The following is a 125,810-nucleotide window of genomic DNA, read 5'->3' on the forward strand; positions in this document are numbered from 1 at the left end:
ATTCTGAAACCAGTGCTATAGTATAACTTTACCCGATCCCCCACAGTCCTAATTTTAACGCAGGTGTACTCTTACATTTGATAATTTAAGTTTATATAGCGCATAATATTTAATTTGTGACTTTTACTGAATTTTTTTCATTAGATTGGTACTTTTGTTTTAGCAAAACTTTGCTTGCTGTAAGCAAGCCTACATTTCTGTGTAGTGATAAATTACTGGTGGTTCATCCTCTGGGTATGACATTACAATATTTGCATCTTTTACTCCACACTTGAATACTGATCCGTCTATTGCCGGTTTCCTGTTTTAATTTCCATCCTCTCTTATCACCCACTTCATTTTCTCTCTTTTAACAGGGACATGCTGAAGTCTACTGACACTTTGGTGGGACCATGTGGGAGTAAAATATAAAGACCAAGTTGTAGAAAACTTATTTCATGTAAATCTTTTCTCACGGCCATTTTAGCTGTCAAAATACAAGTCTCATTTCTGGCAGGCTTATGAAAAACAAAATGGGATCAATAACACTGCTCCATGGAGAAATACTTTTAACCTCTCAATGTGATATATTTCCTGTGTTGACGTACACCTTTGATCTAGGTACGTGATGTGCATGTTTATCCACCAACCTTTATTCTGTAACAGCCTTCTTTCCACATAGCATCAAGTGCTTTTATAACAGTGCCATTGGGTTAGAGTTAACCCTAACCCTTTCTAAAATTACTTGTGGTTGACTCACCCTCTATCCCTCTAAAACACTGATTAAAAAAAAGGGCATGAAGGGTAGGTAGCAAAATCACTGACTGATGATAACAACTACCACTTCGTTTCTTCTTGTTTTTCCTGTTTTCATCATCTGCAGCTGCTGTGGAGTTTATCTTGTTAATACAACTGCACATTTTCTGTAGCTTCATTCTGCCGTTAATTCTTTAAGAAGTCACAGACTATTTGATTTATATAGCTTACTATTGTTAAATTCATGGAGACTCATAAACCCGTAAACCCGTAAATATCGGTGCGTGTGTCGGGGTGTCGCCCAATCAGCAGCGACGTGTATACAAACTCTGCCATATTAAAAAGGCTGCTCACACTATAGATTATAAAGGTCTCTTAATGTGGCAGCTGCTGGTTTGTGTTTGCATCAATTCAGGAGGTTAGAAGAATGTTTGTGTATTTTATGATGAACTCGTAAAATACAAGTAGATAAAGTTATTCAATCAAAACTTGTTTAATGGGTAAAGGCAGAGACTGTAATATCAATTGTATTTTGAGTTTTTAAAAACATATTAAAAAACATTGCATTCTCTGCCATAGTTGCAATGCTTGCTGATCACAACAGGGTGATCAAAGCCCCACAGTTTATGTTTCAAATGCATTCCGTACATTTAGTTCAGTGCAGTTTTCCAGTACTCTTTCTACTGCTGTATATTCTTCAGGGTCCTGAATGCCAATTTCTTCTCTTTTGTTGGAGAGTACACACATAGCTGTGTGCACTGAGAAAGCACATTTCCTGTTTCCATCTCTCACACTCTCCCAGCACCACACTTCTTCACCTTTCGCTTCTCAAAGAATCATAAGGTCAGGTTCACTTCTCTCGTGGGGACACTTGCAGGCATGTGTTTACATGCTCCGAGGAAAGATTCAATTTGCAACTACACAACTTCAGCACGTTCATGTGGCTTTTTCCCCCCCTGTCGATAACATGTGTTAAATAATCATGATTTCTGCTATGGCCCATTGCATATATAGATTAAGAGGTGACCAACAGTGTTTTGCTTAGTCTTAAAGATAGTGATGCTATACTGTAATGGCTGACTGACAAAACCAGCATAATGAGGTACTGTATACTGATGTGGTCATTTTGCTGTTTTGAGGATAACCTATGGGAATATTTAATATCTTTAAAGGGGACATAGCATGCAAATTCCACTTTGTTAGTGCTTCTACACGTTAATGTGGGTATCTGGCATGTCTACCAACCCAAAAACTCTGGGAAAAAAACACTTGTGCGTTTTGTTATGGTTCCTCTAAGTCAGAAACGTCATGCTTGAGTGACTCGATTGAGCTTCCTGGGTTTTGTGTCGTAACAAGGCACTGGAAGTCTCCCTACATGGCCTTGGCATGTCGGGGTTCGGGGGTAAATGATGGTCTTCATAGCCCCCACCCCTCTCTTTCTCTCTCTGTCTGTCTGCTTGTGTGCTTGTAGTGGATGGGCAGAGGGGGACATTTAATTATGTGATTGGGAAAATTAAAACTCTAGGACAACAGAAGGGGAATACAAAGTATGGGATGCATATTTGATAATTTATATCATATAAAATATGTAATTTATATCGTTTAAAATCATGGGGGGAGAGGGGGGAGGGGGGAGCTGGCTCATTAGCATTTAAAGGAACAGGCACTCAAAACAGGTCACTCTGTGGAGGGCTGTTTTAGACAGGGTAAAAAGGGTGCTGTTTTATATGATCCTTGTGGTATTTTGACCAAAGTATGTTACAGACATTTCATTAAGACCCCAAGGAACCATATCAACTTGTGGTAAAATGGGCATGCTATGTCCCCTTTAATATATTTTGTATTAAGACAATTTATCTTAATCTGCAAAGTAATAGTGTCTAAAATGATCAAATAAATGTGCTGGACTAAAAGTATACAAGATAATTTGCCAATTGTTTTTGGTAAATCTATTTCATGTACTTTTGACTTTTACTCTTTATTCATTAGATTACATTACATTTCATTTAGCTGACGCTTTTATTCAAAGCGACTTACAATAAGTGCATTCAACCACGAGGGTACAAACCCAGAACAACAAGAATCAAGAAAGTACAATTTCTTCAAGAAAGCCAAACTACAAAGTGCTATAAGTAAGTGCCATTTAAGTGCTACTAAATTGTTAGGTTAAACTTTTATTCAAGGTATTGTTGGAAGAGGTGTGTTTTTAGTTTGCGGCGGAAGATGTGTAGACTTTCTGCTGTCCTGATGTCATTGGGGAGCTCATTCCACCATTCCACCATTATTCTCTCTGCAAAGCTGACTTTTTTTTTTGTTTACTCACAATATGGATTTTATATATTTACTACTCGTTAAAATATGCCACACACTTAATATGTAAATCAAAGACAAACATTAAATCATCAGCGTTATAGTGAGTAATACTATATGATATATGTATGTTGAATAAAAATGTGATTAATATTTTTTTATGTGAGATTTAGTAAAAACTGAAGAGAAAGCTGTGAGCATATTCTTTGAGTAAGACTGGTAGCTTCACTTTTTTTATCATCAAGACATTCTGAATATCACAGTGACAAATGCAACATTTTATTTGTCAATTCACGTACAAATTTAATTCGATTGTCAAACCTGGGGTGATCAAACAATTATTTATTTTGTGTAGTAAGAGTATTCATATTCTCTGATTTTTCAGATAATGAATATGTGAGGACTGAGATTATGTCTACTAATGTTTATGTTCAAAGAGCTTCTCTATGAAAGGCAAGAATAATTGTATCTTCACAAAAAAAAATCAACGAAGGCTTCAAGACCACATTGCTATTTCCTACCTCTAATAATTAAAAGATAAGGTTTTGTTTTTCCTCAGTGTGTTAAAGTGTTCCTTCATCAGTCTCACAGAATTCACATTTCTTATAAAAATCTATACATGTTGAGTTTTTGGTGGGATATACAGTATATTATGCACTGTTTTGTAATAAAAACAATTTCAATTTTTATTGATTATATATATTTTTGGCAAGGTAGAATCTAATACAAATCAGAATCTATCCACAGTCCACCATGAATAGACAATACGGTCTAATTTCACAATGTTGAATCAATCAAATAAAATATAAATCAAATGAAATTCCACAACATTTAAATAATAGAATTCAATTCACTTCAATTGTATTTATATAGCTTCAAATCATCAACAGACACTATCTCAAGGCACTTTAAAATACAAGGTCAAGGCCTTGCAGTATTTTCATAATAAAATAAACAAAGTATCTATCAAAAAAAACTAAATAATAAAAATATCCACAATGTAATAAATGATAACAGTACAATAACAATAACCCAGGGTCACAGAAAATAACTCTTGAAGGTCAAATTGTGTGCACTCAAATTGTGTGCACTTTTTTTTTGTATTTGGTAATTTTTTTTATTTTAAATCATAAAATTGTGTAAGTTTGAGGAGGGCTTGAAAAACCTTGCTTAATGAATGTGAAATATACCAATTAATAAAAAAATAAAAAAATAAAAAAATATATATATAATATAATATCTTTAATATACACATGTATTCCGTTTTTGATATTTGTTGCTGTGGTGATTCCCTGTGACGACTTCCTGTGGAGCAGACGTCATAGGCTGCTCCCTCAGCCAATCACATGGCAGGAAACGTTAGAGAACGGTTCTACACACTACGCGTCATGTTGTGCGCAGACTCAGATTCACAGAGGAAGGAGCAGGGCTAACGTCCACAGAGGATCAATACTCTACGTACAAAGGTAAGAAAACCCGGAGCAGTCGCCTCTTTATTCTCACATGTGCAGAGGAAGGGTCCGTCGCTCTCTCGGCGCTTGGAGGAAACCCCCGCTGCCTCACGAAGCCTCGGCCGCGCTCCTCTGTGGATGTTAGTGCTAACCGGCGACAGCTAGCTAAACGAGCTAACGCTACCCAGCAGTAGTTAGCTGGGCTCCTTCCTCTAAAGGCTCACGTCAGCTTTCGTTTCATTCAGCGGCTCCGCTCGTGTCTTCTTCATCACAGCCTCACAGCCACGGAGGGGCTCCGTGTTCTCAAAGTCTAAACAGCAGCCGGTCGTCAGAGAAGATCCTCATCAGAGCTGAATGACAACTCTCCTCTGTCTTCATTCAGAGGCTGTCACAGCTAGGACCCCCCCCGCTGAGCACTTTATTAGGAACACCATGCTAATGCCGTCGAGGGCCCAGCTTGGTTCGTTGCAGAGATGTCTGGTCCGTGTTGACATGATCATATCACGTTCAGCCATTGTAGGTACAGTTAAGGCTGTACGTGGTGGCACGTGGTCAGCAACTACACTCAGACAGGCTGTACGATCAAACTATGACTGATTGGTATAGACAGACCAAGACATGTGTCCCAGGTTATGGAGAGCCTGCAAAGAAGCAGTAGCTTTAAACTCTCTCTGGCAGCCATTTGTGTAGGAGACTAGTTGCAGGTCATCTGCAGCATCTGACCAAAGCTGGATTGGAAGTTGTTAAACACTCTGTGCTGCTATTTGCTATCATGCATTGTGAATGTAATATTACAGTCTTATGACCTGAGCGTTGAAGAAGTAAAGGACAGAGAGCGTAAAGCTTTAAACCCCAAGGCTTCTAAAGTTCAAAATGAGCTGCAGACACACAAGTAGCCTAGAGCTTGATTCACTCACTATGTATTAAAATGCTGCAAGTCTGGCCTGGGGAGCACAAAACACCCCAAACTACTATATATATATTGTGCCAATCTGAAATCACTGCTTTGATGATTGCAAACCTGTGGCTTCCTTTCACTTATTCTGATAATAAATATATAAACTTGATCCCACCTTCCTCTCTTTGCATCAGCTCTAAGGAGCTCAACACCACCAGTAAAGCTGTATAAGCACCGGGTTGACGGGACGGAAGGAAGCGGCGCGTCGTACGGGGAGCTGCCTTCTGACATCGCCATGAGTTACAAACCCATAGCTCCGGCGCCATCTGGCTCCAACCACACTCCCCCAGGTAGTCTGACACCACACAGCCTTAAAGTTGTTCATTAATTATTGGCCAGCCGCTATGAATGCGATGAAAGGTTCAGCATAAATCAAAGGTAGCCTAGTCTATGTTTAAGTGTGAGTAACCATAGAAACGTGACACCATCATATGCTATGAAATCAAAGATAACTACCGCATTAGCTGAGTGAACCATAGAGAAATAATGATTCTCTCCATAGTTCAACCTATTTATGGTGAGTGGAAGTGGTAAACAGGTCTGAGGTGTATTCTATGTAGACGTAATGGCTCAGGCTTGTAACCACCAGGAAACCATTCAGTGAATTATGGATTTTTACCTTCCTGAGATTAAGTCAAATGTTTCAGAAAGCAGGTTAATCCTTTAGTTTTTGTTCCCTCTTTAGTTTGTAATATCTGTTCTCCTCTTCTGTCCAGGCTCGTCCGTGCCCTCTCCCTCTCTCCCCTCATCATCCAGCTTTAGGCCGGCGTTCAGTGACTTTGGCCCACCCTCCATGGGCTTTGTTCAGGTATGTCTTCACTCCACTTATCCATACTGTTCTGTGTCTTACACTTTGACCACACTATATATATATATCTCACATAAAGGTAAACAAGTGACCAACCCCTGCCAGTCTTAATTACGTTCTTTATGTATGTTAAAAGGTAGAAATTATACTAGATATCGTGGCTTTGTCAGACTCTAATTTATTTATTTATTAGTTGTTATATCATGAACTGGACTGGTGGATTCCTGAAGGACTTTTCCTTTATTTTCCATCTTATTTATTTGCCATTGTCTTGTTAAAATGTTGGTGCGTAGCAACAAAGCGGAGGCTCAGTCAGGTTCATCTGTTTGATTCTATAACATTGAAAAGTTGAGTTGAACTTTTTACAATATTTAGCTGTACATTTAAAACAGGATGGAACAGGAACAGCAAACATTGGTTTCAATGTATCCCTTTTAGATGTGCTCTGCTCATGAAGCACAGTAAAGACTGACGGTGCCAAAAGGCTGCATGCATGTAATCTACATGGGAATGCTGATAATCTAATCCAATCTAAAAAGCATAATAATACAATGTTATTAGAAAGGAGCAATAGATTTGTTTTGAAAAGTTTTGAGAGCATGTCAATGTAGAACGAATGAAGAGTTGTTTCATCTGTAAGGCAGACAAATGACTCATCTGAGTGGTGTTGGCACAGTTACATATTCTGTTGTCTAATTTTTAAAATATCACTGTCTTGACTAAGCTACCCTGGCCCTGTTCTTCCCTTTAGAGTTGCAGTTTACATTACACTCTGTCATATAAGCCGTTTTCAGACATCTGATGAATTGGCTACCCAGTTTACCCTGAGCTTGCCTTTCACACATGCACAACACAGCGGGAGCTTCTCTGCACAGATGTGTTCACTTCACAACAGAATCAATCCAACGGGGGATACCCCGCTGTGTTCTCACATCAGATTCTCCTGAATTTCTACTGACTTTACATTAGGGGGCGAGGCGGAAGAAGTCCATAGAAACTGTGGAGCATCTCACTCACACAGGCACCTCCTCCAGAGAAGATAGGGAGTATCTGCGGCGTTCAATCCATGACTGAAAGCAGCTATTGACAAGAGTTTAGAGACTTTTTCATTGCTTTTTCTCTTCACCTGTGCTGTTGACAAATCCTAATGGCCTTTTTATGTTCTCCCCAAAAATCACACGTTTGGGAAAAATGCACCATCAGCCTGTCAAAGTGTCACAAGGGTCGACTTACAGCGAGCTCCTATCGGTCATTGAGGAGATGAGCCGTGAGATCAGGCCTACGTACGCTGGGAGCAAGAGCGCTATGGAGAGGCTAAAGAGAGGTATGTTTTATTTTGGTTAATCTAAATTATTAATGCTGAATTATTGATTGAACACCTCTTTCACCTTGTGTTTGTTTTGTTCAGGGATAATCCATGCCCGTGCACTGGTCAGGGAGTGTCTGGCAGAGACGGAAAGAAGCGCCCGCACATAACCCTTTGGAAAAGCTCCCTGCACCCTTCCCCTGTAAAATCCCTCCCTCGTCATTGTCTGATTTACCGCCTTTTTCTTTATCCTTCCATGTTTTGTGCTTTTCCTCTTGGCTTTTTATAGGTGCAGAATATCCTTATTGTCTCCACTGATCCCTGAATCCAGTTCTGTTTTTCTGTGACCTGTGAGGTGTATGCAACACGCAGTTTTGTATCTACTTTGAAATAAGAGTGTGGGGAATTTAAACACATTTTTAAGTAGACACGGGAAAACACATTTTTAAGTAGAGTCGTGGGAAAAAGCTTGGATGGGAATGTTTATAGTATTTGTTCAATAATTGCAGTTGACCAAGAAGACTGACTTTTCTTAACATGTTCACCATTTAAGAGAAGCAAAGTTTAAACTGCACATGTCCTCAAGTTTCTAATCCGAACGCCACTCTGAAACCACTTCATGTTTTCTGATTTCCTTTGTTTTCACCATATTATGTAGTGTAAACACACAGTAGTTGTTTCGCAGTCCCAATACCTCTGTACATCTCAAGTCAGTTTGTTAGTACGGAAATTTTGTAAACCAGATTTTTGCAGTTCATTATGTATATCTTAATTAAATAACATGAAAAAAACTGTTTCAGGTTCATTGATGTTAGAGATTGAATTTCGATCAGGAAAATCATATTGTAAATCAAATGTTTGAAGATTCAAAGTTGGGGATAAACATTTATTTTCAGTTACATAATCACAACCGCAATAACATCTCACTTCAGGATAATGACCCACTGCTTCACATGAACAGTAAGCGTAGCTCTTTCTGAGCAGGGGCCTGTACTACGAAGCGAGTTCAACATACCCAGGATAACCCCCTAACAATCACAGTCAGGCTAAGCAGTCACTCGAAGCTGGTTATCAACTGGTTGTCAACCCAGCTTTTCCTCATCAAGATCTGAACATGTGTACACATAAAAAGGGGCGGTGTTTACTGCGTATGACCAATCACAGACATGGACACGTTTAAATGGCAGCAGCATATTTCACAATGAGAAGCAAACTGTTACATTACAAAAAGAGGTGGAGAACAAACACATTATCCAGACTAAAAGAAACAGTTACAGCTGGTAAAAAAAATCTGTAATTGTGTGAATGTGTAAGTTACATTTGGGGAAAAAAGATTGTGACCACAATATAATTTTGCATGGGAAGGAGATGAATAACTCAGGGCCACGAAATATGAATGTTCTTTACTAAAAGACCTGTTGAACTGAAGTGAAGAAGCCTTTTGGATGAGAGACAAAATGTTTCACTTGATCACGTGGTGTAGCCTCTATAATGAGCTTTGGTGTGACACACACTGTCTGCACTGACTGGGGGTGTTGGCATCAGGGATTGACTTAACCAACCAGACATTGTTTTAAATGGCCCTTATCCTTCCCTTTAAGGAGAGTGCACACTGCGCAACAGTGTAGTATCATTTTGGTGAGGGCTGATTGTTCAAGTCTCAGAGAAAGAGAGAGGGGAGGGATGGGGCTGTCACAAGGTAAATCTGTAAACTCTATCCCCCATGCCAAATAAATATTTAATTTCATAGGATAAACCTACTGAAAGGGAAGGATGAAAGTATAAAACTATGTCTGGTTATCCCGCCGCTAACACATCAATATCAGTTCCTCCCAAAGAAACAGAGCGATGCAGACAGTCTGTTACTGTGAGCACATTGTTCCTATGTGTCAGGTTGCTTCTGTTGCCTCCAGCAGCTGACAAAGGTTTATTATTCCCTCTGATGAGAATATATATATTTCATAAAGATACTCATCAGAGTAGGTAAAAGGATTTTGTCAGTCTCTGTCGACCTTTGTCCTCCTCAGAGACCCACTAACAATCCACACCCAGCTACACTGGATCGTCTAAGAACACTGATGTTTCAAAGAAATTGATTTATCAGTGGCCGGTGCTTTTATACTGATTGATCGTTTATCTCCCACATAAGCAGGTGAGCCGTTCAACAAAAAGGTTCCGTGGCGATTTACCCCTATTAGAAGTGAACGAGCTTCGTAGTACAGCGGCCAGGTGGAAGAGATGCCAAGGGTTTTTGATGAATATATATTGACTAAAACAACATAATGGTAGCATTTCTTACATATATGAAACAAGAACACAGGAGAAAGCAAAGAGATTAATTCCACGTGTGTTACATAGTGATTGTCACAGACAGCTCAGTTTCCCAGTTGCTTCTCCCAGGAGATAATGGCCTCCTGTTCGGGTCTATTGATCAAGACAGAAAACAAGCTCTGACAGTGCAAGGCAGAGGTGTTCACGTGAGTACATCATGTTCCTTGTGCAAAAAAAAAAACTAATTCTTAAAGGAGAGCATTGACTTGTAAATTGTCTTTGTTTGCCTAAGGTTACAGGTAAAAAAAAATATTATCCCACAGCTAAAGTAATTCAACATTAAATGTGTAAGATATACTTGTTTCTAATACAGTGGCAAATTGATGTTTGGTATAGAAATTGCAAAATAATGACATTGCACAAAGTGAAAAAGAAAAATCTCTAGCAAATCCTGTGAAGGTTGTTGCTCAGTGTATCTGTAAGTTCTTTTGACATTTCTAAAGAACAGGTTCAGTGAGTAATTGAAATTTTTAGTTTCTGATTCAAGACCACAATGCTCTGAATGACAGGTGCTGCTGGCCAGTACAGACCCAAGGTCAGAATGGGATATTTAAATTTCATTAAAGTGAATGTGTCCCAATTGAAAACTGAATTTTCAAACAAAAGAGGGGGAGTTCAGAGGAATAAGGCTGGAAGGCAAATTGCACCTTGATGAATTGTGGGTGCATTGACCGTGTGAGAGTGCTTCCATAGAGGGCAAGGTGGAAGAGTGTTTGTCTTGGGTGCATCATGGACAAAACTAAAACACCAGCATTGTCCACTGTTTCTCCTCCATCTTGAAATTCACAGGCATCCACTTGTTTTCAATGACAGATTCAACCCTGTGAGGAGGAAGACGACACAAGAGATGTTTTGATTAAAACTATCCATTAAATCCTATGCCTCACATTTCAATGTCATATTAGATCGAATTAAAAAAACTCAAAGTGGACTGACTGTAGTGACAGTAGCTGGGGGTTCGTTGTGGTTGAATAGGCCTTTGTAGCGACCCTTCTCCTCCTTCTCCTTGGAGCGGATCCTATCCTCCATGGCCCTCAGCTCTTTGGCTACAGACGGTCCCAGGGAGGGGTCCAAATCCAGCACCTTAGCAAAGTCTGCTCGTGCCTCTGTCTGGTTCCACACGGCAGCGTGGGCCTTAGCTCGCTTGTAGAAGGCCTTCACGTTATCTATTCGGAAAGAGAGACAGTCAATTAATGAGAGACAGAGAACATGGTTTTCCACAACTTACTGTATGTGAGATTGAATGTTAGCTTCCAGGATAAAGTAAAAGCAAGTACCTGTAGGCCACATTGTGCAGCCAATACATTATAATACATTTGTCTGGTAGACTCAGGAACCACAACATACTTGCTAAATGTGAGGACAATCTAAAGGAGTAAATTAATCTATTAATATAATTGTTATTATATGCAGAGACATGAAGAGAAACTACAGCTGGAAAAGGTTGCAAGAAAAGAAAAAGTAAATCCACACCAATCCCAAAAAGACTTCTTCTTGTGTGAAATCATTAATACTTCTGTGTATGTCATCTGTAGTACCAACAGAAATCTTTTATCTCAGCTGGTTCCTGAGCAGCACCAACCACTGAGGCTTACCCTCATATTTGAAGACCAAGGATGTGCAGTGTTCAATGACTTCGTAGTACTGCCCTTGGAGTAACTTGCACTGACAGAAGTTGAGGAGCAGAGGTGTGATCATGTGGTCCAACTTCACCCACGCTTCATCTCCAGGGTGCTCCTGATAGAAAAGGGAAAGGCCACAAAGAGGAGTTTTAGACACTTGAAAGCATTGTGTGGCAAATTAACTGGATCCAAGCTGTGAATCTCTAGTTCCAACAAATGATACACACAACAATTGAAAAATGTAATATGATATTAAGCTACAGTACAAAAGTATAATTTGTGTATTGATGTCTACTATAGTGATCAACAAACGATGAACTGTCCACAAACCTTCATCTGTAGATTTTTGAGGCAGGCGATGCCATTGTAGTACTTCTCAGTAGCCTCCTGAATTTGACCTTGTTTAAAGAGCATGTTGCCCTCTTCGTGGATCTGAGGCACAAGCTCGAGTTTTTCTGTGTCTGACATGGCCCACACGTCCAGCTGGAATGACCCTGGATGGAGAACCTGAGCAAAGAGACAGGAGATCAGTGGTAGCTGCAGCTTTTACTGTAGGAGAGTAAAACTGGAGCAAGAACATAGCAATCACTGAAGGAACATACAGTATATACAGTATTATATTAACAGGATTTTAAATTTAGACCATGAAACAATAATGCGATTCATTTCAACATCCCTGTAAGGAATTCCAACCTAATGGGAGTTGAATAAACCTCTGTGTCACAGCGTTGTTCATTCAGGATCATAGACTGAATCATACTGAGCTGTTTCCAATGTTCTAGTAAAATATGTAAATATCAGTAAAACCTTTCATGCAATGCAAATGGGGCTAAGTATCATACTTTTTGGTAATGACCTGAACATGTCTGTTGTTACAGTATACAAAACTGTTGTGCACCAAAACTGCCATTATACTTTTGGTCCGATTTTTAAATCATGATCGCTTGTTAAGCAGCTATATGATGAACAAAGTTTTTTGTTATATATATATATTTTACGCTAAGTTCTTCTCCAGCTTCCTTTGCTTTGACAATATCTGACATTTTCATTTTTTGTTGCATGAATTAACCAGATTTTGTAGAAAAAAAGTTTATATTTCTCAAATTGTAATATAAAAAAAAGGTATTGGAATTTATATCAGAACTCAGGTATTGTGCTGGTACCATAATGGAAAACAAATAGATGAAGAAAGCCCAAGTTATATTAAACCCTTGGCTCTCCCCTGCCTCCTCACCTCGAGCAGCTCGATGGCGAAGACCAGAGGCTGTGGACTGGCCTGAAGCTTGTCTAGGTCCTTGTGCCCCAGAGAGTGGTGGGAGTGGATCTGGGCGATGCCGCAGCAGTGCCTCTGGCCTTCGAGCGGGTCCTTACCAGCACTGATGTTCCTCAGGGACTGGGACACGAGTGGGTACAGCGATGTGTGCTGAGAGAGAGAGAGAGAGAGAGAGAGAGAGAGAGAGAGAGTCAGCACACTGAGGAGGAACAAGATACGCACCATGTCACATCCAGCTTCACAAACCTGGGTCTCACAGGTAAATTCTGCCACTTCTCCTTGTCTCATGGAGATGACCACCCTCTCCCACACAGCCAGTTTGAACTTCTTGCCCAGGATGAGCTCCATGGGTTTGCTGCGCCCCCCCATTGTTCTGGAGTCGTCCAGCACGGTGCCATCACAGAGGCGGGTGAGGTAGTGGAAGACCACCTGGCGAAGCAGGAATGAAAACAAAATGAAACGAAGCTCAATAGAACTGTACGATTAAAATACGCATTGTGCCATCGCCCCTTCAAAACACCGAAATCCACGCAGCTGTTTGCGTGTTGACAAGAAACAAAAAGAGCCATCACTACTTCTCAGACAGGCCCGGAACGCGCTCTGCTACATTCTGACCAATCACAGCGACAGACTTTTGATTGACACAGCATACTAACCAATCAGCACTCATAAACACACGCCATCCTGTCCCACCCCCTTTCTTCCCATCAGATGAAAAAATATGGAAAAAAAAATCGAAGACAGCTAAAACAAATGAGGCCGTTATTATATGTAACGTTAAATTACCACAAAGGCGGAAGAGCCCAGACACTGCGCAGATGGATTTCTACACAAGCACAAGGTTTTCACGGTGAAACGAATCCAACTGACAGCTTACTAATGTGTTAGCCAGATAGCATCACAGCTAACGCGCTTCGTCGCACTTATTTAGCTACAATGGGGGCCAACACCAAACCTGCTTAACCGTGCACGGTGTATTTTTTACCTTGGTGCCATTAGGGAAGATCGGCTGTTCTCCTTTTCCAGGACTGACCAGTTTCTTGCTTATTCCTTCTTCGAGAAGCTTCCGTGCCTCTTCCTCCATCCTTCTCCCGAGTCAGTTCACGACTGATGACGATGTTCGCCGAAGGTGGTCGCCTAGTGTGACGTCACTTCAGGCAACGGCCCAGAGCGCCCTCTATATGTAGACTGCGGAAGTGTGAATAGTAGAGGGTAGTGACTTTTTCTTTATTATTATTATTATTGGGGCCCGAGCACCGACGGTGGGAGGCCCTATTGAAATTGAAAAGATTATTATTATTATTATTATTGGGGCCCGAGCACCGACGGTGGGAGGCCCTATTGAAATTGAAAAGATTATATTATTATTATTATTATTATTAGGGCCCGAGCACCGACGGTGGGAGGCCCTATTGAAATTGAAAAGATTATTATTATTATTATTATTGGGGCCCGAGCACCGACGGTGGGAGGCCCTATTGAAATTGAAAATATTATTATTATTATTATTATTAGGGCCCGAGCACCGACGGTGGGAGGCCCTATTGAAATTGAAAGGATTATTCTTATTCTTATTCTTATTCTTATTCTTATTCTTGTAATCCAAATGAATTGGCTTTTTGAGGCCTTTAACATGCTCGAAAGGTTATGTAACTTTGCAGAAAATTAGAAAGTGGTGAAAATGTACGTATTCTGGAGTAATTTTAAATGGGCGTGGCAAAATGGCTCAACAGCGCCACCTGGAACGCAGCCCCTAGGTTTCCCTTGGACCAATCTTCACAAAAATCGTAGCCCAGGTGTATCATGACCAGACAAACAAAAAAGTCTCAAGGGGCATTATGAAAAAACGCAACAGGAAGCCCGCCATTTTTACTTTACGTTACTGCAGCTTCATTTCATAAAGAGACAATTCAACAAACATGTAGTGTGTACTTTTTAAAACAGTTAACACTTACCAACACTTGATAATTCCCCTGCAACCTATTTCAGAGTTAAAGACAGAAAAATCACATGTTCTTTTCTTATTAGAAGGGTCAGACCCTGTCATTTTAATATTGTGCTTTGGTGTGATGTCACACGTGTTTGGTTTTAAATAAACTGTAAAAAGATAAATAAATGGATAAAATAAAATGAATTTATGATTAAATACATTGCAACAGGAAGTCATGAAGTCTCAGAAGGATCTGGGGCCCTGGGACATTTCTTCACTCGGCCTGAAGTTTATTGTTCTAAAGCAGGGATTCCAAAACCTTTGAGTCCTTGATGCCCAAAATAACCGAGTCAGAGATATGTGACCCCCATTATCCCAAAGGATATTTTAGCTGAGCTTGTTCACAAAAAATCTCCCATGTGCAATGTTTCCTGTGGTGCTGTAAACTGACCTGCTGCAACTGATGCTGTCACTCATCTGTCATAATCACCATGCATGGTTATTTACATGGTTTTATTCTAACAAGTACTTTTTTTAGCTTTTGGAACAATTGTGGCTAAAATATGATATTGAGAATTGCATCTAAATTGTATTTGATGTCTGTAAATCACCTTGTGACCCTTTTGTGTCTCATTAAAGGTCCTACTTCTTCTAACCTGTTAAAGGCCTCGTCCAGATCTTCACAGTCACAGCAGCATCCGTACTGGTAGATATCACACTCGCAGCAGCACATGGGATCATCTGACTCGGGGCTTTAACTTCTCCCATTTCATTATGGCTTCCTGAAGTTCACAGGGCAACTTCGTTCTCTGGAGCGATGCACAAATGAACTACACCATTAAAACAAACTATTAGTGCAGGGAACATATCTATGGAAATGTACTGACAGAATCCATAACACAAAAACACACACACACGATCTATAACTTTGAAAAAAGCACATATATACATACATATCAACATATATATAGGAGCAATTATCGTAATTATAGAGGGTTTACTTTACATCTGAATTGGCAGCAATATTTCATCTATCTTACTGTCTATAATGATATAAAACCACTTATCAATTAAAAGCAACTAATTAGGGCCCGAGCACCGAACGGTGGGAGGCCCTATTGATCGCTCTCTCCACTAACCGCAACAGGCTTCAAAATGCCTGTGCTCGGGCCCGTTAGTGTTACAACGTAGCCCTAGTTATTATTATTATTATTATTATTATTATTATTAACAACAACGATAATAATAATAAATCATGTGTTGGTCACTTTAGTCTTATTTCACACAGCCATTCGTGTCTTACACATTTCACAGTAGTGGGGTGTTATTAAAAAAAAACTCTACTTTTACAGAAATATAACAAAGGTTTGATATATATTTTGCTTATATACAAGGGAAGCAGAGTGGGTGGTATAACACATAATTAATCTACTTTAGATTTGTAAAATGTTTTGCAGTTTCAGCCAATCACTCAGGAAAAAAAGTCTTTCAAACTAAAATAAATAATAACATGACATTTATCCTGATAATTATCCATATTGACTGATGTTTTTGGCCATATCACCCAGCTCTAAAATGAGCTTGTAAAATACATTGCACACATTACACAAATCAAAGGAAGCTCAATTTCCACCAGTTGCAACATCAAAGTGCAGCGTACACTTGTTTTAAACATTATAACATAGTGACCACAGGACAGTACATACTTCAGCTCTCTCCTACAGGGATAAACTGCCTGGCACTCAGGAGAGAAGTAGCTATTGATTGAAAAAGTAGCAGGGCTCTTGTAGCCCAGGGGCCAGGAGTGAAGATCTGTAACTGCAATTGAAGAACCATTATCCTGAGAAAAAGTAGTTACACTTTCACTACAAGAATCACAAGAGATGTTTTTTGCCCTTTCAGTTGCAATAAAAGTAGTGAAGCGACACCCAATCTATAACTCCACACACTTGAGTCCTGAGAGTCGACAAAAGTCAAGTGCACAGAACTGCCATGTTGGTGTAGCTGAGTTTTCTAGCATCCTTTTCCTCATCCGTATGCAAAGTCTATACATTATGAATTATAAATGATATTGCAATTAACTTTTATTTCAGTCTCCAAAACAAAACGCCACCCTTTCCCTGTGAATTGATTCTCTGTTGAAAAATAGATATTTATTACATTTTTAAGAAGTCTTCAGTAAAATGGATATGAAACACATTGATATCCATTAAATGTTTGCATGAAAAGCTGCATGATTCACTCTACCCGACTCCACAGTTTGTAGTGAGAAATACTGAGTTTGTTCAAAAAACAGATTCAACCGACAGAAATTAAAATATACAAAAGTTTTATTGTAATTTCACAGTCATTATTCACACAAGAAAAACACAGGCAAGACCAGTCTCCTTCTTTTTCATGTACAACGTCAGTTCATTTAGTGGAAAACATACTCCAGACACTGAGTGGTTAAATTAGTGGTCATAACAATGACAAGAAAAAACAACGTGAAACATGTGACAGCCATGTTTTGTTACAAGTGACAAAATACAATTCATTTTAAGATAACAGAGAAAACTAGTGTCTCATAAAATGTCATTTTTCAAAATAAGGCAGGTAGAACAATTTGAAGCCTCTTCTCCCTCGGACAGCGCAGCTGATGTATATCACATGGTACACTGGAGGACACACAGGGGATGATACTGTTCATGTCAACACAACAAAGCATGCATTTATCCAAACTGTTAAAACCATGCAAAATGAGTTTTCGGAACTAAATCGTCCATTTACCTCCAGGGATGAAGAGAAGAAATCCAGGAACAAAGAAAATAGCACTTGAAACTCCTGTAAGGACAAACAAGGTTCAGTATTTCTTGCCGGGAATTACATGATAAGATCCATTGCACTATCATGTATGTACAGGAATTGTGAAGCAACAGCCATTTATCTTAGAAAAGAGAAAGGAGAGAAGGGGAACTTCAAGCCTGGTCCTGTCCATTGGCAACAAAATCTACCTACTGTGACCTGGAAAATGCCCTGGCAGACATCGCTGTTCAGTCATTTATTCCTCAGGTTTTATTTCTGTCTTTCTATTAAAACAAACTAGAAGGGCACTTAGTTGGAGTGCATACCTCCACCAAGGCCCAACAGTCCCCTTAAATTAAAACAGGCCACAGCTAAGGCCACATTAGAATGAGTCATTAGACACATTTGTTCATCAGGAAAAATCCTGGATCGGCCCCTGTTCCGCACCAAAAGTGAATGGGTTCTTTCCTGACCCATACCACATCCTTCCACCAAGTTTCATTGAGGTGTCCAGCAGTTTTTGCATAATCCTGTTTACTAACAAACAACCTTTTTGGCAGAGGTTGTTCATCGCATCATAAAGTCACTGGTTGCAGAATTTGTTGCAAACTAAACCTTAGCTGTCAAAAATAATTAATTGACAATGATCAAACTATTAGTTTGTGTACTACTTACTGTACAGTCTATTTGTGCTGTTTGCGAAAACACTCCACAGGCTTAAGGAAGGAGAAAGGTCAACATTTGTCACGTGGATAATCAAAAAATCATGACCCTCATCTATAACCCACAGGCTCACCAGTCCTGCATGATTCTGTTTTTCCAGCACTGTCTCTTCACACCAACTAGAGGTTGAAGACGAGTGGGACATTTTGGCCTTGACTGGTGGGCTGTCGAAACACAACACTGCACTGTGTCATCAAAAGAACTTTGCCCTTGACAACCTGGTGTCTCTTTGCCTCCAACCAAAGTGTTGTGTTGTCAAAGGGACAATAAAAATGCAAGATAACATGATCGTGAAAAAAGACTGAGTCTGTGTCACAGACTCAATAAAATAAAATAAATGAACATTATGAAATTATACTATTTAAATTCCAGGAAATACAAAGACGTTCAAGTTTTTTTAGGGTACATAGTTATAATTTGGTAGCTCACACAGCAATCTACTGTGTTTCCTTTGATTACGTTTCTGAAGTTGGAAGCAGCACATTTCTTTTAAAATACCCAGTTAGACATATTCATCATGAGGTACTTGTTAACAATGTTTTAATCATTTCTATCCCACTTGGATTTGGACTAAAAAATGTGTTGAGTCATTTCTGTTCTCAGAAAAACAAGAACTACTTCACTTTCTATTTGCACATAGTAGCCATGTTTTTTTTTTGTCAGCTATTTTGTAGTCTGTTTTTTACTGTATGCTGAGTGCACCTAACACCAGAGTCAAATTTCTAGTATGTGTGTACACATACATGGCAAATAAAGCTGATTCAATGATGATATTTCTTACTGACCTGCATTTGGATTCAGCTGTATGACCACACCTGTGAAAATAAGAGCTGACAAACAAACAATGCAAAAGTGTGTTATTAGGATTGGGAGAAATTGGAAGAAAGCCACTGTACAGGGTCCAAACTTCCCTCTTTCCCATTCAAGTGAATGTGAAGCAGCATGTCAATGTTAAAATAATGGAGCATGTTGACAGATTCATACGACGTGCCTTTGGTACTGCCCTTTTTAAATATTTGTTTTAGATTGTAGTGACTTATCTGTAAATGTCAACTGCTTTAAGCATGTACATTTCAAGCAAGAGTTTGAAAGGTGAAAGTGTGATCAGACATATTACTGTCAATAATAAAGTAAAATCTAGGAAAACATGTCAAGAACAGCAGCAAATGGTATAAAATAAACTGATACAAATAAGTAGTATCTGACCTATTACGTTTACTGTCTTCTTTTACTCTCTCACTCAGTCCTTCCCCTCCTACTCACAAAGCCGGTAACCACCGTGACTATATTTTCACCAGAAACTGTTCAACATCTAACCTCACTGTAACCCCACTTCATGTCTCTGACCACTTCTTTATCTCTTACTCTCCCACTATCTCAAACTGACAACCCTACCACATCAACAGACTCTGTACCTGTCCGTCGCAACATTCGTTCCCTCTCTCCAGCCTCTCTAGCCTCCTCTGTTTTATCAGCCCTCCCTTCCACTGACTCTTTCACACATGCATCCTAACTCTGCCACAGACAGTCTCCTTTCTACTTTGTCCTCCTCTCTTGACTCTCTCTGTCCTCTTACGTCACGACAGGTCAGCAAGTCCTCCCCAGCTCCGTGGTTGTCTGACTCGGTGCGCGCCGTCAGAGCCACTATGCGAGCATCAGAAAGGAAATGGCGAAAATCGAAACACCCTGACGACCTGCTCACTTATCAGTCTCTTCTCTCCTCTTTCTCTGCCTCTATTTCCACAGCCAAAAGCACTTTTTACCAAACTCCAATTCAATCCTCATTTTCTAACCCCAAAAAACTCTTCTCTATCTTTTCCAACCTCCTTGACCCCCCCAGTCCCCCTCCTCCTTCATCCCTTCTACCAAGCCACTTTGTCAACTACTTTACAAAAAAGATAGATGACATACGCTCCTCATTTTCTAATCCTCCTTCTATAACTACATTTCCATCAACTTCATCTTCATCCCCTTCTCTTTCACCCCCCTGTCTCCCAATCAAGTTCTTACCTTGGTATCCTCCGCCCGCCCGACCACCTGCCCCCTTGACCCCATCCCATCTCACATTCTCCAGTCTATCGCTCCTGACCTTCTTCCTTTTCTCACCCATCTTATCAACACTTCCATGTCAACTGGCTGTTTCCCTAACTCTCTGAAGGAGGCAAGAGTAAATCCTCTCCTGAAAAAAACCACCCTCAACCCGTCTGAAGTAAACAACTACAGACCTGTCTCTCTTCTCCCTTTCTTTCCAAAACTCTCGAGCACGCTATCTTTAATCAACTCTCCTCCTATCTTCACCATAACAACTTTCTTGACCCGCACCAGTCTGGTTTCAAGGCAGGCCACTCAACTGCCCTCCTTGCTGTCTCTGAGCAGCTTCACACTGCTAGAGCAGCCTCTCTCTCCTCTGTCCTCATCCATCTAGACCTTCCTGCTGCATTTGACACAGTGAACCACCAGATCCTTATTTCCTCCCTTCAGGACCTGGATGTCTCAGGCTCTGCTCTCTCCCTGCTCTCATCCTACCTCAATGACCGCACTCACCGGATAACTTGGAGAGGATCTGTGTCTGAACCCTGTCCCCTCACTACTGGGGTCCCTCAAGGTTCCATCCTGGGTCCCCTCCACTTCTCTCTGTACACCAACTCTCTCGGCTCTGTCATTCACTCACATTGCTTTTCCTACCATAGCTATGCTGATGACACCCAACTAATCATCTCTTTTCCCCAATCTGAAACACAGGTAGCAGCACGAATCTCTGCCTGTCTGACTGACATCTCTCAGTGGATGTCTGCACACCACCTGAAAATTAACCTTGACAAGACTGAACTACTTTTCCTTCCAGGGAAAGGCTCTCCCACCCACGACCTGACTATTAACTTTGACATCTCCGTGTTAACCCCCACTCAGACTGCTAGGAACCTGGGTGTGACACTCGACAGCCAACTCTCCCTTACTGCCAACATTACTGTAACAACACGTTCCGGTAGATTCATGCTGTACAACATCAGGAGAATACGCCCCCTTCTCACTCAGAAGGCAGCGCAGATTCTGGTCCAGGCCCTGATCATCTCACGCATAGACTATTGTAACTCCCTCCTGGCAGGTCTACCTGCTAGTGCCATCCGACCTCTGCAGCTCATCCAGAATGCAGCAGCTCGACTGGTCTTTAACCAACCTAAATTCACTCACACTACTCTGCTCCTCCGCTCCCTTCACTGGTTACCAGTGGCTGCTCGCATCCGTTTCAAAACATTAGTACTTGCGTACCGTGCTGCGAACGGATCGGGTCCAGTCTACATCCAGGACATGGTCAAACGTTACACTCCAGCCCGTTCACTCCACTCTACTTCTGCCAATCAGCTTGTTGCTCCCTCACTGCGAGCTAAACAGTCATCAAAATCACGACTGTTTGCTGTCCTGGCTCCTAAATGGTGGAACGAGCTCCCCATTGACATCCGGACATCAGAAAGTCTACACATCTTGTTGTTCTGGGTTTGTACCCTCATGGTTGAATGCACTTATTGTAAGTCGTTTGGATAAAAGCGTCAGCTAAATGAAATGTAATGTAATGTAATGTAGTATAATCACATCAGAATATATTGCTTGATATTTCATATTTGATGAATCAGAAACACTCGTGTTTTATGACTCACCAACTCCAGTTATGAGGAGAAGGAACGAAGCAAGTACAACTCTTCTGTTCTTTTTCACCAGCGGATGGGACACCCACCTGAGGAGCAACACAGGGTTTTAAGGTAACTTTGTTTGTTTGTGTGTGTGTGTGTGTGTGTGTGTGTGTGTGTGTGTGTGTGTGTGTGTGTGTGTGTGTGTGTGTGTGTGTGTGTGTGTGTGTTCCACTTGAACTCACCCGCAGCAGTGTGCAGAAAGATGTGTGACGGAGCTTAAGGTACTGAAGGACCACTGGGAGCTGCAGTAAGACAGTGTGGCCGGGTCACTGTGAAGAGAGAGAAACAGACTTCATATCACACTCAAACAAACACATGCAGGAAACAGAAGCAATAAAAACAAACTAACAAAAGAACATCAACAATCCTTCACCGAGCACCCACCTGATTTTAAAAAAGTTATTGAAAGAGGAGTTGCCATTGTTGCAAAAGGCGTCTTCATTTTCCAGATTCTACAGAAAAAAGGATATCAATATTAAATGTTTTATTATTAATATCAATAATGATCACAATAAATGTCACCAAAACATTTATCTTTAAAAATAAACACATTTAAAGCTTGATGGAAGTAGCGTTAAATAAATATTATCTACCTAAACATATTTGAGACCAAGTGTGAAATATTTTAACACAGATAAGACCTTTTTCAATGATCTGAATTTTAGAACTTTCTAGACCCTGTGTATCATATCGATATATTCTGAACTTATTTATATTGGTATTGATGAACATTGTATTGCAATAAGTACTGATATTGTTTTATCCCCCAGTCCTAGATTCAGGTAAACAACTTATAGAGGTTAACAAGAACGACATTCACACGGCCAGATTTGATAAATGTCCATAATTATAGTGTGCATTTTGAGTGAAAAAACTACGCATCCCATAAACCATTGCTATGGATCCCTTTCCAACAACTTCTTCTTGAATTTAACCTTGTTGCAGTGAGCTTTAGCCCTTTTGACCCTTTTCCTCATCTCTAAAAGAAACCAGCAGGTTAGAAAGGTAAATCGTGGTTGTTTGGTGGAAACGTAATGTGCTGAACCATCTAACTGTAGCCTAAGATTGTTTTTTCGATGATTGTTGGTGGTAGTGGTAAACATTCCCATGGTAACAGCGAGCTCCACCAATTAGACACGTCGATATTACACCTGAGGATCGTGGGTAGTGTAGTATTTCTCCTTGACATCACGAATAAAACACATTTGTCCTAAAATGCAGTTGATATCACACAGACTTGTGGTTTCTGCAGGAGCACTTAACACTGTTTCACAATCTTGTAGCTTGTGGTAACCCTACCTTGTATGGTTAAAATATTATGGCTGATAATCAAAATCTCTATTCAGGAAAAGAATGGAATTTTTAGTTGCGGAACCATGCTGTTGAGCTCTGTAGCTTTATATTCGGACGCAGAGAAGGTGCATGTGTACCTGATACTTCAGGTTACTGTGTTCAGGGGAGCCAGTGGCAGCAGGTAGAGGTTGAGTCTGAGGTTTAGAGAAGGTGAGTGGACCAAACGTCATCTCTCCTCCTTCTTTTTCATTGTCTCGGCCCTTCCATCCCTCCGCCTCGCCATCGGCCACAGCTCCCTCCTCGTCTCCCTCCAACACAAAGGCATCGTCGATACTGAACTGCGTTGCCATGGTGATCGCCTCTTAAACCCTGAGGTCCCGTTGCTTGATGCTCACTGTTGGTAAAGAGGAAAAATCAATGTTTAGTCACCAGTATGCACTCCGAGATATGACAGAGAAACATCTTGTGTTGCTATTGAGTGGTAACAATCAACGTCTACATTAACTATCAGGCTAAACTAGGTCATCTATAGTAAACTGCCCCACAAAGTGAAATACATGGAATTATTGAGCAAGAAAATCTTTTCGAACTTGTAACATCTGCGAGTGTCAACGTGGGTATTTTTCTTTGTGTTCTCTTGGAGTAAATCTCACAATAACTTCACAGGCTACAGAGCTTTAAGCTGTTATATATGTTATGTGTAGAAATATTGTGTCATGCACCTTGAACACAATTCGAAGAAAGTTACTTGCTACATTTGAAGAAAAATGGCTAAAAGATATCACGTTAAAACCAAATTAGGAGCAAGTATTAAAGTTAAGCACCGTATGGGACTGAATCTTGTGTTACAGCAAACGTATGGAGGAGTCAAAGGTTCTAAAGTGGCACAGCTGAGAACAGGAATCCTTCCTCTGGCTCTGCAAGTCGGTCGATTTAAAAACATCCCTGAGGACAACAGCTTGGGTGAATTGTGTGAATTCAGAGAGGCTGAGAGTGAATCACATTTTCCTCTGTATTGCAATTATCAAGATGAGTTAAGAAAATCTACATATATTATGAAATATCTGATAAAAATCCAGAAACGTTCTGATGATGACAGAATGGAATGGTTGATCCATTGTAATGCTTCTAAGTTGGCTACTTAAATCTAAAAAAAACCCACCAGGATGGTTGATTTGTTTAGTTTTTAATGCTGCTGCTGCTCTGGTTTGTTTCTTTCTTTCTGTTTCGGTACTTTTTTCCATTTTTCTGAATGATGGTGAAAGCCTGATGTAGCCTGTGCTTGACACAACAATGGAAATGAATCGGGTCTAATCAAACCCCTTGTACACGGTCTCCACGTGTGGTCAGGAGGGACCACAGGCTGAACTGAACCGGAGGCTTGAGGTTGCTCCCTGCCATTGTTTGTGCTCTTTCCGCTAGTCGATCAGATCAGATGACCAGGAGGAAAACTTACTGTCTTAAAGTTGATCTCTTTCTCCAGCGAGGCCAAACTCGACTCCACGGTGTTTGCAGGCGGCTCACATGCTCGTCAATCAATGAGAAACCAGAGTTAAACCTTCCTCTAAATCTTTGTTTTCTGCCTTATTGTAAAAACGTCTTTGGGAAAAGTTTTAAATCCTCTCCCTCTCTCCTTTTAACACTCGGCCTTCGATTGGACACGACTGATTACGCCCAAAGGTCTCGTCAGGAGACAGGCCGCTCAATCGACAGTCAATTTGTCGATCGACCTACTAATTTACTGTGTATTCAAGTTTTCTTTAAATTGAAAATATCACCCACAGTAAAACAAATGTGTCAATAAAACATCAAGACATTGGCATTTTGTGACTATAACATATTTAGACGTATCAAACTAAACGGTAAAAGAATAGAACTCTTGATATCTACAAAAAAAGACAGATTAGCCTGAGGGTGCTGTGAATTCACATGCTCCTCAGAAGCTTCCACTTCCCAAGTTATTATTCAATTATATTACAAATACAAGCAAACAAAGCACCTTTCTGATTTCTTCAATAAATAATTTTGTCTCAAGTTTAAAGAACCCACAGAGATAATATGTAAGCACAAAAACATTAAATGCAACATTGAATATAACATCTTTGTGCGCCAAACCTTTCACAACCATAACAAACCACAGCCATAACAAGTGACGCTGGGGAAATTACTGCTTTATGGGGGGTTGTGACTAAACGAGCATCAACACTAGGATGATCTGTCTCAGACTGTGGTGCCTCCTCTCAGACAAAACCTCCTCATGCCACCCTGGATTACTGCCTGTAGTTTTGCTCATTGTGTTGATGATAATTATGATTCATGTTATTTCATCCCATAAACACATGAAATTGAGCAAAGATCCAACCACCTGGACTGAGAATTCTAAATGAGAGACAAGAATTATATATTTCATCAATAATGTATTATTATTACAGTTTAAACTTACAATGAAACATTTATTTTGTAGGCTATGTGTTGCCAACATGAAATCATGTGGTTTCCAGAAAGTCAGATGCCCTGCATTGTGCAAACAAACATCTCTAAACCAACAATCATAGATTAGTCATTAGACAGTTGCAGTTTCCAGAGAACACACAGTCAGAGCAGGTGGATGAAGTGAACAGCGGATGTGTCAGGACAATAACTAATGAAAACAGGTGTCATCATCACTGAAGTCTGGAAAACGAAGAGGTGTGAGTTACTTTATGCTTCACTGACTTGTTGTTTGCAAAAATATTGAGATCATATTATGTATTTCTGCTGTATGAACTTTTTGTACTCCACTTTATGTTCTAGAGTTTTTTATGGGATCGATTTCTTACAAAACTTCCAGCAATTGATAATTGTAGAAAAATATTCACAGTGTAAAACGTTTTAATGGGGTGAATATCACAATGTTCGCTGCGCCACATATTGATCTTTCTTCCGGCTTGGTGCCATCTTCATTTTGAAATCCTCCCTTGCAAAACCTCTCACCTCATTTCATTCCCCCTCCTCTGTGCTCTGCTATAGATGAGACTGCAGGCTTCACTGTTCGTCTTGCTGCTGCTCATTTTTGAGGTAAATCAAAAAATGTCTTTATGACTCAGGCAGCATGTTTACCAGTATCTTCAGTATTATTTGCTTGACACACAGAATAACACCTCAGACTTCTTGAGTCTTCTTGAATTTATAGCAGATGTTTGACATTTTCTTTCTGTTCAGCTTTCATCATGCACACAACTCCAGGTGACACATGGTTCCTCTCTGGAGCTGTCATGTGTCATGTTTCAATCTGACATCACCGGAGCCGCCATCACCTGGAAATTTCAAGGTTTTATTGTGTTTCGATCACAACCGTTCTTACTGTGTTGCAAAACTGTACAAATATATATGTTTACAGTTGGATGTTTTTCTTACAGGTAAAGATGTTAACCCAGAGTCGATTGGCACTGTTCGAGTTGTAAAGGATGGCCGGTACCTGTCTATATCCCCCGTGACCTCTGCCAACGAGGGCGAGTACGTGTGTTCGGTGAAGGAGAACAATGTGGAGATTATAAGCTCTTTCAACATCACAGTTAGTGGTGAGATACACACATTGTTTATTTTGTCTAGGACCCGTTATATTTTGGGTCGATTTTAATTGGACATATATTCAACATGAAGTTTGAATCCAATAGAGTTCGACTGATTCCTGTCTCTCTCTCTACAGTCTCATTTGACTATACCATTAAGGTATTCCAAGGCTCAGTTCTTCGCCTGCCATGTAATTTCCCACCCAGCAACCAAGTCTCGGCCAATGCGTTCTGGTTCAGAAAGACGGATGGTGGGAAGAAGATGAGTCTGAATCTTGAAGACGATTCATGGGATGATAATCAGAGATTCGATCTGCTTTTTCCGTTTGACCACGATCAAACCCTCCTCATCAGAGACACTGTCATGGAGGATGCTGGACTTTACCACTGTGAATCTGCTGCGGGGCAGAAGCTCAGCACCGTATTCGTTATTGTTGAAGGTAGGATTCACAGACTTTGACAGTTTGCTCTGCTGCAACTCTCAATGAATATTCATTTTAAGAGCAACACATGGATGATAGAGCGTTAATGTACAATAAAATATTGAACTAAACAAGAATGGCGCTCAGTATGAAACCACATTTAAATTCATTTGATCTGTAGTCTTATGTGGATCTGCACCAAATTGCACACGCTCACAATTATTAGTCCCCTAAACGTGTCTGATCTATTTAATCTAGATCCATTAGTTATTCTCTGGAAAAACAGTGAAACAGTCAAGAAACTCCCTTTCTGTGTGTGGTAAAACAATTCTGGGTACACCCGCTGATCCAGATTCTCATCATAGTTTAATGGATTCATCCTTGACCATGACCCCCTTCCACCAGTTTCATGGTAATGTGTCCAGTAGTTTTTGTGTAATCCTGCTAACTCACAAAGTAAACAAAGTAACTGTTACAAACTAACCAACATTGAGGGGGCAAAACATAACGTCCTAGCTTCAAAAGCCACGTTGCGGCTACAACATGACAATATATTTTGTAATATATATTTATAACTGTCTGCTTCACTTTCTTCCAGATGCTCCTGCCCCTGTTCCTTTCCACTGCAAAGACGTGAACACAGCCTGGGAGCCGTGTCAGGACGAGAGCAGTCGTACAGGAGAGCCCATCTTGCAGGAATCCCTGGCAGAGTTTTCCATGAAGCTCTATTCTTACCTCAGACAGTCGTATCCTTCAAGCAACTTGCTCTTTTCTCCGATCAGCATCAGCGGGATGTTTTCCCATCTGTTGCTTGGTACGGAAATTATTAGATTTTTTTATTCATTTTAATTATTTTGAAAAGTGTTCACCAGCGCTTGGAAATCTACTTCAAATAATTAAAAACTACAGCACACTACAGTTTTAGGAAGTTGTTTGTTGCATGCTTCTATGTTACTGCAATAACTTTTAGCATTTATATTCTTTATATTTTGTATATCTTATATTTTTACATCTTGCTGAGTGTCTTATGTTTGCTCTTCCCATCTATCATCCATCCATCCATCTATCTATCTATCATTATCTATCTATCTATCTATCTATCTATCTATCTATCTATCTATCTATCTATCTATCTATCTATCTATCTATCTATCTATCTATCTAGATATTATGTAGTAACAAATACTGTATAGGTTTTTGTTACAGATGAGCTGGGGAATTTGGAGATTGTTGAGAAATGTACTGACACATTATTCATTCCAGACACTTCTTGGCATTTTATTGACAGAGAGAAAAATATGACGTCAATTCTTGGCCTTTAAGAATCGGTGGTCTAAGCAGACAGCCCTGTGTTGTGGCATTTACATAAGTTTGCATTTGCATAATATGTTTCTGACTTTGAAATGTCAGAGTTATTTTCTTCTGCTCAGACATGCTGTACCTTGCAGCACTTTACATTAGCATCCTTCTATATTATGACTTCCCTTTGTTGTGTTACCTGCAGGGGCAAAGAATGACACCCGCAAAGCGATTGAGAGGGCAGTCTGTGTCCCTCACGACTTCCACTGTTTTCACTTCCACATGAAGAAGCTGAGAGAGAAGTTGTCCGGCTCCTTGCAAATGGCCTCTCAGATCTACTATAACCCAAGTACTTCTATCACACTGTGAAGTGCCTATGATGACCACTCTGCGGAGAGAACTCCAATCAGGGAGAAAGATGCAGAGATTCTGAATGCATACAAAAGCTGAGAGGATCTTTATCTCTCTTTAGCTCATCGTGTTTTCTCTGTTTCTTCTCCGTAGAAATGAATCTGACTGAGTCCTTCACCAACCAGTCCATTCAGTTCTATGACGCGAAGCCCACCAGACTGCTGAACACCACCGAGGAAAACACGCAGATGATCAACAGCTGGGTGGCAAATAAAACCAACAATAAAATCACACAGTTGGTTGACTCCATTTCTCCCAGTACACAGCTGATCCTGCTCAACGCTGTCTCCTTTAGCGGTCAGTAAAGTGTGTGTGTGTGTGTGTGTGTGCACAATTGTGAGTGTGTGCATGTGAAAATGGTGGAAAGTAATAAACTGTGTATGTGTGCATCAGGTCAGTGGAAGGTCAAGTTTGGTGAGGGGCCACCAAAAGGTCTTTTCACCAAACTGAATGGGGACCTGGTGAATGTGCCTCTCCTCTATCATAAGGGATACATGACGGCTATGAAGTATGTGTTGGGGTTGAAGGCACAGGTAACACATCAACATCCATTCTAACACATCATTATACATCACATAGTATAGAACTGACACATCCCTTACAGCCGCGGAGCCTGATTGCTGCGATATGCATCACTTGTTTTCATCAGAGGCATAACTCATTCACATCTCACTCCACAGTTGCTGAAGATTTCATCATCATCTCTGCTATTCGTTTTTGAACAAGCATTCACAAATCCACTTAAAAATCATGGAACATTAAAACTCGGTAGAGTTCTGTTTAGATCTGCACCAAAACACAGCTCGTTTTTTCCCGTTGAAGATCCATGAATTAATGTCTGAGAAATGAATGATAAGGAAGTAAAAAAACCCATTCTGGATCCTCCCTCTGATCTGAACAAAAATGTGTTGGTGCATACTTCCACCAAGTTTCTTAGTAATATGTCCAGTTTTTGTTTAACTAATAGAAAAACAAACAACAAATGCATAAGTAAAAAATATATGCTGATCCTAATTCCAGCATCTCGCCTGCAAATCATCATATAATTTTTTTAATCTTTATTATATAAACTATCAACTAATAATATGATAGTTTGACTGTCCATCCACAGATACATCTCAAAATGAAACAGTTCATTGTTGATTTGGCTTTACCAATAATGGTGCCAGATTTTAAAATACAGACCAGGTTGAATGGTTGTTACTGTCACTCACAGCTAACTCCATGTCTACATTATATTTGTAGCTCTCAAAGCATTATGGAAACGGTAGTTTCAAAACTAGACCATAGTTATTCCCCCAAGAGGAATTACAGAATCCATTAATTCATCTTTTTTCACGTTGTTTCATTAATTTGTAGTTTTTATTAGGAAGCAGACAAGGATCAAAACAGTCAGACTTTGATTTTATTTCATATTCTTTCCATCAGGTGGCGAGGTTTGCTCTCACAGGTGACAGCAGCCTCTACATCCTGCTGCCTCGCTCCAACAAAGTGGGCGACCTGCAGCAGCTGGAGGACAGGATGACGGACACGGCCGTGCTCCGAATGATAGAAGAGCTGAAAACAACAACTCCTCAGCCGGTGGAGGTTTCTCTGCCCCAGATCAAGCTGGACGTCCAACCAGACATGAACATAGTTATGAAGAAATTAGGTTTGTTCAGCCAGACACAAAGTCCCATTTGTCTCCTCCGTCTACTCTTTGAGATCTTCAGATCGGTATCTGATCTTCTGACTTTCTCTTTCGTCTCTGCTTCATTCACCACCCTCATTTTTTCTGACTTCCCCCCCCTGACCAGGTCTGTCATCACTCTTTGAGGAGGCCAACCTTTGCGGCCTCTACTCAGAGGACAGGGTGGTTCTGGACGACGCCAGACACAGGGCCTTCCTCGCACTGACCAAAGAAGGGGTAGAGGCCGGCGCCGCCACTGCCATGGGCTTCGCTCGCTCCTTCCCTTCCTTCTCCGCCCTGCAGCCATTCGTCATGCTGCTGTGGAGCGACCAGGCCAATGTGCCTCTCTTTATTGGTAGAGTGACCGAACCGTGAGCAAGAGAGAGGGGATATGAGCAGGAAAGAAACTACATGATGAAGAAATGCTGAATAATACATTTCAAATAAAAGTAGTTCCATTGTTTCTGTGTTTTTTTGTTGAAATCTCAAAACTCAACATAAAGCATTCTTAAATATGACTCAATTGTCACTAACATGAGGCTTTAAAAACATATACACAGAATTGTTTTTGAAGGTGATGATGAATACGCACACACACACACTTTTGCTGTCTGTCTGGTGTCTTTGAAGAGCGGAGCACAGTATGGATGCGTTGTTTCTCAAAAGGAAGACAGACGAGCACTGAAACAACTTCAATTTATTTTGCGAAGTAGTTACACAAACCCACCACACGATGGCAGTCATACTGTGTGATTGACATTGAGGGTAAATACACAGGGACTGCAGTAGTAAATTCCCACCAAACTTCCACCTCAGCCCTCCTGCATCTTCACCACTGATATCAATTTAAGGAAGACAAGTGTCAAAATCTGTGACAGTAAAGGTTTTGTTTGTTTTGTTTCTTCTTCTGTTTTTTTTTTTTAAAGCAATAGCTTGCTTGGTCAAAGCACAGCAACTGAGCAAAAAATACCCTGAATCATCGTAGTCACAAACAAATAACACACTAAGACGTTTAGAGACCGAATAGACGGCGAGGACTGTAAACACATCGGCATTCAGAATGATCAGCGGAGGTTGCACTCGATTACACAAGCTGATGGTGTTTGCTAAACATGCAGCTGTATCGCAGCTAAAATGGTTACATAAGCTAAGCAGGGTCAATAGACAAGAGTCAGAACAATTTGGTGACTGTAAACAAAAGCAACAGATCCAGAGACAGGAATAGGCGGCCGTCCAGCCCGAAAATGTCAACTCTATTAGATCACTCTCACCTCGCATGACCCCGAAACAAAGTGTTCCCAGAAGTGCACCGTCGTCGATGCTTGTATAACATTATAATGTTATCGATTTGGTTTGATTATCTCACTGCTGACATGCTGGGAGTTTTGATGTGCATAGAGAAAGTACAGAATAATCCCCCATCCTAGCCCAACCCGCTACTTAAAGTCGTTTAAGGTGTAACTGAAAATGTGTCGAAGCTCATTATAACACATAGTTTAGTTCCAAGCTCTTATAATAATGCCCAAGCCCTTTTTCTTCTACATCCAATCCATTGAAGAATTTTTTTTTTTGCAGTCAACAATGAGACATTCACAAGGTTGTCGGAGGACAGCAAGATTATGAGCAGCCCGATTGATTCAACAGTTAGAAAAACTCCCGGAGGCCACTGACTGACTGTGGGTTTGCTTTTGTGAACCACTGTACGGCCACAGCATCAGTGATGGAGGAACCAGGGGGGGGGGGTGCACTTCATATCCTGACAATTCGACAATATGCACATAACATTCATGTAGGTTGATAAGTGTGAAATCGAGCTCAGATTCTAAATATTGTGGATCCTGATCTGTGATGATCCACAGTCCCCTGCTGCAAAGCGTGTTTCCATACAGGTTATAATCTCTGATCTCTTCAGGTTGAATTAACAGGGGGCTTCATTTTTAAAAGTCTGCATTTCTACTGACTGCACGCTGCAATCCTGTTTCACAGACATGGTCCCAGTGGTCCTACCTTGCATCCAAATAATTAAATATATGCCACTTTAAACCTGATGTCTAACAGTTCATAAAACGCAATAAGTTAATGGGATGAATGGGACACTGGATAACACAACAGTCCTCTTAACAACAGGCTCTTGAGGTGAATGGTGAAGGTGAATGAGGAGGGGGGGGGGTCTTATTCTTTACAGGACCAATCAAATGCCTAAATATTCAAAGTAGAACATCACTCAGTAGAGTGCATACCTCCGCCAAGGACCAACAATCGGACTGCACCTGATTTCACACACTCACAGATATCAGTCCCCGAAATGTGCCTGATTTCTTTCATCAACTTATTCAGTTGGGAAACTGTAAAAATGTTGAACAACGCCCTAATAATAAAGACAGTGAAACAATATATCCTGGATGCGCCCCCTGATCCAGATCCGCACCGAACCATACCACACCCTGCCAGGAAGGTTGGGGAATATTGGTGAGTCGTTTTTGTGTAACCATGCTAACAAACAAACAAATGGACAAGGGTGAAAACAGCACCTGCTCGGCGGAGGGAATAAATACACACTGAGCAGCCACAACATTACTATTACTCACAAGTGGAGTAAATGACATTCATTAAATTGATTTTTAAAAATGGCCCCTGTCACAGGGTGGGATGTAACGTTGATGTGTTGGAAGCTGTAAAAGTGTAAGGATCAGGGAAACATTGACAAAGGCCAAGCTGTGACGGGTGGATGACAGCAGGTCTTGTGGGTTTCCCCCAGAGGCCTGTTCAGTGGTCAGAACCCACCAAGGAAGCACTGAAGGGATCTGACGCCAACATCCTGTTGCGTGATACCAATTACCACAATTATAGGTGTCTTAATGTTGTGGCTGATCAGTGAGTTTAATGGTAGGATATTGCCCTGCAGGAGGAAAGTGTTACATCAGTCTGTGACTCCGCTGGAGCAGAAATTGAGTTATTGAGTTAATCTCGCTTGGATCCTGAAGGTAAAAAAAACAACAGCTCCCTCTGACTTCAGCCTGTCATCAGAAAAGCCACAAAAAAAAAAAAAAGAGAACAGAAGTTAAGCATCAAAACATGTTCCATTCTTCAAGTTGCTCTTTGACTGTCTGGCAATGGGAGAGACGGAGATGGTTTTGGCACACACGGATGATTGACAGCTTGTCAGTGTCCTCCAGCCAGGAACACTCACGCCACTGAGACCTGTGGCGGCGGTGGCGGCGGCGGCGGCGGCGGAGGATTTCTCGCTTGTATGTTTTTCTTGTCCTTTGTTATTATTTCTTCTCGCCTCTGTGCTTCTGAAGTTGGATGGAGACATTTTGAATGCGGCACGATGATACGGACAGACACAGACTCCACAGACGGTAAATGTAGGCACTCGTATTCCCATATAGCCCTCGCACACACACACACACACACGCTGACACATCAATGTGCGACATGAAGATGAACAGAGAGCCACTGTAACTTTAAGTCAATGAAAAAGACATAAGAACACTGAAACATTAAAGGTACAAATCCACCAAATGGATCATTTTGTGCTTTAGAATATGGTGTCGTCGTTGTTTTGCATCAGATCAACAACCACTAAAATAGACTTCTCAGAACAGAATCCCCTTTTTTCATGACGTCCCCACTCTCTTCACTAAACACCACGTTATGAGTCACTGGGGTCCACGTGCTGCCGGCCCCTTTCACTGAATGGATTTCGAGTACATTCGCTGCTCGTCATCTCTTCCTCTGGTGTGAATCTGAACGACAGAGTATGAGCGACTTCCACAATACAGTGAGGTCTAAAGCACAATTTGTGTGAGTATTGTTTTTTTGTACGTCAACACTTTAATGAGGACATTGTCACAATTTGGTTCACCTTTAAAAAAAAAAAAAATGTATTCAGATTGTTACCATCACTAATATTAGTATGAATATCACATACTAATACTCGGTGCTTGAAGCATTGGCATTCAATGACAGATTTCATCTTCAACATTATTATTATTATCAATATTATTATTGCATGTTTTATCCTTTGCTCTTATTACTGCTTGACTTGGTCTCTGTTTCCAACTGTTTCTCAGTGGGAAAAGTGTGTATGTGTGTGTGTGTAGGTGTGTGCACATGTCTATGTGTATGTTTGCATGGATGTCTTTTGTTATCTAGTCCGGTTTGTCACTGCTCGGGGCTCCTTGCTGTGTGAGCGTGTGCCAGTACTCCACTTTCTTCCCTTTGTTTTTGAGACACTCAAACCAGTGTTTGAGTCTCTCTCCGCTTGCGTTGATGCCCAGCTCCACTCCACCTGAAACCAGGGAGAGAAAACAGAGAAGTGTCAGGAGGTGAGGGGGGAAACGATGGGGGATGAAACAGAGAGGGGCTGGAAGCACTCAGATCTTTCTCTCAAGCCAAGCCTCAAAAACAGCAATTAAATAAAAGTGTCAATTACAAGTAAAGGTTCTTCAGAATTTTTTTCCTGTGATTAATATATTATTATAAATTACATAATTAAACTGAGACGCATCAATATACATGTAACATTTTTAATTTATTTGAATCATTATTTTTAATGTATTAATTTAATTGTTATACATTATTATCATCAATATTATTTATTAATTATATATTTTAATTGGTCATTCTAACAATAGAAAGAAAGAAAAATTAAAACAAAAAACAATGGAGCAGTTTTTAAATTGAATCTACATACCAAATTGTAATTGAAATTATATATAGCTTAGTGAGATAATAGTCTGGGGAATAAATTTAAATCTTACTGCTGTAGCTGTTGAATGTGACGCTAGTTTGAACTTCTTTATTAATAGTTAGTTACAGTAGTTTAGCCAAGTGGTTCCCAGCCTACAGAAGATGTTGGTCTACTGGGAGTCAGAGGGTGGAACTGGAGGGATGTGAGATGATCAGTGGGGTAGAAAAGTAGAAAAAGCTAAATTATTTTCAACTCATCACAAACTGTGTCTGTTCGAGCAGGTAGCGTTCAGTACAGTACAGTGGCTCTTTGGATGCTTTTTGCAACACAGGCATCTAAAAGACTGCGTATCACAGATGCTTGTGGTTTATGACGCGGGAAGGCTCTTCTCTTTTAGTTGTTTCACAAAACAAAACAGTTTGGTCATGCTGTTTTCAGCCATTGCGCTCTGAGTCGCTGGAAAAGCCTCCAGAGGATCCGTGAGGAGCTGAACATGTTTATATTTATAGAGTTTTATTATTTTATGGTTCAATATTAATATTTATTATTCTATTTTGCTTTAGTAACATTTTAGTCTTGATTATTTGACTTTTATTGTTGTCTCTTCTATTATTGATTGCTATGGCACAAAGTATTAGTCTCTGAGCGTTTTGTTTTGTCAGTCACCTTTGAATTGCAATTGATTTGTCTGAAAGATGCTCTATTAATAAAGGTTGACTGATTGATTGATACAATATAACAAGGACCCTCAAATAAACACTGCAAGTACAGAGCCTGCATAAATGTACTGAGTAACTCTCCACAACTGGAGGCAAATTACGGGACATACAGACAATTTGTTTTCTGGTTAACGTCAAATATCCAATAATGTGTCATTAAGCTAAGGCAATTAGGTGCATCAACTTTCATAACAATAAACATAATTATCATTCAATAGGCAGGCAGAAATGTCAATGTCAATACAAATTCCTCCAGGCAAAGAAATAGAAATAGACGAGAAGCTGGAAAACTACTGGAAACGGAGATTTAAATAACTAAAGATCTTTTTGAAAGAGCATGGCCAATGAATATGACGGGTGGGAGGAATAAATATATACAGAGAGGCAGGAAATGACAGAGGTGAAAGTGAGCGGAGGTGATGGAGGCGTTGGTGGAGAGGCAGACTGGAAGACACAGAGATGCAGGCAGTTGTTGCTCCGAGGTTTATTACAAAACCAATCCCTGGGCTGTGATTGTGCAGCTAATGGAGCGTGAAGTTTTAAACACGATACTTTGGCAATGCTGGCTTCTAACGGTGCCTCGGAAAGTGACAGCCGTAGGCAAACAATGTTCGATTGTTGATCTGCACCTCATCTGAGCATTGGGAGTGAGCGTAGCCCGAGATGCTGCTGCTGGGAAGAGGAGAGGAGCAGCCTTCACGTGTTTCATAGCCTCTTCCTCCTCCTCCTCCTCCTCCTCCTCCCTCTCACAAACATCAGAAAGAAAGTGAAGAGCAGGTCTGAACCTGCTGACAGAGTTTTGATAGGATAATCACGCACGACACTTTGTCATCTCCACCCCCACAACAGTGCCACCACCTTCAAACAGAGATCGATGGAGCATTCCCTGAGCCTGTGGGCTGTTAGTGACAAACGAACGGTCAGCCATCCTGACATGCAATGGAGGGCATGAAGAAAGATGAGGAACTGAGGGCATCAGTATTTCAGATGAAGTTCTTGTTAGATCATCGAACAGCATCTCAGTCGGCACCATCTTTTTTCCTTCATTTCTTTGGAGGGGAGGGGGCGGCGGCTGTGTGTGACAAGTTTTGTAAATTTTCCGAAAAACAAAAGTTCAACAAGTGCAGCCGCTTCGTGCAGCGTTTGGGCAGGTGTGCGTAGGTGCGAAAATATACCGGATTTGAACTTTTCTCTTAAACTTCTTTTTCACTCACGACTGCTGCACCGGTACGTGAGTGCAATACCATGAATGTCTCTGAAGAGAATGTCTGAGAAATCTGTTTAAAACAAATGCATTAAACAACTAGTATACAATGGCAGAGCACATCCCTCCACTCAGAAAACGCAATAAATCAAGTGGATGACTTGAGGACGAGCCATTGATACACAAGAAGAGATGAGAAATGTAATCTTCTCCCTGTACCCAGTCTTATCCTCTGCAGGATCAGTGTCCGCACCTGCACCGGTCTTCTACATGTTGTGATTGGTCCACATATTTTTTGTTATCATTTTTTTTTATAATTTATTTATTTACATAGATTAAATTAAATACATAGAAAAACTAGAAGGACACTCAAGAGAGTGCATACTTCCACCAGGGCCTAAAAGTCCCCTGATGAAACCACATTGAAATTCACTGGATCTGGATTTTTATTTGGATCTGCACCAAATGGCATAAACTCATAAATATAAGTCCCCTTAATAATGTGTTTTTCATCAAGACCCATGAATTATTCAATGGGAACAATTTTGAAAAATGCCTCACAATGTTAGAGAAAGTAATAAAGATTCCTGTATCTATCCCCTTATCTGAATCCACACCAAAATGTAATGGGTTCTTACTTCTTTCATGCCCCTCCACCCCTCCACTAAACTTGATGGAAATCGTTTTTTGTATAATCCTGCTAACATCCACACTGACGGAGCAGGAGGACTGGTAAATTAATAACAACGTTCTAACTAAGACTTGTGACTTCTCCTCAAGAACAAGAGACCAGGATTGAAACCTGCGTTTACGAGACGTATACATGTAGAGATTCTTTTGGCTTGAGATGTGACTTTGACCTGCTCTAAAATGAAAACTTAATTTCTCTATCTTTCAGAAACCAAATCTGAACTCATGCAGGCTGTCTTCTGAGAACCAATCCACTATCACTTTCATGCAGTCGGATAAGAATCTGTAAACGTTTCTGCATGGAGCTGATTACGAGAGGTAACATGGGGCGAGGGTTTGCGGCAACAATACAAACTGAGGCAGCCGCTCAATGTGAAGATATGAATATAAGTCACTTTTAGCTGAATCAATGAATTCTGACGTCAACAAACAAACAATCACAACACGACCAATACCTGATCTGCTTATTGAGACCGGCACTGGTGCTTATACTGATCCTGCAGAGCTTCAGTCTTGGTTCAGGGAGAAGATTAAGTGTCTCATCTCTTCTCATGTATCAATTCCACCGTCCTCGATTCATCCACCTGATTTATCGCCTGAGTTTTATGAGTGGCTTTTCCCCTCACATTTTATTCCCTCATTGCTCTGCTTTTTTCTCCGCGTATCTCTGCAATCTCCCGTTTTACCGTTTGACATCATCTATTTCTCCTGCTCAGCCTATTAGTCCACTTGTTCTTGCTCTCGCTCTTGTGCTCGCTCTGCCTCTTTATGAACTCGTTTTTTCTCCATTCTTCTTTGTCTCAGTGCCATTTTTCTCCCAGCTTCAATTAACATAACTGACAGGCGGGTGTAGCTAAAACTGCAATGATAATGGTAAGGGGAATGTCTGTTATCTGGGGCTGTAAGTTAGACTGATGGCCTTTTCTCGAGGCACAGCTAATAACTCACCGGGCTTATCTAAACGCAGTGTGTCTCCCACCGACCCACCCACCCACCACCTCACATACATGTGCGCACACAGTAGAGTAAAACGCTTTGATCTGAAGGTCTTTGAGTGCACAGGGGGGTAATTCATCCTCACCACACATCCCCACCAGTTCCCCATCACTCCCTAAGCTCCCATCGTTGTGCTATGAACACCAGGCCATGCCAAAGCTGTTTAGCACTCTGATGAAGCAGCGGGGATCTAATGTGCCAAGACCACGAAGGATGGGGATCCAGTCTAAACGTCTTTCTTTTTTTTTATTTCTAAAGCCTCTCCATTTCCTTTTCCACTCGCTCAAACTCCCTTTTGATCGCTCTGTCGTTTTCCTCGAGCCTCATAATTACCCCTCATCTCTGTGCATATTTTTTTTTTTTTACTCCTCTCTCCGCCCACGCTCTGCCTTATTTTAAAATGTTTTCTGCAAGTGCATCGCTTTCAATCAAGTGCTCCTGTACAGTCATCTACTTTGCTTTCCTCTCCTCCCCGCCCCGCCACAGCTTCTTTCAGCCTACCTATGAAGTCGTTGCTCATTCCCAAGTCGTAGTCCCAAACAGAGATCTCCAGGGTTTTCTTCGCCAGCTGGTCCACGGGCACGTCGTACGAAAACTCCTGTGCAGGTGGCACATAGTTATTAAAATAATTTATATAAATGATTCATAAACACAGGAGTTGAAAGAAACTGAATTCCTAAATTAAAGTTAAAAATGGCAACACATTCAACAAGATGTTAGATTTGAAGTACTCTTATAAAGGTGTGCTTAATTGCACTGCTCTACACGACAGGAAGTCATTTGGAGCTCAGAAATTAAACAAGCTTCCAGGTGTAATGAGGTTACTTGATGAGTAAGACACGCGTTTACCTCATTGAATTCAGGGTTGAGAGTCTTTTTTTTCACTGTAGTCTTGTTCTTGGACTTTTTTCCCATATCCGGCTGCAAGAAGCTGAGAAAGAGAGAGAAAAAGAGAAAGAGGACATACAAATTAAGACCTTGTGCTCTCTTCAAGTGAACATCAGGACAACCCATCGCTTAAAGTTAAGCTGAGTTCACAGAACTTTCATCAGGGACAAGTTTTGTAAGTTGCCAGAAAAGGCCCAGATTGGTGCCAAAGTGTTGTTCGATCAGCAGTCACCAATTGTTTTGTATGAATTCTTCACAGATCAGATGTAGTTTGGAGAGTAGACATTAATAGTCTCCTGGTGAAAGATCGTAAAGTAGTCATGTAAATAGATAGAGAGATAGATGGATAGATGCATTGACGGATAGATGCATTGATGGATAGATGCATTGACGGATGGATGGATGAGTGGATGGGTGGATGGGTGAATATACTTTATTGATCCAGAGGGAAATTTGGAATTTAGAATGATTAAATGAGGAGATTGTTACCACTCTAGCATTAAACATGTAACTACAATCAGATGAAATTAGCCTAATTTAGTACAGGGACTAAAAATAGGGGGAATAGCTCACTTTATACTTCACATTTTCTAGTGCAAAACATACAAGAAATATCCTGACTCAGAGAGCTTCAGAGGTGGATTTGTTTTACATGCAGACAAAGAGGCTACTTGTTTCACCAACTTTAAAGTTGTTATGCTAACCTCAGCTAAGATAAGACTGCTGGAAGCTGTAGCTTCATATTCATCCTGTCTTTATCTTTTCATATATGTTGCAACAAATTGAATAAGTGTATTTCCCAAAATGTCAAGCTGTACTGACTGTATTTAAAGACGGACGATATGACAGCTCCCAAAAGGTGAAGCCAAAGTGTCTCATCGCAGGCTGGCTGCAGTATAGGTCATAAACCATCCCTCCTTCATGTAAGTGAATGGGACATGGACAAAACTAAAAGTTAAAGTAGACTTCTAATAGTTTTTTCTCAATAGCGCTTAATATACAGATGTGTGTCGAAGTGTTATTTTTCTGGTTAGTTTGGTTATAATGGTTATTTGATGCTATAAAACAGGGTGAAACGTCTTCATTGAAAGCTGAGACTGACTCCTGATTGGTTGAGCGTGCGTATCGTTGTGACCTTGATACCACCAGGCCAACTGTAAAACCAAGGTTTGTAAATAAGCCTTTTCCTGACATGAACTATGGGTAGAATTCGTAGAATTGGCTACAGAGTTTAAAGTCTGCCTCTCACACTTGCACAACACAGTGGGAGGTTCTCTGCACAGACCGGTTCAAAACAGCATTAAATCCTCCGCATTATTCAGCCGAGAGGTGGAGCAGCCAGGTGCAGCAGACAGAGGCAGGAAGTGACATATTAACTCAGCTGCTTAGATCACGTGATCTAAGCCTAACCCTAACCCTAACCCCAGCAACCCAACACCATCGTCAGCTCTGATCACCACAAACTCTCTTGACATCTTCAACGGTGTCTCATACCTGTGTGTCACCGCTTTTTTACCGGGAGATATTTGTTTTCTTTTAGTTTTTCCATTTTATGCTTCTGTCGCGCGTTGGACATTTGCGTTCCCCCGTGCACCTCCTCCGGAGGAGAAAATAGGAACTGCAGAGTCCATTGCATGTCTGAAATCAGCTGTAGAGATCCTGAACTGCATTTTACTTTTCAAAACAGGGTCAGGACATTCATTATTTGTGAGATCCAAGTTAATCCATGATTTCATAGTATTTTGCCCTGCAGTGACAGGAACTCTTGCTGAGTGGCAGAAACAAATGGAAAGTAAAAGTTTGCAAGATCTTTGTTGAGATAAATGTGACCCAGAGTCTTTTGAACAAAGGTGAAACTAGTAAAAAAAGAAAGAAAAAGAGGCAGCGACAGTAGACTACAGCAAGATCATAATCACGTTCCATGTTGGAGGACTATACGCTCCAGCGACGATGCAACAGAAGGATCGCCAGAGGGCAAACGGAGTCATCATCAGCATAAATTGCAAGATGTTCAGGCAGCGAGATATCTTACCCGTCCAGCTTTCGCCCCGCTAGTGACGAATCCTGGCCTGACAGCTGATGCATGAGATGGGCTTGGGGCTGTCACTGCAGAGCCGGAATCAGAGCGAGTGAAGGATGGAGGGATGGAGGTGGAAAAGGAACAGGATGCGGAGGAATTGATAGAAGGCAAGGTGGCGGCACAGAGACTGGAGTTTGCTGCGAGTGCTAAAAATCAACGTCATGTTCTGTGACGTAAAAGGATCTGACAGTGTTGTAGTTACAAGAGAACATGATGATTTAAGGCAGCGTTTTTGCTTACAACTAAAAAAAGTGAAAACTCACAAAATAACAGCAATTTTTAACATGCAGTGAGCAGAGGATCAAGATCAGTCAAGAGTCATACGGATATTTACAGCCTTCTTCTGTATGCTAAAATAGATGTTAGAAGGCAGCAGAGATAAAAGCCTCAAAGCCAGAGGAGGCAACATAAATCTGAGGGTTCACAAGACAATAAACATAGATAAAAAAACAAGATATATATTCTTTATGTGAAGTAAAAAACTGTCTATGGTTTAACTGTTTACACTAATTTCCTTGGCAGAGTTCATATCTGGGATATTTTGGCCCCATTTATGGATAGTGAGAGGAAGCAGAGACGTGTCCATCTTTATATAGAGTCTATGAGGTGAGCTTGTCAGCGAACAGTTCCTTATTAACACATTCAGAGGACACAGAGCAGTTGGGGTCATATCTTTCTGACACCAGACGAATGTAAATCCAATATTCACTCACTTGTTTTGCTCTTCACCAGCTCCCGGGGGAAAAGGCTGCATGCTGCATTTTTGTGCTGGGCAGGTACTAGGCCTATATCAGAGCCTTTCCCCTGGAAACAGCTGTTTGCTGCTGCTGAGGGTTACTTTGATGAGAGGGCGACTGAACCTAACAGGGAAGTTGTGGGTCGTAAAACCAAAACAATGAGCTGAAAAATACTCAAGGCTTAGGGAAATATAATATCGAAGTTGGCTTACCACAGATTTATTTTGAGGAATCTTCTAGGGAATTTACAATTAAGTTTTGCACATCAGTAATTGACTAGAAGACACTAACTCTAAAATTAAGACGCCCTCAAGTCCTAGCTTGCTAAGTCTGGACGTGCAGACTTTTCAGTTTAGTCCTAACCAAAATAACAGGTGTGAAAGGTGCCTCAGACCAACAGACCAAAATTTGGTCCGACTAAAGGTGGTGGTCTCGTTCTGGATCAAACTCTACAATGATTCAGTTCGTTCGCGGAGTGTTGAGTTTCTTTGGATAGGTCAGACTTTTTGGACCAACTGGAAGAAGTTGAGAAAGCATTAAACAATAGAGAAAGAAGCAGAAGTGTCTCGTAGGAACGCTTGTAGCCGTTGCCTCAGACGTTATAATGTTTGAACAACGGGGACATTTGTTTTGCTTGTAGTTCTAAAATGAAAATGGAAAGACAACTGTTTTGTATGCCCTTAATTAAAAACAGTGAATTTAATACCCAAATTGACAACACGCTGATGTCAGGTGCACGCCCATCTACAAACCAATCAATGTCAAGTATTGGTAGACGGAGCCCTATAGGTGATGACAACAGGACGTACGTATGTCATAAGAAAGTCTTTAGTGCGCTCCCGGAATTGCACTGAAGAACAAACACTTCTTTAAAATCTTTGAAGAAGTACCTACAAGTTTTAAACTGACTAATATCGATTCAAACCTAGATTACAGCATTGTTCCAGTTTCAGTTATTCAAGTCATGAAATGTTGCCAAACAGCATATTGTCACCAGTCACAGGTTCAGTTTGTTTATGTCATTATAAAAAGGTTTTTTTCTGCAGAGGCTAATCAGCATTGATCCTCCAAAATACCTGGTGCTTTAACAATGATCTGCTTGTCTTCACAGGAACAGAAAAAGGAAAAGTGGAAGCAAAGAAAGACGGAGAGTGGCAGCCGAACAAAGCCTGTGTTTGACCAGCAGCGCACATGAGAGGGTGAGGTGAAAGCCTGGGGGACATCTTAGTCTGAGCTGTGCCAAATCATATTTTACATACGGCTCCAAGGAAGCTCAGACGGGGGAATTCCAATTTCCAGAATAACAAAACATCATTTGACAGCGACATTCAAAACAATGATAGTTTAAACAAAATAATATATTTCGCACAGCAGCATGCAAACTATGCTTAAATTACCATACAAAATTTAATGCGAATAATGATTCATATGTAAGGCTGGTCCGTAGAGATATGAGAGGATTATCCCCTCACTCTTTTTGTGAGCCGTTCGTTAAAAAAGGAAGTTGTTCACTGGAGAGTACAGTAAACTAACCATATATTTCTCTGCTGTATTCCTCTACCATTTCGGTGCTTGCACTGACTGATAAGGTTGACAGCCACTGACAGATATTGTTCTCTAATAATCATGTTTATATACTATTCATGAGACAAACTGTTTTTCGAAAAAAGAGCAAGGATGACTCATTAAGACTGACATAGAAGCACTGCCAGAACTGAAAACAGAAACATGAAGAATCACTGCAACCTAAATAACAGAACCTTCCCTCCAAGATTCTCACATTAAGAACGTGATGCAGACATTTATTGTTAGGATTTGTTTTCTTGCCCCTTTTCCTCATAAGCCCATTCTAACCCTGCGTGTTGTATCGTGAAGCTTGACTCAGTAAGCAGAACCCCAAACTTTGCTGTTGTTGTGATCGAAAATGTCACTTATGTCGATGTCCGCTGCTGCTACAGAGTGCTGGTTGCTGATTATTTCAAATCTATTGATACTGAGAGTATTGTGTGTCCAACTTGCCCTTCCCCCTAGGCCCCTAACAACACACATGCTAAGTGTGAACTCGATATGATGAACAGTTCTCACGATATGCGAGCCACAGACAGACAGACAGAGATTACTGGAATTAGCCGATAGATTAATATCCTTGTTTGGTCATGTGTTTGTCTGGCTGGCCGTGGCTTTCAGCTTTGTGTATGATGCCAGCTCACCTTCACACCTGAGGTCCGTTTGCCCATAAACTCTTCAAGCTGGCCCCAGTATTTAAACGCTGTTATATCCCTTTAGACTCCTTCGATCACCCACAGTGAAAGTAACACTAGGACCGCGCTCTGCATTTTGCACTTTAAATCTTTCACTCTGCCTGTTTATAATCTCCAATACATTGTTTGCCTACAGTCTTACAGGATCTTCGCTCCCTTCTGCCATACCTGCCACGTAAAGCCAGCCTTTGTTTGGATTTGGATCTGAAACTGTTGGTGCGCCTGCCTGCCTGCCTGCTCTCAGGATTTAGATCTGGGACACAGAACAGTTTGAATCTGTGCCTGCCTAGCTCTCTGGAAACAGACTGCTGGACTCAGTCAGCCTGCCGACTAGCTCGAACTCAGTGCAAATTGTACAATAAATACATTAACATTTCTTCCTCCTTTCCTGTGTTTGGCCTCAGAGTCCTGGGAATTCAAAAAGCCCTAACAGCATGTACCGCATGTGTTAATTAATGAAACATGTTGTGTTTGCATAGACTTTGTTAGAATAGCCTTTTATAACAATCCTAATCCTCTTTCAGATTTTTCAATTATTTTTTCATGATCTCAATGTATTTATATATTTTGTCTTTTCTTTTAAAGATATACTATGTAAAAATTCTTCATTAAAATGTTACATATATAACATATATATAAGTATTGTGACCTATGTTATATATCTTATTTACTTGTGTACTTACATTATCTAAAATGTTTCAAACAATGTTCAAACCCAGATGAATCCCCAATTTTATTCAAGGTAACAGTGATGTTTCATTATGTTTCACCTTTTATTTGCATCATATCCACTTTATCAGTGGCTTTGATGTGAGTCTCTGCTGTAACCTTCGGGGCCAAACCACGAATGACAAATGAAAAACAGCTTCCAATCAGCTTCCACTGTTTGTATTGGTCACTCGTAACGGACCACGGTTATTCATTTGTGGTGCGTTCTGCTGCCAAAGCTCTTCCAGTAAAGCACAAAGGCAGAAGAGAGCCAAGCGACCCTTGAACATTATGGCACAAGAAGTAGAGGTGAAGATAACAACTCCCATGATCCCACACTGCTTCATGACATCATCAAAACTAGTTATTTTGGTATTGTTTAGATTGACAGACCCGCAGTGGCTGAAGTTACATATTGTTGTTTAAGTGATATATTTAAACTCATACATTTTTAGTCTCACTGTAATACAATACTCTTCTTCTTCCTCTTCTTTGTTCAGTTTATTGGCGGGTGGCAACCAACGTCAAGGTGCAATACCGCCATCTACTATATCTTCTCCTTCCTAATCAGGTGGAGGTACTGCAATCTTCTTCTTCTTTGTTCGGTTTATTAACAGGTGGCCACCAACACCAAGGTGCAAATACTCACATGTGCACTGAAAGGTTTATTGGTCTTCTTCTTCTTTCGGTTTAATAGAGAGTGGCAACCAACATCACAGTGGCAACCAACATCACAGTGCCATCCACTGTGGTGGTGCACCGTTCCCTGCAATCAGTCCTCATGTACATACAAGCAGGAGTGTTTCAAAGGACTTCTGGGGCCCCTTCATTGAACCAAGGGACCTCTCGCAGAGAAGGTTGAGAGAGAAAGACTTTGATTTGCCTCTTTGTGCTTTTCCGTCCATTTTAAAAACCCCGTCACCCGACATGGGGCTCAAACCCACAACCCTGAGATTAAGAGTTTTGTGCTCTCCTGAACTGAGGTAGCCAGGCCACTATGTAAACAACAAAGTAGATTTTTCGACAAAGTCATACAAGCTATTTCAACCATGACTGAAGTCCTGTCATGTTCAGTCTTTCCAATGCGCTAAGCTAACTGCTCACATCTGTCCAGACAGTGGTGTTAATAACACTTAACAAATAAGCATTTTTTCCTAAATGTCATGAAATAAAATCTTGCAACACAACAGGTTAAACACAACCTGGAAAAGCAACAACAGAAGTTAATTTTCCATCATAGCCTGCGAATAGCGCATGATGTATATTCACTCTTTGTTTGTCTTTGCATAGGAGCCAAGTCAGTTTGACAATTTGACAACTTTCTAACGGGTTGGGTCGTGATTTTTCCAAAACCATCCTGAGAGCAAGTTTATGTTAGGGAGAGATAAACAGAAGAACAAAAGCAAACCTGTAAATAAGGAAAAAACAACAAAGAAAAAAGGAAAAGAGTGACAGGGAGAGATGAGCTCGAGGGAGCCGGTGAAAAAAAACTGTCTCACAGCCAAGGAAGTTACGATACAGATATGCAAAAGTAAAAAAAACAGTGATAGAGAAGATGCGTGACGACTGAAGAGAAGAGCTAAATATATGCCTGCTGCAGAGAGGGGTTATTATTTCACTTCACACAAGTGTTCACAGGAAAAGAGAGAAGACAAAAATTGAACAGGCAGTGTGCTCGGTCAGCAGGAAATATGTGACATGTTTTGCACTTTTTCAACCGTCGCACCTCTTTCTCCTGACAGAATATATATAAATATAAATATATATATATAGAAATTGAAGGTAATGTGTGCAGAGGGAGAAATGTGGGCTCTTATGAAGGATGTAAACTAATTAAAATCTTTAAAAATCTTTAAAATGTTAATTTGTCCTTGTTAATGGAAGACAAATTTGCCCTCAGATAATTCTGACCTTGTGTAACTTGAAAGGCTTCAAAAGGCTGATTGAGAGTCTGAGAGAGAAAAGACCATTTGGAAAAGCCTTCTGGACAAATGTATGGAAACACACACACGCGCGCACACACACACACACACACACACACACACACACACACACACACACACACACACACACACACACACACACACACACAGCGACTGGCATCAGTTTTCATTAGAGATTCCTCAAGAGGAGAGGATTGCTGATCTTACAGCTACAGAGCATCACCAAACAGACAGTGAAGCAAATTAAAACCTACGTCTACTTTAACTGCTCAGTATACTCCAGAGATGTAGTTCACCTATGCCAACACTACACTCACCTCCCTGTTATTTTTTTTTAAGTTACCTTCACTAGGAGCATTAATTATATCAGGTCTGCAAATCCTCTGCAGGCAAGGCTCTTTGTGATGGATACAGAGAGTCGCTGGTACAAACACACAAAGAAGAAAATGAAAGGAAACTCTGGCAGACAGGCAAACGGGGAAAAAAATTACTAAAATGCCAGAAACGAGGATCAGATCAGAGCAGCAGCTTTAACAACTCGTGCAAACTAAAGGAACGTGTATGAAAGAGACATAGCCAGTGGAAATGTGCAGAACAAACACGATGAAGAGGGACAAAGAGTTATAGATACTGTGGCTGCATATGTTGCATTTATACTCAACAATGCTATGCATCGTGATAGGCCAATAAAGCACAAGCCTTCACTCTGAAAAATCAATAATGTGGAGAGAAAAAACCAGAGAGAGTCACGCGTCTGAGATACAGAAAGAGCTTCTTTTCTTTTTCACACTGTGTGAAGTCTCTCTTTTTTCTTTCTCTCATCTCTTTTAACAGCCATTCAGAAGACCTTCAAAATCCCTGCACTGTGCCTACTTCAAATCTAGACGTCCTTTTGATTTTGTCCAAACCTACAAGAGCAGTGCAGTGCTTCGTGTAAGCCTGGATTTATGAATGACAAGGCAGCACATATAAAATTCTCTACAAATCGAGGCGGAGAGGGGTGTTATGGGTAAATGCAGGGTGCAAAGGGGATCACAAAGGAGCTGTCATACACGCCTCCATGTGTCATTCAGTGCCATGTGTTAAACGAGCTGATTGGTGACATGTAAAAAGAAAGAAAGAAAACAGCCAAACACATGTATCTGAATGACAAGGAAAGAAGCTACAACCTTAAACCTACATTAAGTAAACAAACCCATTATCATCATCAAACCTTAAATCTCACTGTATTCCAATCTTACTATTTTGTATAACCGATCCACTGATGAAAATTAAAACCACCTTTGAGTCTTTGAAACTTCCTTTACAAGCAATTGCATCAGCGTGCATGGTGCACCCTCCACCTCGACACCTCCCACTGTCGGAGGTGGCGTTGGTTAGAGGATTGGTTGTCCTGCGTAGGAGCGCTCGCTCTCTGCACTGTTGGTATTTAAGTGCAGCAGCAGATCAGGGATTGAGCTATGTGGGTTTTATCTGTCAGGACAAGCTATGCCCTACAGGCAGGCTCGCTCAGGTGTATAGTGTTGTTGAACACTGTGTTTTTGACTTTTGAGAAGACCTGCATGTAAGAGTCCACATCCACTTCCTTCCTCCAGAGTCATTAGTGGTGTCATGACCATTTGAAATCACATGACCTAGATTTCTAAGGTTCTTATTGGCAGGACATGTAGCTGGCGTATTAGAAACGTCCATTCACTTCAGCTCAAATAGGATGTGGATATGCTGTTGATCTGCTCGTTGCAATAAGGCCCAGGAATATGGCTTGTGTGTGTGTGTTTCCCACTGTAGGTTTGTCAGTGTTGTGCCACGCAGGTGTTAAAGCAGGACATCTGGCTACGCCCCCTCAAGCCTGTCGGTTTATTAGAGGGTAGAGTATGTGTGAAACTGTTGGAAAAAATTCAATCTAATTATGGGTGGTGGTGAAACAGCCCTAGAAACACCCTAGAAATATGATATTTTCCAGACAGATCTTGTATGTATTGCCTTGGTCTTTTAATTATTTTATTACAAAGAGTCGTGTCTAAGCTACTTTCAGCAAACAATTATCTTTTTGAACCTTTTCAATCTACTTTTAGGGCCTGTCACTCCACTGAAACTACATTCCCTTAAGTAGTAACATATCCTCTGAAAAATTGTGGAGTCAGATTCCACCTCTCTACTTCTCTTACTCAGTCTCCAGAGATCTATATACAGCTCTAGACCAGTCTTATCTATCTGAAAGAACCCCAATGTGTTTACTACAGTAATACTCCATCAACAATGAGAATGTGGATTACCCCAGGGCTCTGTTCCTAGCCCTCTGCATTTCTCTCTTTATATTTCACCTCTTAGCCAAATTATAGGCAGTCTTTAATTTCTACTGTTACACTATTGATGCTCCTTGTCAAATTAACAAATTACAGGCTATAGAGTCTATAAAAATTAAATAAAAAAAAAAATCATTTTTTATGATGAAAACAAAATGCTGGTCACAGACACCAGTTCGAACAAGTAACAGTAACTCTCCCCCTGTTCTGTCTTTTCTCTTTTTTCACTCAGGCTCTTTGTGCTAGACTATCGGCCGTCCTGGCACCCCCCTCCTTCTCCTAGCTGTTGGTTCCTCGATACTGATGTTTTAGATCTGGATCATCATCCTCGTCACTCTGTTTCCTCCTGTGTATTTGTTTCTTTCTCCGAGACATCTGAATAATGTCCTTGTTGTGCCACCTGTATGTTTGTGTAGCGTGTCATCTTTCTGGGCTCTTTGGTGAAGAAGATGTAGTGTGGCTCAGGTTCTATCAGTTTGCGGCCCCTGAACGGTGATTGGTGTCTTTCCAGATCATATTCTTCAGTATTGTTTACGGTCTATAATGTTGTCATCCTTATCGTGAATCTACTTTGTCGTTCTGTTTAGTACAAACAAATCTATTACACTACTGTACGTCATGGAAGAGGTAACCATCCTCTGTAGCTCTCCCGGAAGTTTCTTCCATTTTTCCCTTGTCTGATTTGAGGGTCTGAGCACAGAGGCTGCTGTAATGCTGCACAGATTATTAAGCTCCTTGAGGCAAATTTGTGTTATGAGTTGATTATCATATCTCTGGAAAAACATTTTGCTGTCTAAGAGTGAAATTGAATTGGCAGTGTCTGTAAAGCTTGACTGAAGTGCCATAGTTTCCGTGAGGTCAGTAAGGTTAACTGTCTGTCTGGGTTTTATCCCTGGTGGTTAAATGTTGGAGGGTCGTAGTTTTGCTTGTATTGAAGATATAAGACAAATTCTCTGAGACCTATAAGTTATCTATTCACAGTTTAATAAGCTGTTTCAGCAAATACACAAAAAATCAGAAAGTATAAGCCTCTAGTAGCTGCAGCTATTATCCATCCATCCATCCATCAAATTATCTGTACTGCTTATTCTTTGAGGGTCACTTTGGGAGCTGGAGCCAATCCTAGCTGACGATGGGTGAGGTAAACCCTGAACAGGTCACCAGCATATCGCAGGGCCAACACACAGAGAAAAATAACCATTCACATTCACACATTTAGAGTCTAACTAACCCAACACCAATCTGTTTGTCTTTGGACTATAGAAGGAAGTCTGACAACTGCACCATCATCCCACCCAGTAGTTATCATGACAAGAGGAAATAAGGAAATCATCTGATGTTGATATATAGAGACAGAGTCTTGCATTAGGAAGATGTGGATGGATTGGTCGGCAAAAATCCTAAACCTCAACACCAGAGACTGATGCTGATACTGCTGCTCATCTTGTTTCAAAATGTAAACCTCCGATTCTATAATGGTTCAGTCAGATAATCATGAGAATCATAAGCGCAGTGTTTTTCTTATGATCAACTATATAAGTAACGACATCACACTGGCGAACCTATATTCGCATTTGAAAAGAGCACACCACTTCCAGCTCTGTCACTGGCAATCAGCACAGAATTACAATACAGAATAATTGCATATGAGCATAATTTGTAGAATACCAGGTTTGCCCATGAATATCTGTCGTGACTTACATTTTGACGAAGGGGTCAGAGTAGCCGTTGGAGTCCATGGCGGCCAGATGGGCACAGCGTATGATACCAACCAGCAGACAGCTCTTCTCTGTGTTATAGCACAGTGACACCAGGATGCGGCCGCGCTAAGGACAAAAAAAAAAAACCCAACAGTGTCAGACACAGCACCTGTTTCTACCCTGACATTTACCTCCTCGGTGAATTTAAGCTGTGGGCAATCCTGCAGCAGGGTCAACTTTTCACTCAAACAAACAAAAATAAGAGACAAAAGATGAAAAACAGAAAATACTGACTGCAGATAAATTAGCTGTGATTTCCATTACCTTGGATATTGTGTGTGTGTTCTCACAGGCAACAGGAGGATTCAAATTAAAGCTTGTAATTAAAAGGCCTTATCTGGGTCTGGCGAAATGACACTGCTCCCTTGTCCCTTTAATTTCAATGTTGAACCATAAACTGAGTCTAATCAGACATCACCGGTCCCTAGAATCATGAAAAGAAATTAGATAAAATCCACCGGAGGAGGAAAACACTGGTCTGTAGCAGCACTGGTGTGGTTTACAAATTGTGGCTCCACTGTGTCCATGTGAGTGTTTTCCCTCCACACGAGTCCATTTAGGTTAATGTCGCTGACACGTAGATACTGATTCAAACCTCTAATTAAAACGCTTTTTTTCTCCTCCCTTCGTGATAGTGGAAATAGAGGAGGGATTAGAATTGCTGAATATACAAGAAAATGTATTAGATATACAGGAGAGTAATAGGAAATTACAGCAAGACAAAAAGCTGATGAAAGTATTACCTCCTCCTCCGCCACGAGCGCTCCCTGCTCCACCATTTGATTGTTAGCTTCTTTATTCTGATGAGGGAGGGAGGGAAAGAGGGAGGGAGAGAGGGAGAGAGGGAGGAGAGATGGAGAGAGGGAGGGAGAGAGGGAGGGAGAGAGGGAGGGAGGGAGAGAGGGAGAGAGGGAGAGAGGGAGGGAGAGATGGAGAGAGGGAGGGAGGGAGGGAGAGAGGAAGAGAGGGAGGGAGAGAGGGAGAGATGGAGAGAGGGAGAGAGGGAGGGAGAGAGGGAGGGAGAGAGGGAGGCAGAGTGTAGTTATAGCCTGCAGAGCAACCAGGTAAATATCCATTATGCAATATAATACAGTATTTGAAATTGATGCCTGATAGCCCCAAGGCAAACATTCACAATGGAGATAGGACACATCTTGATATATATGTCCACAAAAAACCATTTGGTATGTTTGTGAACACACACACACGCACACACACATACACACACACAGGTGTGTGATGCACATACCTGTGCAATTCTCTCCAAGCCCATATTGTAGCGTTTGCTCTCGCCCTCTCTCAGTTTCTTCAGGGCCACCCTCACCTCTCCGATGAATTCATTTCGGCCGAGCCTGTCCATGTCACATACACACAACCTTCACACACACACACACACACACACACACACACACACACACACACACACACACACACACACACACACACACACACACACACACACACACACACACACACACACACACACACACACACACACACACACACACACACACACACACACACACACACACACACACACACACAGGGAAAGCAGAGGAGAAGCAGGTGAGTCAGTTAATACTCAGAGATGAACCCTGACACTGCCGTGTGGGGGCCTCTGCCAAATACTGTGCATCCAAAGTGCATCTGAACAATCAATCAGCTCCTCCATCTGCAACACGAGATGAGCTCCCAGTCGCTTCACGAGCAGCCGCCCATGTGAATGATGAGAATTTGTACGATTGCTGAGGGTTTCCAGAGGATTTCAATCACTTTGTTCTTGGCCGTTACTCCATCAGATGCTAATTTGTTGTAATTGAACCATGTAAGAGGAAAGAGATTGTCTGAGGCCGGTAATCAGTTTACCTTCTGTGTTTCCCTGAGCTGGAAGCACAAACTGATTTCATGTTCGATGCAGGTAGAAGAAATCAGTCATTTTACACCTTTTCAGTGTGTTACTTGAATACTGTGGTTCTTAATCATACAGCGTAATCTGTCCGAGTTATTTATCCTCTACGTTTTCTGCAGAGGCTCAGTTCAACAACAAAATATAATTATCTAATTTGTGTTGATCAAGGTTGTTAGTCACGCCTCTGACAGATGAGGGTGGCCCGCATCAATGTAGAAAGTGATGTCTCTAAATGTGAGCATGTCTGCTTCTCTGGATTTGTGAGGCAAAATCAAACAATATAGATAGTAAAAGTTTCTTTGCTGCTGGGTCATAGGGGAAAGTCAGAGCATCACCTAAATTATTATAATTCATCATCTAATCTGTACAAAATGTGACGACAAACCATTTCGACAGTTGAGATGTTTCTGGACCACCTGCCCAATCGACATTCCCAGCCCTAAAGCTGCACTATTTGTATTGATAAAACTAGAATAAGACTCAGTTGATCACATACCTCTGCTAGTCCCCTTGAATTCAATCAAGTTGCACAAAATTAATCACATTCAAAGATATCTGTCCCTTAAATATGCCTGATTTCTTTCATCAAGATCCATGAATCACTCGCTGGGAAAAAGTGGATACGACTTTTTCTCCACTCTTCTAAAGATAGTGAAAACAATTTACAGGATCCACAGCTTTGTATTTCACTCCAGTAATGAACCTTTGATTCATAAATAAATTATAAGACGAGTCCTATAATTGTCTAGGTTCTGTTTCCTATCTGTCTTTAGTTGCACGGTAAACTTAAAGCCCCGACTGAATCAGTATCGTCTTTTATGTTCCTGCAGTACGTTCGTTCCGATTGATGCTGTTGTTTGATGGAGGGCGAATCAATCATTTACAGTAGAGTCTTCACAGCCAATCACCCGCTACAATATTCCCTCTGTGCTCAAATACTCCCTGAAGGACTGTTGCTGCTTCTGATTTCTTCTCCTCTCGTATCGCGCACTGTTCTCAGCCCTATCCCTCTTTCTGTCTTCACACACACACACACACACACACACACACACACACACACACACACACACACACACACACACACACACACACACACACACACACACACACACACACACACACACACACACACACACACACACACACACACACACACACACACACACACCTTCCCCCTCTTCCTGTTCTCTTCTGGTCCCTCTGACATTTAGACATTTGACATGCTGGTTCCAGCCTTTTAGTCATAACTGATGAGTATCTCTGGCACGGGCTTCAGAATAACTCTGAGTCAAGACCACGGCTGTCAGTTGCTTTATGTGCCTTCGCTCTGTCATACATGCAAGGTGTCTGCGCTGAGACGAAGGTTGCAGCAGAATGTGACACCAGTTCCGCCCCAAAGTTTTGGCTCGTTCTCTGCAAATGCTGGATCTGTTTCCTCGCACCCTCTCCCACGATCCCTCTGAAAAACCAAACAGATGCTCGTGGAATCTGTTCAACCGGAGGTGCTAAATTTTAAGGTGGTGTCGCTGCAGCGTCATGAGTTATATTGGATTAGCAGGGTGTTTTGGCATGTCTGCATGGTGTCTGTACTTGTGAAGGTTTCTCTTTATTGGTGGACAAGTAGAGTGTCAACCAGGATGACCTTTGCTGTTTTATAAAGTATCAATAGAATAAAAAATAGGCTGCACTTTCATTTCAATCTTTATATCCATACTTAATGAGTTCCCACCAGCCGCATTGCTACAGATTTGTGTGATTAAAGGCTTAATTTTCTGTTTCCTATATTTGGGCATCACTTCATGCTCCCAAATATGAATTGAACCGATACAGTACATTATGTGCCAGATAAAATGTTTAAGATTTTTATCATGCGGATAAATTGCATGGCTTTAAAAAAAAATCAGACCCTTTGTTGATTTCCTGGGAGGAAATCCCAGATTTATATGTTTTATTTCCATATCTAATTTAAATATCGGATCATATTTTCAGAAAACCAAAACAGCCTTCTGTTGAATACTAATTAAACTAATTTGTGATTCGCTGCTCTGTAAGGCTGTGCCATAAATATGCACAACATTACAGCTCCCAAAAGTGAAGCCAAGACATCTTAGTCACCACCTGGTGCCTGGCTGCAGAGTAGGTCATAAATCCTGTCTCCTCCATGTTAGCAGATGGGGCATCAGTCACACAACAGATTCATGAGCCATGATTGGTCAGGTAAGTGTAACTACACAGACTCTGGCTCCAAATGACGGAACTAAAGCAAGATGGCAGCACTTGTATGCAGGTTATTTCGGCTTCACCTTTGTACATTTGAAGTAACTGGAGCCATATTGTCCATCTTTGTATCCAGTCACTGGGCTGTACTTAGACACAGCGTCAGTATGCTAACATGCTCATGGTGATTTTACACAGGTATAGGGTTCACTGTGATCATTTACTTTCCTGATAAGCAGAAACCATGGAGACTATAATAGAGGCTGATGGGAATACCATTAGTTTTGTGTTGAACAAAAGTTCACCTCATAGAGGAAAAGTGAGGCCATCGCTAAAGTCCTGAAGATTCATTCTTTGGGGATGATGAATGTCTGAAGAAAATCCCATGGCAATCCACTGTTGAGGTATTTTTGTTTCAAATGACCGACTGACATTGCCCCCTGGCCATGCGGCTATGCATCGCTGAGAATAAAGCAACCCAACTAAAACTATCACTCTCACCTCAGCACGTAATACTTAATCAAAATGTTTTTTCTTCCTGATCATATCAGAACCAGACTGGACATATCACCTGAGGTGTCCACCAGCCAATCTCAGCCTCGCCCTCCATCCAATACCAAATCAAATCCTAGATTTGTCCCTATCTTCCCACAGCCGAGAATGGTGCAAGTCTATTAGGAGGCCCGACAGAAGGATGGAGGGATGGGGGGAAGAAATATGTAGGAGAGAGAGAGAGGGCAGACCTGACACCTAACATCATGTGGGTAGTCCTATAACACACACACACACACACACTCAGATACACGTTCTGGATGTCTTGACACCCACCTCCCATCATAACACCTCCACATGCTCTATCTCTCCTCTATTAACCGGCAGCCAGATAATCATTAAAAGCCGCAAGGAGTTTTAAATATGAGATTTGCATACTAGATATGCTGCAATCTACAGTTCACCTACATTTTTTTGTGCGCAATAAAATACACATAAAAGAGTTGTGTCGTTAAAATGTGTGGAAGGATCGGGGCGCCACATTATCACTGTCACTGCTTTCTAATTTGAAATTTGCCTAAAGGCAGAGGCAGACTGCAGCAACTGATAGATACATCTGGGCCTTATCTCAGAATGGTGTCAGCCTCGCTGCAATAAAACAATCTTCAGAGGAACTTGTGTGTCTCGTTCAGACTTCAAAGAAGACTAACACGCTCTGGAGAGTTTCCAGACAATTAGGATTTTTAGATCTAACAAGAATGAATAACTTTTTTTGCAGGGTATTCCAAATCATTATCCATCCCATTATCTTTAATGCGTTTCTTTTAAAAAGTGTGTGCGTGTGTGTGTGTGTGTGTGGGGGGGCACCCTGGACAGGTCACCACCATATCAAAGGGCCAAGTTACAGAGGGTTGATCCATGCTCAATTGAACAGATCCACAACCGTACTTGGCGCAGATTGCTCGGATTACAACACATGTAAACAGTTGTGTCATTGTGAAATGCAGAATTGAATTGTATAACGGCTGTAAGCTAAGACAACCGGGTCAGCAATACTTGTATCTGAATAATCATGTTGCATCTACACTGGTAGCCAAGGATAATGCTGGTTGTTTTTTTCCCGGAAGGGGGTCATGTGATAGGAGCAAGACGAATTGGGCTACGTCATGACAGAGTCGACCCAATCAGCAAGCGATCGTGAGTGTCTACGTTATTGTAGCCAAACATCTGCTTATCAAGCAAATACCTAGTAGGGAGGATGTTGCAAGAAACAAAGAAAAATACTCATTCACAACTACGGACAATTTAGAGTCTTCAAACTAACTCAAATCTGCATGTCGTTGCACGAAAAGACTCCGGCTGACGAGCCAGGATTCGAACCGAGAACCTTCTTGCTATGAGGCGACAGTGGAATCCCAAGTCACTTTGGCTTTTGTTTACTTCAACACCTGAGCACCTCGGGCAGCCTTCCTGCTCCAATCAAGGGATTAACCAGTGTGAGGCCAAGCGTGACGTCTGGATTGAGGAAATTAGTTATGAGTTTACTTAGTTGCTTCATTCTTAATAACAGACTGGACCTCCAGTGTCCCTTAGAGATACACTCTGCACACAGAGGGATAGAGTTGAGTCTAAAAAATGAATGCCATTACAACTTTTTTTTTTTTTCTTGAAGCCATTTCATCACCAACCTCCATTTAGCTATTCCTTTTCTACTTAAGTGCATTTTGCCTCAGCATAATGGCTTTATATAATCATCGTAACCGCAAATATGTGAATGAATGGTAAAATATATAAATAAATACACAAAACCGGTCTTCTCCCTCCTCTTCGCACACCACACAACTCCATTTGCATTTGTCCTCCCGTACAAAGAGCCGTGCAGCAGAGTGGACTTGACACCAAAAGAAATTTTTAATGACTCAAAGAGTGTTTGGCCGCGTTCCAGCTTTTATCATCATGTCTGATGTTGGGCTGATGTGCAGAACGGAGAGAAACCCCTTATGCGAATGAAAACTCCTTATGGTCGGAATTGAGTTTGGCCCAGTTTAACTATAGACTTTGTACCATCCAGGCCTTCAGGCAGGTCTACAGAGAGGCTGAGTCGAGACAGATGTGCGTCTGAGTCCTCAGCAGCGCACATCACTACAGCATCTCCTCCCCTGCACCCTGCTGCGACCGGCAGAGCAGGATACAGCAGGGCACAACCCAGTGAGTAAACATCTCTCCAGGGATCCCTCTCTGTGTCTCTGCTTGCCGCTGTCTGTGGAGTAATGAGAACAAAGTCTGTCTATTGGCTGAGGATTCTTGTCGGCGCCTGAACAGGTTTCGAGCGCGTCGCTGTCAGAGAGCGTTTCATTCACTCCTGCTCAATTGCTGTCTCACATTTTTCTTACTGTCCTCATTCTTTCGTTTTCTTGGCTCCCCTTTGATTAAACTCCTCCCTATCGTTCTTCTCCTTCTTTCTCTCAGCTAAGTGAATTTCTCCATTCATTACTTTATCCCTCTCTGCGAGCAGTCTCTCCATTTCATATTCTCTCCCTCTCTCTTTCTCTCTCTGTCAATTGAGTCATGGATTCTCTCCATGTTTCTATGCTGTCATCTTCCTCAGTCTTGGCCTCCCTGGTTTCTTCTTCCTCATCCCCTTAACTGTCACTTGGCATCATTCATGCTTTTGCTCCTGCTCTCTTGGTTGATCTTGGCAGCCGCCTCTCTCCCACTCCGTCTCTCCCTCTCTCTTCATATCATGCTTGACAATGGTCATATTCCTCCTTCTACTAGTCCTCTTCATTTTGACTACCCACAGCCCCACTGTTGGTTTGTGTCTGTGGGCTATGTCCTTGAACAGAGGTCAGGTGGGTTTCCTTTAGTTTGAGGGGTCTCGTCTCAAGCTGCTTCTGGTTTGAGTTTGTGTGTGCGAGTAGGTGAATGTGCGCGTTTGTAAAAGCTAAAGGACGTGTATTTGCATTTACGTGTGTGTGTGTGTGCGTGCGCGTGCCTGCGTGCGTGCGTAGTGCGTGTGTGCGTGTGTGTGTGTGTGTGTGTGTGTGTGTGTGTGTGTGTGTGTGTGTGTGTGTGTGTGTGTGTGTCAGTGTGTGTTCTCTACGTACAGACAGAGGAGGGGCAATACATGTTCTTTCCTGCCAATGATTGCCCTTGACATACACACAAGAGGATAAGCACACACCTGACTGGCTGCATTTGTGGGCAGTGCAGACGAGAGCTGTGTGTGTGTGTGTTTGTGTCTTTGTGTGGCTGTGTGCATGCATGTGTGTGTGCACGTGCATCCGTCGGTGTGCTTTTGTGCTCTTGTGTCCTCAGGATAAATAATGCCATCCAACCCCATTATGAATCCGCAGTGCGAGCTGACACTGATCGTACGCAGCGCACATGTTCACAAACAAAACACCCGCGAAACTCCATCTCCGATTCACCTTACACATGCAGAACGGCACGAGTGCGTCAGACTTTTTGGGCCAAGATAGTGACGCCTGACCTCAATCACTCCATATGCAGAGGACTTGGGGGAGGAGGAGGAGGAGGAGGAGGAGGGCGGAGACTCCTGAGCCAACACCTGAGCAGTTACCGCAGCAACAGCAAGTGGAACAGTTGGCTGGTGTCGCCTGGATGCAATAATGAATCACCTGGACAAGCCAACTGGGAAGCAGAGACGGCGGCTGGTAGTGCATTGGGGGATTGGAAGCACAAATCTTCCTCCTCGGCATAATAAAGTGGTCACCCGGCTGTCTGGGGAATACTGCTAATTGCTGGCCACAGTGAAATTCAAAGCCGAGCACCTACCTGAGGGTTTTTGTGGTCATGTCAGCCGCAGTGATGCCATGGTACACCAGCGTCTCACTCCACACCGGGTTCAATGTGTTCTTCAGGGTTTTTGTCCGTAGCTTGTTTGCCTGAGAAGGAAAGAAAGAGGAGGATATGTGAGAGGAAATTAAAGGAGTGGGAGAGATCAAAAGAAGGCAAGAAAGAGTGAGCAATGTTTAAAGGTTGAGGGAGCAAACTTGTCAGATCAGAAAGAGAGAATAAAAGATCATGAAAATGGAAGCAAAACGGGGGACACAGAGAGATCAAGGAAGAAGAAGGCAGAGAAAAAAACGTGGGGAAACATCATTTATCTCTGTCCCTGAGGAAATCGCAGACATCTGCTACCTACTTTGTAGAGGAGAGTGAGAGGACACGAGGCTTCCCCCGCCTCACCTGTCCATCTGTCTCCTCCCCAGCATTATAAAACAGTGCATTAGCACCGGCCAGACCTCCAAAACAAGCAGCCAGCCTCAAACGCAACACAACACAGCAGTCAATTAAATTGCAGAACACAATCAGCATGAAAAATTAAAGCTTTCCGGGAGCGGAAATGCCCACGAGCACCTAATAGCTTCACCATCCATAAATAAAGTTTGCAGCCACTTTCTGCCTCATTTCACACAGTCGCCTCGAGGATGTGTTCATCTTGTGTAATTTTTTATTTAAGATTTTCTTTTGTATTTATTGCAATGTTCATAAACCCTCCTAGAAATGTGTTTTACTGACTCAAGAGGAACGTAAATTCCCACACGCAGGTCTCGCCATACCTAACCTCTGGCTCTCATGACAAAGTTTTAAACGTGTTATTGTTAAATGGGGTAATAAGACCTTGTGGAGCCAAAGGCAGAGCTGACTAGCTATTCTTAGCTGCAGGAGAGAGTGATGGAAAGTGTTTACTGAAGCAGTGTAGGTTTTTCAAATGTACGCCACTTAGTTTTTGATTATCTCTACATTTAAGAAACACATATTATAGATTGATCTCTAAATTGGAAAACATTCATTTTATAGCTCTAGTTATTTCTGCAGAGTTAGAATTGAAAGCCCATACAAACAGGCAGTCAGTATAATGCGTACATTGGATCTGCACCAAATTCCACACACTCATAATGTCCACAGTAAGATTTTTCAAGATTCATGAATTATTCTCTGAGAAATGTTGAAAAATGCTCTCTACCTCGCAATGTTTAAGCAAGTGAAAAATAACGGACAGGGATGAAAACATAACGGGAGGTATAAATACAGTGCAGTGAGGTTTAAGTCTGATGACATGGTATATTTTTCTTAATGCCAACAAATAAAAGAATAAAAAGCCCAAAACAATGAAAGGTGAAACAGTGACTGTTGTCTGTGCAGCTAAAGCTTGATGTTGATGTAGCTTTTCCCTGTGTGCCACAGACGCAGCAATGAGTCTCAGCACTGCACTGGCTGACATCATCCATCTTGATAATGAACATGAGCACTGTTGTTTATTTTAAGGCAACCACACATACAGTACACTGTCCTGGAGCCATCGATATTCACTACAGCACCAATTCCAAATGTGTATTGATACACATGTGAATACAGTCCCCCAAAATACGTTATTAAGTAAAAGCTGGAACATGGAACATGTCAGAAACATGGTTAGAGTCTGACCATATTTAAAAGAGATGCAGATGATGACTGTCTGTATTATTATTGTAGACTGTACTTTTAATACTTTGAAAGCAAGTACTTACTTAATTTAACTCAAGCAGTTAATTGGGTACTTTTGCTTTGACTTGAGTACACGACCGTCTATTTATTTGTACTTTTACTTCAGTCACACCGGATTCAAATTCCTTCACATGTGGCCAACAAGGTGGTTTCTGATTCTGAACAAACTGATGCAGGTAGACTAAGGTCAGAGAGTTAGAAAGTTTTTGGAGGCAGAATAAGACATTTTTAAATGTCACCATTACTGTTTAAATATGCAAAGTGGGTCTAAATATTACACCATTAAAATGCTACATACATATACTATATAATCTGAATATATCCAGCTGGAAGAGAAAAATGTGAAGCCTATTCTTTAACATGCTCAGATAAAACACCTAATCCTCTCCCTCTCTTTCTGCCACAGTCAGCCTCTTGCGACAGCGCCTCAGGGCCAGATGCTGAATCCTCCCTTCCATCTCCTCTGTCTCTCTGTCTCTCTCTCTCTCTCTCTTTCTCTCCTGGTCTGTTTTTGCTCCTCACATCCCATTGTTCCGCCTGTGCCGCCTCACCCCTCTCTACCTCCCTTACCCTCCCCGTCACCGTTCCCTTTTCATTCTCTATTTTCTGCTGGAAACTTCTGGCTTGTCGACAAGAGTCAGCCCTCCTGAGCTTCTTCCACGAAGGGAACGAGTGTCTTTGATTCATGTCATTTGTTTGATTCATTAATGTGCAGGAGGAGCCGCGCACAGGCACAGTCACGACTCACCGTGGTGTTGCACAGCTGTATGTGTGCCAGCAAGACTCAGCGGAATAACTACATCACATATAATCATCGCTCCTTATTGACTTAACTGGGTTCGTTTCCTGGGCACACATCTTATGCCACTTGCTCCATCTACAAACATTCAAATCACCAGCTCCCTCTTCCTGCCCCCCCTGACATTCCCAGCCTCCATTTTTCCCTGCTGCATCAGTCCAGTGCTTTTGCATCTGTTTCTAAATGTTTTATCTCGAGCCCTCCATCTGTCCATCGTGCTCTCCCTCCTCTCTCTCCATTTGTCTGGATGAATCTTTTTATGTACTTCCTATTCCCTCTCTCCCAGTCCCTGCTTCCCAGAGCTGCGAGCGAACAGTCTGGCTCCGAGTGAATTTTCCATGCACCTCCATTAGGAACGGGCATATGAAGATACCAGTGACCACCACGGAGGCGTGTGCATGTTTTTGTGTGAGGCAGCGGCGGAGGAAGGGAGCTCCTCTCTGTGTGACTGTGACTAAAGCCTTAGCATGTGTCTGTATAAATGCAAGGTCATGTGCCACATGTGTTGCAGTGTGATTGACACAGCGGGCACGCTCAGCTGTGTACTGGTTCCTGTTTACTGTGAGAGCGAGAGAGGAGGACAATGTGCGGGACAGAGCTGGCGTGTGCCGCTGTGCTCAATGTTTTGACAACTCGCTTCCCGGCAGAAACTGAAACCTTTTGTGATCTGGATAATTCATTGCGACGCTCGCATGCCGAGTCTAAGATGTGGAACAGTGTAGGTGTGTGAGTGTGCGTCTGTCATCGTCACTACTTCATTTTGCACACTCCCACTTTGTAAGTGACGTTGCCCCCCCGTCTGGTTGGCTATTTAGCAAACGCTGGTACATGGCTACTTACCTACCCATTCACGCTTTCTCTGCAACCCACCCCCTGCCCCTCCCCAGCCACCACCACCACCGCCGCCGCTCTTTCCCCATCAACGCTTGCCTGTTGACGTGAGCCGTGTAACAATCCTCCCTGTTTCCATGGCAACCACCTGCTGCTGTCCTCCCCTCATCTGTCTCTCCCTCCCTCCCCTCTCTTTCTCCACTCCCCCTCTCTCTTAGTCCCCCCTTTTTCCTCCCTCTCAGTTGTCTCCTTTCTCTCCACACACTGTTGGTATTTCAAGGTCAAAGAGGGTCACAGCCAGATTGTGAGATAGAGACGGAGATAAGGGGGCAAAGTGGGCAAAGGAGAGCAGTGACCGTGGGAGAGAAGACAGACATGAGCAAGGCTGGAGGACAAAAATCCCACAGACATTGTTATTGTTAGCACCTTTAGACCCGGGACAGGAGCCTCGTTCCACCTATCTTGCCCGGGCATCCTCCGCGCGCTTATCATAACCTCATTTCGTGTCAACCTTGAGCCAAAATGGCTGACAACAGGTTGCATTCTGCATGCCGGTGCTGGAGGAGGGTTCGGTTGCTGTTGTGGCGAGCCTTATCTTCCCTGCCTCTGGAGCTGAAAACAAGACAAGCGCCCGGTGCAGCAGACCAGAACTTGTTTGTGCTCTATAAAGCAGAGCACTGGACGAGCCACATTAAGCAGCTAGCAACCAAAATGCTCCCTGCTCAGCAGCTTGAAACGACACACTAAATTAGCCCGCTGCTGTGTCACGTCTTTCACAAGAGCATTTTGACCTTTTGATGGAGACGGATGAACAAGAATTGACAGGGGAGAGTAACATTTAAAATAAAGTAAATCATTATTTCTTGGCTATAAAGTTAAATTAAGTACAACAAGCTTCTTATTTTTCGAGTTTTCAATTAATCGTCTTCTTCACAGCCAGTGTGTGAAGCCTGTGTGAAGTGGGACTTAACTGCGGAGTGTCAGTGTCTGGGACAGCCCAGTGTGGTTGCATGTTACGTTAATTGCCACTGAGGTAAGGTTGGAGCAGTGACCTTGCTAGCCCCGGGGAGAAGATGAAGCTTGACGTATGGATCAGCCAGCCCATTGGAGTCCATGGCTTTCAGTCCCTGTGGAAACAAGCAGACGCACACATGCATGCACGCACACACACACACACACACACACACACACACACACACACACACACACACACACACACACACACACACACACACACACAAACACAAACACAGACACAGACACAGACACAGACACAGACACAAACACACACACAGACACACAAACACAAACACAAACACACACACACACACGCACACACACACACACACACACACACACACACACACACACACACACACACAAACACACACACACACACACATACACACAGTAGTGTCAAAGATGACGTCATCATGCCCTCAAACACTTCACACAACTGACAGGGTCAGAAAAAGACAGTGAATATGACAGACCTCCTCTACTGTAGTTACATCTCAAAAGCGCTTCTGGGTGTTTCTTTCCACCCCCCCACCCCACCCCGCCCCCCGCCCCCCATCCTCAACTCCTTTGTGTCATCCTCAAGGGAACTGCTCAGCAAGGTATTATATATTTATATACAACATTATGTAATTAACGTAATGTAACTGTACACGATGTGTAATACAAGGTTGGTGTCCTTGTACGTATGACGGCTGTGCCAAATTTGTGTGCCGCAGCGACGGGGCAACATTGTCCAGCATGTTGCTGTCGTGCCGTGAGATGATTTTGCGTTGAACTGACAAGCTGTGGCGAGTATAGTGGCGAACATGCTACTGGTTGAGAGGAAGAGTTATGACGCCTTGTGCAAACACTAAAGCATTATGGGAGATTTTTGTCAACTGGTCATACAAGGAGGATTATGCAACCACAGACAGACGTGTGTTTGTATGAAGAAGATGATTTGAACATGTGTGTACCTTTGCCTTGTGAATAGTACAATGAAGACAGTTGTTCTCCTGATCAAACAGCAGGTTGAACTCCAACGTGCCCAGGTAGGCTGAAAACAACACAAATCGCTGCAATTACTCTGCCAGTAAGGGGGCACACACACACACACACACACACACACACACACACACACACACACACACACACACACACACACACACACACACACACACACACACACACACACACACACACACACACACACACACAAACACTCAAAAGCTCTGAGTCATATTTGTAGCAGATGGCCTCTTAAAAACATGACGCTGCCTAATATGAATTGATCTGTTTTGTTTGATTACGTTTCGGGGAATGAACAGAAACTCGCAGACTGAGTCACTATTGTTACGTTGTCTAATAAATCATCAGAGGCACCGTGTCACGTAAAGTGGGAGTGAAACACACGTTGGGAAAAAAATGCTTGAGTCCACAATTACTCTTCAAGCAGACGCTGCACCTCAGAGAAAAAATGCAGAAAGTAACTTTGAATGAGTATCGGCAGTGTCATTTTTATGCTGTCTCGTTTAGTTTTCACATAGTATCACAAACACAAAACTTTCACCACACACAGAACTCACTGTCGTCATCATCAGAGTCCAACATCTCCTCCCTGTCTCCGTCGTTGTCCCCCCTCCTCTCCCCATCCTTGTAACCCCCTCCCGTCTCCCCGTTGAATGTCTCCTCTTTCAGGATCTTCTTCTCCCTCGGAGGCGGCGGCGTGCAGGGGTAGTCATGGAAACGGGGGAAGAAGTCTGAGATCTGTGGGATGGGGAGGATGGGGCCCGGGCACACGTTGATGGCAAAGTGCTCCTGCATAGAGATCTTGACCGGCGAGGGAGGGGGAAGTGCGGTGGAGTGGGGCATAGCCGACGGGGAGGAGGCCGACGAGGACGGGTTGGAGGTGGACGAGGGGGGAATGGTCAGGTGAGAGGTGGAGGGAGGAGGTGGGGGTTTGGAGACGCTCATGTGGACTGTCAAATGGGACTGGAAGAGAGGAATGAGGTGAGACAATAACAATTGAGACCGAAACAGAGTGGAGGGACAAGAGGCTTTAAATAAGAAAAGAAAAACCACACAGCCCTATTTCCTCCACCTCCGCCGAGCCTCTAACTTTCCAATATCTGCGAGTTTGTTCGGCCGCAGCAGGGGGTCCCTTCTTCTATTCAAGGCAGGTCAACAAAGTCGACACGTCGAAATTCACAACACATCTGAAACATCCGGGAGAAAACCGAAAATACGTCTCTGCTTTCATCTGTTGATGCAACTCCGACTTCTCAAAGGCCGAAATAGAAATACTGCAGATCCACTAGCACTTGGAGTGTGAGTCACACAAAGTGTCGGCACACCAATTATGATGCTCCGGATGAATATTCAAATGTAGTGCTGCAAAGTATGAACAAGTGATGTCACTTGTGTATCTGCACTTAACTCTAATCCCTCCCTTATCTCTCCCTTTCACTCCCCTCTCTCTCTCTCTCTCTCTCTCTCTCTCTCTCCCCAAGTCCCCTGAGCAATATTTACATAATACTATTTGAAGCGTTTTCTCGGCCCTTAGCACATTTTTCACTAAATGAAGCGAAATAAGCGTTAACCAAATTCAAACCGAGTTAAGCCAAAAGCTATCATTTCCTATTTTTCCTCTCAGAGACTGAAAGATACTGACGAAACATTTCCTCTTTGCCCAGATTTAAAACAGCAATCGCTGAATCCAAATGATGTCAATATGTGTGAGAATTATTCATAATAAAGAACTAGTTAATACAAATAAAATCTCAATTTGATCAATACTTAAAACAGGGTCCGGACAAATCCACTTTTATTTACTTTCACGATGTGAGAGAAGGCATCATTTCAAACACTGCTACAAAAGCAGGTCACCTGAGAGTGCACGTCAATCGTCATCACCTCCTATATATTTAATTTGTCCATTATGTTGCATCTTGTGACTTATGTTCCTTTACTTCTGTGCAGTTTGTCTGTGTTTATCAAAACATCTTGGTTTCCAAAACAATTTCACCCCCAAATTAAATGATTCTTTTTTTGGGGCTAAAATGCTAATTCATTTGCATATCTGCAGCTCTGTTATTTGCCGTGTGTGTAACAATTAGTATTTTAATCAACGCTCAGTAGTCTGTTTATTGTTTTCATAACCGTGTCTGTCATTGTTGATGATTGTCTGTCTTCATGTTGTTGCTCGTCTATTGACGAGCCAAGGACAATTTTCCACTTTGGTGGACATTTAAGTTTTGTTCCATTCTATTCTGTGTTTTGATTTAGTTAATTTGTATTAAATGTCAGAAGAACTCTGGATGATGTCGTCAACTTTTCTTGTTTTTACTGCCCAACAGTAAAAATTCAAAGACCCTGATTTACAATTACAAAAAATCAGCAAATTTACAAATGTAAAATAAGAATTTTCTCGATTGTTATCAAAATTGTAACATATGTAAATTTGCTGTTGTCCTGTGTGTTGCCATATGCATTGGACTCGACTCTGCCTTTGAACTGAGAACGTTTCGATTGTATGTAGAAGCAACGAAGAATCAGCATCAAACAGCTACTAATGGGAATCCTCTGTGTAGGCAAGCACTAAAAATACTACAAAGATCTTCCTTTTCTTCAGTTGCATTCATATTACTATCTATAACTCACCTCCAGTGCATCATAAAATATTGACTCTGTCTTTTTTTACACGCACACTAAGACACATGCTCAGATACGGAGGTAATCTTGCGTATACTGACAATTTAGCCAATAACCCACCTATATCGGAACAGGACAAGACTTAAAACATGCACATCACTGCCTCCTCACCATAGGAAGTTACAGTACTTGAACAGACTCTCTCTCACACACACACATGTGCGTGCGTTAAGACCTGACACACAGATAAAGACTCAAACTGCCAGTTCCCATCTTCAATAGCCTCAATCATTCAGTCTCTCATCCTGCTCTTACGTAACAACACCCAAATTCACTGCGGTCGTACCCATGTACAAATGACACACTTGCAGCATGTTGCTTAAAAACTCAATTCGCTCCGATCCCTCTTACATACGGAGACGCAGAGCACATGCATGCACATGTGTATGCACAGAGGCACACACACACTTTCCACGAGCTGACACATGCACGAATATAGCCATCCACAAATACGTACCCAGGGACAGTCTTCATCTGTGCCAGCACTCCATCTTATCCGCTCTCACGTCCTCTGTCTCTCACACACTGTGGAGCATGCAGACCAGCTTTGAGTCAATATATCCCTCTCTACTCTCACTCTCTCACTCCCTCTCCCCTCTCTTTCTCTCTCTGTTCATCGTTTGCTCTCCTCTCCTCTCTCCTTCTCTCCCCTCCTCTGTCCCTCCCTCTTTTCTTTCCCCCCTTTAGTTGTGACGTATCCAGTTAAAATCCCCTCAGCTCTGTTTGCAGACTGTATGCATACGGCACTGCCACTCACTTTCTCAGCAGTGGGGAGATTTGAGGAAACCCGGGAATAAGTATGTGTGTGTGTGTGTGTGTGTGTGTGTGTGTGTGTGTGTGTGTGTGTGTGTGTGTGTGTGTGTGTGTGTGTGTGTGTGTGTGTGTGCGTGTGCAGGCGTGCGTGTGCATGCGTGCGTGTGTGTGCCAGCGTGTGCGTGTATGTGCGTCCTGTCTCTGGGGATTGGAAAGAGAAAAGACATGAGCAGACAAACCAACATCATACAGACAACAGACGAAAACACAGGAAACAAAGAAAACACTAATAATAAGTATATGACTGTTATACAACCTACAATCACCCTTTTATATATAGTATACATGTTAAGTAGTTAATATTGATCCCCATGTTGACTGAGCTGAACAAAACACACTGTCAGCCATATAATCATGCTGCTACTACTATTACTATAATCACTATGGCCAATACCAGCCGTGTTTGTGTGTGTGTGAGAGAGACCAACTGTGGCAGTACTTACAGTAACAGCCAACACCTGCCACAGTAATAAAATGAAACAAAAACACACAATCACACATCGGTGACATCACAATGCAGGGCAACAGTGGAGATTTCTGAGTCTCTGAATGGCTTTAAATACTGTTCTTTTTAATATATAAAAAATACAGTTACAGATGAATGAAGGGTCCAATGAAAGATCATCATGATACCACATATTACATATATATGTGGACATTATGTGGGACCCCAGACAATAAAAGCAAAGACAATTTCAGTAAAAGATTTAATGGTGAAAATGCCCAGAAAAAATGTGAAAAGTGAAGAAGACAGTTGAAAAAACGAGAATTACTACCCTGCGCTTGTAAGCCTCCGCCAACCAGTACAGTTTATTACAAACTAACATGAAGTCACCTTGACCTTGACCTTTGACCCCCCCCCCCCAAATCTAATCATTCAATCTTAATTGCAAACAAAGGGATAGGGGTTAGGGTTGATAAATAAATTCCCTTAAGGCAGACCTGAGATATCATGTGAAAGAGACCGATAACATGTTTTGTGAGTCCACCTTGACCTTTGACGTCTGACCACCAAAATCGAATCAGTTCATTCTTGAGCCTACATGAATGTTTGTACCAAATTTGGAAGAATTCCCTGGAGCTGTTCCTAAACACAAGGCAAAAAGAAATGTTTTTGAGGTCACAGAAACCTTGGCCATTGATCTTAGATCTCAAAATCATCCTTGAGACCAAATAAATGTTTTTATCACTTACAATTACAATTCCCTCCTTCCTTGAAATATCGTGTTCACAAGAATGGGAAGGTCAAACAACCCAAAACCAGAAAACATAACGCCTCTGGCCACTGGCTGACACCGACACAGAGACATAGAAACCCTGAAAGGATTAGAAATTGACTTAATATTAACAATAAATAAAAACCTCTAGGGAAACTGAGATAAAAACATGTTTTGTTTGTGAGCTAAAGCAGGAGAGCTCATGTGATCACAGCCCATGAGGATAAAAGCCAAAGCCCATTTCAGTGATGCATCACTGGTTGGGAAACTGTCAGCACTTTAATTGATAAATGCGTAATTTTCCATGGTTGAAACGTAACAGATGAACAACAACAAGCCCAGTCAATTAAATTAATGGTCAGCTGAAGGGAGAAGAGCGTAAATACACGGGGAAGCATGTGCTCATCCAAATGTGAACACTGTGATTTACTTTGGGCATCTCATTACTATCAGCATTACCTCATCAATATTGCATTAACAGACCATAACACTGTATATTCATTCATTCGCAAAAGGGCTGGATGAGTTGGAATGACATAAATTAATACTCCCCTACTGATGGTGAACTACTCAACTATAAATAGGGGCTTTAGATACGGTCCACGTGCTTTGAGTGGCTTGAAATGATTGCAGAGGTGCTCCTGAAGTACACCTCTGTCAAATGAACAGATGTCTGAGTCCTCGTCACGCTGGCGAAAAGAGGACAGAGTCCTCTCCTGGTCTTCATGGGGATGTTTTTCTCCAGGGAAGCTTGGAAATGATGAAGCACACGTGCAACTGTTCTCCACCCACAGCAGCGAGAATCAGAGAGCGGCAGAGCGCTCACAGCTGACCCGCTGACCACCCGACTCTCAGACGCTCTCCACATGGCTGGACGCCCCAAGACCCAGCCTGTACTTTACCTGGAGGGCTCTCACAGCAGTCTCAACATGTGTAGGTAATGGGCGATTTACACTCAATCACAGAGATTTCATGTACTTCTGAAGGGTTGGTTAACCCCAAGAAAATGTCGCAATTACCCTCTTTTTTTCAGGGTCATAGCAACAATCGAGGACGCTGGGATTAGGTCCTTGGTTTTTGTTCTGGTTCTTAGCACGTTGGAGAGTTTACATTCTGAAGCTAAAACATATCAGACTGAAGTTTTTTTTATATTGAACCAATAAAATAAATCAATACATGAAGGATTCCTTATTTCTCCACTGAAGAAGAAGAATTCGGACCAGTGTGGACCTTATTTCACATGTAAATAACGTATTAAAACTGAAGCCTGACTGATATATTGGTTGGCCTATAATAATAGACAATAGGATTCTTTCGTATCTGTGTTTATGTTTGCTGAATAAGGACAGATATTAAAACGTATTATACAGAACAAACCAATGCAGAAAAGAATATGCATTTGTGTTTAAAATATAAAACAAAATGTGTAAAACGTTTATTCTAAATATTTGATTGCATTTGTGTTTTTCAGCTTGATAGTACTATGTAACTGGGGAAACAACTCTAATTAAATTAAATTTAATTAAACCTACCTTTAGAAGAATACCACTAAATAACCATTTCAATAAATTATACATGAAAAATCTAAATAATTAAAAGTTTCAGAGGTTGTGTGCAGAATGTTCAGTGTACTGTTTAGTTTGCTGTTTTTTCAGGTATTTCACTATATTTTTAGAATATTCTGGATAATCAATATTTCAATAGTTTCATTGGAACAACTTTCTATTAAAGAGCAAGTCCTCAATGTGTGTGTATCTGTGTGCGCGCTACAGAAACAGGCAAAGAGGATTAAGTCCTAAGACGATAAGTAAGTACAAATACTACAAAATCCTTGTATTGAATATTGAGCCTAACAGAGTTGATTTTTGGGACCAATTCCAGTTCTGTGTCCACATTTCCATGAAAATCTAATAATTATCACAATTTCCATCTCACCATTTCACTTCTATCCCACCCTGAGGCAATATCTTTACAATCTAATTGAAAAAGTAACAGGCATGATGTCCTTCAAATGACTTAATGAGCATATTCAATGGGAACTAAGTTAACTTAATTGACAGTGTTTTGCATTCACTTTGACACCAAACCGCATGGATCTGTCTGGTTTCACCGTGTCCATGCAGAGGAAGAAACACAATCAATTGTGCTTGAAGGATGAAGTCTGGACAATGACGCTGTGGTATTGATCTTTCTCGGAGGTAAACATTAGGTAGCCTGTCAGATGGATATTTAACACAGTGCCAAAGAAAGAAAAGAAAGAAAAGAAAGGGTAGAGGAGGCTCCTGAAGAAGAAGTATAGAGACGGTCACGCAAATTATCATTAAAAGATACAGCATAGTCCAAAACTCCATCCTTAACTGTCAGCTATATGCCCCCGCCTAAGCCATGATTAAAGCTTATGCGCCACTTATGTGTATAGTGTCCGTCATAAACATCTAGAAGGAGAGGGAGGGAGATTGGTGGGAAGGAGGGAGAGGTACGAGCAATTTGTGGAGGAGCATTCATCCAGTCGGTCTGCATGGCAAGATAATCTCCCCCCATTACGACAGCACAAAGCAGTGCAGGTTTTCCATTAAGTCTACAACCACAACCTCCCCTGACTCTCAGCCTGCCATTAGCTGTGAGATTGAGAAAAGCTCTATTTACATACTGTAACAGCGGCACATGCTGAATTTTTCAACGTTCAGGACCGCACAGGAAAAGGTAAAATTGCATAAATTGCATCTTATGAAGATCAAATGAACTAACTTTATTCAACACTTGCCCTTGAAAGTACCTGCAGACACATTTTGAATTCCTGAGTCACTTCTCAGCCTTTAGTTTTCTTTTTAACAGAAAAATGCAGAGCTTCATATGTGTGGTGCTGTAAGAGTGTCTGTGATCTTAAACGTACAATGTGTAACTTCGGCCACTAGGGGTCTCTCAATCAAAACAACAACAAGATAGTTTGATGACATAGTGAAGCAGCGTAGGATCATGGGAGCTCACCTCCATTGCTTATGAAAATCTACCTGATGTGCAAATAATGTTCAAGGATGAGGTAATGTATTAAAGTGTTATTCATATTACTCAGCAAACGGCAATTAATAATCGTGATGTATTAAGAAAAAACAGCCGACTGGCTAACTGGCTAGCAGAGTGTGTTCCTTCCTCCCCCGAGGTGACAGCAGAGACGGACAAATACAAAGGTAAAGTGGATAAGATTTAATAAAAGGGCAACTTATATGAAACTTTCTGTTTGCCTGAATAAAATTAGGGATTTCTCTGAGTTTGAACAAAATCGGAAAAAATTTGGATAATGTCAGTACACAGGTCAACAAAATATAGGTGTAGTTAGTTTTGGACATTTTAATGAAATGTTACACATAGTAAATACACTCGCTGAACATGAGCACATGCTTATATATGCAATTATGCAACCAGCCAATCATGTGGCAGCGGAGCAATATATAAGATCATGTAGATGGAGTTCAGGTGCTTGTATATTCTTTTAAAGGCCATCAAACTATTCAGTTCTAATGATGACCTAGTTGATTAGACATTCCCCGCTCACGCCTGATGAATGATGAGGGTCTTACTTTTGGTTTGATTGATGGTTTTACAAGCTCTCGGATTTCTCTTGTTATTTGATGTATTTATGTATTTTAATGTTTTTTCTTTCTTGTGCCTGTGAGTTCTTGTTTGCCCTTTATTCCTCTCTAGGACAATAAAGTTGAAGATGAAGATGAAGTTGATATACACACATCTGGGCAATAAGTATGGATCAAAGGACCCAAATTCCAATGGGACATAGCACTGGAAGTGGTCAAGAACAACATAGCGAAGATCCTGCTGGACTTTGTGTTCCAGACAAACAGCTACTGGACAACCAACCAGACCCAGTTAGATAGATGTGGCAATTCCAGCTGAGGGTAACATCAGGGAGAAGGAGCATCAGAAGATTGGGGAGTACCAGAGGCTGAATGCACAACTGGAGCAAATGTGAAAGATGAAAGTCCAAAGTGGTCTCTCTGGTAATAATTTTGAGCTGTGACCCCCAATTGGGAGAGTGGCTCCAGCAGATCCTAGGTACAACATCTGATGTCTCTGTTCAGTAGTCACACAACGTTTCCTGCCAGGCGTCTTGTAAAACACCCAGAGAACGTGAGAGGGAGCCCATGTGAGAACGCAGCAGAAAAATGTCTGGAAAATCACAGCCAGTGAGTGGGCGTGTTGATGATATTTCTAACATGGGACAGACGCAAAAACTATGAGCAAAGAAAATATAAATATCTCAGGATGAAAGAGAGGTGTCATAAACGTACAAGACGCTGATAAAGATGTCAACTTGGAAAGGTGAGATCCAAGAGCTTTCGTTGATGAGGGCGGACGCAGGCGACGACGTGTAGTAAACAAAAAAACGTGATTTCTGCAGCGAGTAAAAAATGGAGATATGAGCTGTAAAGCCACTGAACTCAGTCAGACAGTCACACAGTCTTCCTCGAAGTGAAGTAATGTATCTGCATTTTATTGAGCGGGAGCTATAGGATGTCTCCTGAGTGGTTGTGATGTTGGAATTCAGCGCAGGACTCATGGGGGATGCAGTCGCTCACATCTCACAGCGAAGCGTCTAATGAAATGCACTGACTTTAATGGGCGGTGTGAATTTGGCGAGTGCATTTTTTAAGCAGGTGGCCAGGTTGTTGACGCTCCCCCAGGGTGGCAGTTGGTTAGTTCACAGGTGCTGCTTGTGCTCCACATTGCTCGGCTTCGGGGGCTTCATTGGTCGTGTTGGCAGAGAGTGCTGTTCTGTCAAGATGCATTATTCTTTTCACGACGTGTCACCTCCCCAAGTTTAGCCTCGCACGACTCCCGGTCTCGCACCAGAGGCAGTTCCCTCTGCCCGTCCTCAGCTCCACCACCCGTCGTGGAAACCTCACCTTCCACTCTCACCTCTCCCTCATTTTATCAGTCCGTCTTCCTTTTTCCTTTTCTCCCTGAGGGATGTTCTGACACAGACGGATCCCATTAACCCTACCTGTGATTTGTCCTTAACTCTGACAAGCAGGGGCGCCCCCACAAAAAGAGCAGATGTGCAGGTTTTCTAATCTAAATTCATACGCAATGTCACTGAAGTAAGTTTTCATTTTTCTAATGTTGTGTGACAGCAATGCAAAGGAAAGAATGACCCCTGTCAAGTAAAATGACAGATTGTCAGGATGACATTCCCTCAGGTTAAATGTGTTATTTCATTCTTTGTTTATTTTGTTCCCCTCTTGCTCTTTTTTGGCTTTACGTGTGCTCTGGAAAATACACAACAAGTCCTTCTGGCATTTAGGTGATGTTGTTCCTTGTTTTGTGATTTTGTTTTTGTGTTACAAACATGCGACTGAATTTAAAGACATTACCTTTTTTCTTGTTTTCTCCCTCGTGAGATTGAATTACTCTCCTGCTGACCCCGATCTCCCACCAGCCTGCTGTTCCAACTCCAAAGCAAAGATCAGCATTAACACAGCCACATTACTTGCCACTGACCTAATTAAATCCTGCACCGATCCTGTGATAGTTCTCTCTCTCTCCTCTCTTTGCCTCTACCTCGTTCACCCTTTCCCTCTTTCTCCTCTGTACATTTTGATGAATGGCTTGGCTTTTTTGGACAAATGACAGCTCAGTGATTAATTGTGTGTGCTCGTTCACTCTTCCACCATTTCACTTGTTTTTCTATTTCGATTTCTGTTTCTCACGCTGTAACCAGAGAAGAAGAAAGAGAATTCTATCTTTACCTGGGTTTGCCCCATCAGCATATTCCCATAAATAAAAGAGGGGGGAGAGTTGGAGATGGAGGGAGGGAGATGTGGCTCAGAAGCAGGGCAGTGGGCATGTGCAAAATGGAGGGGTATGCGGATGGAGACGTAAGAAGAGAGATGAGCCAATCTCTCCGGAGCGTGTGAAGGTGACTGAAGGGAAAAAGACATGGATAGAAAATGTTGAAGACTTGAGATGAGGAATGAGGATCTGCAAAAAAAGCAGCCTGGAAACAGGCGAATAACAGCATGGAAAAGATTTTTTTTTTTTTTCCATATCTTTAAGAGAAAGGCCACCTATGGTAATGAAGAATAGATATGGAGTAAAACTGTGAAGTATTGAGATGGGAGGGGATTGTAGCAGGGTGTGCAGCCAGTGCCCTGTGGCAGGACGTCATGCTTTGCTTAATGAGGCAACAGTGCAGGCAATTAGTTCCCGATATGACTTTATTAGTCACCAATAAGTGAACACATCATTAAGCACAAGACCCCTCCATTAGCCTCTCTTCTAAGGTAACTTGCCCACATGTAAACAGCACATGCACGTATTTCTAAACACAGAATACAGTCTTTTTAAAGAAATCAATGCAAAGGGTCGGGTCTCCACTTCCTCCTGTTGTACAAAAATCTTAAAGATTTCTTGCGCTTTTCAGTAGAGATCCTGGTGTGGAGCCCCAGTACAGAGGTCCACACGCAAGCACAACCAATCAGGAGTCAGTCTCAGCTGTCAATCATGAGGTTTCACTCTGTTTTCATAGCATCGAATCACTCATAAACAAACCAATATAAAATGCTTCGACAAACATCAGTGTGATAAGAACTAACTGAAAGGTCAGAAACCATCTTTGATAAAAATGTATTCAACACGTACTTTTAGTTTGGTCAATGTCCCAACCATTAACATAGAGGAGGCAGGGTTAAAGACCTATACTGCAGCCAGCCACCAGGGGGAAATCAAGATCATTTGGATTTTGAGGGGCTGTCACGACATCCATCTTTATACATTACATCAAATACATTAAAAGACTTACTGATATGAAGTGATATATATTCACTGACACATTTCTTCATAATGTTAATAGAAAACAGAATATGGTCAACGTTACGTCTCCATCAAAACATATTTGCAGGTGCAAACATTCAGACAGTAATAGAAATGAGCTGTCATACAACATTTTGGCCTAAACACAAGTTGGGATTCATTGTCTTGCCCAAGGACACACCGACCTGTGGACAGGAGGGGCTCGGGATCAAACCACCAACCCTGTAATTAGTATCAATAACCTTTTCTACCTCATGGAGCACATCTGCCCCTGAGCTATAACTGTATTGATTGGTTCTACATCTGCCTGTGGTGATTAATTTATGGTTTTATAAAAGTAACTCAAATCACTGTGTTAATATCAAAGAAAAATCATGTTTTTGATTCAATATTGAAAACATGTTTACTATAATTTTCAAAAGGTGTTTGTCCTTGGACAGTGTTTTTGTTGCCTTAAGCCAACCACACCTCCAGGACTCAGGATATACAGCTTCATATTAGGGTCAATAAGATTATGAGCTTGTAACATTATGTTCAACCCCTGGGTCGCAGAGGAGCCTGCTCCCTCGTCCATCTTCTAAATGTACTATACACCCTCCAGGCGGCGGAACTATCTGCTCTCTGCTTGGACAGTTTGACTCTTTTTTGTGATTGGATTGCAATTTTCCAATTGGATTCAGATGTAAAATGTGAAAACAAGGTTTGTACTTGTAACTTCAGTATCACACACAATGTGGGAGTTTACTACTTTTCTCCTTACTATCTTTGTCTAAAGCTACATCCACAACTACATTTTAGTTTTAAATCACATCACTGTTACTGTATAGACGTTTAAAGACGTGACCTGCGGATCATGATCAGACACAGTTTGCCTTTTAAACATGCACAACGCAGCAGGAGGTTCTCTGCACGGATGCGTTCACAACAGCAACAAATCCTCCGCACTATTCAGGAGAGAGGTGGAGCAGCGGGATGCAGCCGACAGAGGCAGGAAGTGACATTAATTCCACTGCGGAGGTCATGTGATTTTCTTGACAATACACAGACACCGGCGTCGGCTCTTATCACCACAAACTCTCTTGATAACTTCCTGTTTACACTGGCACGCACATGTCCGGTGTATGTGAACGGTCACATGATATATGTTTTAAAATGAAAACGTAATAGTATTAATGTAATACACACGCACAATTGGTTTTATACTAATCTTAACTATATGTGACCCAACACAGTGTTTAGAATGACTGTTTTAGAATTAAAACAGCCTATGGGTCATGCTTGACTCCAATGACATCAGTGTGCATGGACACAATCAACTTTTAGGGGTTCAAGAAGAGCAGAGATGTGCATTTAGTTCACAATTAAATCTTTATTTAATAATGGGAGGATTAGAATGGGGGACCTAAGAAAGGAAAAAATTATCGACAATTATGAATAAAAACAAATAGCTTTTTATTTCTGAATGTTTATAAAAGCTAAAACAACAAATACTGTGACCACAGAGATACAACACACTTTAACCTAAATAGCAGGGACCATTATGTAGGCAGCGTACTTACTACGGGGAGATTCTATCACAAACCCCAATAGACACCACCACGTGAGCACACTGAGAAACCAGTGGTCAGACAACACCGGAATTAGGCAAAGCAGCAGTCTGGCACTTAATCTGCAAAGAGGGGGAGACAAGGTCATTTATCAAATTGCAACCCAATACAATAGAGGGGATCACCCTTTACGTTGCTATTAAATATTACCCTACTCAATATGGGGCCCTACTTTACAGCGACCATGGATGGCTGACTCTGTGCTGTGGCTCAAACAGGGGAGAGGCGAGCCCTGAATCTTCACTCAACCATGGGGCCACAGAAATCTGGATCGAGACACGGCCAACTGAATATATAAAACACCTCATTAGATTTCAAGCGGGTAAATAAAACATCTTTCTCCCAGTCTCCCTTACCTGCACAAACCCAGCAGTCACCATCTACCAGGCATCAGACAAAGAGGCAGTGATTGCCCGCACCTTTCCTTATAAAGGCGGGGAGCTCTCCACTCCCACCTACCAGGGCGGTGCTCTAACTCCTGGCTGTCAACCCTCACATGTACATGTACTAAGTTGTATTTCTCTTCCAATTTCTCAGGTCGATTGACACCTACAAACGTTTAAATTATTGGGAGCTTCACTTAACAAGTTCAAAATATTGTTGACCTTAATTTAAGCCCATAAGGAAGCAAGTGTTAAATTCTGTATTGCTGTGTCTCCCTGAAAACATCACTGGCAAAATAGATGTAATATCATGGTTGAAAAAACCCATAATATTACAAACAAAAAAATGGGATGTCCTCAAATGACTGCATCTGAACAGCTTAGTGATTTATAAGTAGCAATTCCAGGATTTAGCATCATGCTGTCCAAAACTGCACCACTGCCCCCAGCCAGTCCGAGCAGAGCCAGCTAAAAGAAGTTGGTTTCCACTCAAGTCAACAATGCAGAGGTCTATATTCCATTGGGAGCTGACTGGTGCGTGAAATGTGACAACATTATTGCACTTCCTTGTCTTTTTCTGTGGAGGTAAGGGCTGAAATAAGTTTCCACTTCTCTCAAAAAAAATAGCAAAGTGCGAAATAAGGGCTTTGATTGGACGCGGTAAGCATATTTGAGCGTGGCGAGGGTCTGATCGCACAGGGGAGTAGGTTCTTTAAACAGTTTCCCCACTGCAGCACTGCCTCGCTGGGCAAAGACCAGAGAAAGGGAGCAGGAGAAAGTGTGAACAATTTGATTGTGCCTTACCTGCAGTTTTTGTTTTCTCCTGAGCACAACAATGTTATTGGGAAACATATTTGCTTGGGTAGATCTTCTGGTCAGTAATCTGTAAAATTAAAGCTTATTTTTCACTGAAATGACAACGGCGGAAAAGATTTATCCATTTTGCAATAAACACATTTTGAAGAAAGGTGTGATATTTATACGACAGATGGGTTAATTCAGCAGGGTTTTCAGTGCAAATATCGACGACTGCAGAGCAAAGACAACAGCCACAGGACAGGAACAGCCGAGAGCTTTTCCACACTGACGCTCATGAGGATGATGCACAGTTTATGTGATGAGGGAAAAGACAATTCTGAGCTTGTCGACAGGTTAAACCTAAGGTGTTCTCTCACCAAGGATAGTGAGCATGTTTGGGACAAGTCGACAGTCAATAAACAGAGCAGCGTTCAATAGGAAATGGCCTCAGGGACCTGAAATCCCCCTAAGTCCTTCGCCTGACTTAACCAACAAACAGCAGTCAATCAGTGAACTCTGTCAGTGAGGAAAAGCTCTGTGATGGAGGGATGGAGGGATGGACAGTACAAAGAGGGGAGGATTGTCTCACTCACTCAAGCTATGGATATGCACCGCGCACACACACATTGACACACAAATGTGCCTGCCGCTGCAGAGACAGCTTTACCAAACGCCCGAGCTTAAACCCAAACCCTCACAAAGTGGAGCCATTATCGTTATAGTGGCGACATTTAACGCTCCATGCATCAGTATGAGGACTCGTCACCAAAGGCTCAAATGGACATCCTTTTTCATCTGTAGTTAATTAACCTTATGAACTGTCCTCTCATGTTCTCCTCAGTTGCTCTATAGGCCCCTCTTCACACGTACTGATGTTATATATGGGATATTCATTATCTGCTTGCCCAGACATTTCAATTAAAAGCCAATGAGCATCAAAAGACGCCATGGTTTAATGGCTGCAATATTACATCATGTGGACATTTTCTGATTTGACATTTTATACCAATTTTCAGCAAAGTCATTGTGGCTCTTTTAGTGTCTTGGTGTGAAACCCTCAATAACATTTTTAAAAATTTTACCTGCATTTGATCTCAAGCTGATGTTCACAGTTGTCATTCGACGACCATATGACCATCAGACCAGCAACATGTCCCAAATTATTTCTAGCTAAATACGCACACATTTAGTTTTGTATTGACAACATATACGTTCTGTTGTCTTTGTGTCTGACGAATATCATTCATCATCTGTCTTCAGTTACCTTTTGTGGTGATAAGATGTTTGACCTCCTCAAGTCAAACTATCATCTGGTGACTGGCTACACCTCCACCTGGACCCTGGACTGTACCAAATGCCTGCCACAGCAAGGGGAGGTTTCTCGATGGAGCCTCTTTGTTCTATGTACGTTGCAGTAAATTTTGCTTTATTATATATATATATATGATTTGTTTGTTTTTACAAAGTTAAAACTGAGTTTGTTGTGCTTTTTTTGTTTTGTGTTTATTTGCAGTTGTTGCATGTTTTCCTCTCGTCATCTGTGAAAAGGGTTTGCTCGTACACTTAAAAAGTGAAAAGGTCAAGAAACCTCAACATTTTAAAGCAACAGCGCCAGATTTCTTTTCCATAATAATAAAAAGATTGACATTTTGAGTTCTGAATACAGGAGAATTCTATGTTCACTGTTCACAGAGGTCTGGGGGATTTAGGGGGAACTAGCATATTCCATAAGAAGCCAATACTTTGCTATGTTTACAAAGATTTGTTCAATTTCTGGTTTTAATTTTTACAGTGTATGTCTGGTTTTCACGTGTGACTAGTTCTTTTTTTAATTATATTATTATACTGTGAGTTTGTTGTGGTCACTTAGTATTTTGAGTTGTGTTTTCCTTGTTGCCCAGTTCTATGAATTAATGTTGAGTTTAAATATGGTACTGTATCAATTAATTACAAAAATATGTAGTGCTGCTTCTGACTTTTATCTGAGCTCAATTACTTTTCTTCTCTTCTTTGAAATATTAAGCAGACTTTGAAATAAACTCATTTTGGTTTGACAGATTTTGTCTGTGACGGATCCTCGAGCTGTTCACTAATGATTTTGCATCTTGAATGTAAAGTCGCTCGAACCAAAAACAGCTCGATATGAAATATGAATTGATTCCTCCACAACAGATCTGCAGTAAGACAATACCGTTGCCCTTTTTCTTCTGGAGGACAGACGCAGCCACAGCTACAGCTCTAATCCAGACATATTTAGCTGGATAATCACCTTTCATTATATAATCCTCAGGTTGGGTTAAGGCTTCATACGAGATACGCCTCATTCGCATCTGTCATCCAAGACAAACAAGGAGAACAATCTGATTAAATAGAATATACAGAATAGAAATCTATTTCTTCACTTTCTTCTGGTGGCTGAAGAAGGTAGGATTTTGTATCAGTGTATTTTGCTGCACTAATGATTTATAGTGACGTGTCAACTCTGAAATAAATCTCTGAAATGTTTAATAACAAACTGGAACCAGATATGTGATTCATTTGTAGTCCCCAGGTCTTGAAAATTGTATATTTGAGGCGGCCCACTCTCACTCTGTTGTGTCCGGACCCTATTCTACGAGATTTTGTGGACTTTCACTTATTAACAACGCAGCAGGAGATTGTTTAGGTCAGTAACAATAACAACAGGAAAATCTCTGGAACATTCAGGTGATGGGTGGCGTCAGGGCAGAGCCTGATGTATGAAAAGACATGATGTATGAATTCCACTGTGGAAATCAGGTGTTTTTGTTTACAGCGCATCACACCATCAACACTGGCGTCGGCTCTTATCACCAAAAGTTTGAAAATCTCGTTGTCTCTCCGAGTTGACTTTTTCTTTCTTCTACATGAATGGCACTCTCGTTTTTTGGGTTTTGTGTCTGTCACGTGTTAGAAACATGCCCACTGACTCCGGAGCAACTGACTTGAGGCATTTGCGTCCTCACATACAGCCCCTTTGGATGACTTCAGGAGAATTTTCAGTTTCATGTGTGAAAATGCAGCTTCACAGGCGTCTCTCGTCTGATATGTCTGGAGCTCAAGTGCTTTTTGCTGCGCGAGCCAGCAGATGGTCGGCCCACTGTTTGCATTTGTTTTGCTTCAATATTTGCGCTCCTGTTACAATGCAACCGCAAACAACAGACGTATTCAAAGCAGCCCGAGAGTGTGATTATCAGGCTGCCCTCCAGAAATGTACGAGAGGTTGTAATTAGACTAGATTTATACAAAGCAAGAAAAGGTGATTTCTCCCAAATGAAAAAACCCTCATTCTCTCCCTCTGTTGTTCCCTGTCCGCAGTTATACCAAAGGCGACAGTCTCATTTCAGAGCTGTGACACAAAATCAGTGCTGGGGGGGAGGGGGGGTGGAGGGGTAGGTGGGGGTGTGTGGGGAGGACGCAGTGGAGAGGTGTTAAGATAGGTGAAGATAAGATGGAGTGCCAGATCCGATTGCATTACTATCGGCTGTTTATGGATCAGTCACAGGGCTGGTTTTGGTCCTCAGGGATTGATTGTCTTCTGACTGGACTGTGGGCGAAGAGAACGATGATACAAAAACACAGAGGACAGAGAGGGGGGGGGGTGAAGAAGCCTGAAGCTGAACTCGTCCTCAATCTGAGAGGATCATTTCTCTGTCCGTGACTTGGTTCTGTTTTTCTCCTGGATCCAGCAGGTGATTTGTTTGTTTGTCTGTTAATTATGAAGGTCTCTTGCTGAAGCCACTCAACAAATCGCAGGGACATTAAGCGTAATTCTAGGTTGAGAGCCAAAAACAAGGGAGTTATGTGGAAAACGTGACGTGTTTCAAGGGAGCACATTACGGATGTTTGCAGGTGGCAATAAGTTCAACTGCACATGTGAATAAAGTTTTATAAAATCTCACACAATGTCACATGAGGCAGCATTGAAGACCGCACATTTAAAAGTTTGTAGAGTAGTAGAAAGAATTGATTTCCCACTCCTCATCTCTGCTTGAGCCAGGAAGCTTGAGGCAACATCAGCTGTGTGATGCAAGTGCCATAAGAATCGGGTTCTCTGTGGCCACAACCAAAACGGTGAAAATATGGTATTTCAAGGGATTTTACTTTGAAATTCTGCATCAGAATGGCCTGATATTGTCAGAGTGAGACTTCATTATAAAGTTAGACAAATTTTTCACACAGTGGTAATGAGAAATCGTTAAATTTTTAAGTCTCAATTTCCTGAATACTGAATAGATAGACTGAACAGATGTGACATCCCATTTGTCCAAACATCAAGTGTCAGGAAGGTTGCTTTCATTTTGAACCCCCCAACACACTCGTAACTTAATGCTGAGAAACAAGTGAGTGGAGGTTTGACCGCAGTCCTGTACTGCTGCACAGTGAGTGTCACGTGACTGACCTGGTTGGTCCCTTCCTGGCTAACATGTTGCTTATTTTGCAGTATCTAAGGCCAGAGCTTATCTCTTCTTAATTCTCTCCCTCTCTGCTCCGCCTTTCTTGTTCTTCTGACCACGACCTTCGGCAACTTGTTAAAGCAGGAGCAAGGCTGCTTGAATGATTTCAGATAGCGGAGCTGTAATATCTTTAGCGGCTGTGTGCATCGCAGAGAGAAGTCATGTCCGATGGTTACGTCAGTTACGTCGGTTGCCAGATCAGTGGATTTGAAAGGTCCGTCAACCCATTCCTGTTTGCTATATTATTTCTGGTCAAGTTATCAGTACAAGGCCAAAAAGACCATCAGGCCAGCGGGAAATGTCCCGGTGCTCCGGATGTGCAGGCCGCCACTGACATTGGGGCATGGATGCAGTGTGATTGACAACTATTACCATCCAATGGGCGCAGGTGTAGGTGTATGCAGTGTCTGTGAGCTCTCAGTCAAATATGGTTATTTCTGGTTTCAAAGAAATTCAGATGGCGCTGGACAAAAAGCAAAACAAAACAAAACCTCAAAACAGCAGCTCTCAAACCAACGAGTGACACTTGATTGTGTGGACTATGTAGACTTCAACTCTACGTTGTCTTCTGTGGTGACAGAAACAGACCCATTACCCCCACACTTCTCCACCCTAACAGACACATTACACTGGAAAAAGTATTCCCACTCAGTTTGAAGAACCTGTTGAAATTCTATTAGATGTCGCCTATTTGTCATAAATGACCCAAGCTCATGAATTCAAGTGGAACCAAATTTGCATAACAACTATGAGCAGCCATATCTCTGTGGCCATGAGTGTGTCTCGCTGGATAAATCCGCAAAATTCATCCTTGTGCAACGCTCTCATATTCCCAGACAGGAGGGAAGTATTCTCCAGAAATCATCTTGACCACTATCAGCAAATCAGGACGATGTGTATCACTGCACATGCTCTGAGGCACTGTCACATCCATGCAGAAAAAACAAAAACATGTTTTTTTCATTTCCCCCCTTGTTGAAGTAGCAGATTAAAAAGAATGGTGCAGCCTTGGTGGAGTAATCACCTCTCTAAGCGCTTTCTATTTTCTGCCCCTGTTTTGTGTTGCCCTTCTCTCCAGTGGCTCTTGTGAAATATATTTAGAATTCCTATTTAGAGGTTAACCCCTAACTCCCCGGGCCAGGCCCATTCAACCGCTGCCGCATCACCACCAGCCCTCAAGTGCAGGCCGCTCTCCATCATCAGCCGCGTTAGCTGTGTTTGTTTTAGCCCCCATCCACCTGGCCCTCAATTTCATTACTTCAATTAGCGTGATTAGGATCTAAAATTGCTTGTGTCGGCTCGGTGATTGACAGCAATTGGCCACTTAGGGAGGAGATCTGCACACACACAGAGTGCTGCTCGGTGGCTTGTGTGGTGAATCGTGCGTGTGCGCTGTGTCTGTGTCCGTGCCTGTCAGTGTGTGTGTGTGTTTGTTTAACCTGATGGGATTGTGCTCAGTGAAGATGGGAGCAATTATTCAGGCAAACAATGTGAGACAGCTACTATAGAAAGTCCAGATATTGTGCTTTACCCACATGTACAACGTGAACCTTTTGGGGAGCGGAAGAGATGTGTGTGTGTGTGTGTGTGTGTGTGTGTGTGTATGTGTGTCGTTTTTGTTATCTCTTTAGGACCTTTTCCAGCATACACACTGAGCAAGTAGACCTCATGGGGACCAAAGCCAGGTCCTAATAAGGCTTACTTCAATTCTGAGGTCCTGGTTGAGGTACCGGCTGAGATATGAAGTGTGGGTTAGGCATGAATTGGTCATGGTTAAGGTTAGGCATTAGGTTTTGGTTAGGTTGTCCATAATGAATGGAATGCAATGCCAAGTCCTAATAAGGGTGGCTGCGCAAAGGTCTCTCTCTCTCTCTCTCTCTCTCTCTCTCTCTCTCTCTCTCTCTCTCTCTGTCACAAGACTTTATATGAAAGCTAGGATGTATGACTCATCATATACTCATGTACTGTATATATTTCCATTAAAGAACTATTACTATAGTTGCACTATGGGCCTATAGCACAGTGCAGCTTAGACAGATAATATAAATACCATCCAATCTTTCCCATTTTTGAATTGCATTTGTGTTGGGACTAGAAAATGTCTCCGCCCCAACCCCTTAACATGCTCTAAGCGTGTTGCCCTCGCCATGTATCACATGCACACTGATTGTGTGAAAGCGTGACAGACAGGCAATCTCTACTCAGTCATGGCACGTTTCCATCAAACCATTGGGAGTTTGGAATGCGGCTCGTTTGGCAGAGGGACATTAAACGGTCAAACGTAATTTAGCAAACTGGCTGGTCCTCGTGTCTCTTCTTGTTATGGCCGTCGTGGTCCACGCAGGCCTCGAGTAGCGGCCGCTGGAGCAGATCTTCAGTGTCTGTGTTTATGGCTTGTGAGATGGTGGAGTGAGGTATTATGTTTGCAACACATCAACGCCGAGAGCCGCAGCTCTGCATGACGGAATATTAATCTGCCTCTCAAACAGACAGAAGTATGTATCTCCTCCTCCTCCTCTGCAAGTCATGCGATTATCGTTCACTCACTATTTTGTCATCTTCCTCTTCTCCATCTTCCCCTGTCTCGCACTATTCCTCCCTTTGTGACTCTCTCATCTCGGCTATCTTGAGCTCTCCACCCACTCTTATTTTCTGTGTATCGTTTTGATTTCATTGTTTGTCCTCATGTCCAAACTAGTCTGTCTCTCGGTCGGATAACATTTCCTCCCTGGAGACGTGGTAGTCATAGTTTAAACTGAATCCTGTGCTCATGCTTCTTCTTTTTTTTAGATTTTTTTAAATCAATAGTTAAAGCTGCTTTTACCTGCATCTTTTTACCGATTTTTAAAGATGAAGCAAATATAATGTGAATTGGGTCGTTTGTACCGACACACTCACCGATGATCATCACTAAACTCTGCTGTTGCTCTCAGCTCTACAGACAGTTTTGTCATTTTTAAGCTCATTGTTTAGGTTTTATGTCTCAACACTATTGTTATGTTCATTCTCATTGTCAGTTTCAGCCACAGCAGGCAGCTCGGTGACGAACCTCGAAAGCCCTGCAACACACTGTTTCTACTGAACCCTCAAAAATATCTGTAAATGCAGCTGGAACAATATTGGGCATTGCAGTGTTTTTTTAATGCTTTAAACTAAGGTAACTTTTATACCAACTTTGTTTGGTCTGGCCCTTTCTTTTTAGTTTAGTCTGAATCGAAAGTTCAGGTGCCTCAGACCATGGTCTGAACAAACGGACCAATAAGTCTGACTAAAGGGGCGGCCTCGGTCCGGGTCAAAGAAACTATGGTTGTGATCGTTTGGAGTCTGAGGATGGTTTGGACTTATGGGCAAATTGCAGGAAGTTGAGACAAGAAGAATAAGAATTGGAAGCGGCTCACAGGATAGCTTGTAGTCTTTACCTCCGACGATATAATGTTTCAACGACGAGGACGTTTACTTTACTGGTAACATAATGGTATTTCAGTGGTAACGAAATTTCCAGAATGAACTGGTTTATTTTCTCCATCCAAAGATGCACATCTGTCCACAAACCAATCAATGTCAAGTATAGACGCGTCCGATGTAGTTGATGACGACAGGACATATGTAAATCATACAAAAGTCTTAAATTGCAATGTGAACTGGATCAATTGTTAACAATGTAACAAAGATATGAAGCTTACTTCAAACTATGACTGGACTTTCTTTTTGAAAGAAGACTCTCCTCTTTGTTTCCCCTGTGTCTCTTCCAGACAGGATGTCATTGAAAGGTGCAAAGGGAGCAGTAGATAGTCGACCATCATCAGCAGCCAGGTCAGTGATACCATGAACTAAAAAGATGTGTAAACATGTTACATCAGTCTAAATGACAATTTTGTGTTGTGACATAAACAAGAGTTTCTTTTAAAAATATAATGAGAAAGACAGTCTTACTATAAATTGTTATTTGGCTTTGATATTATGTTTTTTTAATTATCTTTTGGGGATTGTAGTCCTTAAACTCTTACATATTCATTTATTTGTCTTCCTTTGCTTCTATCTGTTAGCAATCCATGCTAACCTCCTCCAGGATGTTAGATCTATATTACAGGCTCCAGATAGTCCAGGGTTTTTATTGTTGGCAGTAAAAAAAGAGAAGCGTTCATATTAATCACGGGACATTAAGTGCACTTAAAACTGATTAAAGCTTCTTTCTCTCCTAGCATGTCTCCTCGAGCGGGGCGCGGGGCAGCGGCAGCAGCAGCTGGCAGATCGCCTGCTTCTGGGAGATTCAAAAACAAGGCCCTTCAGCTCAGCCTCTCCAAGAAATTCTGGTTATTATCATTCTCTGTTTCTAATCAACATTGATTAGGGCGAGGGGAGTGGGCTGTGTAGATCTGTGCACCCAATTAGTGCCATCGATTGGTACATCAGCGGCAAAAACAAATTGTCCTCATGAGGAACACTTCCTGCCGTCCGTTCTCTGGTGACTGAGGTATTCACGGACGCCAGCTGATTGGAACGTGTTGTGTTTTAATCATCTCACACAAGAGGGCTTTGGAGGAACGCTTTTCTAAGAATATCACCCAAAAGGCTCTTAAGTGTGTTTTTACTAACGATGATGACAGCGCTCAACTCATTGACTCGTACATGCCCACTTCACAGCTCAAGGTCACAGTCCTCTTCGGCCAAAGGGAAGGGCGCTGGCGAGGAGGGGTCTCATCGCCAAGGTAAAAGGAGCCTCAGCAACAGCTCAGCAGTGGCCGCCGCCTACATCTCCTACCTCAATAAACTCTTTGGACAGGTCAGTGCAGCAACAGTGTTGTGTTACAATAATGACCTTTAATTGTGTTGAATAATAGGTTTATTTTATTCATTTTTGATGTGCTTTTTGCACGTGACGCTCTCAATGAGCGTGTGAAAAAAAGAGGGAAGAGACGGGCACACACATGTTGACAAAATGGAGGTTTGGAGACAACAATCACACTGCATTGACTTTAAAGTTTCCCAGAATCGAGCTGCAGAATGGGCCCATTTGTTCAGCAGAATCTAGGTGGTGACTATCGATTGGAAATATAAGCAGTGGATGTGGCTGTTTGCTGTGAACCACGAGGATGTGAAGCTGAAACGCCCTGCTGCTATAAAACACTTCAACACAGTGTAAGGGTCAATATCATTAAACACCTCGTTTTCATTCAATGATGAAAGTATCTGATCAGGAGCGTGGGCTGCTGCACCATCCTCTAACTCCAAAAATATATAAAGAAGTCACTCCTCTAACTCCACTTCACACATGATTTACGGCCGGGACACTGAGCTGGCTTCCATTAATGCTTGGCTTGGCTGAAGTTAAAAATTGGCTCTGGTCATGTCTGATACCATGATCCCAGTTTCCTGCAGGCCATCAGGATATATGGAGTAACTGCAAATGAGCCAACAAATGATCCGGCTCAATGGCACCTTCCCCATTTCGGTTCAAACCATTATTTACATATTGAGTATCTCCACAGTATAAAACTTTATCATTTGTTTTGCCTACACTGTATGTTCAGGGTTTTTATGAGCCTGACTGAGAAGGGGAGAACCCTTAATGGCAAATAAAAAAAATATTTGTCAAGTATATTCAAGTAAGGACTTATTTTATCTTCCTTAAAATGTACAAATTAAACCTAAATATAAAATAGGAGATTGTTCACTTCTTGTCAGCTGAATGTCAAAACAGCTGATTAATGAGCCAGTGATAGTGATGCATGAATGAATGAATTTAATGTTCGAACAGATTCCCTCCATTACTCAGAGGAAAGTATGTATTCCCTCAGCTGTTATATAGATTTATAAACTTGATTTTACAGCAATGGTTTGAATAATATATGTCTTCATACTTTAATATAGAATATATAGAATATACATGCATGCAATATATTGCATATATGTACATATACAGTATATGCTTCTCATCCCATGTGAGTGAATTTAATTGCAGAAGGGCTCAGTCCTTATACTGACGAATTTATTCCATTAAACTATTTTAGATTTCCGTATTATTATTATTATTATTATTATTATTATTATTATTATTATTATTATTATTATTATTATTATTATTATTATTATGCTGATACTTTATTACAAAGCACAGCCCAGGGCTCTTCCGTGAACTATTTTTTTTTTAAAGATGTTTTATAACTAGATTTCTTAATACTCAATGAGACCAATTCATTGTTTTAAAACGATTCAAGAGAAATGAAAACAGTTTCTTGTTGACCTTGACCAACTGTGAAATCCTCGTCCACATCGGTCCCTGAGTTACTAACCGGCTGCCACCACTGATCTGCTTTGTTTTACTGTGACAGTCGTTGGGTTGAACTTCCTAGTAGGAAGGTACAGGGGTCTGCGTGGTTTCCACAGGACAGAGGACACACATGCACTATTCTGGTTTGTGCCCTGACACTGAAAAGCGGGGAGAGCGTCCTGCAGCATTCCCTAATCCCTGCCTCAACACAAGTATTAATAACTCCCATAGCAAGGTTCACTGTCAGCGCTCATTACATCCAACTGGAGCTGCGAGAGACAAATGGCCCAAGAAAGACAATTGGTGGATTTGAATATCAGATAGAGAGACAGCAGAAGAGCAGAGTGTGCCCATCAATAGGTAAATACCATGAGTGTGTGTGTGTGGTCACTTTAAATGCAGTTCCAATAATGTATGCGCTTGTGTGGAGTGTCCACATAGCTCTCACATGTGCTCATGCGTCACATGCTTACAAAGCAGTGGGCTGCTCAATGGGCCATGTGAAGGCAGACAGAATGAAATTAACTGTTAATGGGCTCGTTCTGACACATGAATTGAGAGTCTGCGTGGTGCATGCTGTCTAATCCTTTCTGGATGAAAAAAAATCCAATTAATGTGTTGACCTTCATATCTTAATATGCCCTTGTGGGCTGGAGGATCCTGTGCAGGGTAAACAGCAGCGCTGCTGCAGTCACGGCCAACAGAGAGTTTTTCTATTTTTTGTGCTGTGGCATCAAAAATCATATTACACAATTTAAAAGGTTTATATAAATCATGAGCAGTTTAGTATCTGAGGCGACACACAGTGAAAAACTATTGGGGTAATTGCATCCTGGCGTTGTATATGCGTTTCGACTCTGCTGGCCTTATTATACAGTGAATAATCATTTGAACGACTGCCATGCGGAGTAGCTTCCAAATAAACTGCGGCGGCCTCTCCTTTTCCTGGAGCTATTGTGCACTTGAGCAGGATGACCTTGTATGATTTATGTATTAGCCAGTCTGAATGCCAACATGTATCGAGAGTGAAAATATTGCACCTCTCTTTGTATTTAAGTTTCCCGGCTGCTGATTTCCCTTTCAATATCTCTCCTATTCAGCGGCAAAAAAAAAGAGCAACTGACGGTTGAAAGATGATTTTCCTTAGAAGCAGCGATAAAGTAAAACACTTAGACAATTAGAAGCATATTTCCACCGTAAATACATAAAAGTGCAGAAGTATGATTAAGGATTAAATAGAAATGAGAATCAAAAGAAAAGCACTCGTGGAGCACTGCATTGCTGCACTTTATTGGAAGTGACGGTTTTTCTAAGTCATAATCTTGATGGGAGCGCCTTTGGCTCAGGAAGTAAAGCGACTAATCACAGAGCTGGCAGTGGCTGATGCAGTCAAAGCATTTGAACAGTCAAGGTTGTGCTGCTCTTTCACAAGCTTTAACAATGCAGCATATTTTGGAGATTTCAAGTAAAACCTCTGAAATGCACAGCCCAGTGGAACAAAGGTAGAATCTGACATAATGGCAATACACCCAGGTAAAATGGCAGTATTCATTTCATCTACTGGTGTTTTTATCTTGCGCAGTATTTGAATTCTATTGAGCCTCAATACTTTTTCCTAATTGCATGACGGAGAGGGAGGAAAAGCCCAGAGCAAAGTTGTGCACACAATATTCAGAGCTTTATAAGCTTTTATGTCAGTCTTGTTTCTTTGAACTCACGGATATCCTCAGGCTCGTGCCGTAGTTATGCTAAGCGATATCTCCATATGTCAGGCCCAGTTGCTCCATAGCAAGATGACTGGAGTTTGCATATTTCCTGCTTCCCCTGTGGATGTGCTGATGTTTCTGTAGGAGAACCGGACAGTGTGGCAGGCCCTATAGAGTCAAGACGCTGTAGGCGCCATTGCGACATAAACATGAAACAACAGGCATCTGGCTGACAACATGTTGTCGTTGAGTTGCTTTGAAAGAATGAATGGTTTCTTTTCAGGATGATACTTCAATGTACAAGCTTTACATATGCAAATGTGTGTCAGTAAATGTTTACAGATAGGCTGAGTGGATTACTGTTTCAAGGACTGATGCATGTGATACGCCAAGGAGGTTATGTTTTCAACCTTGTCTGTTTGTTTCATCGATTGTAAACAAGATTACACAAACACAACTGATTTCCATGAAACTTGGGGGTATGGGTCAGGGAGGAAACCTTCAAATTTTGTTGTGGAGCCAGGATTTCTTTTTACTTTCTTTGACATTGAGAGTTTGGACGTTTTTTAAGCAATTTCCCTAAATGGATCTTGATGAAAACAGATTTTTTTTGGAACTGATATTTATGTTAAATTTAGTGCAACTTGACTGAATTTAAGGGGACTGCTGGGCCTTGGTGGATGCTTTTCTTTTCTGAGTCTATCACAACTGATGGCTAATTTATTTCCTCTCTTTTGTTTTCAATTCAATTTTCAAGTCTGTTTGTCTGTTGGTTGGTTGGTTGGTTGGTTTCTAAGCAGGATTACGCACAGATTACTGGACAGATTACCATTACAGTTGGTGGAAGGATGCAGTATGGGTCAAGGAAAAACCCAGTAGGTGCATTTGCTGCAGATCCATCAGGGGGCGAATCCAGACATTGTTTTTATTTGTCTTTAACATTGTGAGGAGTTTTTCCACATTTTGGTTGATGTCTCGGAGAATAATTCATGGATATTGATAAAAGTTGATGTTTAGAGGACTGATATTTATGAGTGTGTAAAATTTGGTGCAGAATGTGGTTTCATAAGGGGACTGAATCAAAAGCATTAACAAAATTGTCTGTCTGCCACCGGTGGAATATATTAACATATTGCTATTTTGAGCACTTAGCAAACTTAGATTTAGCGCCATCATTATGCTAACTGACTCTGTGGGGATTTTATTCCTACTCCTGGCTTTGCCTCAACTTCTCTGAAAAGAGAAGAGAAAGAGGGAAAGGAGGTGAAAAAGGAGAGATGGAGCGAGAGATCACCCTGAGCAAATGTCAAAACAAGGGAAGAGAATACTGAACGTTTCACACATTGGGGCTGTATGCTAATCATACGTGTGTATGTGTCTGTGCGTGTATCAGTGTCTGAACTTGATGATCCGAGGTTTTTGAAATGCTCCGTCATGTCGGCCATGCGTAGGTGTGTGTTTGAATACACACACACAAACTGAGCTTGTGCTGCTGCGTCTCCCTCAGGATGCTGCAGATGTAATGCGTGTGTGTGCGCACGTAGGAGTGTGTGGCATTGTGGCATTTTGCAAATTAGAAAGACATGTCGCCGGGTGAAATCCCATTAGAGGATTCTGTCAGCATGCAGTGGTGTTGACATGATATGCATGTTATTCTAATTTGGTCGTCGAAAACAGATTATCACTGGGGTTTTTCTCAGGAGCCTTTGCTGTTTTAGAGGCACCCTGATTTTACACCACGTCCTCTGTGTTGTAATGATTTCCACTGTGTTTCTGTTCTCTGCTCTGCAGGAGAGGGAGCTGATGCCAGAGGAGCTGGACGGTAAGATGCTGTGGGTGTAATTATGATGCAAACACATGATAAATGACGAATGAACAGATGCACAGCCTCAACAATTGCCTTGATATTTGTCACTGTTAAGCTTAAACTCTCTCAGATGTGTCTTGAAATGACTCACAGCTACAAGATAAATTAAAACAACAAAACTTACTGTTCTCAAGAGGCGGCTACAGCTCCGTCTGCTGGAGTCAACAACTTAGAGATAAGTTCATTCAGCTGAAAGCATCGCTATCAGTGACTGTGCACGCTGTGTGTGTCGAGGGGGGAAAAAAAACTTTGCCCCACTTTATGTTGTGCTGCAATTGCTGTAATTTGTTTGTGTGTCTGTCAGAGCTGCAGGAGGCCTTTAAGGAATTTGACTATGACGCGGACGGCTTCATCCATTACAAAGACATCGCCGACTGCATGAGGACCATGGGCTACATGCCTACAGAGATGGAGCTCATCGAGATCATCCAGCAAATCAAGATGAAATGTGTGTATCTCTCTGTCTGCTTATATGATTGCATGGTTTTCATTTCTTCCTCAGTGGTTACAGCGTATGTGCATGACTGATGGGTCTTTCTGAGGTGAGCAGGCATGAAGCGTGAGTAATGTGTCTGCGTGTGTTACACAAACCCTGCTGCACGTTTGTTCCTATAGGAAACTGTGAGGAACTAATGTTTGTCTTTGAGGTTGGGGAGACGTATTAGCAGCGTGATTAATGACCCTCATGCTGCAGGTGCAGGGGTGTAAGAGTGTGAGTCTGCATATAGAAGTGTGTGTTTAGTCGAGACTTAACTTTCGTCTTTCTGCTCTAAATGAGGACGTGTTTGTCTTTGCTTTCTTTTCTGAATAATCTCATAAAGACTGGTGTGTGGGGTTTGTGTATAAAGTTAAGTTGAATCTTGACAGCATTGATCTCTGGACTTCTGCCATTCAAGCTGTGAGATCCTGTGCCTGTAACACCTACACGTTGTCAGTTCAGGACCTGCAACTCTGACCGGAGCCTGCAAGTTTCTGCCAAGACTTTACATAAACCTCTAAGGACCTCAGTGTGACGTCCTGAAATATCCTAATTCCAAATCGTGATGAGAGTGGAGGCAAATCGAGTCATCTGCAGCTCATCCTGTCCGCACGCTGAACTGTCCTTGGGCGAGGCGCTGAACTCTAAATGGCTCCCGATGGTCAGAGCAGCACCTTGCACGGTTCACTGCCTCTGGTGTGTGTGTGGGAATAGGTTAATCACAGGTAAATTGCAGAGCACTGGGCGCATGCAGCCATTTAATGAGGCATCACGTACGAAGCAATCCAGTGGAGTTAGCTCACAGTGGAGCCTGAATCATGCTGCGTCCCAACAATATTAGATGTGTACAGTGAGAGGAAAACACACTTTAAACTTCAGACCAAATGAGACGGGGAATCATTGCTTCTGCCCTAACAGACGAAGCTCAATAGCTTTTTGTCCTTGAGTAAACTCGCTCTGTAAATCACATCTTCTCTGTTCGCCTTTGAGAAAATAATCTGAAATCATAAGGGATGCATTTGATATACTTTGGTATGCATGATGCATGACGGCGTCCCCTACTTCTGCATTGATTTATTGGACAACCATTAGTTATCCAGAGTAGATGGAGACCATGCTTCCGTACAGCTGATGAAATCTTTGCACTAAGCAGTAACATCAGCATTCTGTCATTAGTGTGAACATTAGGAGTTGGTTCATCAGGATAAACAGCTGTTGGTGCTGATTTTCCAGTCCGACATCATTAAATCATTGCAGAGGAGGGAGCAACACGATGATTAAAACAGCATCCGTCAAGCCTAAACTGTAAAAAGCTAGATTATGTTTACTATTTACTATTTACATGTCACGTGTTAATTTCAGGAACGTTACAGTCTCCTTATTGCTCCGCACAGATCAGATTTTGTTTGTTTCCTGTGTTGTGGTTAAGCTTTAAACATGCATCTATAGACAGATTGTCTTCAGGCAACAGGCAGATGGTCCCACTTACAGCCGGGTGGCGGAGTGCTGCACATGAGCTGCAGATTGTGACGGAGTGACTGCTGCAAATGATCATGGGAGAGGTTTGAAGAGGGCAAGGTTTTCTTGGGTCTGGAGGTTCTCTTCTTCAAAATGCTGGTGTTGTCCTTTGTTTTCAATAACATCTGTTAAAAAAAGCTGCTCATAGCAAAACGCTCATACATGGATATCTCACAGTGTTGGTAAATAAAACCAAATATGATAAGACTGCATCAGAGATAAGTAATCTTTACATTGAAATGGGATTTGTTAATTAAGCCCTTTAATTAGGGATGTGTAGATACTGTACATGGTTTATAATAATCAGCTCGTATTTCGTTATCTCAGAGACGTACGTGTATGCGCCTGCTCAGAATCAGTTCGTTCACACGAACACTTTTAACCTAGCATTCAAGCCCTAGACAACAACACTGATAATGAGGAAAATATTGGACTCTGGCTCCACAGAGTAGCTTAACCAGAACACAGTCACATCCCAGTGGGTAGAGCCGGTGAGTTTTTCTCAGCTCTGATCCTGGAGGAGCGGCGTGCAGCTGCTTCCTGTCCCAGCAGCTGCTTAATTACATTCACCCGCTGTCCCAGGTGTAAATAATCTCCTGATTAGACGGTCACGATGACGACGAGCGAGAGGCGTCGCTGTGACGACGTCACGTAAACTTCCCGTAAACGTCCACATCTGATGATTAGCGGAGCAAAAGTGTGACAGAGCACAAGCAATTATTGTTCCAGACAAAAGTACCCAACACACAACACTGCATTACAGGAAAATGTCTCATCGTGATTTTAACACTTGATGTAATGTTGCAGTTAAACTACTTTAAGTTGACTTACTTAAATTGAAGTTACATTAATACAAACTGTTGATGGAAAACAGTCAGATCATTAAGTAGATCTGATTTAAAGCAAGTGTGTTGATATAACTTTTTAACTTTAATTTGATAAAACAGAATTCATGTGTTGTTACCAATAGAAGCATTTTTAAGTTGGTCTTAAACACTTTAGGTTTAAGCTATATATGCTATAACTAAAGATGAAAGATATAACAATTCTTCATTAGACTGTATAAAATTGCAATTTGCCGCGAAACGTGAACAAATCTTAAACACGATTTGTGCCTGACTCGGATCAGGTCGATTTTCATCAGAAATAGCGGTGAAGACAACAACTCCCATGATCCCACGCTGCTTCACGACTTTTGTTATTATTTTGATTGAGAGACCCCTATTGGCCAAAATTACATATTGTACATTTAATTGGAAAACAATGAGATTATTATGTAGGTCTGACTTAAAGCAAGGTAATATAACTAGTTATCTTCATGAGTTGTTACCAATCTTTTGAAGTTGGTCCAACAATTTTCTATTGTTAAGCTTTAAATGCTATAACTTACATTAATACCTAGCACAAACATGTGATGCATCTCTACCTTAAAGGGAAACCATAAGAGAAGTGGTTGTAACTATAATTCATATTTGATCATGTGAAATATGAATTATTCATCTGTTCACTGATGCCTTAATTTGACCAATAAGGTGTCTTGGGCTTTAGATCCTCCTTTCTTAATCTCTCTGGTGTAATCCCCATAGAGCCATTAATACCATGAAATTCCGTCTTTCATTCCAAAACCAGCATCCCACTTTCAATTTGGAAGAAATAATAATCTGCTCAGACTTTTGGGAGAATTTCTCTTCTCCGTGAATATGAAGTGACCCACTTAAGGCACAGAAATTCTTCAAGGCGGTGTCAGGAATCCCCCCAGACCGCTGCTCCACAAGGGTAAAGACCATCTGCCAAAATATACCGTATATACCTTACCTTGTGTCAAGTGTGAACTTTAACTAACTCAAAAAATCCCAGAACCTCCAGAGGTGGTGTTTTATTTCAGAATGAGTGAGCTGCCATTGTAACTAGATGACAGTTAACGCCATTAGTTTCAGCAGAGTTGGCCACAGCTTGATTCTCATTCTCAAGAGTCCTGATTCTCAGAGTACTGATTAGGTTTATTGAGCCACATGGCTCCTGCGTCGTCTTTCTCATCCACATCCAGATAATGAAAACAGACCCAGCTTATTGGTGTACACAGTATCAAATAAGCCTGCCTTTTGTCAAACTAATAACATGAGCCTTCCCATTGTATCAGTCTGTTTTGATAATTACCATGGGGATCAAACACAACACAACTGCCTCTAACTGGGTTGAAGGAACCACAGTGAACGCACATTGTAGCTTCATGCACTGAAGCTACAATGTGCGTAAAATATTTGTTAAACTCATTTTGTATAAGACACTAAACTCACCGTTAAGACTCATACATGCTGCCTTTACATATGAAAAGAGAAAGGTCGTCTTCAAGCGATTTAACCATCACTGTCACGTCCATCCGTCCTTACGTTGCTATGGTTGATAAGCAACATCCACTAGATGGCAGCGCAGAGTAAAGAGTTTCTGAAACATCATCTTGCTTCAACTATTGGCAATTCGTGCACGAATACGTATACAAATCTAACATTGAGCAAAAAGGAGCTTTAAAGATGCATATAATTGTTAGTTTTTCTGATTACTTCAGACGGTGGGCTGAAATTCACAATACTCTTATCAACCTAAAATTGGAAGCAAGGAATTTAAAGCTTAAAGGTTATTTTATTCAAAGATTTATTGATAACCCAACAATTCTTTCTAATGAGTACTTCCAACTGTGAAACTTGAGTACAGTTTGCTACGAATACTTTTACTTAAAGTTTTTGACCTCCAGGTCCTGTTCAGTGTGACTTAACGTAAGAGGTCGACAATGAGACTGTAAAGCACCAACAAAGCTAACGAAGGAGACCACATGAAATGCAGGTTTCAAACTTTACACTTTTCCAATGTGTAATGAGGAGGGAAGAGAGAAGCTGAATATGAACATAACATTGATAGTTTGTTCCATTTAAAGCTGCTCTAATAAATACTCTCAGTTTTACTAACAGTGGCTTGAATCAAAAAGAATTTTCAGGGACTTTCCTATCAGCTCTGCAGAACTGTTTGAGTTTTAAGGCCAAAAAAAGAACAGTTTTGGTTCAATGTCTTTGCTCTAATAACCGTAGTTTCCACAGCAGGAGACAGTTCACAGAGAAGAAGCTCAGATTAATACATAGAGCAGAATCTGCCCTGCATCAAGTGACAGACAGACTAAGTTAGTGAGCTTGCAGGGGAACACAGTGGAGCTGTCAGGGAGCCAGATCTCTTCCTCAGGAGTCTCCACACATAGACACACACTTTTTTAATGCTAATGTTTTCTCATGTGTACTGCATGGGTAGACAGACTGCAAACACACCGGCTGCCACTCGGTAGTCAACCTGTGCATACGTGCGTCAGCATCCACTTGTGTGTCTTCCTGCAGGGGGTGGACATGTCGACTTTGATGACTTCTGCTCACTAATGGGGCCGAGGATGTTGGCCGAGACGGCTCACATGGTCGGACTGAAGGAGCTGCGCTGTGCCTTCAAACAGGTACCAGGTCCCCAGCCACAAAAACTCTAACTTCAAGCAAGGCGGCTGCAGCCTCGTGCCATGACAGGACTTTGAAGTGTGCTACAGGGCCTTTCCTCTGAGGATGCCATGAGTGTATGGCTCTTACTTGTAAACAAGTCTGAGGGAAGAAAGCTCGCTGAGAATAAATGCAAAAGAAAAGTTTTAAGAGGATAAAAGTTTTAGATTGATGAGGGTTTTATTTATGCTGCTTCCTGCAAGCTAAAGAACCAACATTCATATGGATTTTATACTTTTAAATGTTCTGCTCATTGGCTATGTCCACTCCATATGAAATTGTGTGTTGCCTCATTGGTTTGGAGGAAATATCTATTGAGTTTCTCTCTTTGACATCAGTACAGAGGCAGGTACACGGAGTGATTTGATTATCCCCCAGAGCCGGGCCCCGGTGTTCTGTACAGTCTCTAAACAACTGTGCTGATGAAGTTATTTATAAGCTTCAGCTTCACACACCTGGGCTCACTTATTTAACACATTACAGCATGATGTGTTTTCAATGGCTGCCACAAACACAAAACTATTCCTAATGATCACATCGAAAATACAATCCAGTGCACAACATGTGATCTATGTTACAGCTTTGGGCATTTAGTTTGACAATTTTTTGGCTGCCATGGAAAGCAAGGTGTGTGGATTTGGACATCAGGTGCACGAGTGAGGTTATTTTTGTCATTAGAGTTTCTGCAGATATTCAAATTACGGTATTTATCAGTTATAGCATGTAAATGTACATCAAGCACCTCGACCACCACACAGTCAACAATTGATTATACAATTGTTTTGTACCATCTTGTCTATAATTTCCTGCCCTGGGTTTGCAGATGCTAATTAGCTATAAAGCTAACTCTGGCCAAACAGCTGAGATGTGCGTGAACAGACTTTAAATAAAAATGGACCACACATCTCCACTTCCTCCCCCAATATCCAGAAATAAAGCTAAAATATCCCAGAGACATAGGGTGCCATTTTGCACAGTTGGAACCAAAGGCTGCACAATAGCGATCAGGGGATGGAGCCACCGCAGAGGGAGGTCCCATTGATATACACACTTAACCAATCACAAGTCAGATCAGCAAATAACTATTTAAAACCAAACTTACTTGAAAAATAAAAACACTTGGACAAACATCAGTGGGATGAGAACTACCTACAATGACAGAAACCATCTTTGAGAAAATTACATTTGATGTGACTTTTTAGTTTGGTCCGTGTCCCATCCACCAACATGCAGGAGGTGGGGTTCATGACCTAAACTGTAGCGAGCCAGCAGGCGGCGATTGAGACACTTTGGCTTGGAGCTGTCATGTCGTTCATCTTTATGTACAGTTTGTGTGCATGGCGTCCGATAACAAAACTAAACTAAACATTACAGTGGTTGGAGTGCTAAAGCTAATTATGTCAGTTAAATAACCCACCTATGTCTAATCCTGTGCTGCACTTGTGTGACAGTCACCTCTGTAATCACCACTAATCTCTTTCTGAACTAGACCACCTGATAAATGTGTCAAAGCGAGATACAAAATAATCATTAACCGGCATGAAGAGGTTTTTAAAAGCTGATCTCTCTTCGTGGAACAGACATGTGACAAGTTCTTTCACTGCGTCCTCTCTTTTCAGAAGCTAAAGTTTCTCCTTCACACATGCGTCATCATCATTTCCTGAGTAATGCTGTCAAAGGCCAGAAATGTACCTATTCTGGTGTTTGGATTCTTTTGTGAGGAATAATGAATCACCTCTCAACTCTGCTACTTCTGAAAAGAAACTTCAGAGCTGAACAAATACAAATATATTTCTCAACTCAGCCTCACAGCCACTTCAAGAGTCTTCCTCTTCAACACCTGTGAGCCCCTATATGCAGACTCAAGCAGTTTTCAGCCTTCCAGCTTCCTCGTGCAACCATGTTAACTACACTGTATGAATGTGAAACTACTTTGTGTTTGAAGTTTTCTGTCTTCCTCCCTCCTCTCCCTCTTTTTCTTCCATCTCCGTCATTCTTTCTCCTCCATCATCCTGAATTCAGTGTGTCCGCTCCCTATTAACCCGGAGACGTGTATTGTCCTTGTGTCACGTATAATTCTCCTCACCTTTGATTCCGTTTATTTGAATCTCCCTCGCTCACCGCATGTTCGTGCCCCCTCTCGCTCCCGAACCCGACACGTTGCAGTTTGACTGTGACGGCGATGGAAAGATCACATGTGACGAGCTGAAGGAAGGCATGAAGACGCTGCTGGGGGAGAAGCTGAAGAAAGGTGAGCTGGAGGAGATCCTCGGCGACATTGACCTCAACAAAGACGGCAACATTGACTTTGATGGTGAGTAGTTTGGGACCTGGGGGAGGAAACGTGTCAGGGGGAGTCGACTTTTTCTTTCATAAATGGAGATATATGATGCATTTTCAGTTTTTTCTCTTTCCTCCGGTGTGTTATGTTTGTTTTTTACATGTGCAAGGTCGGCAAAAAAAAGGCTTATGTCTGTGGTGTCTTGTTCCTGAAGCGTGTCGTCAGTTGTCCAGACGATTCTTCCAGGGAAATGTGCACATTTGGATATTATGTAACTTTGCATAATGCACGTCCAGCGGCTAGTCTGGCCCGCCCCCTAAACAAAGTTAAAGTGACAGGCCGACATTTTTTACACAGGCTGGAAGCGGTTGACCAATCACAAGAGAATGGGCCAGCTGGCCAATCAGAGCAGACTGGGCTTTATAAGAAGGAGGGGCCTTAAAGAGACAGGAGCTAAAACCATGCGTTTTCCTACAGAGGCTGAAAGGAGGAGCTGCAGCAATGGACAGTTTCAGGGCAGTGAGCATGAGAGCATGTAAACGTTTTCAAGTAATAACACTAATTAAAATCATGAACCTGAATATGATGTCACCTTTAAACATACTTGTGGTGTTGGTGGTTCAGAACCAATGTTTTTTCCAGAGTCCAGAGGACCAGAAATTTACAAAATTATAAATTGCGATTATATTGAAATAATATGCAGATAATTTAGTTAAAAGAGAAAGTAGCCATATAGTATTTTTCAATCTCTATTTATAACAATTACTAAGCAGTTTAGAGTGTGAGGAGCATTTAGAGTCGGTTAGCTAAACAGCTAAAACAGCGAAAAGTAATACCGAAATAGAGTTAGGTAAAAGGGGAGGGTGAGCAGATCGATCACTGTTACCAAAGTGAAGACTTGATTTCAGTGTCAGTTCTAGTGTCAATAGGATTAACACAGAAAGCATTGATCCTGAGCGTGGGAACATTTAGGTCTATACAGCATTTGTGTTTCTGCTGCTGCTGTGTATATTCATGTACTGATCGCTTCTTCAGTGAACTCACATAATTAACATTCATTCAACATACATTCTCTTAACAATATTACATATCATATTAGTAAATTGTGATCTTGGCTTAGGTATTGGATGGATACCCTATCATTTTAATGCATCTTATCCAAGCGAAGTTACATGGGAAAAAAAAAAAACTAAGCCACCAAAAAATAGGTCATTTAAATATAAGAAAATAACATTGAAGAAATACTAACCTAATTTTACGTATTAAACACTCAGTAGAGCACATACCACCACCAAGGCCAAACAATCCTACACATAATCTAGTTCTTATAATAGAAATGTAAAAGGAAAAGGAAGTGGTGTTATCACCTCAATCATTCATTTCTCAGTTAAACAATCCTGGTTCCCTCAATCTGCATCCGGACCAAGATGTAACAGATTCTTCCCAGACCCAGGTCCCATCCCTCCACCAACTTTAATGGAAATCAGTCAAGCCATTTTTACATAATCCAACTATCAAATAAACCAACAAATAATAAAGATGACTTCCTCGATGGAGGTTATTAACATGAATCCAGTACCATACAGTAACATCCAGTTTCCATTCGTATTGGGAACATGTCGAGTTTTGAGTCAAAGGTGACAATAAAGGTTTGTAACCAGCCGTGTAGGAGAGGAGAGAGCAGCCCAGAGGAGGAGAAGAGCAGAGGGGTCAGAGAAACAGTTGATGAGGACGGGAGCAGGAGGAGCAAATGAGTCAGGCAGAGGGTCAGATGAGAGAGGGGGGTTGAGTCAAGGTGGGCAGGTCGGACGGACCAATCCAATCTAATCAGCAGTGCATTAAGCCAATCAATACATATGCCTGGACACCTGTCACGTTATACACACACACACACACACACACACACACACGGTTCACGGACTTTGCAGAAATTACATTGCCACATGTTACCTCACAATAAACAATACAACGGTGCACAATCAAACACACACTCTCCCCTTAGATGCCGGTGTGCACGTGTGCCGTCAACACCACATGGATGTCCGAGAGATTACAGGCTTCCACACACACACACACGGCTCAGAGGTGTTATCCTGATTGTCTCGTCTCAGCAGCCCAATCAATTGCAATTATTGGAAACATATGAATCGGCGTGTCAGTCTCAGAGGGGATCAATAACCAAGTGCTCCTCATTCCCATCAATTACCCCCCAGGGCAGCGCTTGGTGTGTCCGTCCTGTTTTAGCCACATGTGCAGTATAACCTAGAAGGCACCTGGTGAACAAGCATCCACAGCAGGAACTAGAGCGGTGACAAAATATCCCAGTGGCAGGTCAGCCGACGAGGACAGGGCCGCGTCTTTTTATAGAAAAACGGTTAGAGGAGCACCTCCGGAGATAATGTTAGTGGGTTAATCTGGAATTAGGCCGCAGTGCTCAGTGAATCGATGGATTCACACCTACAACAAGAAGTCTTTCAGAGCCAAGCGCCCCCAGGAAGACAACGAGAAAAGGGAAGACGTGATTGATTGGATGGATGTAGTGAAAACTAGCCTCATCGACAGGACGCATCAATAGCCGTCCTGATTGACAAGTGAATCCATGACAATGCCATCATCGAGCTGAAACAAGCAGTAATCAAAGCGATTACAGATTTACAAGAGGAGTCAAATGGCGCCTGGAGCCTGGCAGTCAGCCCGTTGCAGTTGTTGACCTCTGAATGGGTTGAATCCATGTCCAGGAAACAAGTCAAAACAAAACTGACACGTTTACTCTTTCTACATAATTAAAATGTTCTCCTTTTTATACCTCCACCATTGCATCACATCACAAGCTGTGTTTGTTTCCACTTCTGCGTCATGGGGCGTGACAACAATGTGGCTGCATCCTGTGCTGTCCTTTATGGTATTATTAGAGTGTCATTAGTGCTTATCAGTGTTTCTGCCGCTGTCTCCGTCTCCCTCTGCAGAGTTTGTTATGATGCTTTCTGCACGATGAGCCCTGACGGAAGAAGACGGAGAGTACAGAGCAGGATTCCCCAGCTGAACCGTCTCCACTGTCTCCTTCCTGCTGCTGGGATTTATCTACATCCAAAATGTCTGACTGTAAAATATATATATATATGCGTTTGTATATATGTATTATATATGTGTTTATATTTTCATCATAAAAGTTGTGCTTGAGTAAGTGCAGAGGGTAAAGGGTGAGTTATGAAACACATCACTGGGAGGCACAATCATGCTGCACTGTCGCCTCCTTGTGGCTGAGACATGTACAGACTTTAGTGAAGATGGATTTTTTTGCACCATCCACAGGTAGGGTCACGCCATGTCACATGTCACATCTACATTTATATTGTATATCAATGGGGTGTAAGACCCTGAAAACATAATTTCTCACCCAGCGTGTTAGTGATAGGTGTGATTGACGTTTTCTGGAAGCTGGTGAAAGGAGAACTCTTTGCAGAACTTATGCAGAAGAGTTTAATGTAGACTTGATGCATCAAGGAGACCAGAAGGTGAAACGATAAACAAACACTGTCAGAGTATGTTACATGTAGGTGTTCGCATCCTATTGGACAGCTAAGCCTAAAGGATGCATAACTAAATCACATTGTGTCCTTACGTCTTACTACTGATGAAATATGCAAAGGAGTTGAAGTTGGTGCCTCTCTGTCTGCGGCATCTGTATTAGATATGAAAATCCAGGAGCTACAATGTACTGCTGGTTGGCCCTTTATCTATAACCTGACCTTGGGTACTGCTTGGAGAAAGAAGGTATTATGTGTGGAATGTGTGAGGCTCTATTTTCCTACACTGATGTAATGTGTGAGGATGGTCAAAAGTCCCTTCACGATAGGGTCGTAAATGGGACGCTATTTTCTGCCCCAGTTACAACTGTTTGGGTTTATTTGAACTGTAAACATATTGTTTGTCTGCTTTTTGAGTTATCTGGTGAGATGTTGCTGTGAGGTACAAAAGCTCCAGTGCTCCACGGAACCTGTCGGAACCTTTCCTCACAAGGCTCAAGGTTGAACTCATGAATTTTAGGCTTAAGATAAGAAGAAATAAAAAGGAAATTTAAAAGTAGGAATAAAACCCTGTGGCCGCCACGGGGGGGGAGAGACTGGCTGAGTTCCAGCAGCTTATATAGTGCAGCCAGACCAGGTGAGGTGAGCCTACTGTCAGAGAGGCTTGTCACAACACGGCTGCGTCACTTCATTTCTGCAGATTTGTCAGCTGCACTCTGCTGTTCTGCTACAAAGGGTTTCTGCTGGAGGTTGTGTCCCTGGGGAGCAGTGAAGCGACTGACTACTGTCGTGTTTGTGAAACATGACAGGCGCCTTTTGCTTTGTGACATGGTGCATTACAGCGGTGGGGTGTAACAAAGTACATGTACTACATTTTTCATGTATCTGTACTTTACTGAGGCTATAGGTAGATTCCTATTTTTTACTTCATCACATATAACAGGGAGTATCTGCACTCTCTACTCCACTACTCCACATGTTACATGTTATATGGGCAGCTTTGGCTCGGGGGTAGAGTGAGTCATCTGCTTACCAGAAGGCCGGTGGTTTGATTCTGTGTGCCAAAGTGTCCTTGAGCAAGACAATGAACCCAAATTGCCCCTGACTTACTTAATATTACTCAAGTAGATTTGTTAATGTTTAAGTACTTCCTCCATGCTGGAATTATCCATTAGATTGTTGCCCCTGTCCATTGAGGGATCCACTAAGTCAGCACCAACACTCTGACTGGCAGTGCTGTTCAAACAGCGACTGACAGCCAAGAAAACTTTGCACTCAAATTACACCACCAGCAGCCTGGACTTTGGATTTGAGGTAAAGGTTCATGCTGTTGTAGCCAAATTCTGACCCAACCACCTGCAGCCTGAGCAGAGATCGATATTCATCAGACCAAGTTAGGTTTTATTCCAAGTCTTTTAACTGTCCAGCCCTCGTGACTCTGTGCCTTTGCAGCATCAGATTTCTGATTGAGGGACACGAGTGGAACCTGACGTGATTTTACGCATCCAGTGCAATGTTCAGACGTGATGTGCTCTGAGAAACGCATCCCGATTCACCAGAGTTAAAAAGAGTGGTAATCAGTTATCCCAGACATTTGTGTTCACAGAACTACCGGATGATTTTTCGCATCATTCTGATTAAAAACTCTAGAGGTTGCTGAGCGTTCAAATACCAGGAGATCCTGCAGTTTCAGAAATACTCAAACCAGCCTGCCTGGAACCATCATCCCATTTTTTTTACCCTCTCTGATGTTTGATGTGAACATGAACTAAAGCCCCTGACCAGAATCTGCATGATCCTTTGTGTTGCACTGCTGCTAAATAGCTGATTGAATGAATAAGCAGGTGACCGGTGAGTGTACATGGCTCAACATCTGTAGAGATCAAGCTGCACCAAATATTACGCACTCAAAAAAATGACTATTATTCCCGTCAAAAATCCATGAATTAAAATGTTGAAAAACGCTCTGCGATGTTTAAGAAAGTGAAAAACAAAACAAACTCTAGGATTCACAGCAAGATTTTACAGGTTCTTCCCTCACACGAGGCATCCTTCCACTAAGGTTTTTTTTTTTTTTTTATGTATTCTTTCTTACAAACAAAAACAGAGGGATGAAACCGCATCCTCCTTGGCCGAGGTAACATTAAACACTGAGGCATGCGGTGCAAAAACTGGTGCATTTATTCTTGAAAATCGATAACTTAAAAACATCGCAGCAAAAAAGCAAGTTCTATCCAAAAAGCTTCTTTTTTTTTTTACAAATGATATACATACAACAGCCTTCATTCTTTTTTCTTTAAACACATTGTGAACACACAGTGCCTCAAACTTACGGGAAAAGGGTTAGGGTAAAAAGGAAATGCAATTTAAACATACTAAGGGAAAAAGGAATGGTAACCAAGCCAACGGACTGTGTTATTTAAGTCACAATGCAGAATGTTGTAAGGCAAACGCAGTCCCCCTGACCGCAGCACTGCAGGTTCTCTCCTCCGAGTGGACAGAGCAGCTTTCAATGAAGAGTAATGTATAACTATTGGTGGTCTACATGCGGTTATTGTCTTATTTTTGTTTGGATTTTTCGTTATAGAACTTCTCATAAACACATGGTACAGATATATTTGAACTTATAAATTAATTCAGTTTAAGTTAATTCAATGGGAAAATAATCTTTGTAATTTTGAGAGGAGACAAATTATACACGACAGAACGACTAAACTCTATTAGACTTTCATTGCAAACCCTCACACTCCAGCAGGATCTTTCTAAGGTCCATGACACACACATCGTTTGGAAGAGCTTCTGTCTTAAAGTTAACTGTGAGTAGAAAGAAAAGCATGAAGATGAGATTTCAGGATCGTGCTTGTTCCTCCAGAAATCACATCAGGGAAGGAGGCGCAAAACGGCCAATCTCACCATGACAACTCAGAAGAAACTAAGTGGAAAAACGATGGAAGAAACACAGACTGTGTCGTTCTCTCAACAGAAAGGTCCCAAACCGATTGGTAAAGGCAGTGGTGGATGAATGTGACAGAGGTGTATAAAGAAGAAAACTTGATGCTCGGAAGATTTTAAATAATACTTTTATCTCGTGTTGGGACACATACACCAGCCTGTAGTTTCACTTTGTGTTGTGTAAGTTCTCACTGGTTCCTCGAAACTCGCTATCACTTTTTGGACTTTCAGCATTTAGGATTTTGTTCCACAGATTCACCTCATCCCTTCTCCATATGAACGTAAAAGACAAAATAAAAGAAACTTCCTTTACACTGGTCTCACCAGAGATGAATCAACCTCAGTGGTTTCCCTAATGGAGCTTCACTCAGGGGATTCTTAGATAAACTACTCTCTTTTATTGTCATCACAAAATATTAACCAAGTGGAGTAGTAACGGATATTTCCTTTCATTCCTGGTTCCTCAAAGAAAAAGAACTGAGTAGATAAGTTAAGTTGGTTTCATATACTTCTTTCTTTAACTTCTTTTTGACAATTACAGACAAATGGTGTGCGTCCTTTCAAAGTGTCCCTGAGGTAGTTTGGCCATTTCTCTGATTTCAGTGTTCCACAGCTCAAGGATGTTTCAGCTTTGCTCTTAATCTCGTGTGAGATAAATACAAATAAGAGTAAAATGAGGGGGTTACAGCCGCAGACATAAAAGTTTTGAGGGATCAGATGAGCTGTAGAAATTAAGATTGCTTAAAGGTTGTAAATTAGTCCAAAGGATGTTTTTCTGGTGGCGAGAAGAGGAAGCTCTAGTTGTTGGGGATGCTCTGTAGATATGTCAGGATGTGCTGGATCTTCACCAGGCGTTCTTTGAGGCTCGTCATGGAGAGGACAGAGAGTTGGTACCGCGGGTCGATGGGCAGGACGGCCAGCAGCCACCAGCAGCAAGCTGGACCGTTGGGAGTTGCCTTGAAGGGAAAAGAGGAGAAGTATGAGATTTACACTTTCACAATAAGAAACACTTTTTAAGAACTTTTAAAATGCACTGGTATCAGTTCAGTACTCGGTATCAGCTGATACGCAAAGTCCAGGTATTGTGAAGGGACTATTGAACAATTTGAAAAAGGTATTGAAATATTCTACTTGGAACAAGTGTTTCACGCTCTCACGACCCCCCAAAAAACAAATACAGCCAAAAACATTAGTATCGGGCAGCACAGGGCACGCATCAGTTCCCTGACGCGTGCTTTAATGAAATCCATTTATTCCTGACATTGTTTCAAACTAAATGCACTTTGATCAGGAATCAGGTGAAATTTGACTTTCTTATCATTTCTGCAGTTATCAAAGACCAGGAACAGCTTGTGAGTTCCTTCTTTCAACTGGGATAAAACTAAAGCCCTTCGAGCCACATGATTGATGGTTGAATTAAGTTCTCATTTACTATTCATAGCATTTTTAATATTCAAGTATTACATATATTCTCAGCCCAGCAACACTTACAATAATCTGCCTGAGTTACACAGCTGAAAAAACATCCAGAGCCCGAGCCACTTACAAAATGTTCTTAACACTTAAAGGGTCGGAAGTGAATGATGTTTATAAACCTGAGCTACATTTCACTTAGAGAAACATGTACTAGAAGTTTATTTAAGAATTTCTCTCTGGAACAGAAATTACATAACGGCACTAAAAAAAATAAAACTTGAGGTTCAGTGTTCTGCTTTCCTGTTGCATGTGCACGTGGGAGAGCGGGGAATTCTCTTCATGACACTCTTCTGACGCAATAGGGCCCGGTGGGATTAGGTAGGAAGCACCCATAAAGCTCTTTAGCCTATATTGTCAAAAGGCTCTGCCTCGTGGTAGTCCTGGGAGCAGATCTGTAATCCCTGTCAGCGCTACAGGCTCCGAGCTGAGTACAGACAACAACTGTACTTGGGTATTAAAATCACTGCGGAAGGTGAATCCTTGGTAATAAAGGTTTCCCTGAAAGAATCTAAAGAATGCAAACTCATACAGTCCCTGAAACAGGCGTACAAGATGTATTCTATTTGTTAAACTAAGCTCAAATATCAGCACAAATATTTGCTCCAGAGCTTCTAAAGACCTGTTACAGTTGAATTTAGAAGCTACAATACAGCAATTTGTGAAATTAAGATTTAACTCCTTGGAGGATCGAAAGTGTTTCAGAGAAACCTCCATTGAGCTAATCTAAACAGGGATTGGTTAAATTCGACATGATGGAAATAGATACACTGCTTTTACCTGGATGTCAGCTTCTCGCTCTGGCATGGGTCCAAAGTGCTGCAGGATCTGGTTGTGGAAGTGGATCTTGAGGTTCTGGAACCAGACGCGGGCCTGCTCATACACTGCATCGTGCAGATCAACAAGTTTCCTTAGCACATCACTGTCCTCCACCTGACAGACGAAAGTAAGTATTGATTAATTAATACAGTTTGATGTGACAAGGAAACCGTAGGACTTGAATGACGGTTTCATATTTCATATTTCATATTTTTAAAACCACGACATAATATAGTTAATACAAGAACAAGTCGCTGTGGTTCTTACCCTTGTATCTTCCAAATCTTCAATGTCCGCTGTGCTGTAACCATCCTTCATTCCTCGGGACAGGACACGGAAGCGTTTTCCTCCAATGGTATCTACTACTGATCGCCCGTCAGGCAGGAAATGGACGCTCCTGATGATCAGCATGCAGCCATAATCTACAAAGCTGCAGCAATGAAAACAGTTTGGAGTTTTGGCAGATCGTACATAAACCATGTGTACAATATTGATGTGGTATCTAACTGTGATAAACAAGCAGTAGATTCATATATTTTTAAAGGTTTGTTTTAAATGCGTGCGCACTTACCCTTTCTGGGGATCATTAATACACATCCCGAACTGCTGCGTTCCCGTTTCCATGCAGCGGCGAATCATGAGGCGGTAACGTGGCTCAAAGACATGCAGGGGACAAGGCACGGTGGGGTACGCCATGGTGCACACAAAGATAGGCACATTCTTGGTCAGGCTGCACAGAGGAAGAGAAGTAGATACACACACTGAGTCCCTTTGAATCTTATCTACAGACACAAATGTGACAGTGAACACTTCATCAGGTCGGAGTAGACAAATATGGAGGTGAATGGAAAGGCAGCTTACTCAGAAAGCTCTCTGGCTTCCTCCAGATGAGTCTTGGTTCTCTCGGCATACTCCTGACTCAAATACTGTTTGATCGACTTGTCAAGGACCGTTGTCACAATGTACTTCCTACATGCTAGATACTGGAGAGGACAGGATGCACGTTAATGATTTGTTACAGAGAACTGACATTTCCTCCAGCATTTAAAAAGTTATAGCAGATGAATATCTATATACATTAGCTGCTCAGACTGTTCATTTACCTCTTTTAAACTCTCTTTGCAGAGAGGACACTGAGGTGTGTGGTCCAAGCAGCGTTCAAGACAGTTTTTACAGAAGGTGTGGCCACAGGGCGTCGTCACAGGCTCATAAAACAACCTGTATACACACGGATACAATAATCAACTGAATGTTCGGTCATTGTAAGCTGGTATTAAAATGGTATGGTGCATGTGTTCTTACCTCATGCAGAGAGAACACTCTAAGTCATTGGGGTCCAGCAGATCCTCAGGGACACTTCTGCAGGTTTTAGATTTGGCAGAAAGTTGTTTGGAACCTAAAATCAAAGAAGAAAATGCATTTTACAGTTACAGACAAAAGACATCGATATGGTGCTGATAACGTCAGTCTTTATTATTTGAGTCCAAATTAATGATTTAGAGTAATGAGTATACACAGTTGAATGTGCATAAATCGCTTTAAAGTTTTCCTGCAAAAAGTTTAGATTTAAATGATCAATAAAGCTTAACATAACGCACCATTAAAAAAATACATTTTAAGCTCAGATGCAATAGATTTTTTGGGGGAAACTGAAATATCATCCCATAGGAAGACAGTACAATAAAAGGCTTGGCAACTGACCTTGTTTTTTATGCTTGCTACTTCCACTGTCCACAAAATGAGGTTCAGTGTCTGACAGTGACAACTTCCTCTTCAGCAGGCTCCCCTTCTCCTGGTCCCCGAGCTGAGGAGCGGAACAAACTCTCTTCAGGCCCTCTTCACCACAGCTGGCGCCGTGCACTCGAAGTGAGTGAGCTCGGCTCAGGCTGGGCCGCTCCAGACTTTCCCAGCGTTTCTAGATGATGACACGAAACCAAGGTTAAGACAATGATGATGCTGTGTCAAACGATGTAGTTTAAAGTGCAATGAATCAATCCATCCATGCAATCTTTAGAATTATTATCAAGTGTTGTAATACCTCCCGGTGGTCCCTGTGGTGGTCCAGATGTGCAGAGGCAGCGCGGACCTGGTCTAGTCTTTGGACTGGGCTCTGTGGCTGAGCTTGAGCATCAGACATGAGGGTTTTACAGCGCAGATGAGGCAATGTGTTGTGCGCGGTTTCCCTCAGACCAACCTTGACGTTCTCATCAGCCGGGGAGAGAAGATCACACAAGATCTGTAAAAACAAATGACACCTCAGTGAGTCAAAGCAGAGCTGCTGAACCATATTTTACTTTAACAATCATAGAGCTCTGTGGTAATCTGATGGATAAGGTGCAAAGCACATAGCTGCAACACTTTATGATGAAATGCTACTGCCTTGTACAAACATCTCCTGGCTTTCACATATTCATGTTTTTTTTGAGAGACACAACGCATATTTTGTTTGATGAAAATATTTAAAGGCTTTCACACATGTCTCTCTTAACTCTTAAGTTTCTTGTATGTTTTTTAATCTCTCAGAGCAGGCAACGAGAATGGAGGCATTTCATCCTCATTAATTACCTGCTTTCATTGCATTTCATTTTCATTACATGGGTACAGGGGAGTGTGATTACAGGCTGCACAAACTTGATTTGATGTTTTATTGATGAGCGCTGTCTAGCTCCCACACGGTCTAATGTCTGAGCAGTGTCACTCTCTCTAATAACTATAATTACCACCTCGAGGTTGGATGCTTCTAATTACCACTGTCCAGGCTCGTATACGGTGCAGTGAAGACTTAGAGGAATTTACGCTAAAAACATGTATATTTTGTTATTGTTAGCATATGAACGTTAGAGTTACGGTCAAGGTAGCGCTGAACTTGACCTTTGACCAACAAATTCCATTTCTCAGTTAATTTGAGTCCAAGTGGACAATTGGGCTCAATAAATCACAATCACAAGATTGTGAATCTGATCAGTTCAACTAAACTTTTGTGCCAAATCTTGAGAAACTCCCTCCAGGCATTCCTGAGAAACATTGTGTTTCTGCATATGTGAGAATGAGAAAAAGGATTTTAATTAGATTTTGATAATGTGCCCTTAAAAATCAAAGGGAAATACCATCAATTTCAGACTTTTTATTAAGAGAACACTAAAAATGAAATGTTCACAGTCACATTAGTCATCTCCTTATTCAATGATGTCTCAGAGATAATTACACAAAAATTGAGCTGCATTGGAAATTGAATGCAACATGGTCTCAAAATCACAAAATTGATACAAAACATTGTGTTTTTCTGAGAGAGTATTTATTATGGCAGACATGGGTCAACTGCAAAGAACTGAAGTTGTTGTCACTGCGATGCTTCGGTCCGTCTATCCAACGGTGCTAATGTCATTACAGGAAGTCACAGGACTGAATCAGCTGACAGCTTATGTAATTCCATGAGAGATCATCCTGATGGAAAGAACGGACATCATGTACCTTCTTATATGTAGCATAGTGCATGACTACTTTACAGTCAATTAAAGGTTTGTAAAATGTAAAATTGATAAATGCTCGTCCGAAGTTATCAGAACCCAAAACAATTCCCCGAGCTCCACTTTAGTCTTTGCCTCTCACTGTTTTTGAGTCTCGCTCCTCCGGCCTACTTACGGGAACACTGTGTGACCACAGCTCAACTGACTCTTGAGAACGACAACATATTTTGCCTGTTTCCCATCGCACACTGATCCCATCGTCAGTTCTCTCACCTTTTCCACTTGTCTTTTAGCACAGGGGAAGTCCTCGTCCACAGACAGGCAGTGGAGGAAGACTTGGAGAGACTCGTCCACTTGGCCCATCTCATGCAGCACCATGGCTTTCCTACACAGAGCCTGTCAAGGCAGAAAACGGCAACGGAAAAAGATTAATTTTACTTAATATTATGCTCCTTTGAAACAGCAGCACAGAACCCATATTCAACTTATTAAACATATGTGAAAGTTGCAGCCTTTTCTGAAGGCAACATTACTCTGCTTGTTTATAACCACAATGAAATGACAAGTTATGAAAATGTTTTCCATGAAATACTCTGCACGATAGACAAAAAAATATCCATGGCCTCAACCCAGACATTTGGTCTCCTGTTACTGATGTAATAGTTATTAATGGTTTTGACCTTAATCTTTGCCTTCTAAGTTGTTGTCAAGAAACCGTTCTTAAATCATTATACTCTCTCACAACGACAAGTCAACTCTGTCAGCATAACATCCCAAATGTTGTAGTAATAACAAAGAGAATAAGTTGACTAAATATAATGAAGACATACAGAACTATATAACTTATTTGTATATATCACGTTGCCATATAACTTATCACTAATGTAATGAAGTGCTGTGAAGCTGTTGGCACAGTTTGCTGATGCAGGTTACTTTTTAATCTGATCTCTCAAAGTGTTGGTCCAGTCAGTTCACATTAAATCCGACTGGTTAATGTTCCGACACCGAACTCTGACAAAACCAGAAATAAACTCTACCAGAACACAAACAAACAGGATCACCACAAATATATTCAAAGTTTAGTTGTAGTTTTCATTGTACAACAATAAATGAACCCTGTCCGAGGCTTTGAGGGCAGCAGTCCTAAAAGACCACAGCTGGACCACAGTGGAGAAATAACAGGTAAAAGCAATTGTACACACTTTTAATCAGGAGAAAACTGCAGACGTCTGATGCTATTATACACTCTTCTTTATATAACGATGATTCAGAGATTATTACAATTTAATTTTAGCAATTGAATCCAACATGGTCTCATCATAACTTGCAATAAAATGTTATGTTATTCTAAATGTATGTAGTATTGTAAACAGGAATCAACTGTACGTTACTTATATAAGTATGTCTACTAAACGGTACAAATGTCATTCCAGGCAGTCACAGGGCCGAGTCTGCTGACAGTTTATGTAAATCCATGACGGGTCATCCTGATGGAAAGAATGTCTGACTTTCTCAGACATGTTCATGTTTGAGAAAGTGGATTTTTAAATTCTGATTTATTTACTTTATTTCTCCAATGTACTATATGTATTTGTAGCATAGTAGGGGTCTACTATTATTATTACTATCATAATTTTTTTTATGAGTTTTATTATTGTTTTGTTATTATTATTTTCATTACATAAAAGCTGTTAGAGTTCCACTTAGATTTTGTTTACAGTCTTGAGTCTGGCTCCTCTGGCCCTCACACTGTGACCTCAGCTCAACTGACTACCAGACTTCAGGAACACAACATATTTCTCCTTCTCATCTCACACTGCCAGCGCACTAATCACAGCTCCTTCACTAAATCACCCTGTCCATTTGTCTTTCAGCAGAAGGACATCCTGGTCCACCTGATCCATACACCAGCACAGACAAACAAGATCAAACACACCCCAGACTCCAGCAAGTTTAGGTTTACCAACCTTGGATACTTTTGTGGCACCAACCAAAGTGCATAGAAAGTATTTAAAAAGGCCTTGTCATGCAGTATCAAATTTTGTTTACCAGGAGTTTAACTCATCAGGGTCAGTGAGCCAATAAGCATAGAGCATTGCTTATACCAAGATCTAATAACACAGATGAGTGGCTCTCTAGCATACATCATGTTTACGAGCCTATGTGAACAACAGCCAGACATAAGCTGGGCTCAAACTGCAGAAATCTGGGGCCAAAATAACCCTGATTCTGCCTCAAGTAGAGGAGAAATCTGGTCTGGAACCTTGTTCGGTACTGATGTTCGGACCAATTCCCCTGGTAGGGTGAGGGGTTACAGAGCCGTTCCCTAACTGCCATCAGAATTATCAGGGTTAAACAAGTAGGATTTAAAATCGTGATGATTACATCAGTACTTACGAGAGATCGGAGCAGCTGATGGTGCTGCCAAGCAACAATTTACATTCTGAGTCTAACGTCAGCTAGTGTGCTACTGTTGACAGATATTACAACTAACAGTTTAAATCCCACTGGAAAAATAGATAACCATCGCTGACCGAGACTCTCCGACCATTTTCTCATCCGCTCTTTTAGCCTTTCTCATTTATACACATTAGAGTGAGTTTTCATTTACATTGTTCACATTGTCCCCTTTTTACAAATGGTGTATTTAATAACTGCAATATCAGTGACTTACTTCAGCAGAACAGCCGGACTCGTGACAAAATTCTGTGTCCTCCAAAGCCAGACGATACTGTTTGAGAGCCATGTAAGCCTCCGCTCGAGACAATCGCGCCACCACTGTTGAATCTGGATCTGCAAAAGACATGAGGCGAGAGGAGAAGAAAATAATCAATAATTTAACTAGTAAATCTGAAAACTTTTTCTATTTGCAAAAAAAGGCATGATTTTTTGTCAAATATCTACGAGTGTGTGACTATAAATATGACCATATATTCCTGGAGTTGCAGGTTGCAGTACATATATTTAGTATTCACCTAAATACAGAGCCTTTTGAAGCAGATTGTACTACAAACATCGCCGACTGATAAATTCTGTTTGTGCACGAGGTTTGCCTGCATTTCCTCATAAGTTAAGTCTTCTTCATAAACTGAGTTTCAATATTTCTGCACATGACACGCCACCAATCCCAGTAATGCCTTTCTGTTCATTGAGACACATGGAATTCAGCTCAATTTTCTGATGTATGGCAGACGCTAATATGCACGGGACCACAGGTAGCTGTTCTTGTCATCGTAACATCAATTAAGGGCCTCTCATCATCTGGGCATTTCTGTCTAGACTCTTTAAAGATGTGCTGCAAGACTGATGACCTGCGCTGTGCATCACTTCCCACAGGGGAATCAGTCGAGTGACTCCTTCTCAGAAATTGACCAAACCAGTTATCTGCATATGGCATGTGTGTGTTGATGAAGGAAAAAAGGATATTGTGTATATATATATATATATATATATATATATATATATATATATATATATATATATATATATATATTCACATTGACATCTAAGAGGTTGTAAGCAGTAGAACTTTGACATTAACCCTGAAAAAGATTACTTGTGATTTCATTATCAAAATTCTCGTAACACAGTGCTTACGTCTGTAATTCTTTCACATACTGTCCCCGCAGGCTATGTTTGAGTACCAGAGGTCAGGGCATTATATCACTTGACCTAAATACAATGGATGTTTCCATAAGCTCTCATAACCAGGTGGAAGGTCCACAGCTCTACTGTCGCGCTTCGTGGCCGGATCCGGGATTGACTTATGACTTTTTTTTTAATAACCGTTGTATGAAGAGAATCTCACTCAACATGATAAATTAATATGGCATTTAAAGCTAAATAAGTTAGGATAAGGAAAATCACAGTGGCTTAATCCTGTGTAGTTAAGAAAAATTTCGTTTTTTGATTCAAGAAGGAATTGTATGATTTATCTTGCAGGGCAGGGCTTTACCCATAATGTATCACACCATTTTACTTTGTGTTAAGAATTAATTATTCCGTGAGAGCTCTTCAAAGAAAAGAAGTAAAAACAACTGTCATACCAAACTTCTCAGGACTTACAGATATCTTGAGATTGTTTATTTTATCTGGCAAAACATCCAAGATCCAAAGATATTAAGTTTATTATATAGAGGGCAGTGACTTATAACTGCTATCTGTATCTTTAATTGATTATTTTACAGCTGATCAATTAACATGCAAGTCTATGAAAAACTGAAAAACATCTTAACCTTCAGCTGAGGCGGACATCTAAAAATATCCGTTTTTATTCTTGCCATAACATATGACAAATATACAACAAATATTCACATCGGAGATCATAAGACCTCCTACTGTGTGACATGTTCTCTTCATAATCCAATAGAATATCTGAAAATGAGACCTTTGGTAGTTTGTCAACCGTGAAATCGATTGACTGGATTAACTATTTAATTTCTCTCTGTCTAATTCACTTCACCAATGCAAACTTTCTCCATGTTATTATTGGAATGGAATCAGCAGCCCATTCCAGGAAACCACATTCCTGAATGCAAGATGATTATCTAACCATGTTCAACCACAATAGAGGTGTGTCTGTTTTTCTGCCTGTACCATGTTTATCATGTGGACCACCATCACCCCTCTGGCCTCTCACTGACCCACCACTGCTGCACTCACCCCCGGTTTCAATACTTATAAAAGTCATAGCTGCCATAACAATGACAAAATACAGTCGCCCCCCCCCCCAACTCGTTATAACACGGACAGAATTTGTGTCACGATCTGCCTTATGCAACCTGCACGCACCGCGCATGCGCAGCCGGTGAACTTTCGTAAGCTGGAGCTGGCTCTGTGTTACGCCACAGTCGGTGGGCGGAGCCTGACACCTGAGCAGCACATGGAGTTTGTGAGACACTTTTCAAAAAGTCTTGTTCGTGGAGCTCGAGCTCCAGTGACAAGAAAACACACACACACACATCCCCGTGATGAGGCATGTTCATGTTGTTTAAAAACACGGGGGGTGTAACAGCCTCCTACCCTCCAGCAGCAGCGGCGCACGCACGGCTAGTAAACACAACATGGATGAGCGGTCCGTCACACTCACCTCGCTGGATCACGTCGCTCGCTAACGACGCGGCCTCCTGGAAGCGTTTGCTTCGACACAGCTCGTCCACGTCGCCCAGGGTCTTCGCCCTGCTCGCTTCGGAGGGGAACCATTTCTCCAGGAGTCCGCACAGAACCACGTTAGCTCTCTCCTCGCCGCTCACAGCCTCGCTGCACAGCCGGCATTTGGAGAGCAGCCGCCGCTGTAAACACCTCTTGCAGTACGAGTGTCCGCACGCCAAGGTGAGCGGCTCCCCCAGGAAGCCGTGGCAGTTCGGGCAGTCGAACGCCACGACGTCGGAGTCCGCCCGGCGGCTGTCGGGGACCCGGCCCAACGCAGCCGCCGCCGCCGCCTCCGGCCCGGCCCCTTTCCTCTTGAAGTTGCGGAGGATACAGTCCACTAAGGTGCTGAGCATCTCGGGTCGCACGGGGCCGTAGCGCATGGCCGCAGAGAACCAGTCAATGGCTTCTTTCAGGTTGTTCTCTGACGCCAGCAGGTTGGCTTTCTGGAGAATAAGTTGATGGTGGTCCTCCTCCTCCTCCTCCTCCTCCTCTTCGTCCTCCTCTTCTTCTTCCTCCTCCGCCGCCGAGACGGGGTCCGACTCCGCGCCGATGAAGAAGGCGCTCCGCTCCTCCGCGGGCTCCTCCACCTGCGGCTGGAGCGACATTATAAATTATAAATCAACCTAAAGGATCGTGTGCTCACGGCCGCGGGGACGCATGTCTCCATCGAGCCGGGTCCATCACAGTGACGCGACCCAACACAGACAGTTGCATAAAAAGCTCGGTCATGTGAGCAGCAGAGTCGCGCTGTGATTGGTCCGAGCGGCTCGGTTACAAAACCTGCGCTGCAAAGTTTCATAACTACGGAAAGGACGTAGTGAAGTTGACTTTCCAGAGAATCAGGCCTCTCCTGATTTAACCCTGAGTGGACTGACTGGAATATAAAACAATGCAATGAAACAAAACCACATTATACAACTCAATGTGTGATTTAATAATATATATATATATATATATATGTACAAAAACCTACATGGGAAACTCACCCTCATAACAGGTTGTGTAATGGGATTTTCTGTCACCTTCTACATTGTTGTTTTACCTACTTGACTTCAACCTGTCTGTGTGAAACATGTCGTACGATTTACTGCCAGAAAACAGTGCAATCTCAGCTAGCATACAGATGCAGCGTATCTGGCCTTCTTGTGGGACGGACAAAATGGATGGGAGCCTTAAAGGTCCAGTGTGTAAGACTTAGGTGAAAGGGATCTATTGGCAGAAACTGAATATAAAATAATCCTAGTGATGTTTTCACTAGTGTTTAATCATCTAAATTGTAAAAATTATAGTTTTCTTTACCCTAGAATGGGCCCTTTATATTTAAATACTTTATATATTTTTATACATTACATTTCAGCTAAATGAAATGTAATGTAATGTAATATTTACATCAGCAGCGGGTAATCTAGTGGTGAAGTTGCATGTTGCAGCTGAATACCCCTCACCTCACCCTCCCCTTCCAAACATGGAAGAGAACCAGTGGTAGTTGTCATAGAAACTCAAAAGGTGTTTAGTTTGTCCAGTCTGGGCTACTGTAGGGAAAACATGGCAGCCTCCGTAGAGAGGACCCGCTCCTGATGTAAATATAAAGTATTTAAATATAAAGGTCCCATTCTAGGGTAAAGTACAATTTAGATGAAACACACTGGTGGAAACATGACTAGGATTATTTTATATTCAACTTCTGCCAATAGACCCCTTTCCCCTAAATCTTACACACGGGAATGGGTGAATAGCAAAACTGTACTGTGAAGCACTTTGAGTGGTCAAGAACAGACAAACTTTATGTGTACACTATTTACAGAGCTTTATAAATTGAATGGATGAATCTGGAACTTTTCATCGGCCGGCTGGCAGTGTGCCACAGACCTCCAGCGAATCAGAATCGGTTTTCAAATCAAATTTGCTGTGGTGTGTTAATTGCAAGCTTAAATACAAAAATGGGTTAGGGTTGTATGTATAAACATTAGGAAGAGTCTTCATTCGTGTGCGTGTGATGTTGTTCCCTGATGAAAAACCCTGTTTCAAATTGTACTATCTAAGGTTGAATTCGTCAGAACCCGATGACATCATCCTCGTTCACTTGTTTATTAACCTTATAAATCAAGCTTCAATAAATGCCACAAAACATCTAGATTTCCCTCTGAGCTTCTTCCACAGCTCACAAGATTCCCACCACATAACCGAGTTTGCCCTTTTCCTTCTCTGTGATGAATATTAGGTCAACGACATTTTAACAGAAATTAATTTTGCTGTTTAGATCAGGACAGAACCTTGTGTTTTCAATTATGATCAGCTGAGAGGCACACAAAAGAGCTATTTATAAACTGAACCCTCCTCTTGCCTGTGTGGGAATATTCAAATACCTGCAGGTTAAAGGTCAATACTGACTGAGGTTAAGTCCAGCACATCCACCACCTTTTCAAAACCCTCAACTCAAGAGACACTTTCTGCACATCGGCTGTTACATGTTCCCCTGTGTGTCACCTCCCGCCTCTATCACCTGTCATCTCCTGAGGCCAAGCTGTTGCTAACGTTTTCAAATGATCCACCAGCAGGTCAAGGACATAAATGCATTAAAAATAAAATCTAATTTATAAAAGAAAATGTTTATTTTAGCTAAATTGTGCTTGTATTAAATAACCCTTGAATAAACAACAAATAAAACAGATCTTGTGATCTAAATAGCACTATTAGTATTATATAACAATAACCTAGATGAACAAGAGCCATCAAACTGTATTTATTGTCTGGTTTTAAGGAAAGACCTTAAGTTCTGTGCATCTTGAATGAAGTGTGAAATCTAAAAAATGGTGTTGTGACATCACACAGGACAAAAGTCCGACCACACATCTAAATACTAACAAGCTATGTTGTCCAGGATCTTTTCTGTAAACACATTGTAGATCTGATCTGTCAGATGGGTTTGGGCCTTCGTGAATATCTGGACAGAGACTTTATTCTGAAGTGGTTTTGGTGGAAAACCTTTGAACCGGTCAAATGGAATGTCATTTTGTGAAGTCACACCGAAAAAACTATCAGAGCAGGATTGTTGCTCATTCATCTTTTCATTGTTGTGTGAAGAGCAAGAGATATGAATAACACATCAGCATGAGGTTATGTGAGGCCAAACGGGGCGTGGCCACGAAGGAGTATTGTGGAGCGACGCCTCCCTCTAGTGGTCCATTAGAAGTATTACTCAAAAAAGACTAGGACACGAACACAGTGGAATTGAAAAGTACAATTCCTGAAAACGCCTCCTTTATGGCATCAAAATGAAATAACAGAAAAGAGAAGACATGACTGCGAAAATGTAGAAAATATAAATATAGTGATGTTACAGTTATGTATTTCTGTGTTTTATCCACAAAAACAAACAATAACAACGAGACAAAGAGAAACTTCAAAACTGAAATAAAATAAGTTAAATTATTCTCTCATTATGCTTAACTTTTTAAAAGTTTGTTTACTAAATCTGTCAAGACATTAATTTGGAAAATTCTTTATTATCAAAAAGTTAGTGGCACAGGACTATTTAAAAAACACATGAATGTGAATTTAAGGTAATGTTTTTGATGGCTTAGTAATATATACAGGGCAAGTCCAGTGTGGGCCCTAAGGGAAGGCCCTTAATGCTACCAGCCTCAGACACAGTGGGACTGAAAATAAGAAGAGTCATCCCGGCTTGGACATCGCCCAGATCAACAAGGTCTGCATCAGTTGGGAACCAGGGGAACCTGATAAGAAGTGGGCTACTGGAACAAGACATTTATGGACTATAGGGCGAGAGCATGGACTTGTTGGAATGCTACTGTACAACCCAAACTGGGAGAGTGGCTGCAGCAGATTCCAGATCTGTCCAGAAGGTGATTGGCTGCAATCTGCCATCTCTACAGGACCTGTTTGCCTCTAGGACCCTGAGGCGTGCAGGTAAGATTGTGGCCGATCCTTCCCACCCGGGTCACAAACTCTTTGAGGTACTTCCCTCCGGTCCATCAGGACCAAAACCTCACGCCACAAGACCAGCTTCTTCCCGGCTGCAGTTGGCCTTATCAACAAGGCCCGGGACCCCCACCTGACTTGGACTCTTATCCCGCCCCCACGCCTCAAGTCTGTGTTATATTAACACACATTCCATTGCAGTACATTGCACATTGCATATTGCACACTCACATTGCACTCCTGTTTTACATTTTGCATTTTACTTTTACTTTACTTTTTATATCTTTTATATCTTTTTATTTTATATTTGTTTTTTTTCTTACGTAAAGTACTTATTGTGTTTTTATGTTTTATGTTCATTGTGTGCACCTATATACCAAGGCAAATTCCAGGTAGGTGTAAACCTACTTGGCAATAAATACTTCTGATTCTGATTCTGATTCTGAAGAGAGCAGTCCTGGGAACAGATCAGATCCCTCAGGCGCAGAGACCTCTGGTCGAGGACCTGAACTTGAAAAGGGGAAACATAAGAATATTTAAACATATTTTTTTCAAAGGAGTGAAGATCCATTGAACTAAGGGGCTGCAGAATGCAGAGAAGTCTGATTTATAGAAGAGCAAACTAATCTTAATCCGTACAACCACTGGAGGGCAGAGTTGTACTGTGTAAGACTTTGTGACGTGCAGCAGGTTCAACGACCCTCCTGTTCGTTCTGAGACATTCCCACGAGGAATCAGCTGGATGTGCTCAGCGCCTTTAACAAGAACATTTCAGAATGATGACGGATGAATATCTTCAACCTGACTCAGAGAAGAGTCTCATGTCTCGACTGATGATGTAAAGCTTGACCATTACAATCATATTAGAAAGACACACTGTTCTCACTGTTCCCCTAAAAATTGTGTTTGGTCAAATGAGTGAAATTCCAGTTTATATACTCCAGCATGTTTATATACTGGTTTATTTCCACCACTGCTTACCTGCTTCAGTTAGTGGCCATGCTGATTGTGTCTATATTGATATGTATCCATTAATCTAATAAATCTAAAGTAAAGTAAATCTATTTCTCTTCCACATTCACAGTCCACATTAAACTACTGTGTCAGGACACCTGCTTTGTGGGATGTGATTGGAACCATGTGGGACACTGGTGGTGGTGCAGTATATTCACCTGCCTTGTGTTCTGGAGGACAGACCATATACAACCTTTACTTTACTTTACCACTGAAATATGTGCACATGCTCAGCAGTGATATGAAGTCAGTTGTAAATATCCTGTGACTAAATCCTCTTTCATCGTCCACATTGACGGTTAAAATACGATGTTATCACGACGACATATCGTTTCTGTTGCCACATCAGTGCCACGAGTGACCCATCGGAACACGCACACATGTGACCCACGGTTCCCCTCAGATATTTGCCAGGCCTGTGGGATTTCTCTTGAGCAAACATGACGACTCACTGATCCCGCCGGTGCAGATGCTGGTTAGAAAGTCAGTTTAAACTACATGATGTGATTCAATAAATATCTGTGATGATTGGGTTGGTTTGTGTGGTGTGACCTGTTCTCTGCATGTGGCAGGCTCCTAAGATTTGCAATGACGACCAATGGGCGTGTGCAAGTAGAAAAGTAGACTGCTTGCATTGTTACACATGTATATCGTCCCTTAATCTTGCAGTTTGTTAAAGGTAAAACTTTCCTTAGCACTGATTCTTTATCATCAACCTTCTCTCTTCACGCTTTGCATGTTTATTGTGAACGAGAAAGCGCAGAGGCAACTGTGGTGCGATTTGGATACGAGACACCTTCAGTATTAATACAAATTTTATAATAGACTATAAAAGACCACAAAATCTCCTCTGCAGATGAACCAGGTAGGATGAACACAACGTTTTGTAACTTCATTCTGCACAATGGACTGTTAATAAAAAGCTCCGCACACGACCTCCAGCACACAAACAATTAAAAAGTGGCAGTATATTGTAGAACTGTTTGAGGAGGACTCACTAATGACAAGGAGTAATTCTGAAGTAGCTCCAGAGCACTAACACAGGCCAAGAGATCGGCCCATTCCACACGGGCAGGTTTAGAACGACCAGTGCACTGTCTTATTTCAATACCAAGAATAAATTCAATATTTATCAGTAATGTTCTCTGGTTGAGGAGGAGAGTAGTACCTCGAAGTATAAACATTTTATATAAAATCGGACCTGCTCTGTTCTGTACACACACGTGCAAGGCCTTCGCTCACGTTTGCGTTATTTATCAATGTGGGAAACGTTGTGCGCTTGATTCTCAAACAACAGAGCAGGAATGCGGCGGTTGCGGACTGTTGGGCGGCCTTATCGGGCCCTGCTTAATCTCTCAGAGGTGTTTGCATTCCAAGCACAAACACATACACACGTACAGTACATACAAAAAAAACATAGCAGTGTTTGAAGTGATCTCACACACACAGACACACAAACACAGGAGAGGAAAAACAGAAAGCAGGAGAGAAATAGCATATAGTGACAGATCTATATAAGGTCAATGTCAAGTTTAAAGGCAGATACACACATACTGTATGTATATGGTCACATATATGGTGTGTGTGTGTGTGTGTGTGTGTGTGTGTGAGAGGCTCTGGTTAATCTCCAGCTCCTCACTCACACCCAAGTGCAGAGTACAGGAAGTCTCTCTG

At 41.7% G+C, this 125,810-nt stretch overlaps 7 protein-coding genes across 7 annotated transcripts; 3 read left to right on the forward strand and 4 right to left on the reverse strand.

Moving 5' to 3' along the window:
• Positions 1-4,365: 4,365 nt before the first annotated feature.
• Positions 4,366-8,359, forward strand: cdk2ap2 (cyclin-dependent kinase 2 associated protein 2). Its single transcript, XM_035176275.1, has 5 exons — positions 4,366-4,511; positions 5,589-5,744; positions 6,171-6,262; positions 7,466-7,586; positions 7,671-8,359. The coding sequence occupies exons 2-5, from the start codon at positions 5,690-5,692 to the stop codon at positions 7,736-7,738; spliced, it is 336 nt and encodes a 111-aa protein (XP_035032166.1). The 5' UTR covers positions 4,366-4,511; positions 5,589-5,689; the 3' UTR covers positions 7,739-8,359.
• An 81-nt stretch (positions 8,360-8,440) lies between these two features.
• On the reverse strand, positions 8,441-13,932 carry LOC118120862 (aryl hydrocarbon receptor interacting protein). The gene is made up of 7 exons (XM_035176261.2): positions 13,780-13,932; positions 13,041-13,223; positions 12,756-12,944; positions 11,852-12,028; positions 11,495-11,636; positions 10,836-11,065; positions 8,441-10,720 (listed from the first exon to the last, which is right to left on the reverse strand). Exons 1-7 carry the CDS (start codon positions 13,876-13,878, stop codon positions 10,715-10,717), a joined length of 1,026 nt encoding a protein of 341 aa, XP_035032152.1. The 5' UTR covers positions 13,879-13,932; the 3' UTR covers positions 8,441-10,714.
• Positions 13,933-17,036: 3,104 nt separating this feature from the next.
• Positions 17,037-24,886, reverse strand: tmem134 (transmembrane protein 134). The gene is made up of 8 exons (XM_035146196.1): positions 24,670-24,886; positions 23,351-23,607; positions 22,305-22,372; positions 22,103-22,189; positions 21,888-21,964; positions 19,017-19,061; positions 17,494-17,547; positions 17,037-17,381 (listed from the first exon to the last, which is right to left on the reverse strand). The coding sequence occupies exons 2-8, from the start codon at positions 23,561-23,563 to the stop codon at positions 17,299-17,301; spliced, it is 627 nt and encodes a 208-aa protein (XP_035002087.1). The 5' UTR covers positions 23,564-23,607; positions 24,670-24,886; the 3' UTR covers positions 17,037-17,298.
• Positions 24,887-25,787: 901 nt separating this feature from the next.
• Positions 25,788-31,026, forward strand: serping1 (serpin peptidase inhibitor, clade G (C1 inhibitor), member 1). The gene is made up of 11 exons (XM_035145269.2): positions 25,788-25,901; positions 26,223-26,270; positions 26,415-26,523; positions 26,612-26,773; positions 26,902-27,204; positions 27,785-28,000; positions 28,691-28,834; positions 28,990-29,193; positions 29,290-29,429; positions 30,325-30,547; positions 30,693-31,026. The coding sequence occupies exons 2-11, from the start codon at positions 26,223-26,225 to the stop codon at positions 30,938-30,940; spliced, it is 1,797 nt and encodes a 598-aa protein (XP_035001160.2). The 5' UTR covers positions 25,788-25,901; the 3' UTR covers positions 30,941-31,026.
• Positions 31,027-31,247: 221 nt separating this feature from the next.
• On the reverse strand, positions 31,248-68,782 carry doc2d (double C2-like domains, delta). Its single transcript, XM_035145283.2, has 11 exons — positions 68,483-68,782; positions 65,901-66,306; positions 65,292-65,371; positions 64,368-64,442; positions 59,970-60,079; positions 52,803-52,929; positions 52,297-52,353; positions 51,495-51,619; positions 39,720-39,801; positions 39,372-39,468; positions 31,248-34,859 (listed from the first exon to the last, which is right to left on the reverse strand). The coding sequence occupies exons 2-11, from the start codon at positions 66,286-66,288 to the stop codon at positions 34,720-34,722; spliced, it is 1,281 nt and encodes a 426-aa protein (XP_035001174.1). The 5' UTR covers positions 66,289-66,306; positions 68,483-68,782; the 3' UTR covers positions 31,248-34,719.
• Positions 68,783-81,958: 13,176 nt separating this feature from the next.
• cabp4 (calcium binding protein 4) lies at positions 81,959-104,976 on the forward strand. The gene is made up of 9 exons (XM_035173758.2): positions 81,959-82,092; positions 87,896-87,956; positions 88,346-88,456; positions 88,788-88,926; positions 93,912-93,942; positions 94,292-94,435; positions 99,364-99,473; positions 101,677-101,824; positions 104,758-104,976. Exons 2-9 carry the CDS (start codon positions 87,901-87,903, stop codon positions 104,784-104,786), a joined length of 768 nt encoding a protein of 255 aa, XP_035029649.1. The 5' UTR covers positions 81,959-82,092; positions 87,896-87,900; the 3' UTR covers positions 104,787-104,976.
• A 3,405-nt stretch (positions 104,977-108,381) lies between these two features.
• lonrf1l (LON peptidase N-terminal domain and ring finger 1, like) lies at positions 108,382-119,900 on the reverse strand. The gene is made up of 12 exons (XM_035173747.2): positions 119,119-119,900; positions 116,704-116,822; positions 114,303-114,425; positions 112,601-112,798; positions 112,264-112,477; positions 111,865-111,958; positions 111,666-111,780; positions 111,424-111,545; positions 111,134-111,292; positions 110,830-110,992; positions 110,524-110,676; positions 108,382-109,226 (listed from the first exon to the last, which is right to left on the reverse strand). The coding sequence occupies exons 1-12, from the start codon at positions 119,783-119,785 to the stop codon at positions 109,068-109,070; spliced, it is 2,286 nt and encodes a 761-aa protein (XP_035029638.1). The 5' UTR covers positions 119,786-119,900; the 3' UTR covers positions 108,382-109,067.
• Positions 119,901-125,810: the final 5,910 nt, after the last annotated feature.

The sequence above is a fragment of the Hippoglossus stenolepis genome, chromosome 2 (assembly GCF_022539355.2).
Source record: "Hippoglossus stenolepis isolate QCI-W04-F060 chromosome 2, HSTE1.2, whole genome shotgun sequence".
In the NCBI taxonomy this organism is placed as follows: Eukaryota; Metazoa; Chordata; class Actinopteri; order Pleuronectiformes; family Pleuronectidae; genus Hippoglossus; species Hippoglossus stenolepis.

What these genes read in the sequence shown, in the direction of transcription:
- serping1 (XM_035145269.2), top strand. Translation starts at nt 26,223, where the DNA reads ATGAGACTGCAGGCTTCACTGTTCGTCTTGCTGCTGCTCATTTTTGAG. An exon ending in CATCACCTGGAAATTTCAAG is followed by an intron (nt 26,524 to 26,611) that starts GTTTTATTGTGT and finishes TTTTTCTTACAG; the next exon opens with GTAAAGATGTTAACCCAGAG. An exon ending in CAACGCTGTCTCCTTTAGCG is followed by an intron (nt 29,194 to 29,289) that starts GTCAGTAAAGTG and finishes TGTGTGCATCAG; the next exon opens with GTCAGTGGAAGGTCAAGTTT.
- cdk2ap2 (XM_035176275.1), top strand. Translation starts at nt 5,690, where the DNA reads ATGAGTTACAAACCCATAGCTCCGGCGCCATCTGGCTCCAACCACACT. An exon ending in CCTCCATGGGCTTTGTTCAG is followed by an intron (nt 6,263 to 7,465) that starts GTATGTCTTCAC and finishes ATGCACCATCAG; the next exon opens with CCTGTCAAAGTGTCACAAGG. An exon ending in TATGGAGAGGCTAAAGAGAG is followed by an intron (nt 7,587 to 7,670) that starts GTATGTTTTATT and finishes TGTTTTGTTCAG; the next exon opens with GGATAATCCATGCCCGTGCA.
- tmem134 (XM_035146196.1), bottom strand. Translation starts at nt 23,563, where the DNA reads ATGGCAACGCAGTTCAGTATCGACGATGCCTTTGTGTTGGAGGGAGAC. An exon ending in CTTTCTGCACACTGCTGCGG is followed by an intron (nt 21,965 to 22,102) that starts GTGAGTTCAAGT and finishes GTTGCTCCTCAG; the next exon opens with GTGGGTGTCCCATCCGCTGG. An exon ending in TCTCCTCATAACTGGAGTTG is followed by an intron (nt 19,062 to 21,887) that starts GTGAGTCATAAA and finishes TTTGTTTGTCAG; the next exon opens with CTCTTATTTTCACAGGTGTG.
- cabp4 (XM_035173758.2), top strand. Translation starts at nt 87,901, where the DNA reads ATGTCATTGAAAGGTGCAAAGGGAGCAGTAGATAGTCGACCATCATCA. An exon ending in CGACCATCATCAGCAGCCAG is followed by an intron (nt 87,957 to 88,345) that starts GTCAGTGATACC and finishes TTTCTCTCCTAG; the next exon opens with CATGTCTCCTCGAGCGGGGC. An exon ending in TCAATAAACTCTTTGGACAG is followed by an intron (nt 88,927 to 93,911) that starts GTCAGTGCAGCA and finishes TCTGCTCTGCAG; the next exon opens with GAGAGGGAGCTGATGCCAGA.
- lonrf1l (XM_035173747.2), bottom strand. Translation starts at nt 119,785, where the DNA reads ATGTCGCTCCAGCCGCAGGTGGAGGAGCCCGCGGAGGAGCGGAGCGCC. An exon ending in CTAAAAGACAAGTGGAAAAG is followed by an intron (nt 112,799 to 114,302) that starts GTGAGAGAACTG and finishes TTGTTTTTACAG; the next exon opens with ATCTTGTGTGATCTTCTCTC. An exon ending in ACCACAGGGACCACCGGGAG is followed by an intron (nt 112,478 to 112,600) that starts GTATTACAACAC and finishes GTCATCATCTAG; the next exon opens with AAACGCTGGGAAAGTCTGGA.
- doc2d (XM_035145283.2), bottom strand. Translation starts at nt 66,288, where the DNA reads ATGAGCGTCTCCAAACCCCCACCTCCTCCCTCCACCTCTCACCTGACC. An exon ending in GTACTATTCACAAGGCAAAG is followed by an intron (nt 64,443 to 65,291) that starts GTACACACATGT and finishes TTGTTTCCACAG; the next exon opens with GGACTGAAAGCCATGGACTC. An exon ending in TCAACCCTGAATTCAATGAG is followed by an intron (nt 39,469 to 39,719) that starts GTAAACGCGTGT and finishes CCACCTGCACAG; the next exon opens with GAGTTTTCGTACGACGTGCC.
- LOC118120862 (XM_035176261.2), bottom strand. Translation starts at nt 13,878, where the DNA reads ATGGAGGAAGAGGCACGGAAGCTTCTCGAAGAAGGAATAAGCAAGAAA. An exon ending in TCTTCCCTAATGGCACCAAG is followed by an intron (nt 13,224 to 13,779) that starts GTAAAAAATACA and finishes CTGCTTCGCCAG; the next exon opens with GTGGTCTTCCACTACCTCAC. An exon ending in AATTTACCTGTGAGACCCAG is followed by an intron (nt 12,945 to 13,040) that starts GTTTGTGAAGCT and finishes TCTCTCTCTCAG; the next exon opens with CACACATCGCTGTACCCACT.